Raw genomic sequence first — 144,179 nt, forward strand, 5'->3', positions numbered from 1 at the left:
AGAGTCTTTTAATTTATCACCTGGGTCTTTGGTAAGTACTCAGATTTGAAGCCCCATATCCGACCTAGTGAACCAGACTCTTTAGAAGTGGAACTTGAGAATCTGCATCCTGGGAATTCTTATAATCAAAGAAATTTGTGAAACATTTCTCTGAATTTCAAAGCTAGAATATTAAGTTTGCATTGCACCAAAAGCCCCAGCTCCCTACTTGAAACAAAGGGACTCCCATGAAAGGAGAAAAAGAATGAGAATTTTATGCCTTTGACAAAAATAGCTTTACTGTGAACCTTGGAACATGAACAGTGGAGTTTCACTGGGATGCCACAGAACAACAGGTAGGAAGAGAACAGAGGCATCCTCCCTAGCTGAATGTTTTCTAAGCCCAGGGCCTAGGGGCAGAAGTAGGCAGCATGTGTATTTTAGTGGCCTGTACTTCCAAAATTAATTTATCGATAATGGCGAAAGTCAACTTATAAACCCCTTTAAACTTTTGTTTTTAGGTATAGAAATGAAGATAAGTACAAGCAAAAGAACAAAGATATTCAAGTGGAGTGTGCATGATTATCAGAACAAAAACCCCTACATTTCACTTAAAAATCCTCTCCTTTTGGAGAGGACCTTTGAATACTGTTAGTCAGTAACATGCTCCTTATTTTTCTATGTTTTCTCATTTTCCCTTTGGTATCTTCCTTCAAAACAGAATATGATTTCTATGTGCCCTGCAGAAGTACACCACGGAGCATTCTGGAAGTGAATCAGGCCTGGACCTAACAGAAGAGATTGGATTTACAGCAGCTTTGAAGATTTTATTGTGGTGTAGACATCATCATCGTGGGAAGCTCCTCAGGACACAGTGACAAGTAAGTCATCTTCTCTATAAGGTTATAAATTAAATAGAAGGTCAAGTTCATCATGGGTAGAAGGGAGGGAGTGAGGAAAGTTTGAGGCCCAGGAAATCTTTTTGTATGAAATGAGCGACTTATAGCTTTGGAATTGTAGAGTAGATAAAGTGGCATACTCTTAGTTTTGGAATTGTAGAGTGAAAAAAGGAACGATTTCCAGCAGATTTGGAATAATTTAAGGAATTTTGTCTCCAACAAAGGAAGGGAGGCAACACTGTGCTTAGCGTCTACTCTGAGATACAAACTGGACAAAATGAGGACGTGAATGTACTTTCGAGTTGGTAGGACCTAAGACAGACTCTGTCTCCTTCTCTTCATTGTAGTTTATATTATTTCTGGGCTGCCAGGTTCAGTAAAATGATTGATTTTCCTTTAATAATGTTTACTCCTCTATGGTAAATAGGTGGGTAGAGAATTCTGTAAAGTACTTGGCCTGTATTACACAGAGCTATAATGACACAAGAAATAGGCAAACTCTGGTCTTCCTCATGCTCTGCACTTCTGATGATGATATTGTAACTACTCACAGCTTCTTCCCTGCCACAGTTACTCTCTGACAATTATTTCATAATGTATAATTACCCCTCCACAGTTATTCATGGAATGAGCTACAATATGCACATCACAACTGATAACACGGAATACCTTTGGGGCAGTGGGTGCTTTGGTACCCAACCCTCTCGAATGCGTCCACCAGCACAGCAAACTTTACCTCCCAACCACTGCTCATCCTGCCTCTGGCCCCTTTTGCTCTCTTGACTCACACATTCATGTATCCAATGCATTTTGTTGAGTGCTTAACTGTATATAAACAAAATTTAGGTTTTAAGGACAAAAAAGTAAACAAAATGGACAAAAGTCCATCATGAATCTCATATTCTAGAGACTTAGACTGACAATAAACACTATAAATAGAAAAAAATATATATGGTATTCAGTGGTAAGAACTAAGGAGGAAAAATGAACCAGAAAAAGAAGATCTAAAATATTGCGGGGGGAGGGAGTAAGGGATTGAAAATTTTAAGAAAATGGCCAGGGTTAGGCCTCTTGACGGAAGCTGACTTTTGACGGAAGATCTGAAGAAAATCAGGGATCAAGCCATATAGACGTCTGAGTAAGCAGAATTATACAGACACAGGAAATAGCAAACGCAAAGTCCTTGAGGTGGACTCAGGCCAGGCCAGGAGCAGCAGGGAAGTCCCTGGTTGGAATGGAGGATGTGATGGGGAGAGGGGTGGGAGATGGATTAGTGACAGACAGCCAGGGCGGGCTCCGTGCATCACACGGGGCTTTGGCTTTGCTCTGGGCGAGGTAGAAACCATCCACCGTTCAGGGAGAACGAACAACAGTCTGGGCATCAGGCAGCGAACTGCTGACACATCTCTTACTCAGTCTTACTTAGAATTTCTTACTTCTGAGATTTACAGTTTCGACTAAGTGTATCCCCTAGATCTGATTCAGCCTGTGTGTGTGTGTGTGTGTGTGTGTGTGTGTGTGTGTGTGTGTGTGTGTGTGAGAGAGAGAGAGAGAGAGAGAGAGAGAGAGAGTGTGTGTGTGTGTGTGTGTGTGTGTATGTGTGTGCTAATGTTTGGACTTTGCCTTAAAATCTTGAGTCTGGGTAATCTCTCTGGCTGTGTATGCTCTTCCTGGCTTTAAATCAGTGTCCCTTACCTTAGCCTGGTCCCACGGGAAACAATCCATACAGCTGACTGCACAGAAACTCTGGGGCCAGCCTTATTAGCCCTCTGGGTAAGCAGCAGGGCTGATATTCAGAAAGACTATTATTGCATTTCCCAAGTTAGGGATCGATACTTTGTAGCCGGATGCAGAGCAGACATTGTGTGGTCTCTGTTTCAAAAGCAAGTAGGGGATTTTTGAAGCTGTTTACATGACAATAATGTTGTTTGTGGATGCTGGTTAGTCACTGAGGTGGCCTGTGGTGGACATTTATTGATTACATATCCAGAACTCATCCCCTCAGCCTTTTATCTGAGAGTATCCAGATATTCAGTGAGCGTCCATTTTTCTGGCTGTATACCCAGGGATTCAGACCGGGTTGACTTAAGTCACCCGGCACATTCCACTTCTCTGGTCACGGTTAAGAGGGCTCAGTGGTCCACTAAGCTAGTTCAAACTGTAAATGTTAGGAGTCTTGTCTGAGGTACTGAGGTTTTCTTTCTGCATCTGATTCTGATTGTGTCTTCTTTTAAGTTCTTCTTCCCAATTCTACTTGTACGCATTAAGTATAAAGGAGAAAATTCTACTTTTTCAGTTCAAACATGATCACATTATTACGTTATCTGTTAACAAAGATCACAGACTGTAAGAAGAAAGGCCCTTTATTAGCAAAGCAGTACTTTCCCGCCTCTCTATGGGTATTCAGTTTGCCTTTGGCCTGAGCCCGCCATGCTTGTGAGACCTTGCTGAAGGCCAGAAGAAGTAACTGTGTCCTCCAACACCATGACCTTCCCTCACAGTCTCCTAACACTGTGTCTTCAAAAGCCATGGTTTGTGTCCTAACATACAAAGGCAACAAGGTAACCAGTTACACAAACATCTTACAAGGATCATCAACTTCCCAATCTGAAGATAAATTCTGACAGTTCTCCACCCTGCATTTCCTACTTACTTACCCCTCACATTCTGAAGCCAAATGCGCGCACACCTCTATAACTGTCAGAAACAGTGAGGGGATTTGTTGGCCTACACAACCGGAGATAAGAGATAGGCTGCACTTTGGAGTTTGTGCATCCAGAAGCTTAATGATGACATCAAAGGCCTAGTTGCTTATGCTGTCTTTTTCTCTCATAACCAAAATATCAATCAGCTTTATCCCAAAAAGTCATCGTGTAGATGCACAGTAACCGTCCACTATGATGAGAGCTATACCTGGCCCCGTTCATGTCCAGCAAAGGAAAAAGTGTTTCTCAAATAGCATTCCTAGGAGTTCAGACTGGAAGTGCCAGCCCACTCTAAACCATCCCTAACCATGGCCAGGGTTATGAAGTGTATTCATTGGGCTAAAATAATCAGAGCCTGTAACTATAGTAAGAGTTGAGGTCAGCTTCAAAAGGCACATTGGCTGTGTGAAAATCAGTGGCTACAGACAAACATTTGGATACACGTTGTAAGGGGGAAACACAGGTTGGTTAGGAAACAGATAAATGTCTATTTTAGGGGAATAATTCTAGGATTTCTTGGTAAAAATTGGGAATCCATTGGAAGAGACCATGAGATGAGAAATAGAGATAATATATTCCTAGACAAGAAACAAGAACTAGGATTCAGGAAAGATAGATACGGCTTCAAGGCCCGTGTACCGTGTCATTCAGTATAATTCCATTGGTTAGTATTTCTGGATCATAGAAAATTTTCATAGAGCAAGTGCCATCTAGAAAAAAAGTTATACCGTTGGCTACCTGGGGCATTGACTGAAAACGCATTTGGTAGCCTAAACCTAAAACCACTACTTAGGGGGCAAAAGGTTCTTAAGAAGAGCTAAGCCCATCAGTATAAGGCATTGGTTATTAGTAAAGCTCAGGGGGTCAGATGGATGAAGTTCTAATTCTGGGTCACTACTTACTAATTTTTAATCTTGCAAAAGTTATTTTATCTCTGAAAGCCTTAATAACTTCAACCATAAAGTGGAGATAAATGTACTAATCTTGCTAGTTTTTGTACTTATATAAGGTAAAGTGTTTACCCGGAAGTAAATTTTCATAGTAAGTGTTCAATAAATGATGACCGCTTAGTATTACATTTTAAATCAAAGGATGTTTTTGTTAGATAGTGATTGCTTATGCTAACTACAGTCTCACCCAGAGGTTGGCAATTCCCTCCTGAGCTGATAGGCCCATTAGCTGATTAAAGACCCTGATGTAAAGCTGTTGTGTGTTCAGCTGGGGTCCTGGTGAGAGCTCCCCTAATGCTTTCGTCAGACTACGGTGTAGAGTACTCTGGCTCTGTAAGAGCTTTCTGGAAGTGTCCTTGGGATCTGTTTGCAATTCCATTTTCATTGGTTCTACCATTTAGGGCTTTCTCAAGTTATTTGAGCTGTTTATGAGCTTGCAATTAATGTAACATGAAGGTCCCTCCAGTTTATTTGCATACATATAGATTTTTTTTGAGGCTACAATGGAATCCTTAGAAGACATTTAGCAGGTAGTGCTCTGGGACCAATAAACAAGAAGAAAACTGAGAATGAAGCCAAATGTGCAGCTCCCCAAACAGCAGGAGAAGTGGCTGTCTCAGTTGTCTGGATACAACGGCTGTGCCTTGGCTGCTCAGAACTCGAGCCTCCTTCTGACAGCACCACCGACAGCAGCAGATGGGAGGAAGATTTCTGATCCTATTTAACTCCTCCTTGGAGCGACCGAACACCTTTTCTCCTGCCCGTCTGGGAGAAAAGAGCATGGAGTTCTCTGTTCTACTCATATAAAAGACTTTCTCTGAGTATAACGAACTTTATGGTTTAGAATCTCGAAGGCAAACATATTCCTCCAGGGAATTTTATCACAGAGAATAAAAATAAAATTGAGAAATTTTAAATTTGGGGGACCCCCTACTATCTTTTTTCATTGACTCCCTCCCATGTTCCAAAACCATTTGTTTGTTGTGTTTTCTATTCCCCATGTCAGGAACATTCTTCTTAGCAGTGTTAAATTGATAAGAACCTAAAGTTTTCACTCAGCCCAGAGGTATGTAGATATATACCTTCATTCTTTTAAGAGAGAATATAATTTTAAAACAAAACAAGCTGACTAAAGCCTGACTCAAATGAAAGAATGTTAGAATCTTGGCATGTGGATGGTGGGACTTTTCTTAGAACACAGGGCGGAATTCACCCAGGCACATCGCACAATGTCAGGGAGCACCGAGAATATTTTCTTTTATATAAACGACACTCCCCTGAGCTTCGCTGTGGGAAGTATCATCCCACAGAATGTAATCTGAACGGTGCCCTCTGGAATTTAAAGGATGTTACTGTGGTCATAGTTCCTTAAACTACTCAATTTAAGCAACTGTCCACTCATGAACTCTTTTTTTTTAATTAGCAAATAAAGATTGCACATGTTCCAAGTGTACAATGTGATAATTTGATATATGTATACACTGTGTTATGATCAACATGAACTCTTTATCCATTCAAAAGTATGTACCGTGTGCCTATGTGTTCTAGATAATGCGCTAGTACTTGGGATACAAATACAAAATGAAACGATGTCTACACTTCCTTCTAGACATCTCACAAATTGAAAGATTATCTCTGGTAGCTATTTTGATTTTTATTTCCCTTGAAAAATATCAAGCAAATCACCCTGAGCTAAGAGTGAGGTATTTGGGAGAGAAAACCTGTTATACTTCTACTTTCCCAAGACCCTAGGGTTTATGGTCTCCTGCCACAATGAAATCATAATTGATCACGGGTAGAAAGAGAATATGTCAAAATGTTTTAATGTAGGGTTCCTTTTCATATTTCCTAATGCATGGCTTTTCCATTATTCAATCAGGAGCCTCTGTACCTCAGAGAGGATTAGATTTGGAATAGCAGGAATTCACAAAGAAAGCTGTCCATGTTAAAAATGACCTAAAATGGGACATTGAGGTTTATTGCTGAGACAGTATTTCTGGGGGAAAAAAAAACACCTCGTGTGACAGGATTAACTAATGTAGGATTTGAGAAGATGATAAACCCACAAGCACTTTGTAAGTGCTTTCGAATGATCACAATGTGAGAGTCACATATCAATGGACGACTCCCCCCAAAGCACAAGAAAAACCCACCAGTCACACACAGCGGAAGCTACTTCCTGCTGCAGTAGGGAAGTTGCCAGCTTGAGAGAGTATTGGTGTTATCTCAGATAGGAGAGGCTGGGGCAGATAACTAGAGGTCTAGTGATTTACAGTGGATCTTTCTTTCTGGAGCTCTAGCTGAGATTTTTCAAATCAGTCAGGATTGGTGGAAACAAGGAGGCAAAGATTGACAAGTAAACAGTTCTTTGATACTCAGGCAGCTTGCCTGTGGAGTGATCTATTGTCCTGAAAAGGAGGTTGATGCAGCTACCTATTATTCAAGTAAATTAATTTTCCCTAAATTCTTAAAGAATTCAATGATGTTATTTCCTGCTATATAGTCTTATCTCCAAAAAAGAATGTTTTGGAAAAAAAATAACATAATCATGTTGATAAAGACAGCCTTCATTCTTGTTCTTGATAGTTGAGCTATACAGATGCAGGAGTATCTACTTTTAAGTATTACTACTATTTTTTAGTACAAAATATATATTCATATCAACATGATAGAGTGCGAAGGCTCTGACCACTATTCAACCTATGATCTGAAATGAAGCTGTCTAGGATTTATCATACCACTGAGCTCATCTTTATGGGTAAGATGTCTTTATGTAGTCACCACCCTGGGGTGAGTCATGTGGCCACAGCACTGGGTGAGGCCATGCCCTGTGACTTGAAAACCTGTGGGTTTTAACTAGACACCTGGAGACTTGTGCTTACGTGCAACGGACAAACAGATGTTCTTAAAATGCTAGCAAGTTAGCAGATAGTCATTTAACCCCACATTAGCATAATTTCATGTTCACATCTGAGACACCAATTTCAATCCTACAAATACAAGAAATAAAGAGAATACTATTATATTCTCAGGACATCACAACTCATTATCTAGACCAAGAGTAACGTCAATGAAGCTGTTGAGTCTGTTATTTGCTGGAGTAGAAGCATCAGTGTGTTCGCTCTCTTTGCATTGTGTGATGTCTAAGCTCTACATTTGTGATATTTATGATGCAAATGCTTGTAGACAAAGTGCAACTAAAATCAATACCATTTTGCTTAGTATTCATGCAACACATACCATCTGTGCAATACTTTTTGAGCTGATGTTTAACAGAACTATAGAAAGTAATGACTGTTCAAGTATAAATGATACTTTTGATTTTAACTGAAAAGCAATCCCAAACACCAAAGAAGTGCCAGTCGTGTCAGTTCTGAGGAAAGTCTTATGTATTTAAACCTGCAAAAGCCTGAAGACACTCATTCACCCGTGTAAACTTGCAAAAAGAGTGCCCCATCATTGGTGCATCATAAAGAACTATCAATTTTAGGGACCACTATAACAATACGCAAGGAACCGGCACCGTTTAAGAGAACATTCAGTATTACTTTCTAATTGCACCATCAGGCATTTGCCACTGTTATTTCTAATGCCTTAACTCATCTCCAACTTCTCTGACATGAATACCTGCCACTAAAGTTATATTAGGCTTTCTCATTTATATCTGTATATGGATAAGCAGGTAAAAAATAATAATAATAATCAAAACAGCCAAGTCTTTGACAGCCCAGAACACCAACTCTGCTGCTATTTTGGTGTATTTCATGATATCACAGAAAATCGCAGCTTCAGGTCTGTACTTTAAATTCAATATTAGAATCACACATGTCCTCTATACAGAGTCTCTGCTGACACAAAAGAGGTTGCCAGCCCTGCGAGAGTATTATCCAGGACAACGGGGGGTGCCCTAGCAAAGATGCCTTGTAAAGGGGTGCAGCAGATGGCAGAAATAGCTCCACTCCAGTAGCTTAACCGTGCTCACTCACGGTCCGGAAGCACCCCAAATAATCAAGGGGTGCAGCACAAACTTCCAAGTAAGTTGCCCCATGGAACAGCCGCAGAGTGCCCGGCGACACACTTTTTTGCAGCAGGCTCTCTTGAAGAGAGGATTGAGTCCTCATGACCACAATTATATTTGATTTCTCATCACAGCCTGTTACTTTCGTTATTTACCAATTATCCTCTATTTTCACGTTATGTAGGAACTCCCTTAACTCACTGATTTTATAGGACAGAAATAATTAGGCATGTAATTTTTTTCTATGTTCAAAATGAGTCATGAACATCACGGGTGACCTACATATTAATAGTTTTCCTAGTCAAACCAGACCAGCTTTTTGTCCTTTGTCGTCCTCTTTGGCCACCACACTACCTGTAATTTAACTCGTGCTCATCAACTGATGCACAAGATCCAATTGAATGATTGGTAAAATCGGAACAGTGATGAACGCTAACAAAAGCTATTTTCCCGTGGCTTGCTTTTAAAATACATACCCTGGGATAGCACGGTTATATCAAAAATGCCACCTAGGCAGGAGTCTTTCTGAAAATCTACCCAAACTCGTCCTCAGTTTTAAGTTTGTGCCGATTACGAATCAGTAATGTGTTACATTCTAGGTTTAGCTTGGCACAAATCTCTATCACATTGGTTTCTCAACTGAAGAAGATGGATGGGATTTTTATTCAATCTTGCCCTTAGTTTTCCGAGTTTTATTTGTAATGATCTGTGACTCACTTCTGGCTTGGACCAGAGGTCAAATGGAAATACCAACTGCAAAATAAAATTATTTACGAAAATTAGGCCACATTTCATGAGAGTTTTATAAGAATTTGACTTTGGTTTTTTCACAAGACCCACAAGACATATCAAGCAGGATTATTTATGTTTGCTGTGCTCTGTACTCTGCATTTATTAAGAATGTAGCAAAGACTGAATGTCTGTTGTTATTAGTAATGAAATAGAAACATGAATTGGTGAGATTAAAAAATAGTAATTGGGGCAGAAGAGATGTGATAATCTGATGATCTTCCAGGTAACCTGAAAATTCCAGTAAAACTTTATTTTTAAAAGGGGGCAGTGGGCCAGATTTGACCTGTGGGTCATAGGTTGCCAATCCTTGCTGGACAGTAGCATGAAAGTTTGGAAACAAGGAAGCTGTGCTTGTGAACTTCCCTAACTTCTAAAAATTAACTCTGATACTAACCCACATCTTCGCTCTTTCCAGAAGCTAACGTGGCTGTGATCCCATAATGTCTAGAGATCACTTTTCAGCTGCCTGAGCAAGCTCTTTCTCTTTGCAGAAAGCAGAGATTAGAAGTTCCAGAGATTTGAATCTGCTGGGGGTCTCCACTTTTGGCCACGATCCATCTTTTCCTGCGCTGATCTACTACCACCACCTGGCAGAGAAATCCTGTGATACTCAAGCTCGTACCCTTATCGGAGACGCCGGGCAGAGAGGAGCAGACAGCCAAAGGGGTCTTACCAAAATCACTAGGGCATAAAATAAGTTGTGCTTTAGAGTTTAACTCTGAAATCTGAAGAAAACATTGTCTCAGAATTACAAGTATAAAATTTGGAAACCCTTAATAGATCTTTAAGGGTAATGAGAACTTTGGAAAAATCTAGTATATGTTGTGTCTTTGGGACATAAAAATGTAGGAAAATATGGATCTTTCTGTGCGGGTTCACCAAGATCAATAGGCAGAATTTAGGCCTCACCACTTGGGTTTCCAGTAAGAGAAATTTTATCCTTCTCATACCCAAGGATTTCTGGCTTTAAGTTGATACCGTAATGCCATTTTCTTATTGCATGATTCATCAGCTTTGTTTAATTAAATCCAGATCCCAGAAAGGGGGGACTCGGTCAAGCGTTTCCATCCCTGAACCTCCATTCTTCCCTCGAAGCCTCTGACGTGAACTGAGGAACGTTCAACGTCACACATCTCTTCAGGTTTACGATTACTTTTTTTTTCTTAAGTCTTTCTACATATACCGTCTATCTTTGAGAAATCTAAGAGCGGTTTCACAAGATGCTGCTATCTAAGATTTAAAATCCCCCGGTTAAAAGCATCTAAAAAAAGTCACTCCTTCCACAGAACACTGAGCATATTGATTCTGCCTGACTTCTATGAATCCTTCCATTGTTGGGGAGAAATCACAGCAGCCCTCGGTGGTGTGTCTTGCCAGACGTGGAACTTACCTATTTCACGTGCATCTTCAAAATCGGTGCTAATTTTGTGTATCAAGAAAAGGGATGTTTTTACTTGGGGACAAAGGTTTAGGTAATTCTCAGTTGGTATATTCTATTTTTGACCTTCATAGTAATTATAATAATTAATGTTAACAACTACTGAGTAAACTCTATAGGAGACACGTTGACAGCAGCCTCCAGTCCTTAAATAAACCTTGTAAGAGAACAGCCTCCTGATTTTACAGCTAAAGATACTGAATTTAGTTGATCCAAGTGTTTAGTTGACTTGTGCAAAATCATTCAGGTAAATGTCACTGTCTTTGTTTTGATCCCAGATCTACTTAAAGTGCTTCATTTGTTTATATTTTTGTTTTTGTTTTTTTCCTGCCATGGTATGCTTGGTTACCCAGACAGGAAGGGAAAAGTCACTCTGCCTGGTTTAACTTTTTTAACCGGCCCATCTGCTTGTCCTGCCTAGAGAGCCGTCCTCTGTCTGCTCTTCTCCCGCAAAGGGGCATCGTTAGAAAAAGGGAAAAGTGCGCTCGTTTATCTTCTGAGAATTCTCATGTTCCTTAGGCCATGTACTAAATAATCGATCACTTACACACGTATTGTCTTATAGAGTTCTCTGATTTTTGAAAACTTCTCAGCAGCAAGCTCATGTCGGTGGACCAAATTTCTGTGCCTATATGTGTGGGCGTGGCCAAGAGTGTTTAAATAAAGTTTGACAACTTCTCAAAGTGAGTCTCTACAGAAATAAGTACAAAGTAACAACAAGAAAAAGAAAAGTCACATATAGTTAAGTGAGAAAATGTCTACCTAGATCAAAAAGTATGGCAGGATTGTAGAACAGCCGAGATGTCCTCTGTGAGGTATGAGTATGACAGGAGAATTTAAGAATGATGCTGATCATATTTATTTTTTCTTACAGTCCTTTGGAGCGATGTTTAATGTATATATTTATACTGACTTTGGAATTATGTACTTGGCTCTGAAAATCCTCTTCCCTGCATATGGAGAGTATCTGAGGCCTCATCCATCCATGTCTCATCAGGTACCTGGAGGCCCACAGCTGATGGAATTACACTGCCCGAGCAGCACACCTTGGCACTACAAGTATTTTATACGAACAGCACAGTTCTGTTGTCTTGCCTCTGTATGGAAAATGAACCAAGCTGAGAAAGCAACAGAATAGATTTCAAATTTGCTTAACCTATGTAACCTAAGTAGGTTTTTAAGCATTACTTTGAATTATTTAGGGTTTCTGTTGAAATCCATTTCCCCCTGAGAAATCTAAAAGCCGGACATTCCTAGCCAGAATATATTTGAGAAAAATCTGCCACAAGACAAAATGTTGAACTAAGGTCTTTTGTCCATTTTAACTCATACAATTTCCCCTCTAACAATTAACTGGATAAATAAAACATATCTATATAGCTATTTTTGAATCTTGTTTCTTTTTTTTTTTTTGTATTCAGTTTTATATATCAGCTTTGTACTCAAAGCTAGATAACAATTTTGTATGTCCATACACTCCACACAAAGCATTTAAGCCATTTACAGAATGTTCTTAACTATCTTTTGAAACAAGATAGAATATAAATAAATACATTAATTAAAAATCAGAAAATCTTCCTTTGGTCATTTTTTTTTTTCATTTTAAGTCATGTTAGAATGTTTCTACATGGAGAGTTTTGAAACTAACGAAAAACTGACTTTGGAAAAAACATTAAAATACATTACATTTATTGATTTGTAACTATTTTGAACTATGGCTATATTGTCTGGGTTTTAGTAATATTGCAGAGTATATAAAATTTAGTAGGGAAAAGAAAACCTCAAAACAACCTTGGAAACATGGTTGAGTCAAACATTTATCACTGCAACTGGGTAAACTTTCCTTTTCTGTAACTCCTGAAGGAAATGTCGTTTCGCTGACTCCGTTAATGTAATCCTTTCACTAGTAAGCAACCAGTGAAGCAAAGAAAGACGAAGGGATGAAGTGATAGGAAGAAATTTCTGAATTAAAATCTCTTAACTTCAAAAAAGTTGGTTTTTGCAATTTGTAAGAGCTGATTTAATCTCTTCCATAACTATTCCAAGTTGATAAGCCAGCCAAACATAATTACCACTAGATCTGGAGAGAGACAGTCAGAGGGGATGCTCTGAACAGTCCCACTGTCAGGAGTTCTAAGACATGGTCACAGGCGAACCCCTGATGACGGGGCACTATGCAAACAACAGGAGCCCAGAGCAGTGATTCTTGGCAAGCCTCTGGCTTTGGCCCACAGTGTGACTTTCACAGTAAGACAAGAAGAGTTAAGGGACAGTGAAGCCAACCTTCTGAAGGGGAGTGTTGGCCCCACATTAATTCATTTATCCTCCTTCTGATAAAGCTCCACTCCACAAAAAGATGGCCCGTGTGAGTCCTACCTTCTGTCTTCTTCAAGAAGTGAGGGAGGGGGAGGGTATTTGAGTCCCTTCAAAGATACAGATCCAGTAATCACTGTTAATCACAATGTCAACGAGGTCACTGATATTCTTTTCGAGATATAACAAAGCCTCATACTTGAGGACCCCTTTTTCAACATTTTACTCTTCTTTATTGTTTCTATGTTTTCACTTGCGAATAATGAGACATATAATTCAGATCCTCAAGACTTCCTGAATGTCCACTTGAATTTCCCCAGATGAAAAAATAATAACAGAAATAACCCCCCAGCAATGAGTAAAACCTTTTATATGGGCCAATGCATTGCTTAATTTAATGTCACCTCATTAGGCCAAGAAATGTCCCCCGAAAGCATAGCCTCACTTATTCCTCATCCTCACGGGGCTGGGTGACTGGATTGCGTAACCAGACACTGAACAGATACACACAATGCGCCACAGACAGCAAAACAAAAGGATGGTGATGCAAATGGTCTCTACCCACCAAGTCCAAACCGGCTGAAATCAAGAAAGATTAAAAAAAAAAAAATTCTGCTTTCAACTCCCTCCCACCCTCAAATCCTCTGTGTCTTTCTTCCACCCTTCTAGGAATTCAACTCCAAAGTTGGGAGAGCAGGAAGAAGCAAGGACTCTCTGTCATCAATTCCTTTTCCTCTCTTCTCTCTTCTTGTCTCCTTTCTCTCAAGGTCTTAGACATGCTCTTTCTTTTTTCCCTCAGTGGAAGGGAATTCCCTTCTGTCTCATCCTCCCCACTGAGGCTCAGGTAGTCCCTGAAGGGCCTGAGTTCTGATTTTAAAATGAGAATGGCTTTGAGATTTGGAAACCCTTTCTCTCTACATGAAGGTGGTGTTTGAGGTTAACATCCTGCTTTACATGCACACACATACACACACACACACACACACACGCACACAGGCACACATACATGCACACACATGCTAATTCTTACTCGTTAACAGCTGATCATGTTTCTCTTCCTCTGTGCTTTCCTACTCAGACAACTTCAGCTGCCCCTGAGGCATTGGATGCTGAAACAGAAACAAGACCATTACAAGCAAAAACAGAAGAGAAAAACATATTAATGTATTTTTACAGATGTCTTTCTGCTTAATAAATAGAAGGAAATATTTATAATTGAAACTATATCTTTAATTTATTCTTCCATTCATTCAATTAACAGATATCCATTGAGTGCCTACTAGGTGTCTGGTAGAAGTCAGAAGGTGTAACAGAAAAATTTCTGGCCTGATGGGTAAGACAATCGCAGAACTGGTAATTACAAGTAAGATAAGGATTACGGAAGGGGAAATTTGAGGCTTGGTAGAACATCCAACAGGAGATGTTTACCTGGTTTGAAATGTCAGAAAGAATTTTCCTCAGAAAGTAAAAAAAAAGCACAGGAAAGAGTCTGTGTGGATAGACTTCTTAGGGGCATTTGCAAGTGTGTACATTTGTCTATGAGTATATTTGTACACCTGTGATTTACACCTAATGAAAATGATAATTTGTTGTCCCAAGCCTTTGTCCCTACGGGCTTTCTTTTGAAAAAATCATACTTGTCTTTTTAGATTGGTAGTTCATTTTTTTTTTCTCCTATCTGACTATTTTTTAAAAAGACTCGAGTAGGCTTACTTGTCATGTAAGTTTACGAGCACAAATTAATTTATAAGTAGTTGAACATTTCTTTTAGGATTCTGTTGAAATCTAGACATTTTAATGTACTTATTTTATTGGCAAGGCCAATTATAAAACCATAACAAGTAAGCATTTCTGCTAAAACCAGAAAGCTTTGTTTAATAAATGAGAACCATTGTATTATCTGAAGAAAACTTTAAAATAAAATATAATTTTCTCAGTTTTGCCGAACAGAAATAAAGAATATAAGCCATTTAAGGAATGATTCCCCTACATCGAACTAAACACACACTAAAATGGGTTGACTAAATTCGCTTCCATTTTTGTTAATGCTATTATTTAGAGTGGCAACAATTAGCTTCTATCTATCAAGGAAAACCTGCTTTATAGATTTATAGCCAATCAACTCTGATTCCTGAGGCTTAAACCAAGAAAATCTGGTTGCCTGGCAACAGCGTTCTCCAAGGTCGAGGAAAATCTGGGGAAGGAGAGGGCCAGCTAATCTCTCATCATTCAGAACAAAAAAGCTCTTGTGTTACAAACTGTCCTTCGCCTAACAAGATACAAACGGAACAAACACACGATGATGAGGTAGATTATAAGACCACAGTCCAGCTTGTTCCATCACCTCTGCTTGACTGAGAATGTGGCAGTGTGACAAATAATATCAAAGGACAGAAATAATTTTCTGCATCATTGGGTTGATTATAGGATTCAGTGCCCCAAAGGTGCCCTAACCCTCCACCACACAGAAGGGTTTCTGGTTTAACTTTGATGTCATATCTAAACTATACAGGACTTTAGTGGCATTAAAAATCATTTCTATTAAGTCAGAATAAGTATGCATTTCTCAAGAAAGGTAAAAATTCTAGCTGCCGTTTACTGAGCATGTGTGCTAAGCGTCAGGCTTTATGCTAATCATATATTAGTTCACAGAGACATCCCAAAACCCTGTGAGCTATGATTATCACCATTTTCCTAATGATGAAAGTGAGTTTTGAAAAGTCAAGGAAATCGCCGAGTATCACAGAGTGAATAAGGAACAGAATCTGTCTGATTTCCAAGTCTGTACATTTAACTATTAATACTAATTTTTCCACACACACTTTGATTATGGAGACCAAAATCTGTTGGAAATGAACTTCACGTCTTATTCAAATAACTTTCATATTTGCCCTCTTACTGAATTTCCATCAAAATTAATTCAGTTTGGGCAGTAGATATTTTATTCCTATTGTATATAGATGAAAAAATTGAAAATCAGAAATGTGTGTCTATTGTCCTGAATCATACAATGGATTAAGTGGTAGAGGCGAGGCACAAATCTTGCTTTTCTGATACAAAATTTGTTGCTCCTCTATTTCTTTGTTTACTTGTTTTACTTTCCCTCACACATGCCCTCTTTGGTTATAGGAAAGAACTTTCTCAGTGTAAAGGCCTCCCTGAGGCAGAGCCGAGATTTCGAGCCAGGAGACTTGGGTTTTCACGCTCTTTGAACAAATTCAAAGGAGGGCAATAAGCACAGCCACATGGAAGGGAGAGAAAAAAAAAATCAACATCCGTGACCCCTATCTGCTCATCTCCTACCTGGCTTTGTCCTAAACTGTAACCCATGTCCTGGAACACAACTCGAGTCTTCTCGCAGGCCTGTGATGTGACATTACCAAGGGCCTGCATCATTAGCATTTTTATAGATGAGAATGCCACAGGGTTCTCTTTTCTTCATTTTGGCAGGATAGCTCTTTTTATCATACCAAACATATTTTAAGTTCTCAAGAGTACATTTAAGAAGAGGGTATTTGAAAGGAATTATAAAAAGGTAAAGTATCGTCTTAGAGTCATCTCTAAAGAGCATCTTTTCCCTCAGCAGTAGGGAGCCTTTACTGGGACTTTATCTTGCTTTGTAAGAGACAGGGACAGCAGTGAGAGGGGTGATCTGGTCACTTACTCTAAACAAAAAGTTCCTTTGGTTAAGGTTGCTTTTGCTATAGAAGGTCTTTTCTGGTTCCATACGAAGCATAAAATTATTTTTTCTAGATCTGCGAAAAATGATGTTGGTATTTTAATAGGGATTGCATTGAAACTGTAGATCACTTTGGATAGTATAGACATTTTAACAGTGTTGATTCTGCAGATCCATCAGCATGATATGTTTTTCCACCTGTTTACATCCTCTGCTTTTTCCTTCCTCAGTGTTTTGTAGTTCTTCCCATAGAGGTCTTTCACTTCCTTAGTACAATATATTCCTAGATATTTTATTTCTTTGTTGCTATTGTGAAGGGTATTGAGTCTTTGATTTGGTTCTCATTCATGGAGTTCTACTCAGCCACAAAAAACAATGGTGATCTAGCACCTATTGTATTATCCTGGATAGAGCTGGAGCCCCTTCTACTAAGTGATGTATCACAAGAATGGAAACACAAGCACCACATGTACTCACCATCAAATTGGTGTTAGTTGATCAACACTTATGTGCACATATGGTAGTAACATTCACCAGGTGTCGGGCAGGTGGGAGAGGCAGGAGGGGATGGGCATATTCACACCTAATGGGTGCAGTGTGCACTGTCTGGGGGATGGGCACACTTGTAGCTCTGACTCAGGCCGGGCAGAGGCAGTATATGTAACCTAAACATTTGTACCCCCATAATATTCTGGGGGAAGAAAACTTTCTTTGAGTAGGTGACCACACTGATAGCAGCATTCAACAAGTACCTAAGACTTTCTGATTTACTACTATACACCCAGTTGCTGCCACAGTTCCTACCTAGCACAAAGTAGCAGCTTAAGAAATATGTGCTGATATTTTGGATGATTGACCAATGAATAAAAAATTGATAATGGTGCCACAATTACTGAAGAATAAACTTGAATGACTTCAATCCATTTTACGGTTGCAAGGCACAGAGGCTTCATGTTCATGGCGATCACTCAAGAAGTGATATTTACTCAGAGCATGAAACTACACTCAGCAACCCCACCTCCATCCTCCTTAGCCCATGATTTCCTTATTGGTCACATCCCTGGGAGGAAGTTTTTGGAAAACTAACCCAGGAATAGGAAGAAAAATTAAAAAGGAAGATGCTCTTGATTTGAGAAATATACTCTCACTTTTAACTGGAAGTGTTTATTATAATAAGGATAATTAATAGGAGGCCAAATGTTTTCAATCTTTCTTCACTAAATATTGTCTGAATATTGTGTTGGTTTCCCCCTTTCAGGAAGGTATAGCTGGAGTGAGCAGCTTCAGCAAAGCTTGGATGGGTGGAGGCCCCATAGTGAATAGATTTCAAGATAAGCGAATTTACCAATACCATGTACAAGTTATGTGAGTTAATGAAGAATTAAGGGGTCTCTAGTAAGGGTTGGCAAGTCATTTATATTAAAAAGAGATTTTAAAGACACAGCAAATATCTATTATATTCACATCAAATGGAGTAAGCTAGCCCTTCTCCTTGGCAAATTGATGATGATGAAAATAATAATAATAGGAGAAAAAATTAAAATTCTCTTACTATTAATCTTTTGTTCCTCCATTTCTAGATGTGAATATTAGAATTGTAGCTGCTTGTGAATAACTATCATATCAATAATATAAACAATGACAGTGGCATATCATGGCTTTTGCCCTAATTACATATACAATTATATTTCAGTAGCTGAGTATAAAATGTGTATCTTTTATTAAATTTTTCTCCTTAACTTAAAACTTAAACTGATAAAAATGTAAATGAATAAAATATTAAAATCTAGTAAATTTGCTTTTGACTTCATTTATGAAATGCTAGCAGTCAGTTTGGGTGAATTTTTTAAAACTATATATAATTCTTATTTAAAGATTTGAAACAAAAAGAAAGTAAAAGATGAGATCTCTTGACTAATGGGAATTTTCTATTTACTGTGGAATGATCTTCCATATATGAAATGCTTTGAAAAAATCGTGCTGAAACTTTGCAGTATTAGTAATTGGCTCAAAAATTTTTGACTGAAATATTTCATTTGATTTTGATCAAATATAAGTTTGTCAGTCTATCTGACCATTATGAAAACAAAAACTGATTCAGTCATACCAAACCTAATAGTCACATCATATGTTAAACACGAGTTGATTTTAAATTCTGTAGTAGTTCTACAGGGTATGTAGTAATAGCAAATCTATTGGTTTATGCCAGTTGTCACCAGGATGCCAGAAGCTTTATTGTAGTTCATGGAATCTGGGTTTTTTGTTGTTTTATAAATCATTTATCAGGACTTACAATTGTTTTTGTGCTATAAATGGGCTGATGTAATATTTTAAAAATTCTTACAGTAGAGTATTACTGAGCCATAAAAAATGAATTAATGTCTTTTGCAGCAATTTGGGTGGAACTGGAGACCATTATCTTAAGTGAAGTGTCTCAAGAATGGAAAAACAAACACCACATGTACTCTCTAATAAGCTGGAACTAACTGATGGGCACACATGGGCACAGAGGGAAGTAAAAATCACTGGAAATCAAGAAGGGGGGAGGGGAGAGAAGGGGAGGGGCAAAAAGCTACCTAACAGGTACGATGAACACTATTCGGGTGATGGGAGCTCTAATGGCCCTGACTCAAGCATGACAAAAACTATTCATGTAACAGAAACATTTGTGCCCCCTTTAATATTTTGAAATTAAAAAAAAATTCTTATTAGTGTTCTGGTGGTGATTATGCACCCACAAATATATCAAAATATATATATTTAAATTAGCATGTAAATAAACTTGTAAGTCTTCAAAACAGTTATGTTTAATCTAGGGTAAAAACTCTCAAAGAACTCGGTACAGTATTGCTTTATAGTTTAGAAGTGTTAAATTTCCAGATAATACTACTTTGTTAATGTTGTAATCCAGATGCCATCGAGACATAGGCTGCAGTTTGTGAATGGATAATTTATTTTTTATTTTTATTTATTTATTTTTTTTTAGAGATGGGGTCTTGCTATCTTGTCCAGACTGGCTTTGAACTCCTGTGCTCAAACCATCCTCCCACCACTTCCTTCTGAGTAGCTGGGACTCTACTATCACACCTGGTGGGAATAGATATTTTAAATAAACATTCCTCTTTTCTACAATAAAGAAGGCCCTATGCTAGCATGAACAGGTGGCATTAATAAGAATCAGATGTAGATGTATGCAAACAGAATTATCCACCCTTATAGAGGAAAGGAATGTCCTTATCGTCTTGACTACAAATCAGTCAAGAGAATGCATTTTGGAGCCAGATGGCCTGGATTTGAATCCTCACTTTTCTACTCCTTAGGTTTTTTGACCTTGGAGAATATGGTTAACCTTTCTATGTCTACTTCCTCATATAAAACAGCAATCATCAACTCCTACAATTATTGTGAGAATTAAATAAACTAATAATGATCAAACTCTTAGATTGGTGCAAAGCATATGTTAGGTTAAATCATATGAAATTGTCATTTTTATGAGTAAAAATTAATTGAGTATCAGCAATTTTATACATCTCAACCTAATGTCGGTATTAATGATCTGCCTGGCTAACTGCTATTCTTGAGTTAAGAGTCAGAGCGATTATTCCTTCCTCCCAGAGCCCTGGCTACCCTCCTACCCTTTTCTCTCTGTGACTCGATGAAGGAAAAGGCAATGGACCAGCCAAGGCACCTAAAATGGGGCCAGGAGGCCGTTTCAGCTTGAACCTTAAGCCTGTCTTAAGCGAATGCCCATCCTGGAGGTCACAGCTTCTCGGCTGAGTATCTGCCAAAACATCTTGTTTGCTGCTTCCTGCTGAGCTGGGAGGTCGCTCACCTGGGCTGGCTTTTTAGCTGATACAGCCTCTCTCCTGACTCCCAGACGGCTTTAGATATAATCGCATCAATCGTAACAGCTGAAAAACAACTCTCCTGATACGTCCGTTTTTCTTTAAAAGCTTGAGCTTCTTTTTTGTTCTCCGGAACACTTCCCGAGGTAGCTTGGAAGTGTTTCCCAGGCTGCTGTAGTCACTCAAATTTGGCTCAAGTAAATTGTTTGAGCCATGCTGCAGTTTTTCCCAGATCTGCAGACGAAACTCAGACCCACGTCTCTTTTTTTGCTTCCAAAGAACAAGACATATGTCTCTCATGGGAATGCAGTTTTCAATCTTGAAGCCCTTTTTGCAAGATTATGGTTTTTATTTCTTTTCTTAAACACAGTCTCTCTCTCACTCTGCTGCCGGGGCTGCAGTGCCGTGATGTCAGCCTAGCTCACTGTAACCTCAGACTCCTGGGCTCAAGTGATCCTCCTGCCTCAGCCTCCTGAGTAGCTGGGACTACAGGTGTGCACCACCACAGTTGGCTAATTTTTAAAAAATTTTTAAATTATTTTTATTTTTAATTATTATGGGTACATAATAATTATATATCTTTATAGGGTATGTGAGATGTTTTGATACAGGCATACCATGTGAATTAATCAAACTAAGGTAATTGGGGTTATGAACATTCCAATTGCACTCTTTCAGTTAATTTTTAAAGTATGCCCTAACTTATTGTTGGTTATAGTCATTTTGTGCTATCAAATATTGTTCATTCCATCTATCCAACTATATTTTTGCACCTGTTAACAATCCCCACCTGATCCCCCGTTCCCCATTACCCTCCCCAGCCTCTGGTAACCCTCATTCTACTCTCTGTCTCCATGAGATCAACTATTTTTAATGTTTAGCTACCAGATATGAGGGAGAACATGTGAGATTTTTCTTTGCGCGCTTGGCTCGTTTCACTTAACATAATGCTCTCCAGTTCCATCCATGCTGTTTCAAGTGGCAGACTCACTTTTTTGTATTTTTGTAGAGACAGGGTCTCACTATGATGCTCAGGCTGGTCTCAAACTCCTGGCCTCAAGCTGTCCCCCCACCTCATCTTCCCCAGTCCTAGAATTACAGGCATGAGCCACAGCACCTGGCTTTTTTCCCCCCCATTTCTTTAGCTCTAGCACTTATCACGTATTTCATTATGTTAATGTATCAGAAGTATATTAGAAGCGTCAGTCCAATACTAGCACAGAATTTTTCTTCTTACATGGCCATATGTCTCACACCCACCCTGTGAGCCTACCCAGAAACAAGCCTCCGGCCCAGCTGCAGGATTTTCGTAGGACACCAAAGAACCGGCTTTCAAGCTGCTTGGAATTCAGGGACACAGCAAAGAGCAGCACGGGCAGCTGTACCGAATGAAAGAAAAGGGCAATCAAAAGGAAATTGGTCCTACCCTTAGACCTGTCTGCGCAACAGTCCTCCAGAATGAATTTGTTATTTTCAAAAAGTAATTTCCCAGGGATGAAATTATGGCTAGAGGAGTAACGGGAGATTTCATGCGGGCAGAGGGAGCCTGTGATTTCTCATACAGATCTATTGCCGAATAGCGAAAGACAGACGCAGAAATCATACAGACTGCTAATATTGAATACAGGGTGCATTCCATTCGTAAAAGAAGAAAAAATGAAAGAAAGAACAAAACCACAAGAAAGAAAGGAGAAAAGAGAATGGAAGGAAGGAAAGGAAACATGAAGGAAAGGAGGGAGAAAAAAAGAAAGAAAAGAAATAAGAGAGAGAGAGAGAAGAAATAAATAGAAAATTAGCAATACAGAAAAAAAGAATTTTTTTAACCGTATATTTAACTCACCGTGAATGCTAACGTACTACGTATGGATGTAGGGGGCAAAAACCGAAGCGTTTATTGCTATCCTCTCACTCAGTAATTAACGTATCTGTGATCCCAGATGCGGGTGGAGTTTTACCACCAACTGGACGATCCTCCAGCAGACAATAGCCTGGTGTCTCTAATTCAATTCAGTGCTGACTCATCTACCTGGAGGTAGCACCAGACCACACGTTGAAGGTTCAGTCCCACCAGACTGTCCCCCCATGCCCCACTGTCACGCGCCAGTTGTGAGCAGAGCCTGTGGCCGACACTGCTGACCATGAGCTACAAATCAGGGCTCCACGGATCCTTCTTTGGGTTCAGTTTGCCAGAGTTGCTCACAGAACTCAGGGAAACACTTTACTTACAGCTACGACACAGATGGACAGAATGGACACAGAGCCTCCAAGCCCTCACCTGGTGCACGGGCCCTTAGGAACCTCCACATGTTCAGCTGTCTGGAGGCTCTCCAAACCCTGTGCTTTTGGGTTTTTAGGAAACCTTCATCACATAGGTGTGATTGATTAAATCATTGGCCATTGGCGATCAGTTCAACCTCAGCCCGTCTTTCCTCCCCAGAAGTCGGGGGTAGAACTGAAAGCACCAACCTGTTAGTCATGTGACTGGCTCCCCTGGCAACCAGGCCCCATCTTGAGGCGACCTGGGGACCTCCCAGGCTCAGCCACCCGTCATCTCATTAGCCTACAGAGAATACTCGGATCATCCTCTGGAGATTCCCGTGTTTTAGGAGCTGTATGCCAGGGAATGGGGAGAAAGACCAAATGTATATTTCATAGAATCACAAGTGTCACGGCCAGCAATTGAGCTCTAGAATCATCAAGAATTTGTTTTGAATCTTACAACTTTCCGCTCTATACCTCAGTTTCTTCCCCTATAAAATACATAAGTATAGTATCCACCTCATAGAGTTGTGAAGAGTAACTAAAAAATTGGCATAAATTAGTTAACGTAATTCCTGGAATGTAGTTATAGTTCAATAAATATTTATTAATGTACAAACAAGGAAATGCAAGGTCAGAATTAGATGTGTACTTTAAATACATATACATGGGTTTAAAATAAATGTACATATGTATTTTACATATGTGTATATATTTTAAAAATACAGCACCCTTGGATGAGAATATTTTCAGAGACTGTTATCTAAAGGAGATTTCAAATTGATAGTTTCAAAAAATCCTAACTATCCTGACATGCTGCTGAACCCAAACACGGTGACACATGTGCCTGAAGGTACAGAGTCCTTCTTGGGATAGATACCCTTCGTTCCCGTGGTAGGGAGTGCTGCCCACCAACACGTGCTTAGAGACGCATCCATTTCTTTAAGGATGGTAGCTAACGAGGCCGCTGCTATCTCAGTACTGCAGAAGTCTTTGGATTCTCTAGCTAGAATTGTCCTGGACAATCACATAGCACTAGGTCACCTGTTAGCTGAACAAGGCGGGATTTGTGGAATAGCAAACTACTCCTGCCGTGTTTATATTTACACTCAGCTGACGCTGAAATGCATGTAGATAAAATAAGGGGGTAAGTTCCATGGTTGCAGCAGGTAAAAGGAGATGAACCAGGATTAGATGGTTGGTTTTCTGGACCATTTTCCTGAATCCCACAAGGGATCTTACCCATATTGTCTGGCCTCTTTAAATTTGGCTTCTCTCTCTTATTCGTTATTGTCGGAGCTTGTATCTTGATTAAGGTCATGATCAAATCTGCAACAAGCTGCTGCTCTAAAGCCACAGAGAGGGGCACTCACAGAACGGTACTGCAGCACGCAGGATGCAGGGACAGCAAATGGCAAGTAGCCTTTCACTCCCCGAGCCAGGATGTGACGTAGATCATTTCCACTCACACGCTAGTGGACAGAGCAGTCATTCGGCCTTACCTAACCGGACGAGCCTGGTACATGCTGGGACTACACAGAATGTTTGGTGAGCACGGCTCTCTCTGCTAGAGCCCATGTTTCCCGAAACGGTCGCCACCTTAGCTTCGCTGTGGCCAGAGGAAGTGGCAAAGAGGGAAGTAGAGACTATTCTCCATTCTTCTAAGGCCAAGATCTAGAAGCTGTGCATCTACTTCTATTCACAATCCATGGGCTTAACTTGGTGAGATGTCTCTGTCCACCTGCAAAGATGGCTGGAGAACATGGCCTTCATCCTAATCATCATGTACCTTGCTGATATTTAAGAGTTCCTTTAGTAAAGAGAGGAGGAGACAATGGATATTGGAAGACCCATTGTAGCCTCAGACACAAAATGTGTTGACAAAATTATACAATATCAGTTAGGTTCAGCTCAAATTTAGGAAGCATTTGCATTTCTGGATTCTGATGTAAATCAAAACTCAGAATTCAAGGCAATCCTGAGGCACTTCCTGTGTGTCACCAGAATAATGTTTTTTTAAATCAACGGTGAATCTAATAATCTGTTTAAATATCATCTTTCCTGCCACTTAGATGGAATTTCTTCTGAATTACCTAGGCAGCCTAAAAGCTTTTAATGACAAGAAATCTTAGAGGATGTCAGCGAACTAAAATTTAATACAGGTTAAAGAAAAAAGAAACACCGATTTAAGGTTCATGGTTTCTCTCTCTTTGCAGTTACATGAGGAGAAACAAGTCATCCATTAACGTTGCTCGGCAGAGTTTTGATGTTTTCTGTTCTCTCTCAAGAAAGGCCCAGCTCTTTGGAAGATAGAGGTTTGACAGTTCCACGAACTAATGTTCCAGTTCTGTAATTATGTCAAAATCAATTTAAGAGAGAAAATTGTTCATTTCTTTCTTGTTTTTAAAAAGACAAGACAACCGTTGTCAAAAACTCTTTCCCCACTTGAAATTCATCCTGAGAATTTAGTTTTGTTTGATTCTTATCACTGGACACCTAAGGACTGAAAGTACAAAAGGCAAATTGTGGCTTAGTATGATCATAAATTTTTAGCCATTTAGACCCCATGAAGCTATCCTGGTGATCCTCAGATGTCCATGGACAACATTTTAATGACCACTGCCTTAGCCTTCCATGTAGGCTTTTTTGCAATTTTATAGATTGTAAAAACCAATTCCTGGCTACCATTTTTTATATTAAATTTTCCCAGCTAAGGAAATGAACAGGACTCTGCCTGGTGCCTGCCAGTCTGGTGAGTGCTATGAAGGGCAGGGCTCTTTTCACCAGCCTTCCTCAAAATAACATGTTCCAGGTCAGGTTTGGCTGGTTTAGATCACGCAGAGCCGCCCTGCACATGGTTGTCAAAACTCCAATCTCCAGATTTTTCTTCATTAAGCTTTTATTATACACCACAAAAGTGATTCAAAATAGCAAAATTTGTTCTGAAAAAATGAGATTTGGAGCCAGTGGCAGACTCAATATTTCAACGGTACAACTTGACTTCATTGATTTTATTTAAGCCTCAGTCTATTAGATTGTGATGTGGGAGTAGTAACACAACCTCCCAGCCATGTAGATATTGGGGTTCAATGTGTTAATATATTTGAAACTGTTTGATAATTTTCAAAGGTTTATAATGTTATGGTGTTCAGTTTTGATATTTGCCCATTATTAATAATAACAACACACATTGATCAATAAAGAAATGAAGATATGCATTAAAAAGTAAAGTTTTTATTCAAATATGTCATACAAATAAGTCAAGTAGTTACTTGGCCAAAATTACATTTTTTAAATTTTTTTATTTTACATAAGTACCACTTGTCAGGGAAGAGACACACATTTGCTCCCTTCTCATGAACCCCCTAAAAGCCTCTCACAGTTTTTCTTGCATTGAGAACCTCTTTAGACATATGAGATGAAGTAAAATATTTCAGTTTTAACTATGTGAGCTTTCTACATACTAAGTTTAAGAAGTAAATTTTATGAAAAAAAATCCTTTAGAAGCAGCACATGTAACAAGTGTGAATAAATTAGTTCATCCTTGGAAACAATCACAATTGCTAATGTTAAATTCTTACTACATGGTGACATTGTGCTTAGAATTTGAACATATATCCTCACGCTTATTTCTCAGACAACCTGATGATATAAACACCATCGTAATTCTTATTTTACAGATAAAACAATTCAGCCTCAGAAAAATGATTTTTCCCAAAAATCAGACAAGGGAGCTAGAGTTTGTGAGAACCTGGATACAACTCCAGAGCCCATATCGCTTCAGAACCCATACACTGCTTTTAATTAATAATAACATTAATAGCATTATCTTCTTTTCAGTGAGGATAGGCTATTGTTGGAATTATTCATACTACCCTCTCCTCTCTCAGCACTTATAAATAGTAATGTTAATAGATAGTTTAATACTTACAGTGTTGTATAATTTAGTGGGTTCTCCATACATAGTGAATTTTAACCTGATTGGAGGTAGAACAGATTATAACCTCTTGTGCCTGTCACAGTTTCAGCCAGTTACAGGCGATCAGCTGTTGAAACTGTGTTCAGAGAAGGCAAATGCCCAGCTGTAACCAACGCAGCCGTTTCTGTACCTCACTTGTTCTCTGTGTGTCACCTTCCTTTTTCTGCTGATAAATATTATCCGACCACGCGTCAGACCCAGAATCACTCTGAGCCTGCTCTGGTTCTGGGCTCTGCCTGATTCTCAAATCCTTCTTTGCTCGATTAAACTCTGTTCAATTTAATTCGTCTAACATTTCTCTTTTAACAATTGAAGGGTTTCAAGGTGATTTTCGTTGCTGAGAGAAAGAGGACGGATCTATAATAATCTGTGATCCTAAATATCTGAAAATGGGGTCGTTTATGACGCGTAACTCAGCCTCCAGTGGGACTGCTGTCCCCTGAGACGGGTAAGAACAGGTGCCGTGGACTAGGCTGGGAGGACGCCCGCGGGGTGGGCACCCACACCTGACACGCAGGTGGACCCCAAAGCAGCAAAGGCAGTGGCTGCGGGCGCCCCGCGGACGGCCGCGAAGACTGCAGAGAAACTGACCACGGCGGAGGCAGCTGCAGAAGCCTGAAAACTCCGAAGCCTTTTTTCCAGGGCCTGGAGGCTCCTCTCCTGGGAGCAGAGCGGGGACAACCCTGCTGATCCTCCATCCACGGGAAAGCCAGACCTGCTGGTTCCCTCGGCAGGATGGTTTCCAGAGCTCATCGCTGTTTTCCTCTATGAAACAGCAGTTGTTCTTTTTATTGTTATTGTTTCAGCTTATTATGGGGGTACAAAAGTTCGGGTTATGTATATTGCCCTTCCCCCGCCCCCATTCAGAGCTTCAAGCGTGTCCATTCCCCAGACAGTGCGCATCGCACTCATGATGTAGGTGCACAGAATGGCCTTTGTCAAAAAGTCCCAAAACAATACTTGTTGGTGTGGATGTGGAGAGACAGGAACGCTCATCCACTGCTGGTGGGACTGCAAACTAGTGCAACCCCTGCGAAAAGCAACATGGAGATACCTTAAACAGATTCAGGTAGACCTACCATTCGATCCAGCAATCCCGTTATTGGGCATCTACCCAAAAGAACAAAAGTCATTCTATAACAAAGACATCTGCACCCGAATGTTTATAGCAGTTGTTCTCTATTCTTCCGAGAATTTGAGCCAATCTGGCATGGGCAAAATGCAATTGTTTTTGGCTCGTGTAAGTGAGAAGTCCGGAGCTAGGGCGGCCTTGGGGCACAACAGGTGCAGGTGTGAGTGATCTTGGCATCTGTTTTCCCCACCCTGACTGGACTTGAGCCTTCTGCCCGTGGGGCTGCTCTGCAGCAGGTAAAAACCCCGCTGTAGGACACGCAGACTTTACATTCTCTCAGCTGGGATTCTCCTGTGAAAGGGCAATATTCTCTCCCGCAGGATGCTCGGGGAAATCCCATCGTTTCTCCTTGGTTTAAATTTGATGCCAATCCTAAACACAAACCTCTAGCGGGAAAACGTGCGTTACTAATTGGCTTAGGGCGGGCCCCCGAGATCCACGCCTGTCTTAGGTGAGGTTCCCAGCTGTAGACACTGAGAACAAGGATCCACGTGCAAGTGATTGAGGCACTATTCCTGGGAGACACTAGAAAAGGAGAGGGGAGGGAAGTAAGCCAAGTTAGCGTCCGAGCTCAGCAGAGTGCAGACGAAGAGATCTTCAACCCTTTCCTGCGGGGGAAATCTGGTAAGTAATTTACTTTTACACTTTTAAATTATTGGGAAAACTCCAACTTTTTGTGCATGAGAGCAGAGTGGCTTCGGCATTCAGAGGCCTGTCTCTGGAAGGGCTGTCTTGGATGCAGGCCGCGGGAAGCAAATTCCCGTAGACGCCGGGCACGCAGCACACAGCAAACCAAAAGGTTTGCAAGAAGTAGTTAGAGAGCTTACCCCACTGAAAACCAGGATGCATTTCACCAGAACGTGAATAAGAGGAGTGCTGTGTAGCACAAAAACAAGAAATGTCTGCTACATTCTGCAAATTACATTTTGGAAATGAATCAAAATACTTTTTAGTAATTGGTTAACAGTAGAAATTTCGGTTTTGTATTTTCAACGGTAGTATTAGTGAATTAAGCAGTCACTGTGGGGCGAAATGAGCATAAGATTTAGAAAGAAGTTCTGGTTTCAGCCTCTCATTCAGAGTGTAAATTTGGACAAATTAATTAACCTTTCTAAGCCTCAGTTTTCTTATCTGCAAAGTGAGAATTAAAATAAGACCTCCTTCACTAGTCACAGTGAAGATCAGATGAGATAATGAATGCAAAAGAGGGTTTGTAACTGTAGCAGTGTTTGGAATGTTAATGGCCCACCTTTCCTATTAGCCTGTGAGTGTCTCATGGCCATGACCTTACCCTCCTCTGCTATTCTCAATGTTTAGCCTAATGCTTAAACTTACTTTACACTCCTTGGAGACTTAATAAGGAAAAATATATTTGCTAGGCAGGATTTTTGCTTTGGTAGCTATATGGTCATAGATATGATTGTTTTATACCAAAATTTTCATTTTGATAGAAATAATCTCACACCTGTAATCCCAGCACTCTGGGAGGCCAAGGTGGGTGGATTGTTTGAGCTCAGGAGTTCGAGACCAGCTTGAGCAAGAGCGAGACCCTGTCTCTACTAAAAGTAGAAAGAAATTATATGGACAGCTAAAAATATGTGTAGAAAAAATTAGCCGGGCATGGTGGCGCATGCCTGTAGTCCCAGCTACTCGGAAGGCTGAGGCAGAAGGATCACTTGAGCCCAGGAGTTTGAGGTTGCTGTGAGCTAAGCTGACACCACGGCACTCTAGCCTGGGCAGCAGAGTGAGACTCTGTCTCCAAAAAAAAAAAAAAAAGAAAGAAAATAAACTGTTTCAGATTTTTTGAGGCCATTCCATGACCTTTATAATGAGCAGTAAGAAGGAATATCGAGGAAAATGACTTTGTCTCCTGTTTTAGGTTTTATAAATTTTTGTTTTACTGAACAACAATTAACGAGTCATAAATTCGAAACATTCGAAACAGGCTTTGGCTGTCAGAGTAATCTGATTTCTTCAGAAAATCAAGTTTGCGTGTGTCCAAAAGTAAAGTATCTACCAATGTTTTACAGAATTAAAAGTGTCATCAAAATTTTCTTGAGGAGAGATGAAAGATACTGGGGAGTGGAGAGAGAGAGAAATGAATTATAGATAAAGATTCCAGGTATTGTAGTGGCTAATTGTCTAGACTTCAGAACCAGGCTATCATGTGTTGTTATTTCTCTCTGTGCCTCAATTTCCTCATGTGTAAAAGAGGAGAATAGTATTGCTCTCATAGATTATGAAAAACATCTTGAAACCCTTCAATTAAAGATAAATTCTGTGTGGCAAATGATGCTTTCAATCCTCTTACTTGAGGACTATTTACTGTTTATCTTAAGAACGTGCGTGTAGCAGGTTTCATAGCTTGGCTGTATACAACGATGAGATTTCTTTCTGTCTTTGAAAACTTGTAGATTGCTTGGGATGTGATTATTTTATGGTTTGATGCTTTCTCAATAATAGAATTGTTTTCTTTCTTTACTACATTTATGGATAGGTTTTCTGGATTGGCAAAAGATTTTGTTTTCAATTATATTTTGCCAACACACCTTTGTATGTATGGGCCAAGAAGGACGTGGGCATTTACATTTATAGAGAGAGAAAGGTGTGGCAAGTGGCAAAGACGTTCTTGAGTTCTTCTTTACTCATGTGTTGATAATTTATTTTTTTATTTACACATAAATAGTAATCACAAAATCTGACCAATATGGGCTGTAGATAGGCAGTCTTTCTGAAAGTGTTGGCAAAAAACTAAACCCATAAAAATCACTCTTTCCTTCTATGAAAATGAGGATTTGGGAACCACTGCATCATACCTTTCCTAAGTAATATTGACCTTCAATTACTAACTCTACAGTTTGATTATTATTAAAATGAGGATAACAATGGCTGCTTTGCTGGGTTGCTATGCTTGCAATACTTTGTCATGTAATATGTTAGCCTAGTTTCACTAACATTGTGTTGTGTTGTGAATTTGCTTTTGTTGCCATTATTCTTTAGGTTTCAATCTTGATAATCTGTGTTTATTTAGATTTCACCGAATTTCTTGGTTCCACTCAGGACATTCGCTTACAGTTTGATTGTGACTGTGACTAGACTAGGTAACACTCAAACGGTTGATTTAAAAAATGAATAAATAAAAAGGAATTTAAATAGTGTAAAAAGAAATCTCTGTATTAATATCTAGACTGTCTAAGAAACTACTTCAAATAAACAAAAAGAAAGCACTAAACTCATTAGGAAAGGAACAAAAAATGTAAAAGTCTATTTACAGGAAAAGAAAACCCAATGGCCAAAACTGCATAAAAAGACAGTGAGCTAAGTAGACAGTAAGTTAAGCAGAAAGGTGCAAACGATGGCCACAGTGATGCAGCCTCAGACAAGCTGGCAAACCTCACATCAACATCAAGGGTTGACTATTATGTGACAAAATAATTGTACAAATTCCTCTTCGTGGGAATGAAAACAAAAGTGCCAACTGCAAAAAACTGTTGTAATGGTTAAGTTAATATATTAAAAATATTTAGAAGAGGGCCTAGCATATATTAACAACTGCATAAGTCTTAAAAAAGATTTTATTATGTATTTATAACATACACACACCCAACGATACTGTGTTTCTAAATATCCATGTATTTCCACGATGATATATAAAAGTGTGAGTCTATTAAGGGTGGTATTTGTGTGAAAAAGATAACAGCAGGGAAATAAATGAAATAAAACATAAGAGAGAACATCTGTAAAGGCTGATGATATTATACTTGCCCTGTGAATTGAAGACATGATGAACTGAACTATCTACAATTGCAATCTTAACAGAACTCATCTGCTATTTTAACTTAAAAACTTAAATAGGCTTGTTCAGGATAACCTGGCACAGTTAGTGGGAATAAAATTTTTGCATAAATCGTTAACAGCAAAATTCATATTTGATTATCTATCTAGGGAATGATATCTCAAAACCTTGTAGGAAATCATGAAAAATCAGTGTTTCTTGATCTCGCCACAAAAACATATCTGTGAGGAATTTCTGATGGTAAAATAAATTATTTTTCTGGGTTATAGAAAGGGAAAGGGAAATTGAAGTTGCCCTGCTAGAATGTAAGCTTCTATTTTTTCACAGCTTTAACTCTAGCACCTATAAACATGCCTGGTACTTAGGTGCTTAATTATTATTTGTTGATGAACAGAGATATTATAAGCAGAGATATTCACCCTTCCTTCACTGGTGGATCTTGTCTGAATATTTAAGAGCATATCCTCTCGGAAGGATCCAATGTCATTAGTTCATGAATAAGAAAAGCAATCATAGTGCTTGATGGTCTGGATCTCTTCATGCCTGTGCTGAGCTGCCCAACTAATGAAGCCTGATAGATGTGAATTCCTTCTACCTGCAGGCCAATAAAAATGACCCTGGTGGCGTATTAAAAGCCTTTAGATGCAATGGATAGAGGCTGTATTTTGGGTTTTTTGTTTGTTTTAATCCCATTATCCAAAATGGATACATAGAGGTCCCAGTCCTGAATCGAGTTGCTCCTCATTTCCTGCTGTCTGCCAAGTGTGCAGAGCCAGTGAGATAGGAGTTCCACGAACGTGTTGGGAGTATGTGCTCATTCCATCCTGAACGGGTTGTAAGCTGCAGCAACTTGTTAAACCCTCATCAGCCTCCTCTTCAGGGTTGGGAGGACTTCACCATGACCCCAGTGGGACTCGGTCTCACCATCCCTCCGTTTTTAGTTAGATCCTTCTGGACCAGGAAGTCATTTCTGTTTCCCAATGTCTGTATTTGGAGAAGTCCAGGAGGTGGCAGGTGCAGTTGACATCTCTAAGGTAGGTGGTGTGGGAGGTTTCCGCGTTCTTTTTGCCCAGTGGATATTAGAGAAATGTGTTCCAAAACATTCTTACTCAGTCTGCTTTGGAATGCAGAGAAGCACCTGCAGTCACCAATAATTTGTTACCTCCATGCTCTGTAGACAAAGAGACTTGAATGGTCTAACACTGAAGGTGAGGAGAAGGAAAAATCAAAGCTATGTAATTTAGAAATTAAGTAATAAGCTATATGGGTCACTAAACCTTTCATTCAGAAATCTTGCTGAATCCTATATGTGGAGGCCATAATAACACCCAACCCAGATCTTCTGTGGGAAGGGTAGGTGACCTGTAACCCTAATTGCTGCCCCTCTGAAGCTACCAAAATGTTTGTGCTAAGGACACACAAGTTGTATTCAGCCAATGACTGAGCATGGTGAGGACCGAGGTTCAGGGACATTCCTAAGAGACCCAGCACTTGTCTGACAGGTAAATTCTCTAGAGGACTCCCTCCTGGTCTTGCCATACTGCTTTTGGAGCTGCGCTGCAGTCCCAGAATCTTCCTACCCAATTCTTTCTCTAGTTCCTTCACAGGTGTTAGATACCCATCACAGTCTGAGGCTCTTCCTGTTTTCTCTGCCCCTTTTTTCTTCATCCTTCTTGGGCATTACCCATAATAAACCTCTTGCATGTCTACTCACATGTTGTCTTCTCTTTCTTGGAGAACCCAACACCACAACACACATTTTCCCATGTACCTCACCCCACTGCACATACATCAAGGAAGAAATTCCTTCATAGGCTGTGATTCTAGTATTTCCTTCAAAGAGATCCCATTAAAAAGATGGATGATACAGGCCGGGCGCAGTGGCTCACGCCTATAATCCTAGCGCTCTGGAAGGCCGAGGTGGGTGGATTGTTTGAGCTCAGGAGTTTGAGAGCAGCCTGAGCAAGAGCAAGTCCCGTCTCTACTAAAAATAGAAATTATATGGACAGCTAAAAATATATATACAAAAAATTAGCCAGGCATGGTGGCGCATGCCTGTAGTCCCAGCAACTTGGGAGGCTGAGGGAGGAGGATCGCTTGAGCCCAGGAATTTGAGGTTGCTGTGAGCTAGGCTAACGCCATGGCACTGTAGCCTGGGCCACAGAATGAGAGTCTGTCTCAAAAAAAAAAAAAAAGAAAAAGAAGAAAGAAAAAGATGGATAATATATTCCTATAGTTTGGAATCCAGTAACAGAAATGATAAAATAATGACCTTGTGTTGAGATGGGTTCAACTGTATTTAAAATTGTCTGATGGTTCCTAATTTTGAAAGTTGGTTCTTACGACTCCAAGTGTTTCTACTCAAATTCTTAGTGCTAATAGACATCATGCTGTGTCTGGAAGAAGTTCATGAAACAGAAATAAGTAACAGATGGTTTTTCAGGTATTGGAAGGACTTTTAATTCAGATTTTCAAAATAAGACTCAAATTTTTGGACTGTATCCAACTGTGCTGGAACTGGTAAATGGGAACTGGAGTGATATATTTGATTTGATTGACTATAGTAGATGTACGGTGCTCTGTTTTGGCTGTAACTGAGCCTTTTTCTTGGTTTCTGTAAAAGTATGAGGTGTAATACGTGCCAAATATTACTGTCAGTAGAAATATAGTCAGAGTTTCACCAAACAAACAAAACAAGCATTTTAAAATGGCAAGTAGTTAGTATACCCTTGGGTAAATGTCTATTGAAATTCACTGTTGAACATTTAGTGAAGATATTTTATATTCAGAAGAACTGAAAATTAGAAGTAATCAGTGAACAAACTGATGGAGGCAAAAAAAAAAAATGCTGAGACCAAGATTTTTGTTTGTTTCTTTGTTTTTGGTGACTTGTGACAACTAAAAAAGCCATTGTCAAAGAAATGGTATTTTTTTCAATTAATTTTTTTAAGAGATAAGGTTTCACTCTGTCACTCAGTCTGGAGTGCAGTGGTGTGATCATAGCTCACCATAACCTCAAACTCCTGGGCTCAAGCCATCCTTCTGAGTAGCACCACACCTGGCTGATTTTTTTTAAAATTTTATTTTTTGTATAGGTGGGGTCTTGCTATGTTGCCCAGGCTGGTCTTGAACTTCTGGCCATCCTTGAGCAATCCTAACGCCTCAGCCTACCTAAGTACTGGGATTGTAGGCATGAGATACTGCACCTGGCCAGATTCCAACTTACTTAAATAGGAATTAAACAATAATGAGATTCTTCAAGTATTTTGTGATTATTATACACATGTTAATTATTTCCATTTTCACAGTTTATTAGAAAACCCAAAGTATGCTAAAAATGCTTGTTATTTTTATGACTTCTTAAGGCATTATTTCATTAATAGCTATTCTCATTAATCCTAAGGGCAATTTGGCTTCAATTTATTACTTTGTTAATGTACTTTTGAAATGATGGTAAGTTTCTGTTGGTGGCATTTCAGTAATTTGGAAGTAAAATATTGTTCTAAAACAATATCATTTAGAAAAATAATCCATTATGTTTATATTACTATTTCACATTGACGACCACCATTCCTAGTAGTTCTGTGACTGACTTGTTATTTTGCTTTTTAAAGAGGTAACCACATCTTACTTTTCTCCATATCAAATAAAAGGATATCTACATACATTCTCTCTCTCTCTCTGACACGCACACACACACACACACACACACACACACACACACAGATTTGAGGCAACTATCGAAAGATTATGTGGTTTAGAGAAAAGAAAATGGTTATAGTTTTTTCTACCAGCCTAATCTAAGTTCACAATTTACTCTGCCATTTACCAACAACATGACCCAAACAGATAACTCCAGTACTAAAATCTTCAATATATAATTTTAAAATAGCTACTTCACAGGGAGACTACTGGAAATAAAATGTGTCAAGCGTTGTCACTATTTAAGCACATGTTACAAAGATTTTCTTCTTCATGTAGTCCCATTTTCTACCTTCACCCCCATCTCCAGCCAGGAATTTTTCAAACAGTAGAATTCTATTAAAACAGTTCACATGCTTTTCAAGACAGCTTTGAAAAAGTACACTGCCTGAAATTTTCTAATGGGAAAGAAAATTACAGAAAAAGATTGTGTAAGCTTAGATATTCAATTTGAAATTATTTTTTATAAATGGTAAAGATCATTTATTGAAAGCCCCTTAGTACATATTCTTTCATTACATTGCTTGATTTGAAATTTCTTCAATAATGGTAAAATTGCCTAAAAGAAATATTGAATAAATGACTTCTTAACTGTTATTTTTGTTGAAATATTAAAAGTATATTTATATATGAGCACATTTATTACCATAATATTGTTTCTAAGTCCTTGAGCTAACAATATTCTTTCAAATTGCCACATGTGTGATATGTCATACTAAATATTCAGCCTGTGGAAATGCACATCTAGCAACCAGAAAATGCTCTCTGAAGCTGCATCTTTGTGATCTCCGTGAGGTATTGCTGATCACACTCTAGGATCGTCATTTCAGAAGATCGTGGTGATATGTAGCTAGTAATATTCTGTCAGGCACGGAAGTCTGTTTGCTGAAATTTATTTGCTTGAGTTTTCTATAAGAATATATTGCTTATCTACATTAATGCAACAGGGCTATAGTTTTCTTGGTTTTTCTTTTTCTCATATTTTAAAAGAAATTTTCTGTTAGAGTCCAATTGAGTGGTTTTAAAAATGTGTTTCTATTCTGTTAGTTGAAATCCTGAAATCATTCACTGTTCAATGTCTCTGGCTCCCGTGCCTTTCCCCCGGCTTCATACTGCTGCTGCTACTGCGGATAATTCTCTCCTGTCAATCTTGGATGTTCCACGTTGTGTTGTTACCACCGGGTAATTGTACAGAGTATTCTGATGCCTCAAGTCTTTCTCTGACATTTTATCTTCCTTACCTTTCCAACTTTGGTTACGTGAGTTATCTTTATTTTGGCTTGGTTTATGTGGTTTTTCTATTTTACTTTTTTAATGGCTTTCCTGTTAATAGAGACAGAAAAACCAAAGTATTTTTTCCCACTTTCTTACACAATCCCTCCGCACTACATTTCTGACACGAGATGTGTGGGAGTGTTTTCCCACACCCCCCAAACGATTCTCCAGCAGACACGGGCTGAGGGTCTCTAATTAAATTCAATTCCGACGTTAGCTACCTGGATATATCACTAGGTTCCATAGGTCAAGGGTTCAGTCACACAAGACTGCCCCCCACTTCGGACACCCATCTCAAGTGGTGGGTTGTCACCTATCCTGACCTCCTGGCAATAAATCGGGGACTCGACTATCCCCTCCTTGGGTTTGATTAATTTGCTAGGGCGACTCACAGAACTCAGACAAGCTCTTTACTTACACTTAGTGGTTTATTAATAAAGGATATAATAAAACATATAGTTGAACAAACAAATGAAGAGGTACATAGGGCAAGATCTAGAAGTGTCCCAAGGACAGGAACTTCTATACCTGTTCAGTTGGAGTGTGACACCCTCCCAGCATTTGATGTGTTCACCAATATGGAAGCTCCCTGAGCCCCATAGTTCAGGGATTTACGGCGGCTTCATTGGGTAGGCACGATTGATTGTTAACTCCATTCCCAGCCCCTCTTCCCTCTCTGGAAAACAGAAGTGGGGGCTAAAAGCTGCAGCTTATGATCACGTCCTAGTTTTTCTGGTGATGCGTCCTCATACAGGAGCCCACCAAGGATCCCCTCATTAGTAGAAAAGATGCTCTTGTTACCCAGCAGACTCCAAGCGATTTCTGAGCTCTGTATCAAATGCTCCAAGCACTCAGGAAACCACAAAGGTCTTGGAGTTCTGTGTTGGGAACCAGTGCAAAGAGAAAATAGTCAAACAGAAGACCCTCCTGGCCCTGATCCCCCAGAAAATTCAAGGGTTTTAGGAGCTCAGTTCCACGGACTGGGGCAGAGACCGATATGCATGTGTCTTATTTCTCCCCTGTGTTTATTAATTCAACTCATATTTTGTTTATAAATCTATAATTTTCTGTCTTTATTCTCATTCTGTCTTTTCTTGTATTCATTTTGTTTATTTGATTACATTGTTCATTTTCTTTTTCTAATTGATGACAGCACTAAATATTTGCCTGATGAAATGTATGTTTCTTTTTATACTTTTTAAAAATAATTTTCTTTTTTTTTATATTTTTTATTTTATTTTTAAAAACAGATATTAACGTGATACAACTTAAAAAGTTTTAAAGGGATATGCTGATAAGAAAGTCTTTCTCCACTCTCGGTCTCTATCAGTTCTCTTCTTCAGAGGCAAACGGTGATGTTTCTTTGTATATACTTCCAAAGATATTTTATGCATATTTAAGTGTATACATTTATATATTTAAAATATACACGTGGCTGCATACTACACACAGTATTCTTCACCTTGCTCTTCTCACTTTACAGTATGTCTTTGAGATTGTTCAACCACAGGTGACAAAGAGCTGCCATTTTTTTTTAGTGGTTTTACAGTATTCATTTGCCTAGATTTGTCATCATTTATAAATTTAGCAAACCACCTATTTTCTTACATTTGTTTTATATCTATATGTATATGTATTTGTTACATTTTAATCAGGGTATAATTATAATTTTTAGTTCTCTCTGGAACCATTATTTCAATGACTGTTTCAAGTAATTGTTACAAATTTTCTTCTTAGGTGGCAGCTATTTTGGACCCTGGCTTGCTTTATGAAGTCAACATAGAGCACAGACGTGTGTGTGTGTGTGTGTGTGTGTATAAAAATACGTGTGTATATTCATAAAAGTGACTGCCTTTATTAAAGTATTCTCAAGTGAATAAATGGGGCTCAAAGTGTCAGACATAGAGAACAGAATAATTGTTGGGGGCTGCATATTTATAGGGAGTCAGAGGTTACCTCCTTTAGAGCACAGTTGGCCTTAGATCTAAAGTGTAAGAAAGAGCCAGCAACAGAAATTACAGGGGAAAGAACGGTCTAGGTGGAATAACAGCTTCTGCCAAGATCCCTAGCTGTGAACATCTTAGGGTCTTTGAAGAAGCACTAAAACTTGTAGATGTTGACAAGGCCAGATATGGCAGGGCTTTCTGGGAAATAAGTAACTGAATTAATTTGTTATAAACAAACACAAACTATGACTTACGCTACCGCGTGAACAATTGATTGCAGTGAACAAGAGCAAAAGTGGAAAAAGCAGAGTATTGAGCCAATTTATAAATTCAGAAGAAATAACAAAGATGGTCCTCCCTAGTTTGGAGGAGTAGAGCTAGAGAGAAATGAATTGTGAAGGTAGAATCAACAGATAAGTGGTTTGCGTGCATGTGTTTTCCCAGAATCTTCAAAGAAATGTTCATTTGAATGCCTTTAGTTAGGATACATACTTACCAGTTTGCTCCCAGATCCACCAATCTGCCAGTCTTGGCTAGGCTACTCCAGAAATTATATTAATATATTTAAGTAACGTATTTGGCCTAGAAGGCATTCAAATTACAGGATATATCCATGCAATTATGAAGCTGTCATGTATTCAGCATAATTGGAAGGACATAATATAAATATATAGGTTATAGCATTACTATTACTCAAGAAACCTGGGATCCATCACTCTAAGTTCCTCAATTTCTAAAGAGAAAAAGTTGTGGCAGTTACTTTTGCCATTTAACACGGTACTCCAAACGTACCACAGGAAACAATCACATTACTAGGCTCAGTTTCTGTAGGTCAAGAATTCAGATACGGCACAGGGGGATGGTTTGTCTTGATTCCACCACATCCGGGGCTTCTGCAGGGAACATCGGGAGGCTTTAATCACATGTTGAGTAATTGATTCTACTTCTCAACTGGGACCGTTTCTGGGCTAGTGGCTAGAGAACCTACCCATTTCTTCTCCATGTGGTCTCTCTGCGTAGACTGTTGGGGGCTTCCTCACAGCATGCTGGCTAGGTTGCAGACCAGGTGGCCCAAGAGAATCAGACAAAAATTGTGTTACCTTTTATGATCCAACATTGGAATGCTGATAACATTACTTCCACAAGAGTTATAATCCTACCCAGATCACAAAGAAATAACATAGATCTGACCTTTTAATGGGAAGAAGGTCAAAGTCACATAGTGAAAACACACGCGTTGGGAAATACTGTTGCAACCATTTCTGGAGAACACAATCTTCCATGCATCTAGTTTACCAAATAATGGAATTCTGGAAGTATGGTTGGACTCATATATCTTTCAAAGAGCCAGAGACATCTTTACTTCATTGAATATGTCATTTTAGTTTAAATGTTATTTTAATTTTCATCTTGATAGTTTAAGGAATGCAGGTCATGGCTGAAAACCACACCATTTAAAGACCATTAAGAAACATACATTTTCTAGAACAGTAGAAGAAACATTTCAGCTTCTTATTAGCTTTTCCTATGATGAATCACAAAATGAATCAGCCTTACACTAGGAAGTCGGCACGGCTCAATAAACTAATCAATGAACTAAGGCTTGAGCATATGGTAAACACCCTCTACTCCCCCCAAGATATTTTAAGCCTCATCAAAATAGCCCAAACCAGATGTACGTTCAATTTTTTATTGCAACAGTAAAATCCATACTAGAAATGATCTTTTAAAATCCTCTGAAAGTTCTTGCAATATATTCGCATCCATTCTTGAATGTCTGCTTTCCTAAGAATTAAACTAATCAATCTGAATATATTGGAGCTAGCTCTGGACAAACTGAAAAACTGTAACACAATTGGCTCTCCATGATATTTATTGGCAAAGGTTAAGAGAATGATAAAAATATCGGATTATGATCCAAATGTAGATTGATACTAATGCACTCTGCTTCTATTCTGGGCTAAACATAATAGAATATGGAAAGGAAAGGTTATGAGGGGCATATTCGACTAGGTGTGCCTGCCTGCTAATGATAGTTGGCTTTAGGCAAGTCACCTTGCTGAATATTTTCGTCCGTTTGCTTCCTTTAATGTTCACACAAAGGCTGTGCAGTGTCTTCAACCACTAGGTTTTGTTGTTGTTCTTTTTTCAATCCATCAAGACAAGAAATCCTGGGATAAGCAGTCTAAGGCTTACAAGGTAGCTCAGCGGTGGATCTATATTCTTTTTGTACATTCGCTTTTGTACCTCCAGGTCTGTGTTTGCATCCCAGAGAGGAGGAAGGGGCAGGTCAAAAGCTGACAGCTCTCAAGATTTATTTCCTAAGTCAGCCTGGTATATTCCTTAAAAAAAAAAAGAAAAGCTTAATGAAAAGACCAGCTAGGCATTTTCTTACGTCTCATTAACAAGAGCTGAGTGGTATGGTTACCTTTAAATTGTAAGAAGATTGGGGAAGACAAATGCTTTTTCTTCCTTTGTCTCTGTAGTAGGGAATGACTAGAGGGCATGTCTTTGTTAGCACTCGCTTCACAGGTGTGTCTGGTGCACATCCTGTGTGGTCAGGGTCATTATCGCCTCCGTGTTTTACAGCTGAGGTGAGCGTGGCTTGCAAAGCTTAAGCAGTTTCCCCAGTGCCATATGGTCAGTAACTAAGGGCACTGGGCTAGAAACTGGGCTTCCAAATTCAGAGTCACTTTTCAACTGCTACACCAGCGCTGCTTCCTATTACTGTCTAGGATTCAAAAGTCATTATTCCGAGAAATCTCCCTTTCATGAGCCTTTTGCCCCACATAAGTATCAGAGGGGGATGCTAACAATTTCGAAGCACTTGCAAAATGCCATAAACTTAATTTTGTTTCCATGAAAGTTACCTTTATTAAATCATCTGTAACATATCATAGCCCCAATTTCTAGATTAAAAAAAAAAACAACAAGGCTTAGAATTTTTAAGTAATTTTTTCTATGGTCAGACAAAATAAGGGAAGAGTTAGGATTTTATTCTAATTCTGCGTAATGTCAAAGTTGCTTCTCTTTTTTTTACTACATAACAAGGCTTGTAAGTTTTGTAACTATAATGACTGTAACTGATTCCATTCATCTATATCCAGTCTGCAAAGGAGTTATCTATCTAACATATACATTAATCATAGTAAAAACACTAAAGTTATCCTATTAACCGTTTTTAAACATACAGTTCAGTAGTGTTAACTGTATTCACGTTGTTGTGCAACATACCTCTAGAACTTTTTCATCTTGAAAACAGAAACTCTACATTCATTATTGTACTACTCCCCATTTTCTCTTTTACCCAGTTTCTGGTAACCACCATTATACCTTCTGTCCTGTGTGTTTAACTACTTTAGGTACCTAGATAAGTGGAATCGTGCAGTATTGGTCTTTTTGTGACTGGTTTACTTCACTTCTCATAGCAAGGTTCATGTGTATTATAACATGTTATAGGATTTCTTCCTTTTTGAAGGCTGAGTAATATTCCATTGTATGTATCTGCTACATTTTCTTTATCCATTCATCTCATGTTGGGCTTTTGGGTTGCTTCCACCTCTTAGATATTGTGAATAATACTGCAGCAAATATCACGTGCAAATATTCATGCTTTCAATTCTTTTGGATATATAAGGGATTACTGTATTATTGTAGAGGTAATTTTAGTTAATAAAAGAATTAAAAACATTGACTCTGTAGATTCCATTTAGAGATTGCCTATTTTTTCCCCTCTTCATCCCTGAGTCTTGTGCTAGGATATTTAACCGGTAGCCTTTGATTTTCCAGTTACGTGGATTAAAGTAAATAATCTCGTTTCTCCAATTTGTCAGACCCGTAATTAAATCTTCTGTCTTTAATCCCATACTGGACACGGGTGTTCTGCTGACCCTTTGCTCCAAGACCGTTTAATGGTTCAGGGCGTGGGCCGAGTGTGTGGAGCCAGGGCTTGTGGAGAGGCGGTTTGCTGGTGCTCACGTGAGCAGTCCCTTAGGCTGGCGGGTTCAATCCTCACTCTGTCTGTGTCCTGGGGCAACTATCGTAGCCACATTTTGCCTCAGCTTTCTCCTATGTAAATTGCAGATAATAATAGTAGCTACTTCTGACGGATGTCGTAAGGATTAAACTAGTTATTATGAATAAAGTTATTAACACAATGCCAGGTACATACTGTGCAGTAGCTGTTACCACTTTTTCTTACGGTCATATTATCTTTTATCTCCCATACATTTTTCATTATCAAAAGCTATTCTCACAAGTCCTCGTGGAAAAGCTTGTCTCCTGTTCCCACTCTAGTTATTTCAGCGTCACCTTCAATCCCCTGCATTGCAGTTATTTGTCAAAGATGGTTAAGTGACAGTTGAACTAACCATGGTGTGCTCATGTAGCAAGTGTTCCATTGCAGGGCCAGTCGATAGTATCAATACATTTTGACCCATACTTGATTATGTTTTTGTAAGTAATTCTGGGCACATGGTAAGCACTCAGTACCTACTGTCTTACTCCAATTTGTAACAAGTAATGATTGTTCTCTTACTTAGGGGTGGGGTGGGAGTTGTGTGGGTTCCTCCATTAAAAAAAAGCGAACAAATATACACCAAAGTGAGAAATAAATTGTCAGATTTAAGCTGAAATGCATGGTCATCTTATTTATCCTAGAACTTTCCATAAACTGTCTCATGTCTCGCCAAACTTTCCATTTTAGTGTCAAGACACAAGTAAAAATGAGAAGGGACTCTGCATTTATCTTCTGTGATGTGTATCAGGTATAGGACAGTATTCACTGAAGTAAGAGGACAGGTGGGAGCAAAAGGTGCGCCTTCAAGAAACGATGTGCCTGCATTGTTTGACCCAGCATCTATATGCATAAGACAAGCTCGCAGATAAGACATGCCATTTAAAACAATTTCTACAATTTCATATGAAATTAGTTCTTTCCCTTATGACTTCACTTTATATAGAGACAAGAAAATTACAGTGTACCAATCAATTCATATTCCTTTACATAAGTGCTTGAACACAATGTGTGTAGTTGGCTACACTCTCCCTGGTAAGCATTGGCCAAGAGGTGCTCAGAAAGTCTGACAGGGTGGGTGGTGATCACAGGTAATGTCTACTGTCAAGAATTTAAAAATTTAGGGAACATAGAGTCCTTTGCCAAGGTAAATACAGTTTTAAAGGAGTTTTTTGTATCAACATACTGCAGAATGCTCAAATATGAATACGTTTAAAATAATGAATACTAACTTTGAGACATTGAAGAAAGAGGAGAAAAAAAATCATTAAAAATCATCAGATTTTTATACTCCAGAATATTCTCTTGTTTCCCACCACCCCATTGCTTCGATTAAAGTTACTAGTTTAACTCCTAATAATCTTTTATATTTGTTAATCTTTGACATCTCAATTTAGCTTTTGATCAGCTAAGCCCGGATTAAGTTCACCTATATGCCTCTCGATTTATTTCTTCAAAATAGTGCATATCAGATTGTTCGTATTTTTCTGCTTATTATTTTGTCATTTGATTCTAAACTATTCCAAGTCAGAAAGTATGCCACATTCATTGTTGTAATCTCAGCAAGAAAACAAGAGCCAGAAACATCCCAATCTTGTCTTGGCCTAGCTTTTCTTTCTCCGATCAAATTATCAAAAAAAAAAAAAATGAGAGAGAGAGAGATGTACAATGTTGACAAAGAAAAAACATACTAAGGGGAATTTTGGCAACAAAAGTCAATTTAAGAAATCTAGTAAATTTGCTTTTGGCCCTTAGAACAAACATGTCTAGAAATTTATTGCACTAATGTGGCAAAAATTTTATTTGCCAGTATCAGAAAGCGGAGCTAGAGGGACAAAGACCAATCTTCTCTGACGCACAGGGCGGGCTTCCCATGGTTACCGGCCCCGTCACCGTTACTGGGCCTGGACCATGAGGCCAGAGCTCAGCGTGGCCAGTGGCTGCTGCTGCCCTTGGTTTTCAGGTAGGAAGGAAGCAAATATGTGGCCATAAAGTATGTTAACGTTAATCAATTCTGAATCCCAACAATATCTTCAGACAACACTCTGAGTGTTTCCATGTTGCCCTGCAAATCTTCTCTTCACCCTTCTGCTCTGTGACCCAGAAAGCTGACCTGTGTGGATGAGACCAACACCCCCTCCACTCCGGCCTCCAGCTGGAGCATGCCAGTGGGGCCCTGGCGGAAGAGCAGAGCAAGGAAGGGCAGTGCTGGCACTGGGATGTTGGCTCCAAGGGTCCCCTCGGCAGGACTACCCCAGGCCACCACCTGTGTCCTTTAGTGGAGGAAGGCCACACTTGCTGTCGGGTGTCCATTTGCCCACAGCTACTTCTCTGTCGCTTTCTGCAACTGCTCCCTCCCCTTGGGTCCTTTGTCCTCAGCTCCTCCTGCAGTAATTAGTTTCAGGATTCTGGAAGATCCTTGGGACTTCTCCTAACTCTTTCTTGGACTTTTGTATGTAGTGTGCCCTCCTCAAATTCCAGGACTTGGGCCAGGCGCGGTGGCTCACACCTGTAATCCTAGCAATCCCGGAGGCTGAGGCAGGAAGATCACTTGAGGGCAGGAGTTCAAGACCAGCCTGAGTAAGGGTGAGACCCATCTCTAGTAAAAACAGAAAGATTAGCTGGGTGTGGTAGTGCACACCTGTAGTGCCAGCTACTGGGGAGGCTGAGGCAGGAGTTTGAGGTCACAATGAGCTATGATGATGCCACTGCACTCTAGCCCAGGCAACAGAGAGAGACCCTGTCTCAAAACCCAGGATTTGAGCATCCGATTCTTCTTCTGCTGGGGCCATGACTGAAACCCACATTGACAGCACCTTTCTCATTCATCCTTAAGGAGACAACACCAAGGAAGATGGGAGGGATTATGCACGCAGTATAAATGGTTTGAATTTTTTTTATATGTCTTAAGACCTGGGGTTTATGTTGTAAACACGGAATTTATAAGTGGAACATTTGAGCTTGACATGTGTCATGCTGTGTAGGTCACCCAAGCTCTCTGCTCTCTGGCTTCTTGTCTGTCAAATGGATTGTTTAATATCAGTCCCTCCTGTTCCAGAGGATTTGACAATGGCCAGCTGAGATCATTAACAGAGAAAGGATTGTACAGTAAAACACTACTCGAATATTTGTTAGTAATGCTGGTGTAAGGAGAGATTTGCAGTTTTCAAGTTGTTGTTATTATGATGGTAATCTTGTCAAAACACAAGCCAGTAAGAAGAATTGAAATTTTAGCATGATGATTCAAAGGTATGCAGTTAAAAATAAATTAAAAATTGAAAATCTAATTTTTAGTATGGCTGTAGGAAAATTTTAGTAGTGACTTGAATCAATATTCAGATATTTGATTTGCGGTAAACGTTGACTATATCATGACTAAATGTACCTACTTTATAGCACTATAATATCTTAAGCTCTCATTTCATTCAGAATAAATATTTTGCTAGAATTTCTAGCAAAATATTTGCTGTGACTATTTTAAATATAAAATTTAATAATTGAAATGCACATATTTAAATACAGAGGGGAAGCACATGAGTAATGTGCTAGATGAATTAAATATTTATTCCAATGAAATTATTCATAAAGGGCTGCTTGAGTTTTAGTGCTGCAAAAAAATGTCATTAAAAGCAAGATTTCATATTGACACAAACAATTTTAATGAGAAAACATACTTTATGCTGCCTCAAGGGGAAATCATTAAAATGACTTTAATATTTGCATTTATCACTTTTCTTTTACTTAACTCATCTTGTGTCAATTTTAGTGGTAACAACAACCTTCTCTCTAGATTAACCTACTTTATCTACTTCAAGTAATATTGAAATAATTATAAAGGATATGTCTTCATTAATGAAAGAGATTTATTATAATTTTTCAGATTCTAAAAATGAGGGCATAGCTTTGATTAATATCTCTTTGAGAGAAGTTAAGAGTATGAAGTACAGTGGAAAGCAATTAATTGCATTACTTCACATAAAACTTCTCTTCAGCCAAGGCCTCTTCCTTTTAAAGTTAAAATTCAAACAAAAAAAGGATTAAGCAAATGCACTCTTAGAATGTGACTCTTTTTAATTAGCACAGTAAAGTTCTTCAAAAACTGGAATTGGGAAACTTTTTTCTGTAAAGTGCCAGAGAATAAATAGGCTTCACGGGCCCTTTGATTTATTTCATTGCACCCGCTCACCTCTGTCATTTCGGCAAACACGCTGCCGTGGGCGGTACGTAAAGGAGCAAGGTGCCTGGGTCCCAGTAACCACCGCTGTGACCACGGTTGGCCAACTCGTTTTGTAAAACGTCAGTTCTCTATGTTTTGATTGGATATTAGGAGTATTTTTTGAAACATGTTTGGTATATGTTTAAAATGTTTCTGCTGAAGTAAAATCCACTTTGGAAATAACCAGTAAGGGATAAGAAAGAGGATGCTCTTATGCTATTACTGAATCAGGTAGTGTTTCTGTGATGTAAACAGAGTGGAGTGGGCTGTTTTTTAGGTCTTTGCTTCTCTTTTGTGAAGGAAACATGCTCTAGTGTTGGAATAAGAATAATCACTTTGCAGTCAGAGTGCTCCTGTGTAATTGAGAGATAAGGGTCTTTTCAGCTAAAGGTACCTAAATTTAATTCTAGGTTACAGGTATATGAGCTTTGGGAATGTGTCTACTATCCATGGCCTCAGTTTTCCCATCTGTTGCATAGAACCCTTTGCTTTAAAGACTAAATTATTAATATAGAAGTCATTTCAAGTTCTAGACACATAGCAGGTACTTAAGAAACTGTAATTCCTCCCCCACCACCTTCTTCAGCTTTTTGTGAAAACAGTGTATTTGATACTTTGGGCCTGAAAAAGGGTCACAAACGTTATTTGTTCAGTGCTGAGCTGCGGTGACAGGGAAGGAGAGAACTAGGAGGGAGAAGCAGAAGCCACCTTTCCTGGTTTTCTGGCTTTTAATCTTCCTCTAGTAACTGTTTCTTCAAGTGGAAAAGGACTCTTGCATGACGGTGAGGTATTTGGAATGGTCTGAGCGTTAATCCTGAGTAATGTGCATGGCTCTCGCTGACATACCTGGGGAAGGGTTCAGATTAGCATAAAATCACAAACTGTTAGAATCATCCAGAAATCCACAGTCTTAAGCAGCAAAAATCACGCACAAACACTAATTATATTTACCTTACCTTGTATGGTTAAATTCCTTTTCAAAACTCTCTATCAAGGAGGAACTCTTACATTAACTTTCTTAATTGGAAAAATGTGAAATAACGTGGGTCAGAAATTCACTTCAATTCTAAAGACATGATCATATGCACCAAAACAGTAAAGGGACGGACGTATCTGTATGAAAATGATCCAAAAAGACACATTTTAAAGGGAATGTAACTCTTTATTTCATAACAAGTTACTGGGTTTATTTTGTACACAGGTCATGAAAGTACAGAAAACTTCGAAAGGTTGAGATACTTTTGGCACACAGTTGCAAATGCTCTTGCAAATGGTGAGGCTGAAGCCATTACACTCACAAGCCATAGAACTTAGTTCTGCGAGTAACTATGTACACTTAGTGGATGCAAATAACAGTTATTACAGTGAGTTATCAAGACCCAAAGTATTCCCATCCAGGTAAATCATGTCTTAAAAGTCCATTAATTAGCCCTTTTTGCTTAAATGCATTCCAGCTATCATAGTCTTTACTGTTCACAGATTCAAAGGTTCCAGGTATATTCATTGTCCAGCAATAAAAATTCTCTTATTCTGAGACAAATACTCCAAAAATTGCTTGATCAGAAATCAATTTCCTGGATTTGTTTGATCCTATAATGAACTATTTATATTCATAGTTCTCTCTTACTCTCTTTGTCTATATACATATATATTTTTTTAATTCCTCAGAAAGCTAGAAGACTCTATTTGAAGAGAAAGCTCTTTTAATAAGGAACAGATTTTTTGAAAAATATTAATAGACTACCTTACGATTTAAACTTCACAGGTTATTCTTTTTCTTTATCTCTTATGTGAGCAAAAGAGACCAATGGAAAAAAATAAGCATTTGATGAAAATACAACAGCAAACAACATTGTGATACATTCAGAACTAGTGTTTTAGCTTCTATTCACACACAAACAAGTATTATTCAATACAAGACCCCTCCTGCCCAACACACCGTGTCTCTCAGGTATATTGCTTGATGATCAAAGCTTAATGTCTGCCAGCTTGCTTTCTTATTCAGGGCTCTCTTCCCTCGCTCTCTACTGAAGACTTGTGTCATCCTCATCCGAGTATTGATCTTCATCCTCTCTTGCCTCCTATATTTATGGTAGCTTCCTAACTGGCTTTTCTTACTGCAAACATTACACACCAATAAGATGAAACTTCTGCAGTTTTATTAATGGCTCCATTGTACTCAGGTATTTCTGTGAATGCTTCATGAATTTATAATACTACCTAGCATCCCGAATTTCCTATTCGTGACTCTCGGTCTATCTCTCTAACATCACCTCTGTCTCTATATGAACCCTAGCCTCCAATTAAAGTGGAATTTTTATTTCTGCCCGTGCTTCTGTTTATGAAAGCTGTCTACCCACCTGGAAATTGTGATCTTTTTCCTTCACCTATTGAATCCTCAAGCTCCCATCTCTGAACACAAACCCTCCATGAACTCTTCCCAGAGTCATCTTCCTTTTCTTAAATTTTATAATTAATCCTCGTATCTGACTCAATTACACATTCTGTGAGTTCATCTGTACATTCCCTATGGTATCCAGAACAGTACTTTGTACATAGAACGTGCTCCATAAATACTTGAATTAAGTCACCTCATTTCCAAGGTGCAAACCCAAAAGGGCAGAACTGACCCTCCAATAACTAGAGCAGTGTGGCCAATAGTGTTTGGAAACTGCATTTGGCGTGTCTTTGATACAACTTGGTAATGGTTTTAGTAACCATACAGAGGCTTGCCCAGGTCTCCTTAGCCGTAAAAAATAACAGCAAAGAATGATCAACACAAATATAATACCAAGTATGTCTGGGCTCATACGGTATGATAATGAGAAGCTGAATAAATTTGACGATGTAAACAAAAATCTCTTGGTTAGAAATTATTTGCAAAGTGTTTCTAGTGAGACAAATGCTAAGTCATGGTGTCATTTCAAACCTAGTGTTAATGAAATAATTTCAAGTGTGGTATCTTGTTCCAGGGAATTTTGCAAGATGGAAAATAGGCACTGGCATAGAACTTTGATAATTTTATGCATGTATTTACTCATTTGTCACATTTACTAATAATTCAATTTTACCAAAAAATTTTCCTATCTAAAGCTCTTTTGTATAATCAAAGTACAGTATGTATTTTGTCACAACATACTGACTTGGAACGCAATTCATATTTACCAGTATGGGCCGCTTGGTGTGGGAGTGCTGTCAGCCCTTCTTTCTGATGCTGAATCACTGGCAACAATGCAGCCCTCAATTTTATTCCTGTTCTTAAGGAATAATATAGTCTATTTCATGATGATACAGTAATGCCAGCATGTGGGAACACAAATGGAAAAAAAAATGATTGCCTCTGTATTTACACACATTTACTGTCTTTTGATCTGAAGCTGATCAGCTTTAAAAACTCTTAATGAAATCTGTCTTTGACTTAAAATGCATCCAACAAATTGTCTAACTCTTACTTACATCAAAACTTCATATTTAGTTAGATTTACTGGAGAAATTTTCCCCTTCCTTACTGAATTCTCAGGTAATCTATGCACTTTTTTCTTTTGCTTGGAAGCCACTTGGCATTAGAGAAATGACTTTCAAGTAAGCCTAATTTGGTCCATGCAATTCAAGGATAAATACAATATTACCATAAATCCAAGAGAATAAAATTATGTCCATCACATTTCCCCTTCTCAGAACTTCCGGATCCTGATCAGATATTTAGAGAAAGAGTCTATTTATAAATGAAAATTTTTTTCAACTGCTCCTAAATACTTCTGCTCTAGTTATTTTTCCCATCCTTTATATCCACTTTTTTGGTCTGTTAGTGTTAAAAACATTTAAAGCATCCAGGAAATTCAAGTCCCAGTGATTCCAATAAATTAAAATATAATTCACCTGGAGAAAGAGGAGGATTTTTTTTTTTTTTTTTTTTTTTTTTAAATTACTCAAGATGTTGAAACTAATACTGGAAAAGAGAGAGGAGCAGGTATCACACTACAGCCCTTTTGAAAATAAGCTCTATTTGATTTCTTGAGAAAAGACACTAGGTGCATTTTTACCTTTTCATTCTTATTTTTAGAAATAATAAGATTTCTACACCTCTCTTGCTTTGAAAGCCAAGTGCTTGTTTTAATGATATATACAAGGAATGTATATAGATAGAAAAACATCTTTCATATTTTTCTCAAGTTTATTTCCACTTGTAAATGTTGTTAACATTTAAAGCCAAGTTAATGAAACACCAATGATAAAATCAAGGCTATTTATATCAAGCATTTTTAAGTACTTTTTTTAAGTCATGCTCAGTTACACTTGAAAGCGTCCCCAAATCAAAACTGCCCTGTGATAAAAAGCAGCAGATAGCTTAAAACATGGAAATAGCCATGCCACATTTTAGCGATCTTTTATTCTTCATGAGTATTTTATTTTTAATTTTCCTTGAAATGAATATTCACCTTGAGAATATCCATCAATACTAAATATTATAAAAATCAATGCATGAATAACCCGAAAATGAATATATACATGGCCAAAGTTTAATTTGGCTCTCCATTCAATAAAAAGCAGTGTCGGTGGATAATTGGGCATTACTGTTCAGTTCATATTTATTTTCAGAAGTTTATAGACAAAGTGAAAAACAAAATCAGATTTAGCTGGCAACACAGAGTAAACTATATTTAAATCACAACAAAAAAGCCCTAAATATTCCAAAAGCAGAAATATAACCATGCCAGAGTCTCACTCAGGTATTCGCTAACCATGTGGGATAATTATCCCATTAAAACTAGAATATCAAATGCACAGCTGAGAGCTTCCTTCTCAAACCTCAAGATAGGCCTTGATCATAAAATTCTTCATCATGATAATTGCTCTTGGCAATGGAAATCATTTTGAAAGATTATCGTCAAGCCGATCTTGGTGATTCTCCAAAAATTAGGTCGTGAATATGGAGTTGCTATAAACAATTGATATGTCAGACTACTTACAGGATTATAATGACCGAAGGCTACATTTAACTTTCTGCTTAACAAAAAAGACATATTAAAAACTATTAACTGATAGGTTTTATCTACAGTGAGACTTTATTTGGACTTTATCTACTCCTGTCTCTAAGAATTTAGAGAGCTCCCATGCTCATGTTCATTAAAGATGCCTCTAAAAACTCCACCGTTAACATACTTTTTGAGGCTTCTCCCATTTTCTAGAGAAAAAGAATATTCTAAGGATTTATAGTGTAGTTGTTAAACTGACTGGGCACAGTGGCTCCTGCCTGTAGTCTCAGCTACTCAGGCGGCTGAAGCGGGAGGATTGATTGAGGCCAGGAGTTCAAGGTCACACGTGAGTTGTGATCACGCCTGAGCAGCAGAGACTCTCTCTTAAAAAAAAAAAGAAGAAGAAAAATGAAAATTGCCCAGACTTGCTGGCACGCACTGATGGTCCCAGCTACCCGGGAGACCAAGGATGGTGGATCACTTATGCCCAGGAGTTTGAGGCTGTAGCGAGCTACGGTCACGCCACTGAAATCCAACCTGGGTGACAGAGAAAGACCTCATCTCTAAAGAAATGAATAAATAAAAAAAAATTTACAAATAAAAACTGACTAGGTTTAGAACTTTGAAGCTGGAAGAGGCAATATGTGATACAGGCCTAAAACCGTTTCCCAAATATGACTGGCCTAAAATATATTAATAGTACATATTTAAGAACGTATTCTCAATATGACCTGCCACTCAGTTTGGTAGTTAATAATTCTTTCACTGCGTGAGTAAATACAACACTGTTCCTGCGTGTTTTGTTAATTTAAGAACGGTAACAATCTTGTAGAACATAAAGAAAAAAATTACTATCTCTGCATTTAATTTGTGTTCATAAATTTTAACATTTCAGTGTTAACCTCTTCATATTTTATAAATGCTGTGGGCAGAGAATAAAATGGTTAAATGTAACATTTTTCCTGATTTTATTCAACCAGCTTTTTTTTAAAAAAAAAAAAAATGACTTTGGTGTTTTCCATCAAGTTTGCAAATCACCAAAGTAAACGTAACTAGAGTTCTAGTTAATATAATAGTCAGAAAATGGACTGATTAAAAGACAGGTCAAATTGGCCTTTTCATAAGTCTTCTATAATTCATAATTTAAAAATAAATCAATTTCTTCTTGGGAGTAAAACATCTTGGAAATACAACCAAGAAAATCATGATGTTACATTTTTAACTAACTGCATTTCAAATGGGGCATACAAATAAAAAGCAAGAAAAAAAATCAATCTTTTCTAGGTAAATTACTACATAAATATTGAACATTATTTTCACATTATAAATAATGATTAAATATATGTTAAAATTATCCCATCTTTAAAATATGAATCATAGAAATTACAAAACCAAAATTATAATAGGATGTAAGTAAATTAAAGAAAATTAAAGTAAAAATATATAATCATTTTTTATTCACTGGATTTTGTACCTAATCAGTTTCATGTAGATTAATCTAAAAGCTGCTAATTTATTTACCTATGAAGGACTTAAAATAACTGCAATTCTATTCACATTTTAACCATTGGTTTCTCTGCATTTTAAATTTAAACTTCATCTTACTGAAGTACAAAAGATAATACTGGATTTAGTCAGACTTAAGATTTTTGCCTATGAAGTGGAAATTATAAGTAAAGATAGCCAACCCAATAAACCAGATTGAACAGGGCAAAAGCTGTTGGAAAAAATATTCTCGAATAAGAGTCAATTTTGGCAATGCGGATGTGTATCCTTCCTTCCCGCCAAGATCCTGTTCTGCAGTCTTCAAAGCAGCAGAAGAAGCTGGCACAATCTTTGCCCTCCAGACACTGGTACCCATAATCATCTTCGCCTTGCGGCACAGAAATGCTATTCATTGGAATCAGAGTGGATCCAGGGTGGAGACCAGAGGATGTCTGAATAGAATAATAAGTGAGTTTTTGAGACAAAAAGTAGCATAAAGAAAGATCAGTTTGCCCCTCAAGACAAACTCTAGAACACTCGTATGCAATAAAAATAATTTCAGTTTCCGAAACTCAAGTATTTATAACTCTAACGTGATTATAGATTATAATTTGTAACATAACACTTTTTACATTCCAAAAATTATACAAAAAATAAATTCCTCTGAAAAATAAAATATATTTTATACCTTTAGAAAGTGCACCCACCAAAATATCATCAATCAGTAATCTAATTCTAAAGTGAGAATGAACAGCATATTTCTACAGTATTTTACACTAAAACATTTACAATGCTATAAATACATTTGTTTGCTGTTATGTTATTTATTTTAGTAAAAGTCAGAATAAACAGCAAACAAGACATTTTGATAATGTAAAAGGTTTGAGAAGCTATGAATAGAGAAAAAGTATATAGGGTTTGTAATAGTGGATAAGTGCAAGGCATCCTATTTGGGAGAGAGGACATGCAGGACTTAAAAACTCAGGTTTGGGAACAATTAATGTTCAATTTTCCACTCATTTTGCCCATGCTGCTATCTTTGGAGCTGCAATTATATTAGCACTTAATTTTGTGACAGCTGTGAAGAGTATATGCCATAGCTTACGTAAAATGATCAGTGTACCATTTTGCCCAATAACAATAGCTACTATAATTATCAGGATTATTTGGAACACATGTCAAATTAACATTTTTGACACTAGGTTCTGAATAGTACTTAAGTAATAAGAACGATTTTTGAAGTAAATCAGGCAGAGGCAGAATACCATGGAACACTGAGGCAAGCACAGTGGAGTCGGACAATCTAGGGCTGAATTTCTAGCTCTGCCTGACAGACGAGAGTAAGAATAGGTTGAACAGGAAATATGACTGCTCTTTTGCCTCTGTCTTCTGCTGTACAAAATCACAATAACAGCACTGTAGCTCTTTCTGAAGATTAAATTAGATGATCCACATGAAGCGCTAAGCAAAATATTTGAAATACAGCACATACTGAGCTGCCAAAAGGTAATATTTATTGTCATTGGTGCAACTGTTACTGCTGATGGCTGATCAGGACCTATCCCAACTGATTATAAAATACATGCTAAAATAAACACACACACAATAATTATAGCAACAAGAATGAAAACCTGCAAATTATCAAACATGTTACTCAAAAATCGATGAATACTTGAATAAAATGGCAAGTAAAATAGGAAGGAAGATTACAGTGTTTGTAATTCTTGAGCCTTCAAGGTTATCTTAAGATGTGAATTTTACGACTTGTTATAATCAGTGGTTTCATTGTCTAAATACTAAATACAATGCTGAGTTTATAAAAAATTATTTTAACCTGATCTTAAATTCTTTCTAACATAAATGTTCATGAAATGTTTTCATCTAAAAGTTTGAAATCTCAAAACCATGAAAATTAAATATTTTATGGAAAATGCTTTAAAAATTGGACATAAATAAGAATTTCTTAAAATTCAAACCTATATTCAAACTCATTTTATTTCTAAAAAGAAACATAGAATCTAAGTCACTAAATATTAAAAATTTAATAGATACAGAAAGAAGCAAATAATCATACTTAGTGATGAATTTGAAAAAAGATAAAAGCATCATGCAGGTCACAGTATTTATATTAGAGACAAAATGTGCAGCTTGAAGATAAGGAGCAATGCCCTAAACACAAATAAATTCACGACTACACTTGCTTAGCTATATCCTAAAAAGCAGCAGCAGTATATTATTAAATGTTAATGACAGTTCTTTTGAGGTTGACACTTGGGGATAGTTGACCAGACTCCTAAATTTTAATAGAGCACTAAAATGTCATTAAAAAATAAGACAAATTGGCATTCATTTCCTTGTCACTTCATACTTAAATAGCATATGTTCTTATGCTAAACAGAATGAGAAATGATTAAGATAAAAGTTTGTTAGTTGGCAATTTTGAGATTATCTTTTAGAAAACACATTCCGTATGTCACTCAGCATTGCCACAAATAGAAATATCGTGTGTTTGTCAGAGGATATCAATTGTGCATGAGAGGGATGATTAAATGTTAAAGTGCACAAAATGGTGAAAAACTGCAAGTGGTTCATTTTAAACAGGACTAATCTCTAGTGATGAATACCATGGAGAGCTTCTACTGCAATGACACTTTTAAATTGACAGTTTTCCAGTTTCTTGCTTCTCCCACCCCCTCACCCCAAAAAACAAATTCTTAAGTTGAAAGAAACTATACTTCAACAAATGATGAAAGTAAACGGAAATGGACTTCATACATCTGAGAAAAATGGCCCAAAATTTGACACATATCAATGAAATAAAATGTTGTTGACACATGGATTTCTGACCTGGAAACCATTGAAAGATTAATCAGAAAAACATACATCCCAAACGTTATTTATCTAAAGCTCAACTACACTCCCCATCTGATAATTTCTCAAGTGTAGACTTTGTGGTTCCTGCCCCCAAAGGCAAACATGGAAAAAATAAAAATAAATCAGTTAAAGCGATATAAAAAGAAGAAACACAGGACAGTCAGAATAGGACAGTCTTCTACCCTAAATTAAATCGTTTTGAGAATATACCTTTTTTATCATTTCTAAAATCACTAAGAATGTAGCTGAACTTTAATTGTGAAAAATCCATCCCATTCTCACTATTAAAGATACATCCTTGTCTAGTTCTATATTAAATACAATATTATATATTAGTAATATAGTTAAATATATAAAATACATTTTAAGCACCAAGATATACTAATGTCACATAAATATTAAGTGGTAAGTCATCATTTATATATAAATTATATTTATACAGGGATGTACTTATCTAATTACTATTTATACATATGATATCATTAAAGTTATTAAATATTAGTAATATGAATAGCAAATACTAGGTGATTTTATTATTATTACAAAATACAGACTAATATCACTAATTTCCCATTTAAAATGCTGCACCTAAGAATGCCAATCTAAGCACTGTTTTTTTTCCACCCCTTCTTTAAAAAATCCTGTTTAAGTATCAGTTGGGATGGCCAAAAATCATAAATTCGAAATTAGTGTTAAAAACAGAAAGGAGGTGGATCTTGGTGATGGGAAATTATCTATCTGCATGTTAGAATTTGTGATAAATTTCTGGAGTACAAAGAGCAGATGGAGATAGGTTAATGGATAAAATAGACCAAAGGAAAGACACACCGAAAGGCTCAGGAAATAAAAACACGGGTGTGGAAGCTGCTCTTCTCATCAAAGCTCCAGAGAGATACTCGCTCTAAGGTAGGAAGAATGGGAATGAAACATAAGATGGAAAACATGGTTTTAGTTAAACAGTGTTTTAGATAAACCCTCTCCAGATCAGCTTCACTTCTATAAACTACAGCTCATGTGCAGTGAAAAAAAGATGCTGACAGGTTGATGTTTGCTTATAAGTAGAACTCTGTAACTTCTGAAAAAAAATAGTAATAACCTTCCCCCACCCCAGAGAAGATTAGGGCAATCGGATGTTGGTATTAGAATGTCCTAGTACTGCATCATTATCACTGTATAGTTTATCATTTACGATGTACGTCATGCCAGATGCCATGCCTCCCAGGCACACAGGTGACAGTGAAATCTGATAGTTGCAAACTGGATAGTTATATGCTAAGCTTGCAGGACCTGTTGGAGAGTAATCATCAAGAACTTTTGAGGTAAGTCAACAATACAAGAGAAAAAAGTGAAGATGAACAGCTTTAATAATTCAGGAAGCATAAGAGAACATTAAACCTTCTAATGAGTCCACTCAGAAATGCTTGTAAATTAGACCTAAATTGAAAACAGTTAGAAAAGAAGACTTATCGGAAATTCAAAAGGTTATTGTAAATGTTGAAGAAGCAAAAAGTTTTAAAATAAAATCTTCAGGAAATTTCTCAGGAAAAATGCTTTGATGGAAAATACCACAAAAAGAAAATCTGGAATATATGGTTAACTTAGGAAGTCTGAAATCCAACTAGCAATAGTTTTAGAGAAGAAAATAAAACTCAATTGGAACAAAGAACCAAGAACACTCTCAGAAATAAAAGATAGGAATATTAAGTAATGAGGACATGAATGAAGTTGAAAAACAGAAAATGTGCTGATCCTCAAGAAATTTTTTGCACCATGAGAAACATGATAAAATATTTCACGTAGAAAAAAGCTTATTTGCAAAAAATGATACTTATATTAGCATTAGAGTTAATTACAATAATGAATTCAGAAGTAGAGATTTAAGTGCATTATTTAAAGTTTTAAAATTATCCAATATAATATTAATAGTAAGATAAAATATTGAGGGAGACAAATAGGAAGGAAACAATAGGAGAGCTATTTTTTCTATCTCTTATAGCAAAGACTTATAGATACCTTGAAATTTGGTACTCTAAGAATTAGAAGTACAATGAAAAGAATCATTATAGGAAAGTAAAAACAGAAATGGTTAAAATGTGGTTCATCTTGAGATTTCAGACTAATGGTGCTAGGCAGAGAATTCTTCATTTACACAATTATGGATTTTTCTATTTGCTCATCTGTTTTAACCATACACCCATATTACTATTAAAATTAGGTTTTTTTAAAAATGAATTTTACTCCATGATTACTTTCGTCCTTTTCAGCTGCCAGTGTCAGAACTGGTATTAAATGGTTTATCTGTTGAAAACATCCCCCTATCCACTGACTTTACAATTATTTAAGTAAACTTCTTGCTGTATTTCTAATCCTACCAACGTCATATAATCCCTTCTGGGAGCTTTGCCAAATATCATTACAAAAAAGAATCTTTATAATTTGTGAAACTGTGGATTGATACAGCTTTTCATTATTTTAGTACTCTGCAAGGTAGACAACTGTTTATTCAATAGATAGGCACTGACTGAAAGATCTTTTCTTTGCAGAGAAGGGATTGTGGGTGGGAGCTGGGGACAAGAAAACCTCCTACACATTCTCTTCATCTAATACCTTGGTTCCAGCCTCCGCAATGTATTACTTTTTGAAATACTTCAATAGTTTCTGAAATTTTCTCTGCCTTTTTTGCCACTCAAGTATATACTCTATGCTGCTTATAATTATCTTTCAAAAACATAGATAAAACTGGATGTACTATTCTGCTTAAAAACGTGCATGACTTGCTGGTCCTAATAAGACAACATCTGAATTCTTAGCATGGCACTAGAGACTTCGCACATCCTGATCATAAACCACTTTTTTTTTTATCCTCAGCATGGGTTATTTTCTTCCCTAATGTTCCTATTTCCTAGACCAACACTGTGGAACAGAATTCTGTGATGACAGAAATGTTCCATATCTGTGCTCCCAATATGTGCTCTGTGCTCCCAAATAAAAGTAGACTGGTATACGCCCCAAGCTGTGTTGTCCAATATAGCAGCCACTAGCCACATATGACCAGGTTGGATTAAAATTAAACAAAATGTAAAATTCTGTATTTTAGTAGCACTAGTCACATTTCGAGTGCTCCCAATATGGTAGCCATTAGTCACATGGCTCTATTGGGCACTCGAAATGTGACTAGTGCTACTAAAATACAGAATTTTACATTTTGTTTAATTTTAATCCAACCTGGTCATATGTGGCTAGTGGCTGCTATATTGGACAACACAGCTTGGGGCGTATACCAGTCTACTTTTATTTTCATATATAAACTTCATCTCAGCTGACATGATTTCATCTGTCTTAAATGTTCTTCCTAATTTGTTGTCTTAAAAACTGCAACTTATTCTTCAAAGAATTACTGTAGTGATGCCATACGTTCTCTGAAATCTTCTCTGCCAAACTTCCTTTGGAAGAATCAGTTTATATGTTTCATGAATGAATTATTTACACTTGAAATGAAAGGAAGTGTCCCCCCTCCACTGTGACCCATACTGACATAGCTGCTTTTCAAGACCAGGTGCCTGTTAAATCAACGTTTCCCAGACCATGTTACCTCGTGTCTCAAGAATGACTCAGATGCCAGGTATAGGCCACAAAGACCTGGCTTAGTTGTACCTATTTCAACAAGAACAGATCCATCAAAAATACAGTTTATGTTTTCATAAAATATGACATATCTTATTCCCAGTTGTTGTAAAACATTTCTGCTTCTGAGAAAGTATGAGAAATCAGTCACCTAATTGTTAATTCCTTCACAGACTTTGTTTACTTTTGATTTTTATAGTGGACAGTTATTTATATTGTGCTTCATTATTTATGTGTTTGCATTTGTTACATATTTTTTCACAACTAGATTTAAAGATTCCTGCAAGAAGAGAACACATTCCACCTCTTTTTATCTCCAAAGTGCCTTATATATAGTTGGTGAAATAAATTTCTATCCTTTAACGTTTTAACTAAATCAAAATCCTAAAAATAAGTAAGTTCTATACTTGAATGGCTATACTAGGTCCCTGATGGAAGCATAATGTAGTTTTCTAAGATTTTTTGATAGCGTATAGGATAAATATTCAAGTTTCATCATGAACTACTCTTTAGTTAGCAGTGCTGGTTTACTATTGTTGCCTTTCTGTGACCTTTACATGTTCTATGAAGGGTCTTGATTGCGTTGTTCAACATAGTAAGGCTAACTTAGGTTTTCTTGAAAATGAATGTTGGCACAAATACACATGCATCATATATTTATGAGTGGTAATTAAAAAAAACATAGATAGGAATATGGACCAAGACCAAAAGCCATTGACCTGTACAATAAAAAAGAAAGAGGAAAAATATAGAAATAAAAGACGGGGGAAAGACAGAAGAAAGGATGGTAAGGAGGGAGGAAGGGAAAGAATGATACACAAAAGACATACTGAAAAAAAGATTAAAAAAAGAAAGCCCAGTATTTTATGTGCAAAGTATGAGTAGAAATCATCTTTATTAATTTGTTTTCATAAAAGGTTAATTGAAGCTAGAAACCTATGTTGTTTAGCTCTTCCTAAAACAAATAAATCAAGGTAATTCTGAGAGTCTCAGGTAAGCAGTCAAAGAGATGTCAAGAAAGGGACTTTAGTTTTGCTTAATAACAGACATGTTGACCTTTCAGTGATGCTAGCCAAGGTCTTTGGTCCTGGCCTGGCCATTGCCATAAATAATTTAGAAGAAAAAAAAAATAAAAATGATAAATCTCAAAGTACTCAGATTTTTGAGCCTGTTAAAGAAAATGGGGAGATGGAAGAAATGAGAAAGAGAAAGGGGGGGGAGTGACAAAATCACGAACAATGAAAACAGGTATAATGGGAAAATGCTACAAGATCTCTAGGTCTAGGCTGTACATTGCACTGTGCTGGTTTAGAACAGAAGAAAAATGTGAATTCCACAAAATCCTTAAGCAGAAGATTTAGCCAGCAAAGCTGTCTATTCCTCATAAAAGTACATTCTGATTTACCTGATTAGCAAGACCATACGGCTGAACACTGAACCATGCAGGGAGTCAGATTTGATTACTGATCCTGGTTTTTCACTCAAAATGTCATTTAATACTGAAAGAGCTCATAGAGCACAGCAAAAAGACTGTGGAACTTTAGTTTGGATAGCTGTATAGAAAATATTTGGGGCACCCACATAGTCAATTGCAATATGTCAATTTAACTGTGGCTATTTGTCATTTAGTGCTGCAAAGCTATCCTTTAATTTTTATTCCTTATTTTTCCATCATTAGCATTTAGTATCTTGGACTTGATGCTAAATTTTAAAGACTTAACATAGATTTTTTAAATAACTATTCTGCAACAGTGCCTAGAATATGGAAGTTCCCAATAAATGTTCGATGAATAAATAATTGGAATGATAGCATAATTTTAAAGTTTTCACTCTGACAACACAGCTCTCCTGAGTAAGTGTGCTCTCCAAACCTGTGTTTGAGTGCGCGTGATCTTAGTCAAACTGATTAACTACAGTCCTACAATCGCCACCTTTCGGCTGTGTGTCCTTCAGATAATCCACGTGAGGTTGAACATTGCCTGGCTTTTATGTTAGTTATTTTTATCCTAAACATTTCCAACCAAAACTTCTAGAAGTAAAAATTTCAAAGTAGTAATTCAACATAGCTATCTATGATGAGTAAATGATGAAATGGAAAATCCAGAGAGGATGCTTGTCTTCGATTATAGGAAAATAGTAGAAACCCTTCGTCTCTCTTTCTCTAAAATTTTAGCAATGGTTATTAAAGTTGACACCATTGCCCTCTGTCCATTCCGGGACCATAGTATATCCTTTGGAGAAGCTTAAATTATTTCAAGTTCAAAGAGTCACAGCCTAGTTCTACAAGGCAAGTCCTCAACTTTGTACTGCCAGCAATGTGCTCTGCTTTCTTGGATATGGTGGAAATCTAAAAGCAAAATATGTCAGAGTTCGACTCTTGGAATATATCACGAAAAGTAAAATAACATTTCAGAGTATAGCAAAGTTTTATAAATTAATGAATGAAAAAATGGGAAGAGGAAAAATTAAATCATCAAATCCTAGAACTTCCAAAGTTAGTTAACATGGAAAACTCCATGCCTCATTTTGTGTGTGTGTGTGTGTGTGTGTGTGTGTGTGTATACATATACATGTATACATACATACACAATAGTAGGCTTGCAAGCTTCCTATCCATGCAGAGCTGTTTAATGTGGTTGTCATTTATTTGGTCATTTAGAAACAAATATTCTTTGAAAACATTTACTGAAATCAGTGATGAAGTGTCCTTTTGTTAATTTTAGAAAAAGAAATGTCTACTTTCCTTTCATTTTATTTATGCATGCAGTATAAAGGAAGAGTTACAAGCTTGAGCTCTTGGATTAAAAAAAAAAAGACCCAGGTCTGAGTCTTGGATTCTTCACTTACTAAGGCTGTCCTTGTGCAAATCACTGAACTTGTACTCACAGGGTTGCTCTGAGTATAAAGCAAATCATGCATATAACACACTGAGTGCCTGGAACCCTCAATACGTACTAGATATTACTTTCAGATTGCCATAATTCCTATTATAAAAAATCATTTTCAATCATCCCATACTTAAGTATATTAAAATCAGTAGAATCAATTTTAATATGTAAACTTGATGTGATATAAGTTAAGGTAGACATATGGTTGAGAAAGGAGAGAATAAAAGATTATAAATACACAGAAACCAAAATAACTTTATATCTGTGACTTTCAAACACAGCTGAATACCAACATTAAAGAGAGATGTTTATCACTAAAAATAAGTGAATTTTTCTGGCCACTCATTAGAAATCCAAATGCCAACACAAAAATAGAATTAAGGAGAAATCTTAATGTTTTTGGTAGAAAGAATGACCCCTTGCGGAAGAATTCAGAGCATAACAAACCACTCTACACAGGCTATGCGATAGGGCAGTGGTCCTCAACCTTATTAGCACCAGGGACAGGTTTCATGGAAGACAGTTCTTCCACGGATGGGGGAGGGGGGCGGGAGGGGGCGTGAGCAGTAGGCGGAGCTCAGGTGGTGACACGCCCAGTTCCTCACAGGCCACAGAGGGTTGGGGACTGCAGCAATGGGGGATATTAGGGAATATAAATACACTTTTCTTGGTGGGCAATGTTAGGTACTCCAGCTTCTTTAATTTTGTTTATCTTTTGTGGTGGTGCCTAAAACATCCTTATTTCTCTTAAAAAAAAAAACATAAATATTCAAAACAGTATCTCTTAATTGAGGTTTATGAAATAAAGATTTTTTTTTTTCAACGTACCGAGGCCTTGCTTTTTAGCTTTCTGTCTCTAGTAGTCTTTCCTTTTTGGTTGCTGGTAAAATAGTGCAGGGTTCCATACTCCATCAAGGCTGCAAAAACAAAAATGAAACAAACAGAGACAAAGAGATCCATCGCAGTCACGTAGGAAACCTTCGGCAAGGACTTCCTGGCAATTGTACTCAGGGTTGTCATCGTCAGAACTGTAGTGATACCTGTGCAGAGAGGGAAAAAATGGGAGATGAAAAATAACAGACCACTTTTATTCTTCCATCTGATTTGGCGATATTGTGTGTGGAAATAAACAAAGCAAACAAAAGGACATGATTACTAGTGATTCCCAGAATTACTAGTAACCATAGCTACATTACATCCAATGTGCTCTTTGTGTCTGTGAATTTTAATCATTTAAATTACTGTGGGCTGCAAACTGACCCATCTTTCCCTTCCTCCACTGCAATAGAATGTTCAGTTTTTAGGTGGTATGTGGCTGCCCAGAAGAACAACTTTGTCATCTTCTCTGTAGCTGTGCGTGGCCACAGGTTAAAGTCTAGCCACGGGGAGCTAAGTCAAGAATGTCCGAAAGATGGCATTAAAGAGATGGCGTTAGAGACCCTTTCCACCTCCTCACTGCTTCCTGCTGGAATACAATGGCCAGAGCACCAGCCACCTTCCCGGATCATTAGATGGTCTTGGGAATTAAATCAGCCACAACGCAGCGGAAAGCTAGGAGGAGCCTGACTCCCTCTTACTGAATGTGTGTCATAGCACCTTGAAACACCTAGCCCTGGACTTTCACATGAGAAACATATTTCTGTATTTCATGGAAGCACCAGTGATTGGAGGTTTCCTACCATACATACACTGTTAAAATTAATCAAAACTAATTCAGCATTTCCTTACATATTGACTTGAATTAAACCTATTTTTAATCTCAACATTTAAGTAAAGAATACAGACATATCAAGGAAATCTGTAACAGCACAGAATAAATCCTTTTATTTTTAAGAATTCAGCATATAAAACTGAAATGTCCCCCAGCGCCCTATACCTGTGTGTGTATCTTTGAGGATGTTTATCTCTTTTTATTCATTGGCCTTCTCGTGTTTCTCAACACTCCTCATCTTAGGGCCCCTAACTCAAACATGCACATGCGGCATCTCTTCTTACGTAAATGGCCACAGTTCTCATTCTTTACCCTACCAAATATGACCCCAATAGTGGGATTGTTTACTTTCTTAAAAGTACTAAGTATAATGCTAAACGCTTCTTCACTTGGCCAATATTTATAGAGTAGCAAGATCTGTGATGGAAAAATCATTAGGAAGGGGTTGTAGCAAGTCTCTTTGGTATGATGCAGGCAATAACTACTTCTTTCCCCCTTGATTTCATTGAGATTTGCCCTAACAATTTCTCTGACATGCTCATCTTTTACTTCATTTTCATCATCTCTTAGGACTGAAAAAAAAAATCAAAGATGACACAAATCTGACAGATTTGGAATCATGGGGGCAAATTTAAGTTCCATCTCTGACTCTTCAATCTATTAACTCTGTGTTCTTAAGGAACTTAAGATCTCTGTGCCTCTCATCTAAAAAAACGGGCACAGTAATATCTTGTTTGGTACTTAAAATAAATGTATACAAAAGATACTTCGTTTACTTACTTGTTCTTAAAGTGAATACTTAGGTTACTGACTTCAAGTTTTCTTCCTCTCTTATATTAGTATTTTAAAGCTATAATTTCCTTTCTAAGCAGTGCTTTAGCTGCATCCACAAATATTTATATTTTAAGTTCTTATTAAAATTCAGTTTGAAATAGTTTCTAATTTCCCTTTGATTCTGATCTTACCCAAGAGTTATCTAAAAGACCATTTTTTAAAGATTTCCAAATATGTGAGGACATTATTATATTAATTTTATTAGCTTTTAATTTATTTCCATTTTGGCCAAAAAAAATACTCTGATAAAAATTTTAGTCTTTTGAATTTTATTCATATCTTGGTTAAGGCTCCATATGCACTTGAAAATATCGTGTCTTATGAAGTGAGGTATAGTGTTCTATAAATATCAATCAGGTCAAGTAGTTGATAATTTCATTCAGATTCTCTACATCTTAATTGATTTTTTCGTATAGCTTAATGAATGAGAAGGGAGTGTTTAAATTATGTCTCCAATTATGCTTGCAGATTTGCCTATTTCTCCTATTACTTCTGACAGTTTTTACTTCAATTATTTTGAAATCAAAACTATATTTAAAAGTCTTTGTATATGGTAAGGGCTAAGTAATTTCAATGAATGTAAGTCTCCCCTTTCCCTCGACTTCCATATTTTTTCTTTGAAGGGGAGAAATCATTAAATCACAATGTTCTCATAGTCAGACGAGGTACATTTCCAAAGCTATTCATGGCTTCCACAATTATGTCCCATCCTTACTTAAAAAATTTCTAAAGCCAAGATGTGGTTTGATTTTATTATCAATGATTGCATTAATTTACTTTATTAAATATTATTACTTTCTTTTATAAGGTAAGGAAAACTATAGCAGAACTTAGCTTTCAGACCTTTACTTCTTCAGTACAGTAATTATGATCATCATGATTAGCTTGAGAAGAACATAATGGATTTTCTATTAAAATATCTGAGTCCATGAGAATAAGAAAACAGTTGGTATATATTGCTATTTGCTCCATGGCTTCCCCTGCTCAAGATTCTACAATAGTCTCCCATCAGATCTGAAATAAAATCCAAAATCCTTAAAATGACCCACCAAGACTTGCATCATCCATCTGCTGGCCACCTCTCCGATCGCATCTGTGACTGTTCAGTCAGCTCCAACCACAGTTGTCCTCTCTGTGAACCTCCAGCACGACATGGCGGGAGGATCCCACTTGAAAACCTTGTGGCTCTCCCTGCCAGGACTACCTTCCTGCCAAATATCCATCAGACCCTCTCCACACTTCATTAGATCACTGTTCAAATGCCACCTCCCCGGAGATCAATCTCAACTTCGTAAGCTTGCTATATAAAATAGCAAAGAGCATAGCACCCACTTCCCCTGTCAGTCTCTAAACGTTGATTTTTGCTTTTTTATCATGGCCTTTATCACTGACTAAAATATCATTGCATGCTTTTTATATTTGTACATTACCTGCTTTTCTCAGTAAAATGTAAACACCATGAACATAAACATTTTATAACTTTTATTCACTGTTAATACTGCAGCACCAAGAACACTGCTCATTCCATAGAAAGTATTTGATAAATGTTAATTACAGTGTTGAATTAATGAGCTCAGGAATTGTCCTTCAATGAGGTATGAGTATTGGTATGTACCTATGTATGTATACACCTAATAAATCTTAATTCTCCAACTTCACAGGGCCCACAATAATAAAAGATATTTTTCAAGTTAGATCTATGTGTAATTACCTTTACAATTGATATGCTAATACTGAAAAAACATGAATTCATGCAAAAACACAATTTCACAATTGGCTTTTCTCTTTCATGACACTCTAGCGTATAACTTTATACAAACCCAGTGGTATAAATAATCTGTTCAAATTCTTTTTAGGAAAAATATGGGAATAAAGACAAAAATACAATGTTTAAGTCCTACTCATAGTAGCATAGCAATAATTTCAAATCATTTATACACCTTGGAACATAAAATAATTTGAAATAATTAAAGGAAACAGAATTCAGGCACGAGTGGATTTTGCCCACTGGTTCTGTCAACACCTCTGTTTAGCCTCCCAGTGGAACTGCATTTCCAAGTGTAGAACTAGGTGCTTCAAGCCTTGTCATTGCCAATTTTCTGTGATCTGCATTTTACTATATTTATTAAATGGAATTATTTACCAGCTATCATAGAAACTCCATGGAACCTCTTGATGGTTAAACATAGAAATGACTTCAACTTTCTTTGTTTTTTTTAAGACATAATTTATCAGCAGTGCAAGTCATGTCTTTACACTGATTTGGGGAATGAATTGATTGATTAACAAGAATTGTGCATCAGCATATGAATGCAGTTTATCATTTTCTTTTAAACACATGTAGAGCAATTAGACTCTTATTTTCTTAAGTGATTCTTTATTGTACTAGATTGATACAGGAAGAAAGCAAAAGTTTATTTTATCAAGTATGAATTACGGATTACCCTATTAATCAATGTTATTATATAGGCAACTCTCAAACATTCACAGAATAATTACGCATTTTATACATTACAGAAGCCAGGGAGCTTCTTGTTTCTTTTAGCTACTTACCCTTTGCACCAGTTGACTGTTCATTGGCAACATTAAAAAGGCAGGGTATTTCAAATCCACCCAAACATGCATCAGCAAATAAATGCTAGTTATTAGGGATTCAGATAAAACATAAAATAAAATCTTGATGGAAAGTGATTGACAATATTGGCCAAAATAAGATTTAGGTACTCTGAATGATTTTCATGTATTAATTCTTATTGTGTAACCACGCTTCCCTTGACCTCCATTAGCAGGAAAAATAAGTAATTTTCTGAAATTTCAAGTCCATCACAATCCTATTTCCTATGTGTTCTTCATATATTCCTTTCAACATGGTATTGCACTAGAGTTTCTATCAAATTTTTGTCTGACTGTAATCTAGAGTAATATATATTTGAATATATAACTATATACTTTTATCATATAAAAATGTTTTTGTTACATAAAAATTTTTTTCTTTTTTTTTCATTTCAGCTTATTATGGGGGTACAAAAGTTTAGGTTATGTATATTGCCCCCCCCCCCGAGTCAGAGCTTCCAAGTGTGTCCATTCCCCAGGCAGTACATAAAAATGTTTTTAAAAATCCTATGATACTATAACATAATACTATATGTCCTACCCAGTGATGTTCTTGCAGGTACTGCATCTTTATTGATCCAAAAAGACACCCAAGAAAGCACAACCGTCAGAATGCAAGGAATGTAGGTCTGAATAGTGAAATATCCCATACGTCTGCTCAGGTCAAAAAAAATTGTCATGATAACATAATCCCCTGGAAGAAAAAAAATATCTTTTATTTTGGCTCTAAAATATATAAAAGTATAGATTCTAATCCATATATTTTAATGCGAATGTCATTTAGTACTGCTAGTATCACTCACTGATTTGAGTTTTCTCCTTACCAGAGATCGTGTGAGAGATTTCAGTTGAGTTCCGTAACCCTACAAATGCAAACTGATACAACCTCCAGTATTTTGGATCAGCCACTTCTACAGAGGGCTTTTTCCACTTATACTCAATTTCATTTTTAGGATATCCATCTAGAGAAAAAATTAAAATAAAAAATACATAGAACAGCAGTATTTAAATCTGTTACTGTTGTAATATCAACATCTAAAGACAAACTCTTGAAACTTCTTCCTCCTTTTTTATTATAAGATATGCTGAGTATAGAAAATACTTCATAAAATATATGTATAGTTTGGATGATAATAATAACATACTGATCAAATAATAATAACCCATGTAATCCTCTAAAATCAAGAAATAGAACCTTGCTAGCTTTCATGTGTTTACCTAACATAATATTCCCCCTGACATCTACAGGTTAGGCTCTCCTGATTTCTGTGATAATTCTTCCCTTGTTTTTTAATCATAGATTTTTTTATATTAATCTCTGAAAAATACAGCTTAGCTTGAGTTCTTCTTGAATTATATTTGGCTGTTGCCATACTTAATGCATTATTTTACATATTTAATATCATATTGTGATAGTCATCAATGTTGTATGTAGCTAAATTGTTGCATTGTAAAAATGTCCCCAAAATTTACCTATGTTACTGTTGCAGACACTTGTAATGTTTCCTGTTGGCTATTTACTTAGGTTGCTTCTAGGAACACTATTAGTGTTGCCTTCCAAAGCATATATATGCAAATGCTTCTCTAGGATGTATACATAGGTGTGGGATGGCCAGGTCATGGGTTACATATGATTTCAACTTCATGAGATATTGCCAGTCTTTTTCCCATGGAGAGTTTACTGACATGTTCTCTCACCAGCCAGAGCATGAAAGCTCACATGAATCCATATTCTGATTAACCTGGATATATGGGCACTCTTCTTCATTTTTACTGGTCCATGGAGTATATTTTATTTCACATGCTCATGGTTACTAACAAAACCTAGTATTTTTAAAATAAGTTTACTAGATTCTTGAGCTTCTTTTTTAGGGAATTGCTTGTTCATTTGGCCATTATTTGGACTTTCTCTTCTTTTTTTTGGGGGGGGGGAGGGGGGATGAATTCTTCCTATATTCTGGACAATAGTCCTTTGCTATTTATGTGGAAAATGTTTTCGTCTGTTCTATGGTGTCTAGAATGGAGGTGTGTTCTTTCAAAAAGAATCTTTTTGTTTCTGCCTTATATCAGGGAAGTCCCAGAGGGATTTTGGACCAACTGAGGGAAGGAAATGTGGGCTATGAATCTATTTGAGGGTGGACTTGTGATCCTCTTTAGGAACAGTTATTTCACCCTGGAATGCTGATTTCAGAGGCAGCTTTTTTTTTTTTCCCCAACCCTTAGTGTCTGTGTGTGTGTGTGTGTGTGTGTGTGTGTGTGTGTGTGTATAAGGGGCACATCTTCATGTGCCCCTGACAGTCCAGCCCTTTGTGTACCAGATGTATGTAGATACTATGTTCTATTAGATTTCCATCCCACAGGGCTGCCAAAACCAGAGCTCAAAGTTACCATGTTTTGCCAATGTTCTCAGGTCACAATTGGTTGCAAACCTACATTTCTGGTTCCAACTTTTCACTTGGATTTTGCTTGCTGAAAATTTCTTCCTACTTGTGATCACCCACATGTTTTTGAGAAGATTTTAATAATTTAAAATTTTAAGTGTTTGAACAGAAAGGTTGGTCTACCATATTAAAGATACAGAATCCATTAATCAATGTAGTAGATACCATGCATCTGCAGGCATATTGTGTCCTAGTCGGAACCTGAGATGGAGACATATGACTCTTCCTTTCATTTGAACACTTAGAGGCAAACATGAAATAAAATTAATATTACTATAGAAATATTATGGTTTCCTTGGAAAAAATAGTAGGTTTTATATTCAAATTATTTAGTTCTAACCACTTCTTTGTGTCTTGTTATTTTTTCAATTAAAATAAACTTATTTCTACATTGGCTTTTCTGACTCATAAAAGTCTTCTCAAAAATTTGCTATTTATACAGTAAATACTCTTAACCCAGCCAATTTCAAACATATTTTAAAATCCAGTGTGATAAAGTTATAGCTTGCTTCCAGGAAGATGAATTTTAATTTGAATCAACTTTTTATTCATGGATGTGTAAAAACATTTGAATATACACCTATCTTCAGTATTCCTTTGTTTAATCAAAAATAAGAAAAGGGCATTGGAATAAAACTAAAAGTTGTAAATAATGATTTAATAAAATATATACATCCAATACACATTGTCATTTTTTAGTTTAAAAGCAAGAAACAAATATGGTACTTGTGATTATTTTATCTAAGGGAGTTTAATATAACCCACAACTCTGAAAATTACATTTTGTCTCTTTTTATTTTATATTTTTCCATAAACAGAGTCTGAGGCTAAAATTCTATAACATTCTCAAATATTTTTTCTCACTTACAGCTTGAAAATTCCAATGGACAGGAATGTTCATCCATAGGAAAGTTATGAAGCTGAAGGTAACATTCTGCATTAATTGTCAATCTATTTAGATGGAAAAATAAGTATTAAATAGACATAATTTTAAGCATTTAAAATTTCTTGACTAATTATGAGACATGATCTTGGCTTACAATAGAGAACCGTGGTTATTAGAATATTATAATAATTCTAAATTCCCAAAGTATTAAATGGTAATATTATTACATTCATAAATGAGTATGAAAACCCTAACATTTTTCCTCTCCAGCAAACTAAGTCTGCTCTGTATATAATTCAATGTGACCCCTGCATTTACCTTTAAAAATTTGTACTTGAGTATCTCAACAAATACATACATGCACACAAAAATGCACACAATGCACCAGAATAACAGACTACACATGGTTAAATTTGCTGGCTTTTTTCTTTTAATCTATTACAAATGTCTTTCCATTAAGGATAATTCTTAATAAGCAGATATGTTCAAGGCAATAAATTTAAATAAACTTGAACCTTATACATCAACCCTCATTTAATCCTCTCTTAGGGATGTTTTACCACACCATTAAAAGTCGGGGCATTATAATTTTACAGCAAAATGGGCTCCCAGAGAAAATCGCAGTCTGTCATTTGCAGCATAGGTTAAGAAAACGTAATGTTCATGCCATAACCACTTCTGCTTCAAAGGAGGAAAAGCAAAGAGTTTTTCTTCTTTGCTTTTAGTTCTTTTCACATCATAATAACGCTAGAACATAAAAAAGTATTGTCAAAATATTTCCCAATTTTAGATTTCAGCACATGAAAGGAGCTCCACATTTCTTACCTTGTAACTTTGAAAAAGGAAAATTTAGGAGCAGATCAAATGTTAGTATGGGAAATAAATTAGAGCAACTACAAATTTTCAAAACAACCTTACCTCAGGGTGTACAGAACTCGTCCATCATTCCAAATGCGAAGTAGACGATTAGGAGTTGTTATCCAGTGAGCATCAGATTTTCTTGAGTTTCTGAAGAAAGTGTCAGGAATCCAAATTTTTCCGACCATATTGCTGTTAAGCATAAGCACTTTCATGGTACTATTGAATTTTAAACGACTGTCAAACCAGGTTTGGGCAAAAATAATGTCTATTGTGTATTCCTAAAAGATAAGAAGAATGATGACATATTGGTAGAGCCATTATTTGAGATGTTTTGCTCAGAAGTTTGAATCTTTATATTATAAAACTCTTGGAAGTAAATAGCATTTAAACTCAGTCTTTTTGGAGAAAAAATTATGACATCATCTTAACCTTTCTTTTTAATTGTTTACATGAGTCATGTAAAATGAAATATAAGATTTCCAGTAATTATTGATGCCCAGCGTGGCTTTATTCATGTTAAATATTTTTTTGGAAATTTTATTCAAGATTTTGTGATATGCAAGATACAGCCATTAAATATAAATGCTAAGTATCATAATATTAACAATTATGTTAATTTTAGTGATATTTACCTGGTGCTTAAGTCACAAAGAATCATAAATAAGTACAAAATCAAGATACAAATAACCACCAAATTATTGAAAAGCCCTTACATTGTCCATTGTCTGAAAAGTAATTTTAATATTTCGATCCATGGTTTTTGAGCAATCACAAACCAACTTATTAAGTAATTATTTATTAAGTAATTGAACACCATGCTAAGAGTTTTGCATGCTTTGTGTCACTAAATCCTTACTACAACCCTGTGAAATATGTACTATTATAATAATTAATCTTAAACAACATTTATTAAGAGAAGGGGAAAATAATTCTCCCCACGTCACAGAGCTAATAAGCAGCTGAAATGGAAACTGAGCCACTATACACTAAATTCCAAGTCCACATCCATAACAAATGCATAGAATTGCGGTCACAGTGAAGTGTTGATGGGTTCCAAGGTTGGAGCAAAGTCTGTCCATAATGGCAAGTAACAGTAAATAAGAAATTGTATGACTATGATAAAAACTATTAGGAGTAGGTAACGAGGTACTATCTACCTTTGCATCCTGACAAAATTTTCTGCCATATTGTAAATATTAAAATTTATTTAATAATATTAATGAACACAAATGCAGCAATAATCAATGCTATGCAGGAAACAAAGTGAAAAGGGGTCTGTGTGTGTGTGTGTGTGTGTGTATAACTTTGATTTTCAAGAGGATGTAAAGTAATTTGAAAAATATGAGGTATTATATGAGCTGCTTGCAGCAGGAGAGATTGGTTGCTAGCTCTTGAGATGTGATATTAGCAATTGGCCAATTTACCTGAAGTGAAATACTTAGCATAAGAAGTAAATGTATTATTGGGAGTTTGACTAATGAATGAAAAATTGAAAACAGATGCCAGGGAGATCAATAAGTAAACAGAATAGGAGTCAACTTAATAGGGAAGTTGTATCAAATCCTAGTTTCCACACAGACTATTCATAATTATAGTTTGCTTAACTGGAATATAGAGATAAATTAAGTGGGAAACCTCATTTTATCTATGTAAGATGAAGATGTTGCAATTTTCTAAAAGCACATACCTATTAATTATTATTTAAAATCCAAGAAGGGCTCAGATATTATGCAATTGAGTATAAAAAATGTATGTTTATAAAGGCATTTTACATATATATATATAAATAGGTGTGATTTCTCCATGTAATGATGTAATGTGTGATCTTCAATAGTATGTTCATAAATTTAGCATCTGTTGTTTCTCAGTCATTGTTTTGCATAGATCTGAAGACATGAGATCCTTGTGTACAAAAATACTTGGCTTGTGACCCCCTCTTTACGTAGTCTGGATTGCTGTGCTAGAATAACTTAGAGAGACAATTAAAATTTTGTTTTTTTGCAACTATGAACTGGCACAGAGTCAAACTGTGCTGTGGAATACAGGCTGAACGTACTTTTGCAATTATATAAGCCTTATAAATTCCATAGCCACAACCTTGGTGATACACTATTTGTAGCTCAAGCTGAGTCATAACACAAAACACATCCTATAATACTTAATGAAGCATATTTATGCTGTAGATGTTTAATTATGTTATAGAGTAGTATTAATGGAATAGTACATATATATGGGCATGCATTCAGGGGGGCCGATGGATTCTTATAGACAATATTACTGGGGTACCTCTTCCTTGAACCTTGCAGAAAATTAGTGGACAGTTTCACTGAAGTTATCTTTAATTCTGGGCTCTTGTTTCTCAGGCCGTTGTGTGTGTGTGTATACATATATATATATATATATATATATATATATTTTGGAATCAATTATGATTTATCCAAGCAGCTTCTTTACCTGACACAAATGATTAACCATTAAGAGTCTAACAGTGTAATTTATGCTAATGACATGGTTTCTGATTTTAATAACATGCAAATAGACAAAAGGCTCATACTCATTCTATGGTAGACACTGGAAAAAGTATTTAGCCAGAATTGTGTTATACTTTTGCATGGAATCGAACAGCAGAAACTGCTTAAGATACCAGCCGGGATTATGCCTTGGCGAATATCCAATGGTGGTTGAGAGAGGGAATCTCACACTGCTTGCTAGGTACACTTAGCTGCAGTATTTGTAGGTAACAGGGCATTAAAGGTGGCACTTGAGAACTAATTTGTCTCGGGATGGAATTTCACAAGCAGCAGGAAAGCCTGCTCAACAGTTGGCAGGATCTTATTTAAAATACCTGATTCTAAAATTGCTAATCGCTGTTGGGAGGGTTATGATTTCCAAGGGGTCAAATTTTCCTAAGCAGATAATCTTGGGGTAATGTGAAAAGTTTTCTACTCACAATTGTTTTCTCAATCTAAGATCAAGAAGAGAAAGATTATGAGGCATATGTCTTGATAGTCCGTCCTACCAAACCCTTTGTAGAGCTTAATATTCTCAAGCCCTTTGAAACTGCTAATTCTTAGTAAATGCCTCACTGAGATAAGAAAGTCATTAAAGTCTGTGCCATTTTATGTGTAATCAAAAAATCCAATTTAGTTTATATATTTGGATCAGTGTAATTTCCAGAAAATGGTCAAACTATGTTCTTGTACTTCATGTCCCTATTTGCAGCTCATAATTATCTGCATAATAAATAAGCAAAGAAAACAGGAAATGGAACTTCCATTCACTCAGAACGATACAATAGCTTCTAGAATAAACGTTATGAGATAAAGAACACTGCATTTAACATTTGTGATCCAATGTGGTTTATGAAATTTACCGTATCTTCTTGCAAGTTAGCTGAAAAATCAGCATTGATAAATAAATGTAACGAAGTGAGTCATTCTGATTTCTAACTTAATCAAATCAGATTATAACTGATGAAAGCGTGTAGTGCGGTTTTATCACTATATTGTCAACTTTGCAACTGTGTAGTGCATCTCACATTTTAAAGTACTAGTTAATTCCATAGTACCATGTTTCTAGCAATGGGAAAAACTTCACACAAAATTCAAGACCTGCCTGAGCAATTAGGTTAGGTGGATAATTTCATGATGAAATATGGTTGATTTTGATCTGCCCTTCCCACCTTGGCATTGAACTCTCCCCAAACTGTCTAATCACGTGGCCAACATAGAATGGTGGACCTAATCATTATTAGCAATAAATCACATACTAGAGCTATAGACATACAGAGAAAAAATCTAAGTGTAACTAATCCACAGCACAAATAGCTTTAGTGGTAAACGTTCATAGGTATTTGTTCTACTTTTCTTAATTATTGTAAAAGCATCAACTTATTGATGCTATCACTGTGTAGGGTAAGTAAAAACTTGGTGTTATTCTATTTTGCAAATGAAAAAAGAAATAGAGAATAAAGAGGTTATGCCAACTGCTTAAATCATTGAAGTCATCCAGAAATACATTGAGATTCAAAAAATAGACATGAATCCTAGATTCAGCCACTAAGTCTTTGTGCTCTATTTTTATGTCAGTGAATGTAGATTGCCAATACTGTATGCATTCATCAATTTTTTAGCAAATATTTTTTCAGTGTTCTAGTTAATTTTATATTTCACTGGGTTTATGAAGATGAAAAATGGGGACTTCTTGGTAGGAAATACACAGTAAAAAATTGGAAATTAATAATACTTAGGATAGGTATAGATAAAGTGAAATAAAAACAGAAGAGATTGTCTTCAGCTAGGGAAAATTAAGAACAACTTCATAACAGAAGTTGTATTTAACCTGAAACTTGAAGGATTTACAAACGTTCAGGTATGTTCTGGAATTAATAAATGTTGAGGAGGGAGAAAGAGGCAGTAAAATGTAGCACAGAATGGGAACATAAAAGAATGCAAGCCATAAATAATGGAAAAAAGTAGTGTATTTTCTATATGTCAGGGAATGGCATTCCTCAGATACACAGGATATTCCACATCTGGAAGAGTTTTGGGCAACTATTATCTAAAATTAAAAATTTCCAATAATGGACTCTGGAACAAAGCCAGAGCTCTGAATCCATGCACTGCATCATGCTTAGTCATACATTTCCTACTGGGAAACATGTTTTCCATCCACATGTGTGACATTTGTCACAGATGGGTTCAATGCTAGATAGGTAAATTGCTCTGGGATATGAATGGCAAAAGTGTTTCTGCATCTGTGATTGCACTGTATTAAAAACATACTTCTTGCTGTTTGAATTAGGTTGTCTATCTAAGCAAGATGGAACACTATATTTAGAAATGATATATTTAGGAAGTGTCCACATGGCTCATGGTTTTATTTATTTATTTATTTATTTTTATTTCAGGGTATTATGAGGGTACAAACATTTTGGTTACATTTTATGTTTTTGCCTCACCCAAGTTGAGGATTAGAAGGTGTGACTTTCCCCTGTATAATGCTCACCGTGTCCATTAATTGTGAGTTTGCCCTCCCAACCCCCTAATCCCTGGAGAATATTACTACCATGTGAGCACCATAGTGTTGATCAGTTAGTGCCAATTTGACGGCAAGTACATGTGGAAGCTATTCCTCCAATCTTCTGATACCTCACTGCGGATAATGGGCTTAAGCTCAATCCAGGAAAATATAAGAGGTGCTAGATCACTGTTGTTTCTTATAATTGAGTAGTATTCCATTGTATACATACACCAGATTTTAATAATCCATTCATGAATCGACGGGCACTTGGGTTGTTTCCACATCCTTATAATAGTGAATTGAGCTGCCATAAACATTCAGGTGCAGATGTCTTTATTATAGAATGTCTTTTGCTCTTTTGGGTAGATGCCTAATAGTGATATTGCTGGATCAAATGGCATTTCTATTTTTAGCTCTTTGAGGTATCTCCAAATTCTTTTCCACAGAGGTTGCACCAATTTGCGGTCCCATCAGCAGTGTAAGAGTGTTCTTGTCTCTCTACATCCTCGCCAGCATGTGTTGTTTTGGGATTTTGTGATAGAGGCCAATCTCACTGGGGTTAGGTGATACCTCATTGTGGTTTTGATTTGCATTTCTCTAATGATTAGAGATGTTGACCATTTTTTTTATAGGTTTGCTGGCCATTATTCTGTTGTCTTTTGAAAAGTTTCTGTTCATTTCCTTTGCCCATTTATTGATGGGGTTGTTTGATTTTTTTCTTGTTGATTTTTTTAAGTTCTAGATAGATTCTTGTTATCACCCCTTTATCAGATGTATAGAGAGCAAATATTTTCTCCCATTCTGTAGGCTGTCTATTCACTCTAATGATAGTTTCCTTGGCTGTGCAAAAGCTTTTTAATTTGATTAGATCTCATTTATTTATTTCTGTTGCTGCGGTGATTGCTTTGGGGGCCTTCTTCAAAAATTCTTCTCCCAGCCCAATGTCTGAAAGGGTCTTCCCAACATCTTCTAGAATTCTTAAGGTTTCATGCCTTAGGTTTAAGTCTGTTATCCATCTTGAATTGATTTTTGTGAGAGGTGGGGATCCAATTTCAATCTTCTGCATGTAGCTATCCAGTTTTCCCAGCACCATTTATTGAAAAGAGATTCTTTTCCCCAGTGTGTATTTTTGTCTTCTTTGTCAAAGATTAGCTTACCATACTCGAATGGTTTCATCTCCGGATTCTCAGTCCTGTTCCAAAAGTCTATGTCTCTGTTCTTGTGCCAGTACCATACTGTTTTAGTTACTATAGCCTTGTAGTACAACTTGAAGTCTGGTAGACTGATACCTCCCAGTTTGTTCTTTTTACTTAAGATTGCTTTGGCTATAAGAGGTCTTCTCTAGTTCCATACAAAGCATAGAATGGCTCATGTTTTAACTTACTTGTATTATTAGCAGTTTATAGTATTCTTACCACTGTCCACGTTCTTAGTGAAGAATTTTCTGCTAGGAGGGCATCATTTGCACTGCAGTAGGAAGCACTTGCCTCCTGTGTTAACCTCAGTAGTTTGGATCCTACTGGAAAATCAGAAAGCTGGGCACTCCTACCAGAAAATCCAAGGCTTATCACACAGTGTGCACCATTTCCATTACAGTAATTTTTCAGAATTTTAATTATAGCAAAACATCAAAAGCCAAGACATTTAAACAAGTTTTCTCTCCTTCACATTTTAATTAAACTGCAGAGTCACTGATGTTAGTTCAAATTCATTGCCAATCTAAGACACAAAACTTTAGTTCATTACTTAAAGCCTTTGCACTCACAGATATAAAAATAACACATCGAATAAGGGATAAGGCATTGTCTCTTAATTATATACATGATTTTAAATACTTTTCAGATAATCAATGAAAGGAATACTGAATATATCGAAAGTGTGCATTGTAGTGAGAAGTAATGCGTAGTGCTAAGAGCACTGGTCAGGTGGGATGAGGAAATCATGTCATAGTTTGCTGCTGTGACTTACTAGACTCTAGGAACTCTTGTAATAAAGGGATTCATTCTGTGAAGTTTGGATTCGGTCAAACGGCTGCACCTGGGGACCTGGAAGGGCCACATGTGGCCTTGAGGCTGCAGGCTCCCCACCCCTGTACTAGAGTACGGTGCTGACCAAGTCACCCACATGCTCTCACTGGCAAAATGTGGGCCCCAGGAAAGATCACCAATACAACTTTCACAGTTCCCAGTGATCATGAGAACATTATAAAATACCAGAAATTAATTTTTTAAAATGTTCTGACCATAAACAGGGAAAAAGGCTAAGGGGGAACATGATGTCTCCCAATGACTCTGCCTCATAAAAATACTTTTGATCTATAGGTATCTTTGTTAATTTCATTTAATCTTACCAAATTCCTACTGACTTACAGGTGAAAGTGGCTTAAACTAGTAGCTCCCAAACCTGGTTGATTAGAATTCTCTGATGAGCATCTTCAACATTCTAATTCCAGGACCCTATTCCAGATGACTAAATCATAGTCCCCTGGTGCTATGCCTGAGAATTTGGGTTTTTCTTTTACAGAACAAAAAATGCCCTTTTTTAATGTATAATTTGGGATCATGAAGGTTTGAAGGACTTTGGCTTTAGATTCCATTCCTTCTTCAAAGCTTTTGTATCTGCTAGGCCTCTGAGAAAAAAATAAATAAAATAAAAGAGGTAAGAAAGAGGGAAAGAGGGAGGAAGGAAGGAAGGAAGGTTGGTTCTTGTTATACAAAGTAATTGACATCTATTTTCAGAATTTTAGGACATTTAAATATATTTTGAAATTAATATCTCTAGATGAGAATTTTTCCAGCATTCTTCAAATTGAATTATGTAGACTACCATCTTCTTTTCACTCTCCTCTCCTAAATAAATTTTATATTAAGAAATAAAACAATCAAAGAGGTTGCCTAATAATTTGAATTCAGCATTGAAACCCCTTAGTAATTACCATATAACCCGAGTAATTCAATTTTAAACAAAGGGGTAAAAAATGAGGATTCATAGGGTATGTTTGAATCAACTATAGCATTTGACAAACATAAAATAGTGGCTTGGGGCAGCTAGAGGAAGGGATGGCTAAAACCAAGTTTTAACTTCACGTATGAAAGTCATGGGCTGAAACAAACGAGGCCATCATTCCGTCAGAACCTTCTTCAATCCTAGCCTGAGGCCAGAATTACCAAGTAGTACGCGTCCTTTCTACATCATTTTATATCTACTAATCCATAAAAGACTCAAAATTGTAACTAATACAAGACTCTCCTCCTTGAAGCATCTTATTAGAAAAGAATTCAAAATAGACACCTCAAAAATTTGACCGAGATCTATCAGAAGTTTCAGGTGTGTGTACACCCATATCCTAAAGAAATAATTATGGGTGGCTAAAAGGATTTAATGATCACATTACTTTTAATCACAGCAAACTGGAAACATTCTGAATGTTAAATAATGCATTACGGAGTGTGTTATGGTACAAAGATGCCCCTTAAGAGTATGCAACATTTAAAGATTTTTTTTTAAGGTAATTAAGTAAAATGGCATTCATAACAAGTAGAAAGACAATGTTATTAAAGAGTATGTATAGTATTATAGCATTTGGTAAAACTATGTACATAAAATTATAGTAATAACAATGACGATCACTGGATATGTTAAGAGATTTTAATTTTTTTCTTTTACCTAAATTGAATGTCTAATTTTCCCATATTGAATGTGTATTTCTTTTATAATAAGAAAACCACTATTTTTATGAAAAAATAATTTAGATAAACTAGCATTAGGATCACCATTTACAATATAAAATATGTATAGATTCATGCACTGCATTATTCCTGGCTCATTCCCCTTTTTAATGGTCTTAATTTGCATTGTTTTAGCCTTCTTCCCAGGTAGGTTTTATGCTTCTCTGAAGGAAGGGGCTGTATCTTTTCTAATTTATCATTTCTAACAATGCACCAACTGCCACTATATAGGTGGTATATAAATAGAACACGAACAAAAAAATGCATGAAATAAAAATAAAAGCGTGTCTGTTTAAATCAAGAAATAAAATTATTTTGGTAACTTTTGGAGTTTCAAAGGTTAATTTAATTTCATAATAAGAAATTTAACTTCATATTTAAGTGGCAAATGAGCACACTGGATCAAAGAAGCATAGAGACGAAAATAACTCTCATTCATCTCTATTTTTAAATTTCATTTCTACTAGTGTTGAATCAAAAAATAATTAAATTTTATATTGTTTTAAATACGATCTGGGAAAAGAAGTAAATTTTATATAGTGACAAAAAATTAATATAATATGCAGAAATAAAGAAATGAAAACCGTGGTGACAATCTTTAAAATATTGTACACACCAAGAAAATAAACTTAAGTTTTTAAAAAATATAAATGCATTTCTTCAAGTGCTACAAATAATCGTATCCACAAGGACTAAAACCTTTCTCTTCTCCTGCATTAGCACATGCAGGTCAGTTATCTGTGTAGGAAAAAAAATACTTTATTGCCAAGATGTTGCTGTTTTATAATTCCTCAAGTTAATATACTTGGCAAGAAATGACTGTTTCCAGTTAATGAAGTACAAGTAATAAACAGGGTTTCTTTGATATGTATAAGCTATGCCTAAGGTTTATCTGCTTAAATCTAGAAGCAGCAGTAACAGAGAGCAAGGCAGGGAGGGAAGGAGAAAGTAAGAGAGAGATCAACCTACATAACATGTGAGAACCAGTTGCATGGAATGTGCTGGAGAAATGTGTTCCTGGCAGTGGAAGAAATACACGAGGGGACGTTTCTCTGTGAGCCCAGTGTTCCCAATAATTTTTCAATGCCCAAATACAAGTCACTTGTCTGCATAGTTTACTATCTAAACGAGTCTAAGATAAAGTAAAAAAAGACTTGGACGTCAGTCTCATCATTTCCAAATAACCTATTTAACCACATCCTGTCCCCACCTCCCACATGAAGGTTTGAAAACTGGACATTTCACTCAAATGAGTGGAAAAGAAGTTATGACTGAGAAAAATCTCCTATTTCCATTCAATAATAATGTTTGTAACTTTTGTAGCTCCGCATATACTATTCTTTATTTAAAAAGATTTTTCTTTTAAATTTTATTGGGGGCAATCAGATTTTCTTTCTCTGTTAAAAGGGCTTCTGAAAAGAGTCTTTTTGGTAAGTATTTCTATACAGGCCAGAAAGAAAGCACATGGTCGTTTGCTAAATGTACTTAATTCTGTTTGTGCACTGCTGGCCCCTGTCGTCCTCCCCAGCAGGTGTCTTGAAATACGGCCCAGCTGGTTTCCTGGATGCTTTTTAAATTGTCCTCCTCATAGTTGCTGCCCTTGCTCCTCAGCCCTTTCTCCACTACCAAGACCAAATCATAATTGCAAGCAGGAAGATCTATCCAGCTTCAGAATATTCTAGAACTGTGTGACACGTCACTCTTGCAGTTAGAATGTTATAAATTAAGTTCTGCAGATGGGAACTGGGATCTCATTCTTAAGCTGTTTTTGTAAGTTGTTTCTTGCCTTTTACTTTCGAAGTTTCCATATTTTTAATCTCTTAATTGCAGATTATATAAGGGGGTACAAGTCCCTACAAGTAAACCCATGCCCAAATTACACCTGGAATTTCAGTGGCAACTACTTTTATACTTACTAATCTTGTGCAGTAGCCCCCTGTTAACTACCTGTAATACCATCTTGAATATCCTAGAGCTCTCACTAGTCTTGACTTGGATTTAGAGAATTGCTGTAACCCTTGATCATTGTACTTGCTAGTCAGAGGGTAGCTGCTATCGTGAGATACTTACTCAAAAAAGCAAAAAGCACATAATCTCACGCAAATCTGAAAAGTTGAGGTTAAAATCACTTTAAGTCCAATAACCTCTATTAACATTTTCTGGCCTTCAGTTCTGATTACATATTTTTGTTCCGCATATATTTAAGGTCATTTTAATCAGAGCATGCATAAAATTGAGCAGCCTCTCCAAGTTACTCTATTTTTTCACAATCTTCATTAGAGCTTCTGTTATTCATTTTGATTGTAAATTCTCAAAAACTATAGGAAAGAAATACATGTTGATTCATTCATTCATTCATTCATTCATTTAACATGCAATTATTGAATACCCTACTTTTCATAGGGAATTCAAGATTGAAACTATTAATTTAACTCTGTAAGGAAAAAAAGGAAAGAAGAACATCATATTCTAAAATGATACTATTAGCTATTATCAGTAATCTATAGAGATGTTATTTTATGTAGCTAAGCTTAAAAAGAAACAAATATTTTGCAGCAAAACAAACTTTGCCCAACTTAAAAACATTAAAAAGTTTAACCAACACATTAGTTTTGTTCCTTACGAATACCTTAAATTATATGAGTACTTAAGGGGGTAACTATCCTCTTCCTTGCTTAATTACACATTTGCTTGCTTGATTACACTCACATTCAAAGCAATTTTCTTCATTTTATGAAGAGTGAATTCTAATTTTTCTGCATTGTTTAGTTAAAATAGTCCTCTATGTAACCTGTTGCTTAGTAATTCCTAGCGTGACAATACTTCTCTTTAATAAACACTATCAAGTGTTCCGTAGAGATTTTGTTTTTGTTTTTTCACATGTTTTAGTATCACTAGTTTCAATAGCAATTTAACGTATTTAGTATTTTTTAAGCTATTACTGTCCAAGGCTACGAGTGTGTAATTTGCCCCACTGGGAAAACTAATCTTTAATACCATGAATCTTTTATACAGGAAGATAATCATAGAAGCCTCTTGGTAGCCATTCTTGTCAAAGTGCTTCTGGAATAATACAGCCTTGAATCCTTTTTTCTCTTTATTTTAATGAACACATTTTAAACTTAATGAATTCATGCAAATTGAAAACAATCTCCAAACAAAAAATATACAATTTAGGAAAATGCAGATTTTTCCATATGCTGAAAAACAGGCTTATTTTCTCGAGGCATTGGTAACTTAGAAACTAAACATGATAATATTCTCCTAGAGAGAAAACTGAATGTTTTTGCAATGTATTACACTATGAAATCTTTTATTTGCATAATTTTAAAACTTTAACCTTATTGTACATATATACATGCATGTAAAATGTTTTCTCTTCACAAAAATCAACTGGTTGTGCAGGAACTAGTTTTGGGCAGAGCTAATACTAAAATAAACTGGTCTTAACTTTCTCTTTCCTTGGTTTCTGTGGCACTGATTTGTCATTAGTTTCTTGCCAACCTTGATCTTTCAAGTCCTTAAATATATGTGTTCCCTATGGTCTGATAGTCATTCTTTTTTCTTGTCTCTCACTTCAAGGCTGTTTTTCTTTCCTCATGGAGTTTTAGCTAATTCCTGGCAAAGATTTGCCTCCAGCTTTGACTCTACCCTGAATCTGAGCCTCTAATGTAAGACTAACACCTAAATGACCCCGCTAGGACACCCCCCATCCTCTCAAATTTGGTTTATCCACAGCTGATTCGCATTTGTTGCATTAAGGGGACAAACATGTCAGGTGTGGTGTGGCTGAAATTCCGTGGCTCAGTGAGCAGTGCAGACGCTGTGACAGTTAGTGACAATCATACGAATGTCAGACTGAACAGGAGGAGAACTCGGTGTGGCGAGTGTGGCTGTGATCCCCGAGGAATACGTAGGTCCAGGCAATTGTTAGGCCAATAGGGAAGGTTTTCTAGACACAAAATGGTAAGGCTTTGACTGCTAAAATATTGAATAAATGAAGTGAGGAAGAATTTCAGGAAAGTGTTTGAGAATTATCTTCGGATGTCTCATGGGCTGAGTTGCATTACCCCGAAATTCATATGTTGAAGCCCTGACCCTGGCACCTCAGAATGAGTCTGTATTTGAAGACAGGCCTTCTACAGAGGTGATTATAAATGAAGCTTTTCGGGTGGGCTTTAATGCAATAGGACTTGTCATAAGAAGAGAAAATTGGGGTGCACAAAGAGACACTGAGGGCCACAGGGGCAAAACCAGGTGGGGACACAGTGAGAAAGTGGCCATCTGTGAGTCCACGAGAGAGAGCCGAGAAAAGCCGAACCAGTCAGCACCTTGACCTTGGGCTTCCAGCCTCTAGAATTATAAAATATAAATTTTTGTTGTTTAAGCCCTCCAGTCTGTGGTGCTTTGTTATGGTAAGCCCGGCCATCAGTGCAAGAGTGTTGTTAATTAAGTCCTTCAAATAATAATAAAACACTCTGTATTCTAGGTATAACGGATAAAGTATGAGTAACCACACTTTATCTTTTTTCATCTTAAATGACCCTCTCCTGACATTTTCTTACATTCTCTCGCCCTCCCTTATTTCCGTTATTTTCTTCCTCTACCTTCACTTCCCCCGTGCTCTTATCTCATCCTCTTTGAGTCAAGTTTCTCAAAAAGTAGTTCATAACATTAAATCTGCATTCCCATCCACTCCCTAGCACCCCGAAACCAGTACATGGTGCCGTGGCTGTCCCTGCAACCACCCAACTGCCAAAGCCAGTGGTCCCAATTTAATCCCTTTCTTTCTTGGATCCTCATATACAATTGTAATTGGTTATTATTCTTCCTTCTTCATCTTATTGCTCTCTCAGATTGTGTGATATCATCTTCCCCTGGTTCTTCTACCCCTCAGACTTTGCCGAGAATGCCCCTTTCCTGCACTTCTTTCTTCCACCTCTATTTTATACACATTGGTTTCCTTATGTCATCTGGTCCTCAGAGCTGTGATCTTCTTAATCTGAATTTTCCTTTGGATCATCTCACACATTCTTGGTACCTTAAGCTATATTCTATGCTGCGGTCTCCCTTCCCTTCCTGATCTACGTCTACATCCAGTCCTAACATCTTCCCTGAACATCAGGCGTATCAGACAAAGTGCTGCTGGACAGCTCCTCCTGAACGCTCCATTAGCATTGGGGGTGCATATGCCTGCACTGCTTTACCTGCCCTAAATAACGATTCTTACCGCCTTCAAAGTCTCTTCATCCCTTTTCATTGGAGTCAGCCTACACACAATTGAAGAATCAGCAAATTCTGAAAAATTCACCTGCCCAGACTAATGCAACAGCCTCTTAATTGGTCTCTCTAACCCTGAACTTGGACTCTTACATCTGTCTTCTATACAGTCTTCTATACTATATATTGTTCTATATTGTAAAGTGTGACATATTGAAAATATAAATCTGCCTATGACACTCCCCTGATAAAAAGTCTTTAGTCATTTCTGGTATCTGAAAGGATACAATTCATGCAATGCATAATACTATTCCTAAGCTTCCTATTATGGTGGCATACAAAGCTGTCCTCGGTAAGGCCCTGAGTTGTGGCTTTGGCCTCAATTCCTCACCTGGCACTGCCTATTTCAGGGACATCTAATTGCTGGGAGGTTTCCTGATCTTATCAGGCTGTTTAATTCTTCTCTGACTGTGCACGCTACTTTCTCTGCCAGTAAGTCCCTTTTCTTCTGACTACTTTCCCCTCAGGCTTTCTGATTTTTTCCTTCCGGATTTCTTCAGGGACCCATTCTTGATGGATCAGATGATAATTTCTATCCCCTCATGTGGTCCTACCAGACACAGTGCATTGGAACAGCAGGCTAAAAATTCTTAGATACAGGGATATTGTAACTCTAGTTCTCAACACCTGGCACTTAGTCATAGCACAGGTTGATCTGAATTTGTTCAGAATTAGCGATCAAAAAATATTCACATGCTTATTTTATTATGGTGGTATATACTCGAGATCTCTATGCCATATGACTATTTTTAATATTCCTTACTCACCATATTTATGGGATCCACCGGTCCAATGCTGTTTACATAAACATCAGTTTCAATTACGGTGGGCCTCACTGCGAAATACCAACACAAAGAATGGTCAAACACATAATCAGAGGTTGTTGTAAATAAATCTTAATAACTAATGATATTTTACCATTTCCATCCTAAAACATTGTTCATTATGAAGTGCAGAAACTTGGCCCATTACAAAAATACAAACTCCTTTCAGTGTTTAAATCAATCCTATAACTAAAAGGTAATGCTTTTAATGAAAAAATTCCAGTGTACGGCCTAAAAATACTTTAAATATCTAAATCATCCACTAAAATTAAGGAAGTTAATTCAGTAAAAAAAAATTTGCTAGATAATTTTTTCTGAACTAGTCACAGATTTTAGGATTGGAGTGGATTTTAGGTAGTATGTACTTCTACTTACTGCCAGTAGTACACTGGTAAACGTTTAATGACCTTGCTCTCAGAGACAGCGGGTAAACCCTTGATTTGTTGCTTTTCTTGATGTCTACGTTGTAAATACTCCCACAATGGCTGATTTAAATATATCAGTGTGAAACCATTGAATGCAGAGGCTTATATATATCAGTATATATTATATGTTACTTAATAAGAGGCTATCATAAGCCAATATAAGCCAGTTTCAGCACATCCTGGGATTTGAAGTATAATTATGAGGATTAAAGGACATAATGTATGTTAAGAAACTACATCCAGGTCTGACTCATATGAGGAGCTTAATACGTATCTGTTCATATCTCCTTCCTGCCTCCCTTATTAACAATATGCTTTTAGGGTGTTTATAGCTGGGTCCAGTGTGAGGCGTATTTTTACCTAATTCCCTCAGAGTATACTGCACGGACATCACTATAGACCTTACCAATTGTGTTTTGTATGGAACCATTAGTGTTCTTCCAGTTAATTTTTAAGTAACACATAACGATATTTTTGTTGTATTAAAATGTATATCACTGGTAAGACTTTGGAATGTTTACTAAATAATACAATTAGCAAATATCTGCAGAAGTGCCATATCTGATCATCATTTAGGCTTTTGAGACTTGTCAGGTATTTTTGGCTTTAATGAGATTTAGCATAATACTGATAACGTACACTCATATGTTTTTCTGTGTTCTATAAAACATATTTTCAGTTTTTTTACTCCACCCATCACTAGTACCAAATAAGGTGTAAAAGACTAATTTAGTGACTCAGCAAATACTTACTGAGGAATGCGTGTAAAGGATGCAGGAGGTAGACAAGAAGGAGAAACATATTCCTAGGAGAAAATCTGCCATAGTTCTCACAGAGAATTATACAGAGATAAAGCGTATGAGATAAAGCAGCAAACTTCTCTTGTAGACGGGAAGTTGCTCTGCTGTTATAGAATGTTTTTAGTCATATTTGCTCAGGTCTGCTTTCCAGACTTTACCTGTTTTCCCTTCCTGACATAGTATTTATCACTCTTATAATTCTGACAGTGTGATCCACCTGTCAGATGTACCCTCCTCTTGTAATACACAGCCAGGTCTGAGTATGTAGCCAGCCTCAGTTTCCCTGCATTGAAATTTTTCAGTCTAGCAGAGCCCTCGAGCTACCAAATTTCAAAGGAAAACTTAACGTATTTTTCAAAACAGTGTCGATATAACTTCAAAACAATATTTTTATCCCTTGCAATTAGAAAAAATCAACACTTTGGAAAACATACATTTACATAGTTTGTTTTTCATAATGAAAAATTGTATTACATGACATACATATTTTATTAACTAGAAAAATAAATGAGATTTGTTAGAAATAGTTTCAGTATGCAAAACTATATGTTTCTAAACCTCTACAATACTTGAAAATGTAATTCAGTCTGCCAGCCAGCAATTAGGTATTTTAAAAAAAATAGGGCATATGACGTACAGAAGGTTTTACAGTGTAACTTAGGCTGATGCCTTCTGAGATGAATTGCTTTAACTGTTTGTCATTTATTCCTGTCTAGCCAATAAATATCATATAATTAAGCTAATTATGGCTAAATTTACATAATGATTTTATGAAAGCCATTAACGACAATAGATTTATTAGTCCTATTCGTAAGTATATTTATTACCAGTTATAAGTAATTATAACTGATATAAGCAATGTACCACTCTTATATAATTAGATTTATTTTTTCAGTTAAACTGATAGATCAACCAACACTGCATACCTGCTTTGATTTCACAATATTCAGAGACGAACATTGTCTCCCCTGAGAAAGAAATGATTCCTGGAGACAGTTTTATTCACAGAACATGCTTCCCACATTTACAGTGTAGAAGGTTTCAGATGGAAGTGAGCTACCCTGCTTTCCTGATATCGACATTTCTTAGCTGATTATGAGACGGACTTATGTACATTATAAAAAATGTTAACTCTGGCATGAGGGCATGAGTCACACGGCGTTGGAGACACTGAGGTATTTCATGATCAACATAAAGCAAAGGTGGAATGAAAAAAGAATCATATTAGTAAATCCAATGTACAACATGGCCACTGATAAAGAGAATACTCAGTAATTGTTAAATATATATTTGCAAACTATGCATCTTTTTTTGAGTTATTCTGTACCCCATTTTATAACTTTGGGCTATTGGTTTTTTATCTTGTCTTTGAGCGTGCAGCCCCAAATCACAAGGATGAATAAACCTGAAAGTAAACTAAAGTATTTCAGATAAATTTTGAAACTACAGCTAGTGATTATATGCTTCAAAGTGTATAGTTTAGAGGAAAACAAGTGTCTGTAATTGCTCCTTAGTAATGACTCATTGCCCTGTTCATGTGACCATAAACAATGCTTGTGGGTAAAATTACTTAAAATACAGGCTTCTTGGAAATTGAGTAAGTAGTCTTTATTAACACTGTGATTTTCCTAGTCCAGAGTTTGTTCAATTGCAGGATTTGAGCAATGTTTAAAAAGGAAAACATACTTTAATTCAAAATTGGAAAACTAAAGCCGAAAGGAAATTGTCATTCCAGGCTCGTTAAATAAGTCTTGAGAGTGGGCACAGACAATGTTTTATTCATCAGTACACAAGGAGAACAAAGATCTCTTTCTTGCAACAGTGTAACAATAGGTAAGAAAACCATGTACTGCCACAACAAATTACATTTTTTGTACGTGGACTGCAGGTAGAAATGACACTGGATTATTTTTGCAGGGCTTCTCTCTGTGCTGTGATTCTAAGCACTTTGCTGTAAGTAGCTCACCAGAATATAAGTAGATAAACTCCCAGTGGGAGTCAGGATAGAGAGAGAATAGAGGTCCGGGCCAATAAAGGATACTCAGAGAGCAGACACAGGATGAAACATGTACAGATTTAAAAAGAAGAAAGCAGTGAGATCAATATGGTTTCCACGTTCAGTTTCCAGGTAGTGAAGGCAGGAAGAACCAATCCTGGGGGTGAGAATTGGTTTATTAATCGGAAAATATACACTAAAATGGGTTTTTTTTAAATATTTTCCTTATAATTTACCTTAACCATGCTTTCTTGGACACCTTATTTCAATTTCTATAAGATACCTTTAATAGATTATGTAGCTTTTTGGTCACTTTTTATATTATAATTAATGTAGGTCGACTAAGAACTCTAGCTCTGAAGAGTAAGTTCTACAGACTTTTCTTATTGTCCCAGAATAGGCATTAAAAAAAAAAAAAAGGTTCCACTGATCCAGATATTGCAGTTATCACACACAGACTTTGTTTTTCTTTATTTTATGTTGTATGAATTTTATTTCCATTTAAAAATTTCATGCAACCAAGTATATTATTGTTTACAAGAAGTATAGGTACAATTCGTAGAAAGAAAGCAACCACCTAGTGTAAGCACTCTTATTAGACACCAGCTGCCTCCAGATTCTCTTCTGGTCCGTACCCACATACAGGTCCATTTTTACCAAGTTGCTGTCAAAATTCTATGAGGCTTTTACAAAAGTTTTTTCAAGGAGTTATCTGTTTCTATCTGCAAATAATTCCTTCAAGAACCAACTGTTTCACTCAACTGATACATTCAGGAGCTGTATTAGTCAATAATTCTCTTGTCTTGTACTATCCTAGTCTAATTTAGTTATCAGGATTATGCTGGTTTTATAAAACGAGTTGGGAACTCTGCTGTATTTTCTGAAAGAGTTTATGTAAGATTTATATTATTTCCTTCTGACGTATTTGGTAGAATTCACCAGTGAAGCAAAAAAAAAAAAAAAAAAGTCAGTAATGATTATTTCTGAACTGGATCCCCATTCTGTAAATACATCATTGAGACAACTGGAAATTGGGCCTGAGTATTCAACGGTGGTATTATATAAATATCATCTTTATGGCTCGGATGGTTGTATTGTGCTTATGTAAGGTTGAAATAATAAAAGTATATTCGCTGAGCAAAGCAAAATTAAAATAGAAGTTAATCACAAAAAAATCTTGAAAAATACCAAAATATTTAGCAATTAAGTTACACTTAGGTATAACCCATGAATCAGGAAAAAATCATAAGGAGATTATTATTTTTTTCAAAATAAATAAGAATAAAAACAAAAGTTAGTAAAATAGACAAAAATAAAAGAAAATCTTGGTTTGATTAACAGAAAGCCTATATTTGTTAAAGAGGTTGAATTTATAATTAAACATTTTCCACAAAAGAAAACTCCAGGCCCATATCACACATAGACTTTGGAATAACTTGTGATTAAGGTGTTCCTAGTTGCCTAGATGAAAAAGCATAATAGGTCCTCAACTCCAAATACACGTCAAGTTTGGGTCCAGATACTACTTCTAAGGCCTTAAGTAACAAGGAAATGTCAACCGCCACTCCACAATCATCCTTCTCAGATTAAATGCAGATAAATAGATACTTGGTTATATGTGGACAAAAAGATGTACATGGATGAATAGGTTATTAAGACTAAAATATATATTTAAAAAAGACTGCTATCTAATACTATAGCCAGTAGATACACATGACTGTTTGAATTAAAAAGAAATGAATTACATTTAAATAAAATTAAGATGTATTTTCTTAGCCACACTAACAACATTGCAAATACAGAAAAGCCACATGTGGCTAGTGGTTACAAAAAATGGACAATGCAGAACAACATTTTCACCACTACAGAAAGTTCTGCTGAACAATGTCTAGCAGGAGTTAGTTCTCAAGGAGAATGACACTGCCCTGTAGATGATGTTGTGAATTTCCTATTTGGATTGGGATTGTTAGTAAAAATACTTAGTGGGTGAAGTCCATGAAATTCACAAACCAGTCACATGTAATAAAAAAGTGTTCTGCATTTAACAAGATTTTGGATGTCCATTCATGTATGTAAAAAAAAAAAATGTGTGTTATAATCGGAGCTTAGAAGATGACTTTTTACATATAAATACAAAGTATTTTTGTGTTTTTCAAGATTTTTTTCAGAAATACATTGTATAAAACATAGGAAGATGGTATTTATTTTGTTCTGAATTTTACCAGAGTTGTATACTATTTGAGCTAACCACACCACCAATGACAATGCTGCTCACAGTATTGGGGTCACTGGTACTGCACACCTGTATCATATTCCCTATGTGGCTTTCCAATATATGGTGATTCTATATGTAAATTCAAGCATCTGGCAGCTTTTCCATTTCTTCCAGCATAGCTATGCCAGGGCCTTTTTATGTGGAATGCAAAATATTTTATTATAAATTACTTTATCCCACCTTACATTATAGTTAGGGACATATATATGTATATATTCCCATATACATGTATAAATAAATACACATTCTCAGGAATGGTTCTTAGGAGAATGGAAGTTTGATCTCTCATCTCTACTTAAATTGTCTCTTCAGGGGCAGACTTGCTCCTTCTCCTATGCATGATTAGGGGAAAAGAGAGGAGTGGTGGGATTCAAAGAAGAAAAAGCAGTGGAAGATCCGCGCGCCTACTCTTTTAGCACATCTAGGATATTTTATTTTCTTGTGGTTATAAAGTATACTAAAGGAAAATAACTGTGCTGGAAGAATCTCATCAGTTTCTTGACCTCAGAGACTTGTGCAGCAGAGCACATAACTTCAAACAGATCGCTGATGAAAAGAGCTGATGAAAAAAGAGCTGGTGGCAGACAGAAAAGCACCCAGATTTCCCATGTCGGGGAAGTGAGCAACACAGAATGCGTACGAACAACAACAAAAACCACTCATACCCTCCTACCCATGAGAGTCATTATTTACATGTCTACCCCTCACAGTCCACCTAAGGCCAGTTGGTGTTACCCCAAAAGGAAGTAACAACTAAAGGATTAAACTGCACCCAGTTAAACGCATGGACCATTCTTCGTATCTTCCCCATGTCTCCATCACTAGAAACCTAGAAGAACTAAGGACATGGAATGAAAGAACAGGCCACACTATCCCTTCCTTATCCCCACCCCCGCCCCCAGTGTCTGTCTAGTGGCACTTGTCTGCCCTGCCCCTTCAGAGAGAAGCATAGCTTTAAATCTCTTTAAACATTAGATTTTTAGACTGCATTGAACTGTTTAAATAACTGAAACTATTTGAAAAGTCATAGAATATACCTTAAGTTATTAAGACAAAGGAAAAGAATATTCAGCACAAAGTAGTAAAAGCTTTACTAGATAAACAAAACTTTCAGTAATTCCCCATTAACTTCAGAAGACCTCAGTACATTGGTTATATAAGTTGCCATAGCACAACTAAAGAGAAAAGGTACTAACACAAATTTTGGACAGAAAAAAATGCCTGCAAAGATCACCTCAACAATTAAGTCATTTAGTATGTATATTCTGGTGCACAGAAAAACTGCTACTATGCATGGTACAATCATCAGTGTATCTAGGACATTAATCCAACGTATTGATCTGATAATATCACAAGTGTGTATAAAATTTGACCATTCCTACCTTGATTTGAAATAAAGGGACTTAAAAAGAGAAATTCATGGAGTAGAGCAATTGTCAAAACACCTACACATTCTTCTAAAATTAGGGATATGGTGAGTTCTACTTTTAGGAAACTTACACTATAGAAAGAAAATAGACACTTAAATAATAATAGTGAAGCATGAGGAGTAAATGGAAGGACAGCCTTCTTTTTCGTGTGTTGATTAATTGGTATCAAAGTACCCATCTCAGTTAAACAACTAAAACCACACACTGATGGTTGAAGGAATGAGAGCAATTAAGACAACTGAGATTTGATGCAACAGTTGCCTAGAAAGAATGAAAATAAAATTTCCTAGAAAGAATGAAAATAAAATGATGTGAGCTCTATTCTTCGGCCACTTTCTTCTCCCCTTGGTACTTTGCTGTTTCATTGTACAGCACTAGCGACTGAACGAACGTGGTGGCTTGGAGCTTGCGGCTGTCTCTTTGGGCTACAGGGACAAAACATGGAGCTAAGGGCTGTCAGGACAGCTAAGACTTCCCTAGAATAAAGGAAACCACAAGGAATTTAATTGGACATTGCACATGCCACTTCCCCTCAAGGCATTTGCTAATTACTAAATTGTACATGTGGCGATATGATGCTGACAAACTGAATATAAACAGCTGCTAAACATCTAAAACAACACGGAGAGAGTTCAGCTATTTTAGGGCTGTCTGGGCTACCAAGGAGAGAAGTTCCTGGCATAAATCTCGGGCTGTCAGTTGAGACATCTCAAACTGCTATGTCTTAGGAAAAAAGGAAATTTTCACAAAGGGAATTACACCAGTGTTGAACAAAATAACAGTGATTTTCCTTTACCCAACCTGATAAGAAAAAAAAAAATCTTCTCTGAAAGAAAATACCATCATGTAGAAATCTCCATTGTTTTTTCATGTATCCTACTGGCATTCAGTAAAAAATTAACACACATTTCATAAAACAGAACCAAATCACCCTAAACCAAGAAATAAAATGGAACAGAAAATTTGAAAAAGTCACACAACTGATCCAAGATATTGTGGTTATCAGATGAAGACTTAAAATAACTATGGTTAATGTATGTAAGAAAATTAAGAGAGGGCAAATATGATAAAATACCTGAAACATTTAAAAAGTCATGTGCAAATACTACAAGTGATAACTACTGAACCAGAAAAGAGATCAGTAATAAAGAACGGATTGAAACACAGACAGAAATAAAGTTGTAGAAGAGAGTATAAGACACAATGCACATGGTGAAAAGGCCAAACATATCTGCAACTGGAGTTGCAGAGAAGTTGAGACAGAACAAAATATTTGAAAGAATATAGGCCAAGAATTTTCCAAAAGCAAGTAAAGATTCCAACACACAGATTGAAGAAGTCCTGTGGACCCCCAAAATAAATACCAAAAAACACAACGAAACAAATCTAGGGACATTACAATGAAACTGCAGAAAAACGAAGATAAAAGATACCTTAAAGTCAGCCAGACGTAAAACATATTTTACCCTCAAAGTAGCAACATTAATGTACAAATGTGACTCTCAAATACTCTTTGTAGGCATGAAAAATGATGAAGGGAATTTGTCAGTCAATACAGAGAAAATTACATATGTACATATATTTGATCCAACAATCCAACATCCAGGAATTTACGGTGAATTACACCTTCGACAATATGAATATATGTGCACACAATTGTTCGTTGCAGCATTGTTGGTATTTGCAAAGTATCAGAATCAACTATATATAGAATAACGGTTACATAAATTATGGTCTAACCCAACAATTGATTACCGTGCACATGTGAAAAAAAAAGAAGGAAGATCTAAGTGAAAAACAGTAAAATGCAAAAGAATACAGTAAACTACATTTCATGTAAGTTAAATGGTGTAAGAAAATATGCCTGTATCTTTATCTTCTCATTTGTTCAAATAAGCACACTAATGATTAAACAGAAACCAGTAACTTCAGTTAGCTCATTATGGGAATAGGAACAAAGTGGAAGGTATGTTACAGACGAGACGTCCCACCGTTTATACATCTGCTTATAATTCTGACTCTAAAAATCATAGTATCTCATACACAACAAAACAAATGATTAAAAACAGAATGTGGGATGAGCTCAGAATGGTATATAGCCAGTAACATTTGAAAGCAATTGTGTTACAAATGAATAATATCACACCGCAGGGAATGGGGATGAAAATATCTAATGTAAATAAATTACAGTGTTCTCATTTCACACTGTAAAGTTAAAGACAAAAATAATTTAACATGAATATTTTATTCTAGTTAATTTGTTTTCATAGATAAGTGATATAGATATCCTATATTAAATTATAAAACTATATTATATATTTATCAGAATTGAGCAAATAAAATATACTGTATATAAGAGTCCAGTGTCCCATTTTTGAAAAAATGAGTCACCAATAAGGGAAGGGTAAAGGCTAGAATGAACCCTGTGGTGTTTGGATTGGAAGCAGAGCTGTCAGTACAAACTTGGGGTTTACGATACATGTAGGAAGGGATAGATACAGAAATACAGGTGCCTGTGAATGTGTGTGTAGAGCATTTATTTTCTACTGTCCACTGAGAGGGTCAAGAAGCAATGATACTCAATATAATGAATATATCTAGCACAAAGAAAGAAACTGAGTCTCCTTGGAGAAATGGTAAATTCCGTTGCTGGATCAAAATGAGTCTGGAATATTTGCTTAGAAATTAAGAACATGTTCAAAAATGATTAGGATATGTGAAAGGACATAGAACCCAAATTATTGGAGGTACAAGTGGCCTAATCTTTTACATTGAGTGAGAAAATAAATAACAATGATAATGGATTATAAACTATAAAACAGAAGTCTATGAGTCTACAGTGATGTAAATAAATAAGTGATTAGATAAATAGAAGAAGAAGGCATAGCTCTTCCTTATGGTAGAATGACAATAAATCTGTGCGGAAGAAATGATGGCAATACTGAGTCACCGTGTGGCAAACAGCACAGTAATGACTCAGGAAGAATCACTGATGGATGCTAGAGTAATGGACAAGAGTGTGCTGAGAAATATTTGCATAGACTCACAGTATCTCCCTACAACATATGTGTTAATGAAAAAGGGAAAAATAATAACTTTAACAGCGAAAATTCCTGGAAGAAACCACATTTAACAATGTGATCAAAGTTAACATCAGGAATAAGATACCTAACATGTACCTCCTGCTATAATACACTTAAAGGGCACAGTATCACTTCTATGATATTCTTTTTTTTTTTTTTTTTTTTTTTTGAGACAGAGTCTCGCTCTGTTGCCCGGGCTAGAGTGAGTGCCGTGGCATCAGCCTAGCTCACAGCAACCTCAAACTCCTGGGCTCAAGCGATCCTCCTGCCTCAGCCTCTCGAGCAGCTGGGACTACAGGCACGCGCCACCATGCCCGGCTAATTTTTTTTTTTTTTTTTGTATATATATTTTTAGTTGGCCAGATAATTTCTTTCTATTTTTAGTAGAGACGGGGTCTCACTCTTGCTCAGGCTGGTCTCGAACTCCTGACCTCGAGCAATCCACCCGCCTCGGCCTCCCAGAGCTAGGATTACAGGCGTGAGCCACCGCGCCCGGCCTACTTCTATGATATTCTTACCAAAAAATGTATAACCTCACCCTAACGGTGAAAACACCAGAAAAACTCAAATTCTGGGCTATTCAGCTGGCCAGTAGTCTATAAAGTAGATGAAAGGAACAGAAAAACTAAGAAACTCCTATCAGATTGAAGGAGAATAAGGAGACATGAGAACAAAATGTAAAGTGTGACCATGGCTGGTTTTCTGAACCAGAAAAAGGACATTACGAAGGCACCTGGCAAAATTAAAAAAAAGGTCTGTGGATTAGTTAATAGTATTATATCAGTATTATTTTCTTGATCTATTTCTTTCTTGATTTCTTTATTATTTTGTTGATGATGTATGGCTATGTAAAATGTTAACATTAAGGTTGAAGGGTTTGTGGGATTTTAATGTGCAGATACTATTTTTAATATGTCTAAAATTTATTTTGAGATGATTAGAAAACCAGCAAATTAAATGCAGGGAAATAGATGAATATAATAAACTAAATATTATAAAACAGTTAATTTTAAGATAATTGTTCAACAGAGAAAACTCACAAAGCCAAAATTTGATTCTATGACAATATTAATAAAATTGAAAAAGATCTTTAAGATTAATTCATAAATGAAGGAACAGATTACCAATATAAATTATGACAAAGAGGAAAAAAGTAAGATCCTAAAAACATTAAAAATACCACAAAAGATATTACAAAACAATTCAACACTCGTAAATTTGAAAATTTAGATTAAATTCCTTGCAAAGTTTAACTTAGCAAAACTGCCAAAAGAAGAATAGAAAGTGTGTGTAAACTTACTTTTATTTAAAATATTGAAATGTTAGAAAATTTTTTTTAAGAAAGCAAATTCTAAGCCAACATTACTTCACCAAAGAATTCATCTACTATTTAGGAAATAAATAGCATTCATCTTGGATAAATTCTTTTAGAGACGAAAAAAGGGGGGAAACATAATTTATTTTTATATGCTGGTGTAACTTTGATTCCAAAACTGAAAAAGATACTACAGAAAGTGAAATAACTAGACAATATCATTCATGAACATAGATATAATATTTCAAAACAAAGTATTACGAAATTGATTCTACTGATACTTTTAAAGGTCACTATATCAAAACTAAGTGGCATTTATTACATAAATATAAATTTGATTTGTTTTAAAAATTATTCAAAATTACATATAGGATAAATGATAATAATAAAGAGCAAAATATGATCAGTACAATTGTTTCAATGGATACACAGAAAGTGAAACATTAGGGGGATAGAAGGAATCCCAGCAAAATGAAAAGAGAAGGGTAACCAAGAGTATCTTAAAAAAAGGTTTGCAGTAGACATCATACCTACTAATGAAATATGGATTGCTCTTCCCAATATCAGTAAGAAACTGAGACTATTCAACATTGTATTCAAGTCTTAGCCAGTGCAATACGTCATGAAAGAAGGATGATTTTGAAAATAAAGACGTAAAATATTATTTGTGAAGAGTCATTCTCTACCTTATAAAAATCTAGTTGAGTCTATTAATGACAAGAAATAATTAAGAGTAATAATCAAATTTAGCAAGGCTTCTGAGAAGAGTAAATGTACAAAAAATCTGTTGTATTTCTATATACTGGTAATACAAAATTAGAGAATAACTTTTGTAAAAAGATCTTTTTGGACTCACATCAAAAACTCCAAATATATAGAATTAAATCCAACAAAACATATGCCTCATTTATTCATGGAAAGCATTAACAAATAATAAACATATAAGTGCAGGAATCTATGATCATGAATTTGATATGGTAAAAATTCAGTATGGTAAAGTTTCAATTTCCTTATATTGACATCAGATTAATGAAAATATTTGCTAATTTATGATTGTTTGTTTTAAAGACTTGGGGGAAAAAACTTACAACTTAAATTCTGTTATAAAATGTATACATAAATGCAAAAGACCCAGAATACCAATCTTGAAGGGAACAAGTTGATTAACTACACTGACTATACTACGAAGACTTATAATTCTACATTAATTAAAACAGCATGACATTTGTACAAAATTAGAACTCCTACTTACCTTTCAAAAATTAGCTCTTTTATGAAATATTTAGCCTTTCAGGCAGTTTTATCATAACTCTGCTGACACCTTTTGTTGTGACAGTTGTACAATGATTACATTAAAAACATTTATACGTCTACTTTTCTTACTTCAGACTGTGAACTCCTCAAACTATGAGTGACCATTCCAACTAATCTTCAAATCCAATAGAGTCTCTGACATACATGAGACACTCAAGGAAGATGAGATAAATGATTAAACTAGCATCAGCGAAGATATTTTTCATAGTCACCAAAATCCCAGAAAGATAACTCACACTTACCTCCTATATCTGGACGAAGTTTATTGTCATAGCCTTGAAGCAATGAATTGAGAATTTGTGTAATATCTCCTTCATGTATTTTTGGAGCCAGGACCCAAGTTTTGTTCACTGTTAAATCCTCATCATCTTCATCATCTGCTTTATCAACACTAGATAATTCAAAGAAAAATTTGAATGATAAAAAATTCAACCAAGCTGTGTATATAGAAAAAAATAGTTTGACTATTATAATTGAGTAAGGAAGTAGTAAGATGGAAAAATCATTACAAAAATATTACATTTTGTAAGACTATCACTTTTCTCATATGAGCTGTCCTGATGTGATAATACTCAAACTTTAAGAATTCAGTACAATAAATACAGTATACAATAAAGATCTGTCATTAAAGTTCATACAGAGTATGCACTGAAAATGTGCACGATATCCCCTAGATTTGTGCAGTACACAATCTGCACAACCATGTGTGCTGACCCTAAACTACTGCAACCAAAAATAAAAATTAAAAGGTAAAATATTATAGGAAAAGATGTAATATTAATAATTGGTCTGATAAAATGCATTTAAAACAAATATATAGAACAGGATTAAGGAAATATGAGTGAAGAAAGATTTGAAGAAAAAAGGAAAATATGTCGTACCCACTCATGCTCATTCCTTTTAAGTCTGAGAACCCAGACATCTTAATCCAAGACCCTTTTCAAAATTGATCATCAAATCATCACTGAGTGACTCACCCTCCACATATATTTGGGGGAGGGGGAAATAACTGTAAAATTTTAGGACTAGGAATGAAATTTGAGATGTCAAATAACCCCCTGTATTTTATGGACGAGAAAACTGAAGACCACAGGAAACTAGAGAAAGCACAAACCTATTTCTTAGCAAAACTGAGAATCAAACCGTGACTGTCCACCTCATGCTTCCGGCTAAACCCATGTTCTTAAAAGCATCAAGAATCAGCTTACTTCTGAATTATGGTAGAAACATTCAGTAACATAGATACTCACCTACAGTTCATCAAAAGCAATAAGTTTGTCTTTATTGCTCATAAGTAATCCCATCTTCATTTGAGTAAGATTATTTTAGATTTAATATACCCTATTTTAGTAAATCTCTAGTGCTCCAGTGAAAAGGGATCCAAAAACCTAAATGTGCTAACATTGGTAATAGTAAGTACAACTGTAATTTACTAGATTATTTGTATATATGTCAAAGATGTGCCCCCTTCCAGCAGTAAATATTCTACATTTTATCTTAGTATGTTTAGTTGCTCTTCTTCCATTACTCATTCAGATCTCTTTTGCTTTGGACCTAAACATCTTGGAAATTCAACTGCATCTACTTTTATCCTTATTGGGTATTAACATGATAATTAAAATGTAATTGCAAAGAATTTTACTATCTCATTTCATGTTCACAACAATTCTATTAATAGATATGATCGACATATAATTGAGTGCATTACCATTATTCTCAATTTTTCTCCTCTTCTTCCTATCAAGAAATTACACTTCTCACCCCACAAACGTCTAGCTTGATCACGTGACCTGGGACACTCCTTCCTGCAGGAGGATTGCCCGTCCCTGTCCTGTTGAGCTCAGGTGTGGCCCTGTGATTGGCCGTGGCTAATGGAGTGTAGGTGACGTGCATCACTATCCAGCAGCAGGTTTAGTGTCAGTGATGTTTACTGTGTCTGTCTTGTCCTGCCAGAAGACCAGCCACACTCAGACAGAGCCTGCTCCATCGCTCCACTCTCGGAGTGAAAGAGTCATGGCAGGGCCACAGGTGAACTGCAATAAACGTGCAGCTTGAGTGTGGAATATTTAGCCACTGAGATTTGCCAGTAGTTGGTTAGCACAGTGTGACCTAAGGTGTCCCAGCTGATAGCTTCTGCATGGTCACTTTTATTTTCCTTTAGCATTTGAGAAAACATACTGAGAGACGCTAAGTTAACGCACGCCTCAGTTTTACTATTCTAAATTCTCACCAGTCCCTCCCACCAGGGCCACCCCAGTTAAATACATACTCTTAGTAAAATCTCCATCAGAACAATTTTATCCCCACTGTATTTAACTTTGTGAAGTATACAGTACTGAAATATTGTTATGTAATTTCCTTCAAATAATTTCCTATTGTTTTCTCTAAATAAATAAAGTATTGAAAATACTGAAGTATTAGGAATCCCCACTGGTATGGCCTTCTGGAAAGTTTTCTTTCCTTATTAAACTTGTTGAGATATTGACAACAACCCAGATTTTAGGTTTCCATTCAGCTCTAAATCCTGGCTTTATAGAAAGAAACATCTGGTGGTTATAGGCAGGCCACGGCACACATAAGCAGTTGATCTTTCCTTGAAATATGATTGTAGTCAAATGGAAGTTACCAGAAAAAAAATGAAAGTCTTTTCTGTATTTTATGGTAGCATCATTTGGGTAATCCAAAAACCACATGCTTATAGTGATTTATATCCTCCTTTTCCCATGTAGCACACAGTAATATAGAAATTGACCTCAATAATATTACAAAGCCATCTTCCTCATTTCTGGCAATAACAGAAAGGAAATTTTTATTACAGTTAATTTTATCTATACCTTCCCCTTAAGCTATCTAAATTGCCTTCAGAAAATTCTTTAATTACTTTGAATATTATATTGGTATTATTTTGGTGATTAAAAAGTACTTGTCATAATTTTAAAAACACAGTTCTGATTGCGTACTTGATCTCCTGATGTCTCTCAGAGGCTAAGAGATTTTTGTAATTTTTACATATTTTAAATGATGATTCATTTGGGAAAATCAGGTATGATTTTTATAAATAGTTCTCAGAAAATTTCCAGCCTTATGCTCAAGAACTTACTTTAAATAATTTAAAGTATAACTCTATCCTTATTGGAAACAATTTTAGACATCTGATTATATAATTTCACTAATTGTTTATTATAATTATTGAGGATTGTATGTGACCAGGGGCCTCAGTCCTTGACTTCTGAGAAGGTATTATAATAATCTCAAGGAATCGCATACTTTCTGATGAAAAAGTAGTGTGTGCTCAATCTCCAACTCAATGTTGTAATTTATTTATAGAGGCAATATCATAAATTAAGAATGCGCTAAGTGCTGAGAATACAAAGACAAATAAAATTGTAGTCTTGATCTCAATGATTTTATTTTTTAGTGAAGAAGAAAACTATTCAAACAAATGATACAGAAAAATGCCATGCATAAATATGCTTATCATAGTATCCATGATAGCACAATTTTTAAACAACAGCAGTATGTTTAAATAAATAATGATATATTCACATAACAGAATGTACACATCCATTGAACTGCTGGTTGTGAAGTCTATAAAAACGTGGTATTATGTATATAATTTAATATTATATGAAAAATAACATAATTTGCTTCTATCATCCCGTATTATAAAATGGCTAAAAAGATTTGATGAGAAAACAGCATAATATATACACTTAATATTCTACACTAGTGGGGCTATAGAAAATTCATTTTTTTTCTGTATGTTAATACTATCCTATAATTTTCCTGTTCAAATTTTATAATACGTGAAAAGGAGTTAATTTGACTCACATACTGGATAGTGCTCTGAAATAAATTTCTAATCATAAAAAATAAATAATAGGGCCTTTTATGGAGAGAGGCAGAGTGTTGTCCTCTGTGAAGCAAATTACTCTGGCAGCCTCGAAAATCTGCTACTTGGTCCTCTTGCTGCCAGCGCTGGATGTTGGCAGGGAGTCCACACCTGCCCCAAGCTTTCCCAGGTAGCTGCCAGGCCACACCTGAGCATGGCAGGATGTTGGTGCAGACCCATTCCTGTCGCACTAGGGGCTCCTATGTGGGGCAACTCGCCTTGGAGGACGCCCACTGGCCTGGCCAAAACTTCCTTGGAAGGGCACTGCACTCTGAGACTCTTTTGACCAAACTTCCTCTTTCCTCCTCTACCTCCGTAGGCGTAGACATCCATTGTTTCCGGAAGCCTCTCTTCTGGCCCAGGCATGCCCCCTTCCTCCGATTCCCCTTTCCCAGGTCTCATCTCACCTTGGCATCTGCTTCTTAAAGGCTTCTGCTACTCACATCTTTGAATTGCAACCTGCAGCTATTTACTAAAGAAAGTTTTTGAGTCACATAGTTTACCATTGTTTGTTTGTTTTTGTCTTACTAAGCTTAGTTATTTTAATATATTATACACATTTCTCTGATGACATAAGAAATTACTGCATGTGAAAAATACTTTAATGACTGAGTTACCCTTCCTTTACGTAACGAACAAGAGTTTTGAGCTAATAAAGAAGAGTTAATTTAAGTAAAGGCAAGGCATGCTATGCACGCAATCATGAAGGGAATCCATCTTTATCACTAGGGAAATAATACATGCCTGTAGCAAGTCAATAAATTAATATAAACTGTTTTTCATGCATAGCACAGACACTCAATGTTTTTCCAGGACAATCCTGGTTTATACCTGTTGTCCTAGAATAATTTTTAGTAGCACTCTCTCACTCACAAAATGACCTACTTGGGATGATAAATTATATAGTCACCCTGGATATAGTTCACACAAAGGTGACTGCAATGTCCTGGTTCTGACACACAAAAGAGCCTCTTCCATCCATCTGTTAAGAAAGCAGAGATGAAACTCAGAGTAGCTTAATGAGTTGTCCTCGGAATATAACTAAACCCTGAAGGAATATTGATAGACATTTTCCCCATGGTTTGAAAAAATGGTATAATTGCAAGTGAAATGCACTGATGAGGTCATTCATATACTCGATGGGAAGAAAAAAGACAGTTGCTGCTACTTGAACTGAGTATGTATGTGGGAGAAATTCAGTGGGAAGTAGATACAGTCAATATTTCATGAATGCTACATTCTCTTCAACACTTTTGATATAGTTAATCATTATATGCTCACAGAAAAAATTCCACCATGCTTCTTAAAAAGTAAATATCAAATGTGATTATTCACATTGTTATCGTTTAAGGTTGCCATACTCTTATTTTCTACAAGCAAGTATGGCTAATACAATTTTTATAGCAACTTAATCAGTTAATCAATTTAACACTCAGATAACAGGTACATATACTTGATCAAGACATCTGAATTCTTGTCTTTTACACTTAGAAAATAATTAAATATGTTCAGAAATCATGACTACTATTTTTGTCATTTTAATACCATTTAATATTAACTGGATCATTTTGCTGCTGTTATCATTTTAACATCAATGAACAAAATTGACTTGAGTTGTTTTGATACCCTCGTTAGTGTTCGTTTACTTACTCGAAAAAAGCATAAGTGATTAAAATGGAACAAAAAGTATGGGTACACTCTCAAAATTAGTATTTTACATATTTTATGTAACAATCAAGAACTAAATTCAAGTTGTTTTTATAACTCAATTTCTATGATTAGCTACATAAAATTTCTCCAAAGCTTCTATATGCTTTAAATTGTCAGCCCCCACATTAAATATTTCTAAGAACTAGTATGTTTGAAGTAAAAGCATCTTTAGAGATTGTCATTGTCATACTCATTATATACAAAATAAGAACATTGGAATTCTGCAAATACAAATGATTTAGTGTCTCACAGCTACTTAATGACAAAAAATTTCCATGTAATATGATTGCAATAGTCCAAATGTACCAGTGATCATATTTGCCACATTGTATATTAGTTACTTAGAGAAACGTCTTCTAGTTAAAACATACTGAGAGGTTGGGGTAGAAAGAAGTTATTATGCAATATTTTAGAAACTCTAAAGAAGTAGATAATAATGCAATCATCAACTGTCTGTGAAACCAACACCAATTTAAGAAGTAAAATCCTCTACATTCTTCTCCCTCCCCAGAGATTATATTTGTTATAATAAATGTGATACAGTGTTATAGTACATAAAATAGCTAATGTTTTATTAATTGTTGCATTTTACTGTATGTATCCCCATAGGACACAAAGATACATACAGCTACAATACCTTGTTAGTAAGTGTAGTGACAAAATTCATTTTGCCTATCTAATGGATGAGAAATAATACCCAATTTTCATTTCATCACATTCCTGTGATTATTAGTAAAGTAGAACACCTGTTCATATTTATTGACCATTTGATCTTCTGTAAACTACATTGTAGTTTGGATTTCAATAACTTGTTAAACAAATAGAACAAGATTTTGATTAAACTTCATTTGACAAATATCGGTTAGGTGCTTATTGTGCGCTGAGCACCCAGCATTCCTGGATGCTGAGGATGTAAAGATGAACAAAGTTGCCCCCAGAGGAAAGCTCAGAGGTAGAAGATAGAAGTCTTAGATATTCATATTAATCTTTAATGATAGTGTGTGATTTGAACAAGTCATTAAATACCTTTGAGCCACAGTTTCCTCACCAAACTTTCAGGGTTTAGATCTTTGTATACCCTTAGGTGGTGAACAAATATTAAAAGTTACTACATTTGTAAAAGGTAATTGAGGACTGCCTTCTGAAAATGGCAAAGTGGCCATGCTATTCTTACTTTCTCAGAAATGAAGCAAAAGTAACAAAGAGAGAGGAAAAACAGATTCCTGAACTCCATCTTTGATACAGAAGATTTCAGAGTTTCAAAGGACAAAATGAGTGGAAGGGACCATAGCTGTCTGAGGAAGCTGGCAGAATGGCCCTTTCTGAGGCTGGGGGCAAACTCTCGATACAAGGTCAAAAAACAGATGCACTGTTGGCAGATGTAAGTCTTCTCTGAAACTGGCTTGGGAAAATCAAAAGAAAACGAAATAAAAGTCAATCTGCGCAGGCTGGCGGGGGAATAACACAGCCATACATGCCCACAGCTGTTTTTTTGTGAAGTTGAAGGAGAGCCCTGGCACTTTGAATAGTCTTATTATAGCTGCCTATCTTGGCTGTCTAAACCTTTAGGTGATTTGGGGACAGGTTGGGAAGTATTTAATAATTAGTACATGAAAAACAAAGGGATATACGGTGGTCCCCAACCTTTCTGGCAGCAGGCACTGGTTTCATGGAAGACAGTTTTTCCATGGGCGGGGGAGGGGGGAGCTGGGAGGAGCAGCTCTGGTTCCTAACAGGACTTGGATGGCACCGGTCCACAGCCCCAGGGACGGGTACCATAGTTTTAAAAGGATAATTATTTACTTGAGAGAAGTTTAAAGTTCAGAAAAATTAAATTATTACACTGTACAACATGACTCATCTGTAACTATATTGACATGTATTAATTTGAATATTAAATATGGATTAAGTATGTATCTTCAGACACATACTCCAATTTTCTAAAATTACTTACATGTATGAATATATATATATATATGTACGTGTATTCTCCACAAGTTAGTGTATGCTCCTTCATTTTAATTCATTGTATTGGTCATTAAAAAGCAAAACAAAGAAACAAAATTCCTATTTCAAGCAAGGAGTTGGCCAGAAATATTTTTCTTCTCTCGGCTCCGGTAGCTCTTTGCTCTCCTGCCTGAAATGGCTAGGTTTAGAGACACTGGTGAGGGTGATTTCTTACTTCACTGTAATTCAACTTTTGTCTAAAAACAACCTACAGGCATGTGCCCTGTGCGGGTCTGTCTGTACCCCCAGAGACCCCTTTCTTAGGTCAAGTTGTTAGAATGATGTAGACGCCTGATCTGTAAGTTGAGCCAGCTTTTCACTTCTGGCAGTGGAGAATTTAACAAAGAAATGCAGGAATGGCTGGTTTGTGGTGCCGCCCAGTGAAAGGCATAGCTCAGGAAGGAAGATTTCTGCTGCCGAGATCCCAGAGCTGCCCCATTCCTAGCTTTCCTGACACTTGCTTGGTCAATCCTCCATTGGGTCATACCCTGCAATTAGTCATTTGTATATTTATATTGGTTTGTTTGCCCAAGTGTGGTTTTGTTATTTAGAATGAAAAGAATCTTAACATACTATAGAAGGACCTCCCTTGACAAACACAGAAAAAAGGGAAGAAATCTGCTCATTGATCTATTTGGCATTGCTAGTAAAAAAGTGAGACAAGGGAGAAGCAAATACCTCTAACCCTTCATTAAGTGCCATGCCCAACATCTGGTCAGGTAGCTAATTACAAAGCTTCCGTTATATGCTTCCAGTTCTTTAGTGAAATAACCTGTGCACCAAGAAGCAACATTTTAAATGGGCAGCTTTTGTTCCTGAAAATATAATATAGCAGGAACAATATTACTAACTCAAATTTAGACAATAGCTTATAATTTCAGCAGAATGAACACTTGGTTCTGTTGTGTTCAGCTGAATTAAGCTCAGGATGGCTAATGTTTTAAGTTTAATGATTGCTAGGTATACAGACTATTTTTCTTTGACCTAACACCTCCTTTCCTTATGATCTATCCTAACCTCGGAAATGGCTCTTTTTGAGTCATTGTTCTGGCAAGTGAAATACCATAAGTAGAAGTAACTATAACGACTAATCTCCAGGTGTGTCATTAAGCTGGACACAAAATGCATCATGGGGGAAGAAGAATCACGAGTGGTTACCTTCCTCCCAGCCCCAACTGTAACCACATTTATATCATTGTATAGATGTGAGTTTACAATTGTCGTTTGATCCCCTCTGCACTAATGAATATGGTTTCCTTTTCACCTTTCATTAATGAGCAACTCATTATGGTTTGTCATTTATTAGCCAAATTTTAAGTATGCTTTATGATATAGTATGAATAAATTGGTTACTGTTATATGTTCCCAAGGTAATACATGATAATAATGCCGACAATTCTTTATTTTTTAATCTGATTGTGACTGTTACTATTTCAATGCAGTCATTCTAATCTTACACACACACACACACACACACACACACACACACACACACACACACACACACACACACCCTCCTTATCCTCACTCATTTCCTTCCTCCCTCCCTGTGTCTGTCCTTCCCTCTCTCCTTATTTCTTTGTCTTTGGAGATGTCAGAAATCCTGCCCTATTTTAATTTAGATTTTTTGGATATACTATTAACTTATTATGTTTTTATTAAACTACAAAGTTTCATGTTCTACAAACTTTCCAACTGAACATTTCTACTAAAGGTTTTGACCTTTAAAATATTTTATAGTTATAATGAATTATTACCTTAATTGAGCTATTAGCAGAATTCTGTTCTACAAGTGGTGATATAACTCAGTTGTAATAGGTGAGATCAATAATAATAAATATTTAAATCCGTATTAGGTAAAATATTTATTGCTGTATGATAAATATCAATGCTAGAGGAGCTATGACTCTAAAAAATACTGAGCAGGTAAATCAATAGATTGCTTCGCCCATTCTGAGCATTCATTAAATATTTAAATATTTATTAGAAGTAGCATTAGAAAAACAGGAAAATTTCTTTACCAGTAAATTGGAAATACTTGGGGAAGATAGTGATAAATGCAGGATAAAAAAATACTAAGGAACATATAATACCGGGCAAAGTTTTAGATAATAAAGGAAAATGGGTTTCTATTCTTTCATACACATTAAAGCCAGAAAACAAGCACTGTAGTCTGTTATGATCAGGCGAACTTCTAAAATTTCCTGCTCAGTAAATGTAGTAAACTTCTGGCACATATATTCAGTTTATGTATGTCATTTAAATCTCCCTGTGAGGATCGATGTCTTGCTCAATCACTGCAACTGGAAAACGATTTTGTTCAATTTATATTTGCTTTGCTTAATGTGGTCCAGGTATGCATCAGGAGCTAAAGGTGAAGTTTCTGTTCTCAAGGATCTTAAAACTGGTTAAAAATGAAAGAAATTCACTCTTTCACGATGACCTTGTAAGATAAGCTTTGTGCTGGGGTTCTGAACACTGTGTTCGTCCTCACCATTATCCATGAGTGTGAGATTTTTGTCTGTTTCGTTTTCTGACACATCCTCAGTGCCTAGGAGCGTGCCTGGCACAAAACGGGCACTCAACCATGATTATTTTTTGTATGACTAAATGAACACGTATCTTGTAAGGTAGGTATTTTGATCTCATTGTGTAAGTGAAGATAACTGAGTTTCTGACAGGTTTAAATAGTTTGCCCAAGTTCTTAACTACCAGTAAGTGGCATAGGTAGAATTTTTCACAGGGATTCATTAGAAAAACCTAAATTACTATAAAAGTCTCCTTTTGGGCCTAATTCCATCCTTGCATTGATAATATAGTCTCTTATCACTACAACAGCCAGAATGATACTTCTTAAATGCAGGTCATATCCTGTCATTCCTATGCTCAAAAGCCTCGATCTCAGTTGGATGGTTCCCTGTGTTTCTCAGAACAAGCAGTGCTCGGAAGGCCCCACAATGTGGTCTTCCGTCTCCAGCTCCTCTCTCTGCAGGCCCTCACTCAGCATGGCTAAACACTTCACCTACCGCTAGTCTCTGTTCAAATATTACTGAATCATTGAAGCCTCTCTGGCTAACCTATTTCAAATTATCATCTGTCCTGATCCTCAAATTCCACACCTCCTTACCCATCTCATTTTTTTCCCCATAGCACTAATGAACTTCTAAAATTCTATATGTAACTGATGAACAGTCTCAACCACATTAAGCTGTATTTGACTCTTTTGACAAAAAAGATAATTTCATAAATTCCAACCTGATATCATATTTATTGCTTATTGCTTACTGTTTATTTCCCCTTCCTGTCACCTCCAAAGGTTTCTTTGGTAAGGTTGAAGATACAGAACCCTTCAAAATTACATTAAAGTTAAGAAATAAATGGCAATAAATGTTGCTTTTGGCACAGAATGCTTCCTTATTAGTTTCAAAAAGAAGTCTGGATAATTCATAAAACTATCAGAGCATAGTTTATGTAGTTAGATTAGATCTAAGAATGTAAAATTCTATTAATTCAAAAGGGACAGAGTGGTATCATAAATTTTTAAAAATTAGTATAGTAGCATATTTGTAGAAAGAAGATAAAAACAAAATTATAATACATATTTTTTCTTAATGTCTTTGGTTATAGATTTTACACTATTAACAGTTATATTAACAGTTGACTGATCCTTAATATAACAACAAGTATTACTAATAAAACAACATCATTTGCCAATCTTTGCATTTGGGGTTTTGTTTGTTTGCTATGTTTGGAAGGACAATTTGGTTCTTCAAAATAGAGTTTAGAAAACTAGGAACCATGCATCTAATGAACAGTCTTCAGGGGGATAGTGAATACCCAGAGATTATAAATATTCTTTTGGGACCATTTCCATGTGAATATTTTTTGAAGGAAGAAAAAGAAAATGTAATTTTCATTATAGTCTATTTAAGAAATGGCCACTGAGCAGAGAGTATATTAAAATGAACATCAAATTCTCCATTTTTCCATTTATGTCCACAGATCCTGACAGAATATAAATTAGAGTTAGAAACAATACAACTCGTGACACTCACATTTTCTAAGACTTTGATGTTTTTATGCATCAGAGAAATTCTTCAAGGCTGCTAAAACTTTTACAAAGTGGAGGCATCATATTGAGGCATCATTACTATAATGTAAACATATTCCAAGTTCTTAAAAGTGGAAGAAAGAAATGGGAATTGGTACTACCGAATGCAGAAACATTTTTGTTTTCCCTAAGTCCTGGTATCTTAAAATGAGAGTAAAATATTTTCATTGACATAAGGATCCTGTTAGACCATTCACTTCAAAAGGGAGAGAGAATACAAATGAGTACAATAGAAACAAGAAAACACTGTAGTTCATTACAGTTATGAAAATTTGAAGTTATTCAAAAATAACTGCTGCTAAAGAAATTCAAGAAACAAAAGCACATTTGTAAGCCACCTGCACAGAGTAACAAATTCATTTACAAAATACAGATGTCTGAGTTAACACTTAAACTCAATCCAGAAAATACGGCTACTCCATGTCAGGCAATATTGCTATTTTTTGGAAAAGGTACTCCTTATTCAAGATACTATATGTGTTGGAAAATTATTCTGACAATTACACCCATCTAGGCTAACTGAAAGGTGAATGGTGTCCCTGTGTTTAAGCAATTCACATATACAACCACTAGTGATTGTGCTAGAATTCTACCCAAAGATGGGCTTGGTGTCTAGAACCCTTGATTGCAGCCGCCTGGAGCCAAATCACATCCGGATCACACCAATGTTAAAATGTTTATATTAGGCTCACTCTATTATAACCATAGATCTTCTGATGTGACCATTTTAGCTATAGGTTGGAGAACAGTGTCTAGATTAAGTTTACTTCCATATACCTATTGCATAGCTCTGTCTCTATTACTTCCCAGTTACTCAATGTTTGTCTAAAAATAGGAGAAATGTTAAATCTCAAAAGACATTGACTGTATCTGGGAGGAAAGGAATCTGTATTCATAATTTCATTTTTAAGTAAATTATATAGCCTTTAACAGGATATTGCTATTTTAAGGCCATATGTTAAATGACCAAAAGTAAAGGATCACCTAAAAGATGCGGGAATACAGTTTTCGAAAGCCCACCAAACCGTGAGACCGTACCTCTGGCCCGGGACAGAACTGTTACCTGTCTGTCTCTACCCTTCACTAACACTGACCTGAACTTAGGCCTGTGACAGCTGAGACCATATACTATTTTCCCAGGGTTGTAATTGATGGCAGCCTCCTTGGAGTCCCCATGGTCCCTCACTGAGAATTCTGACTAGCAATGAAGGCATTTTATGGTCTTTACTTGTTTACATTAATAAGCCATCTCAGTACAAACTAATCCTAGAGCTTAAAATCACTGGAAGCATGGACTTTGATTCTCTCTCTTGTGCATCTAGTATATATGCTATAAGACATATATCCCATTTATACTATACAAACCCTATAAGGGCAAGGATTTTGTCTTTCTTACCACTATACCCAGTTCCCAGAACGCTGCTTAACACACAGTGGGCACTGAGTAAATATGTGTTGAGTGAATGCTGATGTTCAATAAATGTTTATTGAATAAGTTAATAGCTAAGGCTATTTCCTAAAGCATGGGACTTCAATTGGCTAAACCATTTTTGTACTGATACACTTAGATTGTGAGATGTTTAAAAATAGAAAAAACATAAATTTCATCTGCCTCCCGCAGAGTACAAGGACACTCTAGCAAGCTTCTGCTTGAATACATCTAATGCTGAGGTATCCATTATCTTGTTAGAAAACTTGTGTATTGGAAGAAAATCTGCCTTCCTGTAACTTTCACTGCTTGGTTAGGGTTTGTCTGCTATACCTACACTTAATAAATTCACCATGACTTTAGATAACATTCTTAAAAATAAAGTAGTCATCTAATTTCTCACCAAAATATCTAAATTAAAAATCCTTGCTTTTAACTCTTAAAAATCATTGTGTGGGGATTTTCTGTTTTTAGGTCAAGTACTCTAGCGTGTCAAAGTTTTCCCTAAAATAATAAATCTAGCAGTGCACGTACTATTGCAGAAAGCATGTTGATAAGTACGAAGTAATTTTTTTCTACTTTCTGTGCTTCTATCAATGAACCCGTGATTGCACTATATTTTTCTCTTCTGTCCTCTCCTGCCCACCTCCTCTCTTCTTCTTTGCTTTCCTCCTCCTTCCTTTCCTTCCTGTTGTTGCCTCCATCTATAGTCATGTTAATTGTTTAGATTTATATTGCGTTTGTGATCTGAGAGATTTTGTAGCCAAGGATGCAGGCTCTGGACTTAGCACACATGGATATGAGTCTTGGATTCAGCACTTATCAGCAGGATGACCTTCAGTAAATTCCTAACAATCGGCTCTCTGGTATTTCCATCTGTAAAATGGGGAGAATAAAAATATCTAGGCTATAGTTTCCCTTCATACTTGATTGGTAGCTTTGGTTAAGTACAACCTTCTAGACTGAATATGGTCTTGAGAATTTTCGGGACATTTTGCCCATATTTTTCTGGTATCATTGATGAGACATCTCACGGCTCTCTAATTCTCTTTTGTGAATGATGGTCTATACCCTCAGCATCTTCTATCCTCAATGATTTAGACTCCTATGTTTAGAGTCCTTAAGATACATTTCCTTATTTTGAACAAAAGATGTTTTCCTTTGATTAATGTCATAAATCTAGATCTTAGCAGTGAGTATTAGAGTATCACTATGATAATCCCAGCATATTGTACTGTGCGTAGCACACAGTAAACATTCAATAAATATTTATCGAATAAATGAGTGATTGTTCTCTCCCAAATCCAAAAGATATTTAATAGCACACAAGGATCCAAGGGTTTCACTCTACTGCATGTAAAACCACTTTAGGGTAAATAATACTAGAATAGCTTGATTCCATAGATTATCTGTTATTACGTCTGTCTTTTTTGATAAAATTTTAAGTGCTAGCTTCCTTGTATAAATTTTCCTTCTTAGTCTTGAAACAATCTGGAAATGTAGATGCCATTTTCAGTTTTCACAAATGAGGACTTTCCACCTCAAAGATTTGTCTGAAATCACCCTAGTGGGAAATGGTAGAACCAAACCTAGAATTTAGATTGGATGGTAAAGCCCAGGCTTCTCGCTTGGTACCCTGACCATATGCGAGTTATTCTCCTGAAGCCCACTCTTCCTTCTTGCCCCAAGGCAATCATTTATCATATTTTCATTATGATTTTCTCAGTATATCCAGAACCATTTTTCAGTTTTCTACCCTTTTTTGTCTCCCCTCTGGGCCTCTACATTCATTATTATGTTCGTATATTAGATTAATCTATTTAATAATTGAGTGAAATGCCAAATATTTCCTTTTGTTGCTTAGGCAAAAGTGTATTTTATAGAACAGAAGAAGGACATTGCTTGTTTGGATAATCTTAAAGACTCTATACACAGGGGAGTTATCAATTATGACATTTGTATTTTAGCTTCAAAGTCATTTTTTTCTTAGTCCTTTGAATATCTAATTATGATGGATCATTATTACTTAGTTATTTTGTTCTCTAAGTTTGAATGGTTATCATCAGTATTTTATTAGAAAATTAAGCCCAAAATGTAGATACCAAAAAAAAAAAATCATTTGCTACCACTCCCACAAAATGTATTTACTGAAATTACTTGAAAATAATATATTTTAAAAAGCAAATATATTTGAATATTTTCATTTGGGCAACTGAAGAAGAAAAGTTATTTTCCTTGAGCTCTCTTGAAATAAAGCTTCTTAGTATTGTAAGTTACTTTTTAGGACAACTAAAATCTCAAAGCACTTTTTAAACTCTTTTATAAACCTGATTATAATTGGATTTTTTTCAACATTACAAACAAATGTTGAAGAGATTTTAACCAACTTGTCAAGGTGCCATAGAGTGACATGGAGAATGAAATACAGGGACCATGACTACAGCTCTTAGCTACAACGATAGGATAGGTTTTCATAGTTCAGCAATGTGTACAGATCAATATAGTGTCTCTGCTCTACACTCCTGATAGAAGCTAATGAGGAAACAAGGCATTGCCTCTGATTAGATATAAGAAACAATAGCTTTCAATTTGGGTAAACCCCAACATAGATGACTTTGAAGATGTATTTTAGAAACCAATATGAGGCAAAATTCTTACAAACAGAACCATCTGTGGTTAGTTTTGGAAAGGTCTCTCAAAAGAAGGGGAAAGTGGGAGGGGATATGATCATACATGGTTTATCCATGTTGACACCAATTATCTCCAACTACATATTAAAAGGATGAAAAGTTTACCACAACTGTAGCTGCTTTAGAAAGTGAAGATAAGAACTGTCCTAAGTAATGCCCTAAGAGCTAATGCCTTATGGCATCAGCAGCCTATAGATTTATTTTTCAATATGTATTTATTAGCTGGCCAGAATAACCCAGACTCTTTATATTACTGTGATAGAAAAATTATTTATCAATTTTAACTGTATAACGCCTCTCTCAGTTACTCATACATATGGAAAAAGGATATGGCATTTACATTTAGAATTTTCATCTTGAAAAGTGCTAAGAAAAAACAGTGAAGTAGCCATTGATTTATTTTATGATTCAGTTCAAATCTTAGACATACTGAATGTGAAAACCTAAAGAAGTCATAAATTATCTACTGCCGTCCTTTATTTCTTAGATGAAGCAACTGTGCTCAGGAGAGGTTAAGGCCCCTTGACATGTGAGACCAGGACCCCAGACTGCTCTTCCTGTCTCTGTCCCCTACACCACACGGCTCTTCAACTCTGACAGCTTGAAGAGAGTTCTGGAGCAAATTACAATGATCATTTAAAAAAAAAATCCTCAAAAACAAAACCTTTTTATTTAAAACAAAACATCTCTTTGAATAGACAATATGCACTTTCAAAAAGCTTGCCTATTTGGTTGAAGGAAACTTGCACTTACAATGACCAAAGAGCATACAGGTTGTTATTTCAGAAAACCCCTGGGTAAATCTGCTTTTGCTTTTGTAATATGAAGGTGCATATTCTACCTAAATATCTTCTATACATTTTTACAATATATTCCAAGAAATAAGCCATTATGACGCAACATGTATAAGAAATAATTCATCTAGTTGTATGTTTGTGTCCATGCAGAACATTTAAGGTTCTGAGGAAAAATGGTAAAATACCCAAAGCTGTAATAGTGAAAAAAAGTACTAAGTGTCAAAAAATTTCTACCAAGCCTGATATTACTTAGCATACTTTAATTCAATCTCTATTTTTTGAGATAAATTACAGTTGTTTTATCTGGTGGTAATGGCAATAAATATTCACTCTAGCTTTATGCTAAAATTTATAATAATAATTCATTTTAGCAATGATACAAGTAGTTACAAAAGCATGTTTCTATTAATATCTTCATAGTGATTGTCCTTTACTCGAGTTCTAAGCAGGATTATATAATACAATAATATAATGTTAAACATACATGTATTTGGAACAAGTTACATGGTATGAATAGTGTGTGCCAGACCTTTATACTGCCTATTTCTTAATCAACATATAACTCTATTCACCCACTACTCTTATGCACAATCCAAGTATGATACTCGAGCATTTTGTTTTTCTACCAGAATTTCAAAGTTTTATAGAAAGATACCACAGCCCAGTCTTGTTCCTGTTAAATTGGAGGTTTGTGATTGGTAATATCTCTCTCTCTCTCTCTGTCAGACACACACACAGCCAAGCATTCATATCACTATACATTTTTTAATTACTAGTGGACAGCCAATTAAAAAAAAAAACACTCAAAGCTGGTTCAAATAAAATAAACGTGGTTATTTTTGACTTAAATATTACACACTTTCAATGCTGATAGATATTTTTAGTTAGATTTATAATATCTTTCTTGATGTAAAACATTGGTTTGTTGCAGAAAGTTACCCAAAAAGGGGGGAGGGGAGAGGGAAAAAGCAATCTTAGTATATAGAAAAACATTATTTATATACCATGCTTTGAAACAACAAGTTTCTGAAATAACTTTGTCTTTAAAATGCAGAATAATCCAGAAAGTTCATCAATGGCATTCATTCACTAAATTTAGTAGCAAAGTCATTTCCATTCCCTCTCATCCCTTCCCAGTAACTGAACCTTTACTAGTTTACATACTCTGCTTGAAAGTCAAAAACAACTGAATCTGGATGCTTCAGAAATAAGCTGATTTCTTTCTAGGAGAGTGACTAGATCTAATCAGAAAATCAAATGATGGTGAAATATGGCACATGCATTAGAAAATGCAAATTACTTAGCATGATGTTTGGAAAGGAAGTAAGGGGTGTAGATGCCAAAGAATAGTTTTAAGTCCTTGAGTTTACTCACCAGTTTCCCAGATGCAGAGTCAGTAGCAAGAACATCAACCTCACCCCTCTACTTTGATTGCACAGAAGCAAGGGGGAGAAGAGAAAAGCTTTCCAAGAAGCCATGGGGATGCTCTTCCCTGTCGGTGCTGCGCTGGCTCAGTGCTCCCAGGCAGGACTTTTCCTCCCAGCCCGCCGCTGGGCGAGTAGGGCGGCAGAGGGGGGGAGCAGCCACCTCCCACCAGGTAGGACGCGACTGGGGACTGGAGCGGGGGAGCCAATCGGGCGGCGAGGACGCGGGCGTGCATTATCTCAAAACGAGTCGGGCCAGCCAGTGGCCCGGGGAGGCGGGGCTTCCCCTACTAGAAATTGAGCCCAGTAGGGAAAAGGGCTACGTTTTTCTAAAAGAAAAACAAACCTCTTCTCTCGGGCAGCCTCGGGGGGACGTTGGAGCGGCCTTGACGGATTCTGTCCCCAGGGAAGAGCCGCCTCCCTCCCCGCCGTCCCTCCTAACTCTGGTTGGGGCTCTGTCCTCCAAGAGGCTGGCTCTGTGCCCCGGGAGGGGCCCGTGGGAAACAGGCTGTGCCTCCCTGGTTTTCCCCAGGCATTTCGGGAGGATTCTGCTAATTTTTGTTAATTTTCATTGTTTTGAGGGTGGGGTGGTGTCGCATTTGTCTGTGCAGACTCAGCACCTGGCAGGATGGCCCGCACAGATGAGCACTCGGGAGATGTTGAATATATATATATTCATATATGTATATGCGCACACACACACACACACACACACGAATGAATGAATGAGCGGGCCGCATGCATCCCTGATAACCACGTTTGCTACAATCCCCCCTCCCCTCCCGCTGCCTTGGCAGCGGATTTGCAGGCTCCGTCTCCCGCCAGGCACCAAAAGATGACACTAATGAATAATTCCAGGCAGGGAAAAAAAAAGAAAAATCTCATTTAACAAATGCAAAAACCACAATCTGATTTTAAAGCGATCATCCTAGCCATGGGTGGTCCTGGCTCGGTTCCCCGCCCCGGCTGCCTTTGCGTTGCCGGTACCCAACTTCAGAGCCTCCGCCCGGAGTTCGCGGCAGAGCCCGACAGTTGCCATGGCAACCGGAAAGCCTCCGGCAGCTGGCACCTCTGTGCAGGCGAGGACGCCGGTGGCGGTGGAAGCAGCCTCTCTGTGCCCAGCCATCCTCTGCCCTCATGCCTTCCTGGGGCTGGGGACTTGGGCTGTCTCATGAATCAGCCCCACGACCACGTCGAAGTGGCCAGATCTGAGCTGAACCGCAGTTCACCGCCCAGTGAGCGGAGCCTGTTTGTCTTAGCAGCGAACAGTTCGAGCCAGAAGTAGCCGTGTGTGTGCATGGCGGTGAGGGAACTGTTGCTACACTGCCTACTGCAATCACTTAAAAAAAACGAATGTGGGTAATGAGGTTACAGACTTTTTTTTTCTTGCCCTGAATAACAAATGGTGCAATGCTGGGATTGTCTCCCCTCTCTTTGATTGATTCTCAATCCTTTTAGTCTCTCCAAATAGGTATTGACTCTCCTAGTTTTTCCTCTCCCACTACACGTTGATTAGGGAGCATTTTTCACTTCCACAAAGCATGTTCGTCAAGGTAGCCCAGACCAAATAATTTGTATAACAGTAAGTTTCATTATAATACATTTTGAGGTGAATACATTTAGGTAAAATGTGATGTCAGTATAAACCCTAGTTGTTTTTTTCTTTTTCTCTTTCTTTTTTACGGTTTCATTTAAGAATGTGTTTTGGATAGCTATTTAACCGTTACATTGAATGCACACACTAATTCACTGATCTGATTAGCCAGTGAACCAGGAATTAATTCGCTAGAAGTATGTTGTGAATGACAACTACTTGTCTAGTTAACCCTTGCATTTTGCTAAGATTAGGTAAGGGTTTTTCATACATTAATAAGACTATGATACTTTATAATGTTATACAACAGTCGTTGATAGTTTTCCTATCAATTCTAAAGGAGGTTTTATTCTTTTCATATGTAACTGAAAGATGCTGAGAGCAGTTAAAAGAAATTAATGGAGAAGAAATGTGAAGGATATATCCTTGGATACTAATAAGTGGTTCATTTATTCTTGCAAAAGATTTTTTAAAATTGGAAGAAAGGAAATTTTCCTATAGTTTTCAAAATCTAGGCTTTTGCCAATTTTGTGCTGAAATATTTTCCAACTCGGTTCATTCATTTATATCAAGCACTTTTATCTCACTTTATTTCTATGTGTCTTCCTTTGATATATATTTTTTCTTTTTATAATATATGGCTTCCGGGAAACTGATCCTATTCTACTGTCATAGTTAATTATAATTTCCTGCAAACTGTGTAGAAGGGATTAGAGCCCTCCAGAATCTAGAAAAAGTAATGACAGTTTTGGACATCAGCCATGTGTTGACCCTGACAGTCTCTCCCGCTTGATTTGATAAACCAGCTCTGTGTGTGTGGGAAAAGATGCACACTGTAGGTTCTGAACAGAACAAATAAGGTACATTGTACTCATCAGACAAACTGCAGTATCTCTCAGGGGCATGCTCCGGGAAACAGATCAGGGGTCTTACAGGATTCTAGGTTACAAGAACAGAAGTTGCTACAGTAAGGAACTGAAGAAAGCTCTGTGTCTTGCATTAAGGCAGTGGTTTTCAACTGGAGGCAATTGGACCCCACAAAACCTTGGTCAGTGTCTGGAGATATTTTCAGTTGTCACAACCTGGGAGGTGGAGTGAGCTACTGGTATGTAGTGGATGGGAGCTTGAGTTGCTGCCACGTATCCTAAAATGCAAAAGAAAGCCTTCCCACAGCAAAGAATTACAGAGCTCAAACTGACAATAGTGCCCAGGCTTAGCAGCCCTGCAGTATGAGTGAAAGAGGTAATTGGATCCCATGGAAGCTGGTGATTTCCTTACATCGTTGTTGAAGTCAGCATTCCCCTCCTCTTTCTTTCGACAGACTGAGCCACAATCATTATGCCCTAGTCTTATGTCTAGCTGTAATGACTATCAATACACAGTGCACAGCAATTTCCTTTTTTTCCTCAGAATTTGTCCAGGAATCACTTTTAGAATAAAATGCTTGGGAGTGCCTATTAAAAATGCAGATTTATGGACTTGACTAAGAATCCGAATTTTTAGTAAGAACCTCTGGAGGTTGTCGTGCATCAGAGTTGGAGAATCGTTGTCCTACCATCGTTTCACAGAATGACCAGTGAGACAGAAACCTGACCATCTGTGTGCAACTCTGGCCCTCGCAAGGCGAGGTTGCAGCATGATTCATCTGTCCATTGTTAATTCATTTATTCAGTACTATTTATTAAGAAACTGACGTCAGGCACCAAGCCTGGCATTAGGAATACAATGGTGAACAAAACTCACTGCTTTGTGCCTTAGTCTTTTCATCTATATAAAAGAGGATAAAAATTCTACTTAGCTTATGGACTTGTTCTAAGGATTGGATAGATGAGTACATGAGGATCACTTGAATCAGTGCCTGGATAATACAAATTACTCAAAAGACATGTTAGTTATGTTGTTATCTCATTGAGGGTAGGTTTTCCATCCAGTTATTCTCTCTGGACCCTTTATATAGCACCTGGCACAGGACAGTTAATTTGGAGAATGTACAGTCCAAAAGGGAGCATGCAGGGAATTAGTGGGGACACAGATGGGCCCACCTTAACCTCAACATAATCCTAATATCTGGATTCTCCAGAGCAAAAAGACATTTTGAGGAGTGTTTCACCTCTCCTGATACACTTTTCTTCTGATAAGCAAAACCCTAAATTAAGTCAAGACATCAATTTCAAGCTCCTGAACGAATTACTCAAAATCATACATTTTTTTGTCTTGCAAATCTGTATGTGCTATTACAAAAACTCAAAAACATCTCCCTAAATGACACTGCAAGTCAAGGAATTTTTGTTGGGCTTCAGACACATATATCCATCTAATACCAGTCAGTTAGTCAAACCAGAGACCATACAGTTTTTTTTTTTTCTCTTGACAAATATATCTTTTAATCTGTCACTAACTTTTTTCAGTATTCTCAGATCTTATCTCCAATCTATCCAGTGTAAGTAGATTGCAGCAAACATAGGCTTATAATTAAGTGGCCCAGGTTCAAGCACCAGCTTCTCTACATACAAGCTGCATAAAAATAGAAAGCTTATGCGTTAGTTCCCATACAGTTGCTGTGAAAATTAAATTAGTCAATTTATATAAAGCACTTAGAATAGTGCCTTGTACCTAGTAAGTGCTCAGTTAATCTTAACGACTATTAATATTGTTATTATCGTTAACAAGTTCTTTCTATCTCTGCAGTTAATTAATCCAAGTGGCCATTATCTCTTGCTTAGACTACTATACCTTCCATTTCCAACCTTGCCTACCTTTCATTTATTCTTTATATAACTACCAGAATGGCCTTTTTAAAAGTGGAAATCTGAAATTTATTCTGATTAAGTCATTCAATGATTTCTTATCATAGTTAGGACAAAATGCAATGATATTTTCATGGCCTGTGTAGACCCTCTGGGTTCTGGCCTCTCCCTCTGTCTTCTGCTTCACTTTTTCATCTCTCTCCTCCTCTCAATGTGTTGTGTTCCAACCAGAATGACTTTGCTTTCATTTCTTCATTGCCTGCCTCAGTTTTACTTTACTCCTTCAAAGATGATTTTCCTGTTTGTGGATCACTCCACCCCACCTTCCGTCTTTCATTTGCTATCTTTCCTTATCCTCGTTTCAGTCTCATCTTAGCTGGCACATCCACAAAGAAACCGTAATTCTTCAACGATTCACTCCTCCATCTAATAGCAATCAGCACTTTTCCTTCCTGACACTTGCTGTATTTTATAATTCGTTGATACATTTAATTCAAGAAATAGTAACTGAGCACCTAGGTTTCAAGCACTCTTCTGTGTGGTAAAGATACCACAATAAACAACAGATTTTTGTGCTCTCATGAAAAGCATTCTATTGAACTTTCTATCTATGAATTATATTTTCATTCTTAAAAATTTTTTTGTTCATAATCAGTTCAATTTTTGTCTCTTTTCTAGAATGTAACTCTTTGATGGCAAAAGATTATTTTTTCCTTTTTTTTTTTTTTTTTGAGACAGAGTCTCACTCTGTTGCCCCAGGTAGAGTGCAGTGGCATCATTATAACTCACTGCAACCTGCAACTCCTGGGCTCAAGTGATCTTCCCATCTGAGCCTCCCAAGTAGCTGGGACTTCAGGCATGCACCACCACTCCTGGCTAATTTTTCCATTTTTTGTAGAGACGGGGTCTCACTCTTGCTTAGGCTGGTCTCAATCTCCTGAGCTCCAGCAATCCTCCCACCTTGGCCTCCCACAGTGCTAGGATTACAGGGGTGAGCCACTGTGCCAAGCCCATTTTTTCCTTGCTTTGCACCATCCCCAGGGTGTTCACAGTGACGAGCATAACCACTTATTGAATGAATAAATGAAGGAAAGAACAAGGTGTAACATTTCTATGTTACTGTTTCTATACCTGTGTAACTTTGAGCATTATATTTCATTTCTGTAAGCTTCAGTATTTTTCCTAAAAAAAGGTTAGGATATTAATATAGAATTTGCAGTTGATATAATATAATTAGATTATATAAATAAAATGCTTACCAAATAATAGGCCTCAAAAAATAGCAGAGATAATTAGGAGGGTAAACTCTTGTAAGCATCATGAATCCTATAATCATATAATTAAGTTATACTTGGAAAAGGAAGGAATGCAGAGTCAGGTAACATAAATTTAAATCCTGGTTACATGAATTATTTTTATGATCTTTGGCAAATCACATCTTTCTGAGCCTAAATTTTTACAATAAAAAATGAAAATGATAATTATTCATATCAAAATGGGTAAGTATGAAGATCAAGTAAAACAACCTTAGTGTAACTCTTTGTAAAGTATTAAGTGATGTAGAAATGTTAGTTGTTGATACTGTTTTTACTTTTTGATCAGTACAAAATGTCAGCAATTAAGGCATAAAAAGAAATACAGAATATCAAGAGCTAACAATTATGTGATTCTTATGGTTTGCTAAACATTGAATATCTTGATTTGGATAGCTTAACTTATTGAAATCCTAAATGATCTTGACAGGGCGTTACTATCTCTTTATTTTACAGATGAGGAAACTGAAGAGCAGAGATGTAGTAAGTTTGCCAGGTCACACAGCAAATAAATGGCAGAGGGGGGATTTGAACCTTGAGAGTCAGGTTTCAGAGCTCACGTTTTGAACTGCTATGGCACAGTGTCCTTTGAATGGCAGAGGAGCCATGATACCTGCTTTAAAGGAAATTGTTCAGGTTTCTTCCACCTTTCTCCCCTCAGGTTAACCATCATGGTTATATCAGTGACTATAAACCAAAGCATCAGTGTTGTGAAAACCTTTCATATTTCACTTTAAAGAGCCATCCCATAAAAATGTCAAAAGTGGGAAAGAGTTTTTGAAGAATGAGCCTGAAGCAGCCATGTTTCAAAAGAATATAGCCCCGTTTAAGCTATGAGACACTTACAGGAAAGAGCCCGGCACCAGGAGATTTATGGTTGCCTGACATTTAATGAAAACCCTAAAGGTTTTGATGGAGCTTTATTATAGCAATTACTCACCTACCTCATATAGCCTAATATATTTTATTTTAAAAATGCCTTGCTAGCAGAACTGGCATTGAAATAGTAGCCCCCAGGGCATCTTTGAATGGGTCCTGTCCAGCACCTAACTCCCTACTCATCCAGTTTATAGCCCATGATGTGTCTGCTTATGTGATTTTGACTAGCAGCTAAAGAATAATATAATCTCCTATAGCTAGTAGGGTCCAGAGAGAAAGAGGGGGAGAGAGAGAGAGAGAACTTCCTTCTACTTTCATATTTCCTCCCTCATTTATCTCACTGTAGCTTTTGGTCCACCATAGCACTCAGCAACTACATATAAATATCAGGAAACCATTTATAATCCTCCAATGTCCTCTTACCACCATGAGGAGGTGCCGCATATGCCAAAAGAATTGCCAGTCTTTATTAACAAAAGCCTGGGAGCCCATATGGGAATGGGTTCTCAGCATGTTGGATCAGCAAATTGTGTTGAAACGGGTGGGTGCACTAAGCAAAGAATCTGGATTCAATATATTAAATCAAGAAGGTAAGAGCCTTTCTAACAGTTTGCTCTTCTATTTAACTAAACCTTTAGTCAAAGGTAACTTGTAATAATGAAGTTGAAATGTTCTTGACACTGTAAAGTGCTTATCCAAAGTTGTAGAAAGAAATGGATGTTAGAATGGATTGGTCCTATAAGACCTGCTAACCATCATCAATCTGTGCCCCTGAGTTTTCCCAAGGATACTCTCTTTACCTTAATGCATTCATCAGGGAAGCTCTAACAGCCTTAAAGAACTCTGTAGTGGCTGTTACCTGTAGGGTAGGAATGACAGTAGGTTATTCTGCAATAGAATTGGATTCCCGAAATTTGGTGGGGATAATGGGATCTTATATTTAATAGACATACTGAAATGCCAGAATGTCAGGGCCAAGTGGTAGCACTTCATAATCAGAGTTTCAGTAAGCACCAGTGTAAAGGTTATATCAATGTATAGTCTTAGTAGCGCCCACACAGTGATCAGCATAGTTAGACCTGCAGGCATTCTTAGCGTTAGTGTTATGGACTGAATGTTCATGTCCCACCAAGATTCACATGTCGAAATCTTAACCCCCAAGTTTGATGGTATTAGGAGGTGGGGACGTTGGGAGGTAATTAGGTCATGAAAGTTGCAAGAAACACACTCAGAATCTGGAAAAATGCAGACTATTTCCTTGACCTGTGGAGAAAAAAGCAAGGGAGAGCCATAAGAACTACCTTCAGCCACCAACATAACAAGCAGAACATAATACCACACGTCTGCCTCGTGAAGGATGTGGAAGGTGAAGGAGGGGTGTTTCTTACCACATGTACCTTCAGTTTGAATTCTAAAATCTGCGTGTTAGGGAAGCTTCTCAAGATGTTTTTATGTAAAAGTTACATAGATCTGCATTGGAAACCTCTAATACCAAACATGGCGGCAAAAGGCAGTCAATATATATTTTCTCAGCAAATACATAAGAGAATTAATTAGGGCTTTGTTAAATTTACCACTTTTCTGGAAATGTTAATTTTTTTCATGGAACATATCAAGTATTTATAGGCCAATACAATCATTCATATATTGGTGAGCCATCTCTTAGGTTTGATTACCTCTTAATGAAAGAATGGACTGGATTCATAGACTTTGAACTCCTCTTTACAGAAATAATATACGTGCATTTTTTTTTTCTGGGAAGAGTTTCCTTCTTAGTCTCATTGATGTAGCAAATATTTGACTACCTATGAAGGGTTACCTTGAAGGTTAAGAACTAACTCCCTAAGTGTTCATATAGTCATTGATTTGCATGTATTCTGGTCTTTACTTTCAACCCTCAACGGATATCATTTAAATTTCAAATGTCAGTGCAATTATCACAAACCTATGTGTCTCTAGAATGAAATGATAGAGTATAATTAAGAAGCTAGGTCAAAGAGTGTCATTTTTCCACATCAATTAACACATAGAATAACTTCAGGTTGTATAATTCAAGGTAGAAACAGCTACCTTGATATAATTTCATCAGCTCTCTCTACAGGTCAACTGACCATATGACTAGAACTTTCTCCTGACAAACATGGTGAAGGGTCATAGTTTTGATGTCCTTGTGGTTCACATTGCTTCACTCTGTTAGGTAACAACAGTCAGTGTGAATTGAAGCTAGTAAATCCACCAAGCAAGGAGAGTATAGTTTAAATTGATCAATGTCACCCTGAAGGGGGGTTAAAAGGCATCTTTTTCAAAAATCTTTTCTTCCATTTTTAATAGTTATATTATTATTAATGACTTACGAGAGTCCTTTACATATGAATACAATTCTTTCAATGAGTATCTGATCTGTAAATATTTTATCCATGTCTGTATCTCATCTTTTTATTTTCTTCACAGTGTCTTTTGAAGACACAGTGTCTTTTTGAAGACCAAAAGACTTTATTCTGATAAAGTACAGTTAATTTGTTTTCCTTTTATGGTTTGTACTTTATGTGTCCTATGTGAGAACCCTTTGCCTAATCTAAGGTCCAAAAAATTTTCTCTTATGTTTTCTTCTAGAAGTTTTGTATTTGTAGGTTTAAGTTTAGTTCTGTGGTCCCATTTGTGTGTGATGGTTAATTTTATGTGTCAACTTGACAGGGACACAGGTTGCTGAGATATTTGGTTAAACATAATTATGAGTGTGTCTGTGAGGATGTTTTTGTATGAGATTAATATTTAAATTCATAGACTGAGAAAAACAGATTGCTCTTCCCATGTGGGTGGGCCACATCCAATCCTGAATTGAGCAAAAAGGTGTGGAATAAGGGAGAATTTGCTCCCTCTGCTACTATATTATATATTTATTATAATAAACAATAAAGATAAGAACAAAAATCATTTAAATTTAAAAGCATAAAGACACTAGGGAAAAATCAAGGAAGCAAAAATCTGATTCTCTGAACAGATCAATACAATTGATAATCTTCAGCAAGACTGATCACAAAATCAAGAGAAGATTCAAATTGCCAAAATCTGGAATGAAAGGGAACATCTCTAGATCCTACAGACATTAAAGCAAGCATTGGCAAATGTTTTCTGTAAATGGGCCCAAAGTAAATTTGTCAGTCCACTTACAGTCTCTGTTGCATATTCTTGTCATTTTGTTTTTTCGAATCCTTTAAAAATGTTAAAAAATTTTACATTGTAGGGTATATAAAAATAGGCAGTGGGTAAGATCTGTCAATCCAGATTGAAAGGATAGTAAGGACAAATTATGAGTAGATTTAGGCCAAGACAATGCAAAATTTCCTTGAAATATAAAAATTTCCAATGTTCATGCAGGAATAGCTGAATAACTGGATTGATTACATATCTATTGAAAAGGTTGAATTTGTAGTTAAGAATTTTCCAACGAAAAGAACCTTGTGCCTAGATGACTTCATTGGCAAATAATAACAAACATTAAAGAGAGAAACAATACCAGTTACACATGAATTCTTCCAGGAAATAGAAGAACTTGAATTTCCATCTCATTTTATAAGGGGAAAAAACCAAAAAAACCTATTGAACAATAACCCACAAGAACATTGTATTAGTTTCCTCTGGCTGCTATAACAATGTCTCACAGGTCTGGAGGCCAGCAGTATTAAATCGGTATGAAAGGGCCTAAGTTATGGTGTTGGCAGGGTTACACTCCCTCTGGAGATTTTAGGGGACAGTCCACTCATTCAGTCCAATCCTTCAACAGGTGAAGTCCTGTTAAGAAGAACTTCCTAGTGAGTATGAACTCCCATTTTGTCTGGGAGTCCTCAGATATTCCAAACTGACATATTAGCCTGCATTTAGCCTTTAATTATTTCTCAGACTTTTAACTGATTTTTTTCTTACCCAATTGTATGATGATTTCCTTTTTCTTCTGTGCTTTGCCAAAAGTGAAATAATTCTTGTGTCTCATCTGTCCTCTTTAGAAATTACTCATTTGCCTTGTAACTGAGGGGCAAAAAAGTACTGATTTGTAGATTATTCATCTCTTTTTTTGTTTTTAGGGTAAGGGTGACCTATTTTGCAGTTTCCTACATCTTAAGCAGAAAAAAATGTCTACACGTAGTTTTTAAAAAATTGCACAATTGCTGAAAGATAAGGATTAGTGTGGTTATGTACCTATGAAAAGGAAATCAAAATATTAGAGGCTTTATCCAACTACATTTTCAAAGTTATTTAATGTAATTTTACTGTGTCATCTAAAAGTGAAGAATATCAAAATTTAAATTAATAAATGCCTTTTGAAAAGGTCAAGAAAACAAAGTTTGTATTGAACACTAAAGTAATCAAACTACATATGAGCTCTTTGAATTCTAGATGTCCCACTTGGAGAAGAACATTGACAAAATTTATTATGGTAGAGAACCATCTGAGAGACTAAAAGATCCATTTATAAAACTGAAGTTATTTGGGAGACAGATGAGAAATGAAATTAAGTAGCAAAATATGATAGCTGTCTTTGCAAAGCTCCCTATGGAGATGAAGCTGGCACTAACAAGTAGAAAAGAAAATTTTTGTTCTCTTTTAGAAATTAGTGGAATGAGAAATGTTCTTTGAGACATATTTTGTGTTTTGGATTCTCTATTCTTGTACTTTTCCAGACATGTGATTGTAAACAAATTACTTAGGCTCTAAGAGCTCAGAATACAGAATTTTAAAATGGAGAAAACATATGAATTCCACTTATCAGTTGATTGCTATGCAAAAGCATTTTGCAATTTAAAACATGCTTTAAAATGGCACATTAAGAAATAAGTAGAAATAGAAATACTTAAAAAATTAAAAGTAAAATTATAGACTGTCATCATTACCTAAAATTCAGGATACCAATAATGAAGGAATCTGTCAGTTAGTATGTGCCTCTTATATGCTAGGCTCATTCTTACATACTTTACAGAAATTATCTCATCTAAAATAAATTTACAAAGTGTCTCTGCATTGTAGCAACAATACTGTTATCTTGATCCTTAGATTATTCATCTCTACCCTCACTGAAATTCAGAGACCCTTCACTATTCCTTCATCCAATTACTCCACCTCCATAAATATAAATCTAGTATTTAATTCTCAGACCAGAAATACACTTTGTGCAGCCAGTCCCCATTATTTGAATTAAATATTAATTTATTATCCTGCACATTAATATCACAGAATTAAAATGAGATCTGTGAGTCTATAAGCAAGGAGCCAAGATGGTAACTTAGTCTACTTAATGAAGACTGCAGAAAAGTAATACACGGGGTGTTGGTGACTCACGTGTGTCGTCCAGCCCTGCTCCTCCAGGCTCCAGGTCCACAGAGGAGTCTGGTGTCAAAGCCTTAGGATAGGATTTCCCTATGTATCCTAGCACTAATCCCATGGCATTTTATTGATACAAATAAATTATTCCAAAAGCAATTATTTGATTTAAATAAATATGAAAATTCTGGGCCATCCAGACATAGGTTTCTTTCCTAAAGGAATTCTCAAATCTTTGTGTGTTCTGTGAATTTCTAAGAAATGTAGTTAAGATTCTGTATTAATCACAGTGTCTCCATTTCTATTTTGTTGTTGTTGTTTTGTTTGTTTTGTGTTATTTCCTTAGATCATCTCACATTTAAAATTCTACAGAACGTGCTTTAGGAGAGAGTTTTTATTACAACACTTTTATTACAATAAAAAATGGCTTTGCTATGGCGTTTGCCAAGCAAGTCTCCTTTACAGACGTGGTGGTCTGGGGAACACTGGTTTAGCATTCAGGGTTTGAGTTTTTAGTAAAATGACTTTCCACTTGCAGAAGAAGGATTAGACTTCACAACTGAGAGAAGGTTGAGACATAGAAAATAAAGCTATGTTTGAAAGACTGATTGAAAACTTGTAGAATGTTCTAAATAAAAATACATTATATATATATTATATTATACAGTATTCTAAAATATTTGTATATGCAATGTAAGTTATTAAAATTGAGAATATGTCAGTTGAAAAAATTAGCAATTGGTGTCATTAAACAGGCCATTACTTTTTAGTAGGATCTGCACTGAGGCTTTTTGTGTAAATTTACTATTTCATTTAACCCCTAGAAGATACCTTCCAGTTTAATATTATTATATCTATTTTATAGATAGAGTAATGAGGACTCAGAGAAGTTAAATCATTTGCCCAAGGTTACACAGCTACTAAATGGCAGAGCTGATAATGAAATCTCAGACCTTCCTAATTCTAACACCCTGCTGCTTCCTACTGTTCTTCAAAAGGACATAAATAGTTGCTTAAAGCTAAGAGAATATCCCCTTCCTTTAAGTAACAAGATGCTAGCAAAACATCAAAGAAGAAAATTGCAAATTCAATACCGATGGTATAAAAGCATTGATTTCTTTAATCATAAAGGAAACTTGGGACTTGAATACTCCAAATAGCTAAAACTACTTTTCCCATCTAAATTTGAATATATCCTCTCAGTGATTTTTCTTTGTTGTTTCTAATTCATTTACTGATACAGGGATTCATTGACAAGACTTTGAGTACAGTTGAAACTCACGGTATTAGAATTTACTAATGAAAATGTCAGTCTCACAAACATCAGTTCACATGTTTTTATTATAGCCTCTCATGAAAGAGATCATGGGCTTCCTCAAAGACAAGATGAAATGATCAGTTTGTTATAGAGGTAAACATAATTTATCAGGTATAGAAGTATAGGTTGAGCATCCCTAATCCAAATATCTGAAATCCAAAATGCTCCAAAATGCAAAACTTTTTGAGTGCTAACATTAGGTTCTAGGTGGAAAATTCCCCACCTGTCTCCATGGGATGGATCACAGTCAAAACACAGTCAAAACTTAGTTTCATTCACAAAATTATTAAAAATATTGTATAAATGACCTGCAGGCTAGGTGTATAATGTCTGTGTGTGTGTATGTATGTATATATATATATATATATATATATGTATATATATATATATATATATATATGAAACATAAATGAATTTCATATGTAAACTCCATCCCTAAGATATCTTACTATGTATATGCAAATATTCCCAAATCCAAAAAATCCAAAATCCAGAGCACTTCTGGTCCCAAGTATTTTGGACAAGGGATATACAACTTGTACAAGCAGTCAAAGTGACAACAAAGAAATACTGGAAAGTAAAAATCATTCAAATAAGCAAATTTTGAGCCATAGTCTTTGAAGCCTTATGTCACTCTCTGGTAGTAAAATAGATGGTTGGTAATATCTCAAAGATATTTGAAGCGAGCATTATGTATAACTCAAAACAGAGAAGAGATGTGGCAGGTTATGGTATCATTTCCCAGTAGGACATAGTTTCCAGTGAAATCTGCAAATTCAAATAATTTCAACCTACATTGAACTCCGCCCTGTGCATGATCTAGGTGACATTGATGAGCATGTGATTAAACAGTCAGGGCCTGAGCTATTGCTGATGATGATTCACCAGGGCAGAATCTGTGAAAGTGAGGGCTCCATTATAAGTTGAGTAGAGGAAGTCTTGCTGTCAATGGGACTTGAGTACAAGCCATCTCCAGCTACCAGACTGAAATTGATACCTGTGGGAATACCTGGATCCAATGGAGATCCCAGGGACATAATTATTGAAATTGGAGGCAGAGATCAATCATCACAATAGAAAAAAAAAATACAAAGATTTAGTAGCCAGGGCCTTAGTGTGAAACATAAACTCCAGAATCAACCAGCAGATGTGGAACAGAACAACATACTGAATGTCTGGGGAAAAAAACACATACTGAACTAGAGATTCTCTTTTTATGAAAGGGTTAAACGTTATTACTTGTTACTCACTGACAAGGGACTAGAAATTGATAACAAAAGCCACTATCCTTTAGAGTTCATTATATGTAATAATGGTGTAATAAATTCCATATAGCTTTTATAAATGAGTGTAGATTTAGTTATGCTCAATAAATCCTTTTGTCCACTTCAAAAATTTCTGAGTTAAAACAAAAATGGAAACACTCAGATATGGTTCCATATTTATATATGAACCACGTGGATATTTTCTGAATGTTAGAATCAAGATTCTGGTATCCGGAGTGAGAAAAACCAGGAATAAAGACTCTTTCTCAAATAATTCTGCCCTAATAAGCTGTAATTTTTGTAATTGTAGAGGGGAGAGAATTGTGTATTATTAATCATCATGATGCCAGTGTTTAATATTATGCATAGAATACAGGAGAGACTCAATATGTTTGTTGAAATAAATTAAGTATTACTGAATCAAGACTAACAAAAAGAAAGGCAATATGCCAAGGCATGAAGAGAACCGGAAAATAGAGGCAGAATCGGTCTTCAATTGTGACTTTGATAGTAATCAAAGGACGTTTTCAGGCGTAAGTTCCCTCATCTGAAAATGTACAGCTTCAGCTACACCTGTTGTTTATAAATATTTGGTTTCTTTTAAATTTTGGGTTTTTTTTTTTTTCATTATGGAGCACTGTTCTTCAAGGAAAACTGACCACAAATCCCAATATATAAGACAGGCAAAAGTAGACCTGAACTGGATGAATAACGGGCACAGGTTATAGCGTCTCACCTATTTCTTCTGTTGTTTTGTTCTAATTCCACACCAGCCAAAACAGCAATCTCGGCCATGAGATTTGCCAAGAGCACAGTTTTAAGAACCAATGCTCTAATATATGATCTTTAAATAATTAGTAGCTATGAAAAATTCTCTCTCTCTCTCTCTCTCTCTTTCTCTGTGTGTGTGTGTGTGTATATATGTATATATATATGTGTATATATATAATGTGTGTTCAAATAACAAAATAATCTGCAGTTAGCGTACTATCTCCGGGCTCTGCTGCTGGCATGTGTCTTCCTATGACTGAGCTATAGTTAGGCTTTTCTGTATAAACTTATGTATCTCTAAGACAATTAAATTTATCAATAAGGTGTTAGGAATGAAAGTTTTTTTCTCAACTTGTTTTTAAGCAAATTTGCCCTTGTTCTTACAACTCTGCACAACTCCTTTCAAAGCACCTTCTTTTTGATGTTTAATAGTTGTAACTACTAAAGAACTATATGAAATAAGAAAGTTAATTAAATATTAAGAATTCTCTCTCAAGTGTGGTTCATTCTGAGTTCCATATTTTACTCTTCAGTTGCTTTGAAAGGACAGATTTCTTAATCTAACTAAAATCCTGCCATACTTAAGCTCCCAGTGATGAATTCAATGAATGCAAAGAGAAGTTGTAGGATAAATATTTTCTATTGAAAACATTTTTAAAATATTAAGAAAAATGATTTTTAAAATTCCTACAGGTTTATCACTACAAAAATGGTATAGGCTGTGCTTTACTTGATAATTATTTTTATTATTGATATGAATATGATCATGCATATTTAGTTCCTCTCTATTAGTACCCTTTATATTAATAGCATGTTCTGATAAATATAATTCAATATATTTAACTTTTATGGAAATGGAAGTTAAACATTCCTGCAAAGTTACTCACTACTAAAGATGTAAAGTTCCTGTTGTATGTTTTAAATGTACAATTTAAAGCCAGCATTGGTTTTATAGTGTACATTGTGAATGAAACAAATTATTTTGCCTGAATAAGTTTTCCTATATTTCTTCTGTGCTTATATATTTACCAAGACAACATTTGTGTAGCACATTAGACCAGACTCAGTTTTTACTTTTATGGAGTCTATGTATAGAGTGAGCAGAAAGCAAAAATTTGATTAATGATAGTACTTAAAGTTTCTTTAGTGCTTCCTTATGGGCCAGACACTGTTTTAATATTTTTAAGGATGTTAAACAGGAAGGAATACAGAAACAGATTCAAAGCTAAGCCCTTGGAAATGAGTTCGTAAACTTCTGCCACAATCAGGAAATTGAAGGATCAGAAAGCTACCACTGCAATTACTGGCCCCAAGTGCACATAGCCTCGCAGTAACAATCAGAAATCAGGAATCCTTCTCCAGAATTGAACTCAGAGCTGTGTCACTAATTCTCAGTAGCAAAATAATTAATAATAAAATAAATGCTTTGCACACCTCTCATTCCATTTAGATCATTTCCAAATTCAAATTGAATAGTCAATCATCCGGTTAGCAAAGCTGAAATCAGATCTAGGATCCTAGCTTCTCCATGGGAATTTGGAAAATGTAGTTTCAGCCAATAGAAGGGGATTGGGATAGGGGTTCAAGTGGGCCAATCTACTGTATCCATCAACCCCAAATACCACTTTTGTGTACTGAGATTTGAGCATTATTTTGCAAATTGAGATTATTTCAAAGATTGCATCAAGACAGAAGACCTAGAAAATCTATGTCTCCTCTAAGCCTATACACATGAATTGACACAAATGCTATTTTTGTTAAAGGAAACCCCTAATAGCCCCAGAAAACAAAAGTGAACCGTATGTAGGCATAAATCTTGAAAAATTTCTGGGAGATAGTGAGATATGTTCCTTGAATCTTATGGATTTCCTCATCTTTTTCTGTATTTGTTTTTGTGTCTAAGTTTACAACTACATCTCTCATTGTTTTATTAGCATGGAGGCTCAGGTTGCTGGCTAACAAATACCATCTTTCATCACTTTATCTTTGTTGTTTGCCCTGACAGAAGCAAAGATTCTTCTTTTGTAAAGCTATATTTCTCTCTTAAAAGATATTTTTGGTAGTTTTTTATTCTCTTCCACCTTACAATATTATTACACTGAAATGGAAGTCACCTTGCTTGGATGATGATTTATAAATGTCAAAAGTGGAAGGCTTAGCATTGGAAAGGAGACAATAATTCTCTTATTTCACTACTTTTTTCCAAAATGAGAACTTGAAAGCTAGTAATGCTATAATTTTCAATGTTTTTTGTTTCTTTGTTTTGGTTTTTTTGAAACAGGATCTTGCTCTAGCTCTGTCACCCAGGCTGGAGTGCAGAGGCATGGTGCTGTCATAGCTCACTGCAGTCTTGAACTCCTGGGCTCAAGCCATCCTCCTGCCTTAGGCTCCCAAAGAGCTAGGACTACAGATCAGCCAATTTTTCTATTTTTTTGTAGAGATGAGGTTTCACTATGTTGCTGAGACTGGTCTTGAACTCCTGGCCTCCTAAAATGCTGGGATTACAGGTGTGAGCCACTGTACCGGGCCCTTTAATGTTCTATTTGTCAAAAAAAAAGAAGAAGTCTATCAATTATTATAATCAAATTGATAAATACACATTAAATGACTTAGCTATTTTGAGAGGATGCAAAATACAGTTATTCTCAATGAGTTTACAATTTAATTACAGAAATAACACGTGGGCACGATGCAAAAGAATTCATAATACTATCCGATGAGTAATAGATAGCAAATGAGGTTTATGGGATAAAAGTTATTTAGGGACTTAGTGAGGAAATCAATAGCTTAATATGGAATTTAACCTGCATAAGGAAAGATAAATACTTGCTGAGATTTAGTCACAAATGACCACTTTGGTGAAATAAGGCTTGTTGGGTTGGTATTTGGATGCAGGAATAAAGAAGAGATTTGAGGTTAGGCATAGAGTGTTGACTCCGGTATTTTTATGCGTGTTTTATTTTGTTTTATTTATACACAGTGGAGGCAGGAGGTTTTCTCCAGTAATTTAATAGCAGAATGGATAAGAGGATGGTAGCCTGGCTGCCATGAGCCATTTAAAGATACTACGCTCGTCTTCATGTGAAATGATAAAGGTCAAAGTCAAGGTGGTGGCAGGAGGAAGTGGCAGAAATTTGTCAGAAGTTGGATATTTCCTGGATATAAATGGCAACTTTCATCACAAGGAAAATTTTTAATATTGAACTAGTTAAACCAAATTAGGTTTAGTCCTTTCTTCTGTCGTTTCTGTGTCGCAAACTATTTAGAAAGTTGAAACACAAAAAAATTGTTAATGAAAACTTTTCTGAATCAAGAAAATAAGAGTGTAGCAGATAAGACAGGCATTTCTGGAAGAGTAGCAACTATGTCTGATCATGGTGCCTCCACATGACAGGCGCTCAGGGAAAAGGAGTTGAACAGCATATGTATTAGCATGACATATATCGTGTCTCAACTCTGACATGCCAGTCATTTTATGGTACGCCCCCCCCAAACACACATGAAATTTAAGATTTATATTAAGTTCTCAGTGATCGATACATACAAACCCATCTAGTATGATTAATTTATTCTAGAGGAAGTACGTCACTGATAATTTAGTGCTTTATGCTTTGATTTGTTTTTAATGAAAAACTATAACTCATCAAAAGCAAGGACAAAGTCATTATTAAAGCAGTAATCTGGGAATTCAATTATTTAAGTTTGGCATGGCTAATAATTATTTTAGTCAAGTTCTGAATTCTTGCTTAAAATAAGCTAGTTAAATGTCTTACCAGTTAAACGTTAGAGACAAAAGGAAACTAATGTCTGTAGAGTGCCCACTACGCCCCTTAACTCGGGGGTCCCCAGCCTTTTTGGTGCCAGGGACCGGTTTCATGGAAGACAATTTTTTCGAGGTCGGGGGAAAGGATGGTTTTAGGATGATTCAAGTGCATTACATTTATTGTGCAATCAAGCCTCTCTGCTAATGATCGGTGTTTGCAGCCGCTCCCCAGTGCTAGCATCACCGCCTCAGCTCCACCCCAGATCATCAGGCATTAGATTCTCGTAAGGAGCCACAGCCTAGATCTCTCTCCCGTGCAGTTTACAGTCGGGTTCACGCTCCGATGAGAATCTAATGCCACCGCTGATCTGACAGGAGGCAGAGCTTATGACAGCGATGGGGAACAGCTGTAAATGCAGATGAAGCTTCGTTTGCTCTCCCTGGCTCACCTCCTGCTTTGCCACCCCGTTCCTTACAGGCCACAGACTGGTACCGGCCTGCGGCCGGTGGGTTGGGGACTGCACACTTTCCTGAACTAGATGATTGACATTTATTATCACATTGAATTTTCTCAACAACCATAAACATGGTCATGATTCACAAACATCAGTTATTTAACCCTTCGCACTGTAACACAATGCATCATATATATCGTTTTTTTAAAAAAAGATCAAACTACCAATAATCATTTTTATGTGTGATCTTGCCTATGTTTTTAAATACCCATGAATACTATTTATATTAACAAACATTATTTTCAAATAATAGTGGTAAATTGTACCGCAGGAACAATACCAGAAGTGGACAACTGGTCTACATTTCTCATTTATGATCCATGGACAATAAAGGTCAGAGGGTCTCTGCTCATTGTACTCGCTTAGAGACCTGGGCTGAGAAAGACTCCATCTCCACATGTCCTCAAGGTTACTGTAGCAGGGGGAACACAGGAAGATTAACTAGGAAATGGATTGTAAAACTTCCATCCAGAGGAAAACACACACTCCGTTAGCCAAAGCAAGTCACAGAGACACATCAGATTTGGAAGGAGAAGACCCAATGTACATGAAAAGCCTCAATGAACACCACAAATAGATGTAAACAATTTCTCAACTGAACTGGAAAATTTTTGTGTATGAGAGGGAGTAAATCAATTTGCGAAACCTTTGAAAAATATCTTAAAACATTGTATTACATAGAAATTTAAATTTCTATATTGTCTGGCTAGCGGCATAATACTAAACCATTTGTAATCACTCTGAGAAACATACTTTATCTGATGGATTTACCGCTCTTCTGAAAAATCTGTAATTATTTTCACGATTGGAAAAACAAAGATCAGTTGTATTTTTTCTTTGGCTCAGAATTTAACAAACGGGACCTAAGAGTAGGCACATATTACAGTGAAGTAGTTGAATTATGTATTAAGAATAAGTTCTGAAAATTATATATTGAGATATTTCAATATATCTCACTAAATAATCCCCAAATGAACAATATTGAGATGCCTAAGTTTTACAAGAAAAGCTTCTATATATGACTTGATAAATGCTCACTCTCCACATGTCTGAATTTTAAATCATCGTTTTTATGGGTGAATTTAACCACAGTTTATGTATTGACCTCATTTTCTCAACAACCTCTGAAGACTCGTTCCTTTCGAGGAGTAATTTTATTCAAAGTCTGTGGGGAAATGTTACAACAATCAAAATGAATACATTACTTTAAATTTTATAGCTCCTTAGCTCTCTGATTCACTGTATATATCTTTTAAGCTCTTGGACTTTTGACATCCCTAGACACAAATTCAAATAATGCGAAAAATATATTACATTGTAATTTGCGTGAAATATAAAAAGATGCCAGGTTTTTCATGGAAATGAATAAAAGCTCTGAATAAGTCATGTGGCTATAATCTTTGAGAAACAAAAATATTTTTTCTAAATCATTGGGAAAGAACCTAGCCAAATCAATTATAGTTGAGAGAGATAGAGAACAAGAGAATTTTGCTGTTTAAAACATCTGATGACCTTACATTATTCTAGAAGGTTAAATATTAATTGACTTCAAGAAGATTTTATTTAATCTGCATAGTAAATATAGGATTGTTAATAAGAGGGAGAAAGAAGGAGATTTACATATATTGTGTATCAACTATCTTTTAGACATGGTGGCATGACTGACAGGTAGGTAAGCAGTAAGCTGATAAATGGATAAATTGAGAGATATAGATGTATAGGTACACATGACATATATACATGCTTTGGTGAGGTATGTTCTAGCTCTGCTTTAATATTATCATCTATTAAATGAAGATAGGAACACCTGACTCTGATTTACTGAGCATTAAATAACATAATTATTAGAAAGGTGTAAGTGCTCTCTTCTTTCCACTTTATCAAATGTCCCATTTTATGTTCCTTCCCTCCTTCATTCAACATGGTGGGAATACCCTGGGAATTCCTTGTGTGATAAAGCACATGCAAAATAAATGCCCATGTGGAACTTGTATTCTGGTAACTAGATAACACTTCAAAAGAAAAACCAATTACTTGCGAAACATACCTCACCAGACGCCTTGAAGGCAATGTGCAAATAAATGACTCTTCCTCTATTGTTTCAATGAAACAAGTGCCCCGTTTCCCATCCCCCTTTCAGAATTTTATAGATACAACCTCATTTTAATATCGAATAATGTCCGAGCATGTAATGGGGTTATCATAAAAAAATAGAAAAGTGTCTATATTTGTGCAGAGTTTTGTCCTCTTATGGCTTAATATAACCAGTTTCCAGTTGGTTATTAGTGATATCATATGGACACAGCCTCTAACGAATAAAACCCAGTCATCAAATAATTAATTATAGTTAATTAAAAGTCAAGTTTAAAGAAATCCCAGATTACAGAGCCCTCAGTAGAAGAGTCAGTCAATTAGCGTAGAGTAGAGTTTATTTTTCTCAAACACGATCTCACTTGCTCTTTGGAGTTATTGTTTACAAATGAAAACTTAATTATTATTAATTATTCTTCAGAGGATGAATAAATTGACTCTGAATCTTGTTAATCTCCTCTCCTACCCCTCCTCGTCACCAGGAAATCATCTTGCTGTGATTCCTCAAACTCAGCCAGCAGGTTTAGAATACTTTGCCTTTACTCTTTGTTCAGACTGTGCTTTCATTGTAGAGCTGACAACTTTTTCTCCTTCAACCTTCAGCCCAAATGTCTTTTTTTCCCCCCTTAGGAAATATTGTCAAAATCCCAAAGGTGCTTCCTCAAAGCACCCATAGCACCCTGTGATGGATTTCTCTATCAGAGCATAAATCTCTTTAAATCGAATCAAATGCCAATATACATGTCTCAGTCACGACATTACAACTGACTCAAGAACAGATTCTGTTTCTCATTCATTATTGCAATCCTTGCATCAAATCTGGTGCCTGTATGGCCCTCAATAATTGTTAATGTGACTGTTCTGATGCAGGGAAGTTCTCCTGAATACATGTATGCAGAGTCTGCAGTGAAGCATTACTGAGTACCTACCGGCTGCCAGGTACTATGTTGGGTACCAGAGCACACACTTTATAGGCAAATGTAACAGTTCAGAGGATGCTATGATAGGGAAAACTTAGGGCATAATTGTAGCACAGAAGAGAGATTTCTAAACTGGTTTTGGAATTCAGAGAAGACGTCCACAAGGTGATATTAAAGCTGAAGTCTAAAGTCAATACGGTTGATCTTTTTTCTGAAATCCTAGAGCCAGATGTGCTCCAGAGTTCAGAAATTTTTAACATTTTAGAAAAAAGTACTATGGTGCAGATATAGTATATTTTGTAATGGATTTAGGGCAGCACTCCAATATTTAAAACATTTCTATTTCAGCAGAGAAATGCAAATACTCACTGTAATTGGTAAATAACAGAATAGTCTCACTTCAGGTCAGATCTTGCTTCTAACTGAGCACAAGTCAGGTTAGGTCTGATTTCTTGCCAAACAAATTCCAAGAAGCTTTTTGGATTTTATAATAGGAGGTAGATGATTTTGGACCCGTAATAAGAAGAGTTAGCATTTTTGCCAGGCACCGTTGCTATATATGTTTATAATTAAATTGTTATTACAACTGTATAATGGATATACTATTTTATGAGGCAGATAGTTGCGTTAGGCAGAGATTGGCTGAATCAGATTTTAACAAAGTCAGTGCATGACTTTACCTACTACCCTGAGATGTCTTTCTGTAAATTACCTAAATGCAAAGAGTTGCCAACGGCATAGCAGCAAGGGAGAAGGATGAAGAGGGAAGGTGGGGCAGGGCACATTCCAACTACTATACCTGGGGTATGCAACGAAAGGCTTTAGAAGGCAGGTAACAGAGTTTGTATTTTATGTTTTCCTTGATCAAAATAGGCAAAGGGCAAAGGGCTGGTAGGAGACAAGGTGAGGAAGAAGTCTATCAACTCTACTTGGAGTATTTTAAGTGCCAGCTGCCTATGATCTATTCTAATGGAGGTGTTCGTTCCTACACAGTTGGAGAAGTCTGTAGCTTTGTGAGGGGTGTGTGGTGGGTTTGTAGATATGAAGCCATCAGCAAAGAGATAGTAATCAGACCACGTGGAAGAGTGATAGCCAAACAAAATATATTGTAAAAGAGAGGGAAAGAGAATAGAGAAAATAACAAAGTCTTGGGGAAACAAACAATGTAAAACAAGATCAGAGGAAGAAGGAAATAATCTAATCTCTCCTATATATCCCAATAAAAATTTCATATAATATTATTAGAATGCAGCAGACTTTAAAAACAATACACTATGAAAAAGAGAAGTTGGTTAATATTATAAAATATTTACTGTAATAATACACTGAAGGAAACATAATCAACTTTTTAGAATTAAAAAAATTGATAATATTAAATCCTGCTATAAGAAAATGCTTACTAAAAGGTTTAATGGTTATTTATTTGGTTTTATAATATATAAAATTCAATCTAATTTCCAGCATAATTCTTTATGGTGACATATAATACTCGTGGTATTAATAAGACAACAAATCAAGAATTCTCACTATCAGAATCATTACTAATATTTTTCTGATTGCACTTTGCAGTGTCTTTTGCCTAGAGGAAAATAAATGAGAAATAAATTTGAAACAGAAAATGGCAAAAATATCATTACCAGTTTATTTAATTATATACTTAGAAAACTCAAAATACATAAAGAAAAACCATTAAAAATCAATAAGACATTTCAATAATGGTTCTTGTCACAAAGTTATTTTACAAAAATCAATAGAAATAATAAATGATTAGAAAATATAAGAAAAGATATCCCATTTAAAAAAAATCAAACAAAGTAAAGTTCAAGACATCTGCTTAAACAAATATCTAAAGATCTCTAAAAGCAAATGTACAATCTATTAAGGGACATAAAAGCTAACTAAAGTAAATCTTTTATTCTTTGACAAATATGTAATATTATGGTGTGAGTTACTCCTAAATTAATTTGTAATATTATGATTTTATTAAAATTATCAACAGCATTTTCAGTTAGGAAAATAGGGGTTTTTTTTGAGTTTTGGGTTGTGCTTTTTTTTTTTTTTTTTTTGGAAGCAGAAGTCTCTCTATGTTGCTCAGACTAGTCTCAAACTTCTGAGCTGTCCTCTTGCTGCAGCCTCCTGAGTAGCTAGGACTACAGACACATGGCACCATCCCCAGCTAGGAAGATAGTACTTTTAGCCAATTTAGTTTCTGAATATATTCAGAAAACAAATATTTGAAAATGTCCAAGAAAATTCTGAATAACATAAAAGAAATAAGTGGATACTATTTCCCCAAGAGAGTGGATGCATGTAAAAGTTCACAGAATTAAATAATGATTTTGTTCTGATACAGAAAACAGTAGACAGATCCATGAAATACAATTGAGATTTTGGCAAGGGAATGGACTGCTCACAGCATTTATTGTATGGTCCATGTGGCATTTTACATCAGTGGGTAAAAAATGGATTACTCCATGAATCGCACTGGGACAGCTACTAAGATCTTTAAATAACATCATTTCACAAAAATAACGAAGAAATTCTAGAGATGTCAAAGAATCAATGCCAAAAAGATGCAAAGAAAAGGAAAAAGAAAGGCAGATAAGAAGGAAATAAGCTTTAAAAGCAATGACAACACTGACTACGTATGTTATTCTTACACTATTAGAATGGGAAAAGCTTCACTGAACAAAACACAAACACAAAAGACAGAAAACGATGGATAAAATTGAGTTTACCTAAAAATTTAAAATATCCACAGAAAAACTATCTTGAACAAGTTAGAATATAAACATCACACTAAGGAATCTGTCCGGAACAGGCAGAATTCTAAGAGAGTCCCCCAAATTTTCACCATCTGACAACCACAGGTTTGCACAGTCCTGGCCCCTTAAGCACAAACGACATTTGTGATCCATGAGAGGATCACATAGCAGGGACTATTGGCCGCTCCTAGGAACCTGTGATTGACCTTGACAATTCTACTTTGGAACGTGAGACTGACACTCTGGGCTACAATTAGAAATTCTTTCAAATGTGTTGCAAGGTTTATTATTGCATATGTTATTTTCTTAATGGATTTTGAGAAAGCGTAATTAGGGAGAGAAGCAAACAGCATCAGTACGTATAGACTTCCTTTCTGTTCTCGAAAGGAAGATATATTAGATAAGGTAGTAACTAGACAGAAATGAGAGGTTGAAGATTTTCTTTCATAATGAGGTGTTTACTGATAGAAACAATATGGAAATGAAGAGTGTTTGAAAATATAAGAAAATGGGAAAGGGCAGCAGGAAAGCCCCAAGAGTGGAGGAAACGGTGTGTATGACAATAATCCAACGCTTCATTGTTTAGCAACCCGGTGGGGTTAGCAAGACCTGGACAGGTTGTATCTGTGTGACACAGTGATCTGTTGGAACACAACACCTTAAAATTATTTTCCAAAAATTTTTCTGAATGCTTTTTCCCCCTAAGAACTTTGTCATTTATGGCTTTTCAGATGTCATATCACTGAATTAGAAAGTAACCTAGAGGGTATGTAGACCAATGACTCCCCACACCATGTTGGAGGAGACAAGCACAGCCCCAACCTGGACCCCGATACTCACATGACAAGAAAGGTCAGAGAGCAGAGGTAAAAGCATTATAGTTGTGGCGAAGTGCCCAGCAGGAGAGAAGGTATTTCAAAGAGCTGTCACACTTATAATCTGATTTTATCCTTAAAACATCCCTGCGGCAGTTGAGCTAGGATTTATTAATCTTATATTTCAGTGGAATACCTGAGGTGCCAAAAAGTTAAGTGACCTGGCTAGCTGGTACATTCTGTGCATATTTAGGCGATTTCTATCTATAACACCACACTACGGGGCTTTAGTGGTTTTTTCTGATGATGCAAACACCTTTGGATTGAGATCTTGTAAACATACATCGCTCTTACTATTAAGCACAACTTTGCTCACTGATCAAGGGTTTTCTGGATAGTAGTTATCTCTGGCAGAAAGGGATTA

General features: G+C 36.3%; 1 protein-coding gene across 1 annotated transcript; it reads right to left on the reverse strand.

Moving 5' to 3' along the window:
- Positions 1-52,832: 52,832 nt before the first annotated feature.
- Positions 52,833-117,893, reverse strand: GABRG1 (gamma-aminobutyric acid type A receptor subunit gamma1). The gene is made up of 9 exons (XM_045531645.1): positions 117,634-117,893; positions 99,866-100,014; positions 86,929-86,996; positions 72,189-72,409; positions 71,253-71,335; positions 68,768-68,905; positions 68,485-68,637; positions 63,614-63,825; positions 52,833-53,851 (listed from the first exon to the last, which is right to left on the reverse strand). The coding sequence occupies exons 1-9, from the start codon at positions 117,735-117,737 to the stop codon at positions 53,582-53,584; spliced, it is 1,398 nt and encodes a 465-aa protein (XP_045387601.1). The 5' UTR covers positions 117,738-117,893; the 3' UTR covers positions 52,833-53,581.
- Positions 117,894-144,179: the final 26,286 nt, after the last annotated feature.

The sequence above is a fragment of the Lemur catta genome, chromosome 19, assembly GCF_020740605.2.
Source record: "Lemur catta isolate mLemCat1 chromosome 19, mLemCat1.pri, whole genome shotgun sequence".
NCBI classification, from domain to species: Eukaryota; Metazoa; Chordata; class Mammalia; order Primates; family Lemuridae; genus Lemur; species Lemur catta.

What these genes read in the sequence shown, in the direction of transcription:
- GABRG1 (XM_045531645.1), bottom strand. Translation starts at nt 117,737, where the DNA reads ATGGCTTCTTGGAAAGCTTTTCTCTTCTCCCCCTTGCTTCTGTGCAAT. An exon ending in AATCTCTCACACGATCTCTG is followed by an intron (nt 68,638 to 68,767) that starts GTAAGGAGAAAA and finishes TTTTTCTTCCAG; the next exon opens with GGGATTATGTTATCATGACA. An exon ending in ACCTGCAAGAACATCACTGG is followed by an intron (nt 63,826 to 68,484) that starts GTAGGACATATA and finishes CTCTCTGCACAG; the next exon opens with GTATCACTACAGTTCTGACG.